The 144179-nt window shown below is 45.8% G+C and overlaps 3 protein-coding genes across 6 annotated transcripts; 1 reads left to right on the top strand and 2 right to left on the bottom strand.

Moving 5' to 3' along the window:
• The first annotated feature begins 26414 nt into the window (after nucleotides 1-26414).
• Nucleotides 26415-39942, top strand: EMC4 (ER membrane protein complex subunit 4). Its single transcript, XM_073565018.1, has 6 exons — nucleotides 26415-26580; nucleotides 27388-27476; nucleotides 27803-27914; nucleotides 31165-31318; nucleotides 31423-31583; nucleotides 39805-39942. The coding sequence occupies exons 2-6, from the start codon at nucleotides 27397-27399 to the stop codon at nucleotides 39838-39840; spliced, it is 543 nt and encodes a 180-aa protein (XP_073421119.1). The 5' UTR covers nucleotides 26415-26580; nucleotides 27388-27396; the 3' UTR covers nucleotides 39841-39942.
• A 42-nt stretch (nucleotides 39943-39984) lies between these two features.
• Nucleotides 39985-114291, bottom strand: SLC12A6 (solute carrier family 12 member 6). Of its 4 annotated transcripts, none has more exons than XM_073565015.1 (26): nucleotides 113738-114291; nucleotides 113234-113506; nucleotides 85415-85459; nucleotides 85255-85343; nucleotides 79716-79838; nucleotides 79467-79613; nucleotides 79321-79375; nucleotides 78901-79031; nucleotides 77465-77706; nucleotides 76850-77064; nucleotides 76605-76763; nucleotides 75520-75618; nucleotides 70198-70255; nucleotides 69953-70127; nucleotides 69699-69817; nucleotides 64726-64824; nucleotides 57072-57191; nucleotides 56875-56979; nucleotides 56619-56787; nucleotides 55797-55992; nucleotides 55533-55702; nucleotides 55215-55346; nucleotides 55014-55121; nucleotides 54295-54479; nucleotides 53480-53613; nucleotides 39985-40941 (listed from the first exon to the last, which is right to left on the bottom strand). In XM_073565015.1, exons 2-26 carry the CDS (start codon nucleotides 113466-113468, stop codon nucleotides 40850-40852), a joined length of 3402 nt encoding a protein of 1133 aa, XP_073421116.1. In that variant the 5' UTR covers nucleotides 113469-113506; nucleotides 113738-114291; the 3' UTR covers nucleotides 39985-40849. The 4 variants fall into 4 exon arrangements, with proteins under 4 accessions (XP_073421116.1, XP_073421117.1, XP_073421115.1 ...); XM_073565016.1 differs by having other exon boundaries at nucleotides 113854-114291; XM_073565014.1 differs by having other exon boundaries at nucleotides 113958-114291.
• A 26019-nt stretch (nucleotides 114292-140310) lies between these two features.
• NOP10 (NOP10 ribonucleoprotein) lies at nucleotides 140311-142113 on the bottom strand. The gene is made up of 2 exons (XM_073565006.1): nucleotides 141939-142113; nucleotides 140311-140630 (listed from the first exon to the last, which is right to left on the bottom strand). The coding sequence occupies exons 1-2, from the start codon at nucleotides 141990-141992 to the stop codon at nucleotides 140490-140492; spliced, it is 195 nt and encodes a 64-aa protein (XP_073421107.1). The 5' UTR covers nucleotides 141993-142113; the 3' UTR covers nucleotides 140311-140489.
• Nucleotides 142114-144179: the final 2066 nt, after the last annotated feature.

The following is a 144179-nucleotide window of genomic DNA, read 5'->3' as shown; positions in this document are numbered from 1 at the left end:
TAACAGAGACTTATGAAACACGTTATGGATCTTAAATGTAACAGGAAGAGCCAATCGAAAAGAGACAGGATTAAGAATCTCCAAAATCTTGTAAGGTCCAATAAATCTAGGTTTAAACTTTGGAGAAGCCACCTTCATAGAGATATTCTTTGATGACAACCAAACCATATCACCCACCTTAAACTGGGGACCGATGGTCCTATGATGGTTGCAAAGCCGCTGGGCCTTTTCCTGGGAGAGAGACAACCTATCCACCACTTGGTCCCAGATCTGGTGCATTCTCTCCACCACAGTGTCAACACCTGGGCAGGCAGAAGAATCCACCTGCCCTGAAGAGAATCGAGGATGAAACCCAAAGTTACAAAAAAAGGTGACATCAAAGTGGCAGAACTAGCTCTATTATTTAAAGCAAATTCGGCCAAGGGCAAAAATGAAACCCAATCATCCTGATCAGCAGAAATAAAACATCTCAAATACGACTCCAAAGTCTGGTTTGTTCTCTCCGTCTGCCCATTGGTCTGAGGGTGAAACGCAGAGGAGAAGGACAACTGAATTCCCAGCTTGGAACAGAAAGTCCTCCAAAATCTAGAAATAAACTGAACTCCTCTGTCAGATACAATGTTCTCAGGAATCCCGTGCAAGCGAACCACCTGTTGCAAAAACAAGGGCACCAACTCTGAGGAAGATGGCAACTTAGGGAGTGGTACAAGATGGACCATCTTAGAGAATCTATCACAAATCACCCAAATAACAGTCATTCTCTGAGAGACAGGCATATCAGAGATAAAATCCATTGAAATATGGGTCCATGGCCTCCTGGGCACCGGCAAAGGCATCAGCAGCCCACTAGAGCGAGAACAAGGTTTAGACCGGGAGCAAGTCCCACAGGACTGCACAAAACTCCTGACATCACGAGACAAGGCGGGCCACCAAAAAGACCGACTCACCAAATCTCTAGTACCAAAAATACCTGGATGACCAGCCAATGCAGAGCAATGAATTCAGACATCACTCTCTTCCTCCACTGGTCAGGAACATACAATTTTCCAATGGGACAACGCTCAGGTTTGTCCTCCTGAAACTCCTCCAGAGCACGTCTCAAATCGGGCGAGATGGCAGAAAGAACTACCCCCTCACCTAAGATGGTAGCAGGCTTGGTCACAACAGGAGAATCAGCAAAGAAACTCCTAGAGAGGGCGTCTGCCTTGACATTCTTAGTGCCTGGAAGAAAAGAGACCACAAAATCAAAACTTGTGAAAAACAAGGCCCACCTAGCCTGTCTAGGATTCAAGCGTTTGGCCGACTCCAGCAAAATCAAATTCTTGTGGTCAGTAAGGACCACGACTTGATGTCTAGCTCCCTCCAACCAATGTCTCCACTCCTCAAATGCCCATTTCATGGCTAACAGTTCCCGATTCCCCACATCATAGTTACGTTCAGATGGGGAGAACTTTCGGGAAAAGAAAGTACAGGGATTCATTTTAGATGTTACCGGATCTTTTTGGGACAAAACAGCTCCTGCACCAATCTCAGAAGCGTCCACCTCTACATGAAACGGGAGTGAGACATCAGGTTGCCGCAAAACCGGAGCAGAAGTGAACCTTCGCTTCAGCTCCTGAAAGGAAGAAACAGCCTCCGGAGACCAATTCAGCACATCAGCACGTTTCTTAGTCAAATCAGTCAATGGTTTGGCAATACCAGAAAAATTAGCTATAAGTTTACGATAAAAATTAGCAAAACCCAAAAACTTCTGGAGGGCCTTCAAAGAAGTGGGCTGAACCCAATCATAAATGGCCTGTACCTTGGCCGGGTCCATTTCAATAGTTGACGGAGACAAAATAAATTCCAAAAATGAAATCCTCTGTACCCCAAAAAGGCATTTTGTTCCCTTGACATACAGGGAATTCTCCCTCAAAATCCGGAACACAGTCCGAACATGTTCCACATGAGAGTCCCAATCCTTGGAAAAGATCAAAATATCATCCAGATAGATGATCAAAAATGTATCCACAAAGTCTCGGAAAATATCATTCATGAAGCACTGGAAGACAGAAGGGGCATTAGTGAGCCCAAAAGGCATCACCAGGTACTCAAAATGTCCCTCTGGAGTATTAAACGCCGTCTTCCATTCATCCCCATGCTTAATGCGAATAAGATTATACGCCCCTCTGAGGTCAAGCTTGGTAAACCATCAAGCACCTTTAACTCTAGAGAATAGATCAGAAATCAGTGGTAACGGATACTGATATTTAGCAGGAATTTTGTTGAGTAAACGATAGTCAATACAAGGCCTTACTGAACCATCCTTCGTGCCACGAAAAAAAACCCAGCACCTAAGGGTGAAGAGGATGGTCTAATATGACCCTTCTCCAACAACTCCTTAATATAGGATCGCATAGCCTCGTGCTCGGGTACAGATAAATTGAAAAGTCGACCCTTGGGAAATTTACACCCAGGGCTCAGCTCAATTGCACAGTCATAACTCCTATGAGGAGGCAAAGACGCAGACTCATTCTCACTAAATACATCATAAAAATCAGCCAAATAGTCAGGAACATCATGCGACTGGGGAGAGGTGGAGAAAACAGGAGCGTCACTAAGGGCACACCGACAACCCCAACTCACCACAGACACAGATTTCCAATCCAAAGCTGGATTATGGATTTGCAACCAGGGAAACCCCAGAACAATGGTATCATGCAAATTATGCAACACCAAAAATCTGCAATTTTCTTGATGGTCTGGGGCGACCCGCATTACCACCTGGGTCCAAAACTGAGGTTTATTCTTCGCCAAAGGAGTAGCATCAATACCCCTCAAAGGGATCGGCGTCCGCAGAGGTGTCATTGGAAATCCACAACGTTTAGCAAAATCCAAGTCCATCAGGTTCAGAGCTGCTCCCGAATCCACAAAAGCCTTAGCGGAAAATGTGGACAGGGAGCAGATCAGAGTAATTGCCAGAAGAAACTTAGGTTGAACACCACACACAGCAAATGTGTGTGCAAAACTTTTCTCTCGTTTAGGGCAGACAGAAATAATATGCGAGGCATCTCCACAGAAAAAACACAGCTTATTACGCCTTCTGAACTCCTGACGTTGCGCCCTAGACAAAACTATCACATTGCATAGGTTCAGACATTTGTTCAACAGGTGGCAACACCTCTCGTGCAGTTTTGCGTTCATGCAAACGCCGATCAACCTGAATGGCTAATGACATAGAATCGTCAAGACCAGAGGGAACAGGAAATCCCACCATAGTATCTTTTACAGTTTCTGACAAACCCTTCCGAAAGAGAGCTGCCAAGGCACCATCATTCCAGGTGGTAAGGACCGCCCACTTTAGGAATTTTTGACAGTACAACTCTGCAGAATCCTGACCCTGGCTCAATGCCAACAGGGCCTTTTCAGCCTGATCAATAGCATTAGGTTCATCGTACAACAGCCCCAAGGCTTGAAAAAATGCATTCACATTAGTTAGAATAGGATCATCAGGTTTCAAGGAAAACGCCCAATCCTGAGGATCGCCACGCAGCAAGGAGATGACAATTTTAACCTGCTGTGCGGAGCTCCCTGATGAGTTAGGCTTCAAGGCAAAAAATAATTTACAATTATTCTTAAAGTTCAAAAATTTAGACCGATCCCCAAAAAACTGATCAGGAGTAGGGATCTTTGGCTCAGCAACATGTGAAAGAGCAAGATAGGTGGAAATTCCCCGCACTTCAGCAGCGAGCTGCTCCACACGATCAGACAATTGCTTCATCTCCATTGAGAAGAAAAAATTCCCCCTACGGCCTCAAAGACATAGAGGAAAAAATATACACACAAAAAGAAGAAAGAAAAAATTCTGACACTTATTTTTTCTTTCCCTTTTTTTTTTTTTACACAATTCTTTCCTACTATTGAGTACCCTAGAATCTGTGGTACGGCTGGTGATTCTGTTATGAATGAGTCACCGAAGGAGGAAAAAACAAAAATACAAGCTAAGTCCAGAAAACCGGAGAGGTTGGTAGCTATCGGATTGCAGACCCCTGATCCTATTCACCACAACTAACAGTAGCCGTGGGGGGTTCCTACAGTGCCCTAGACCCCTCGTTCACAGCCGGAGAACTAAATAAGCCTAAAGAAAGAAAGGGGAAATCTAAACTGCCCCAGAGCAGACCCCAAAGCAATAGACAGCCCCCAACATGTATTGTCGGTGAAAAGCAGATGAAAACACAAACACAGACAGAAAGACAGGTTGAGCAAACGATGGGGCCCAACTATCTAAATAGGAAAGGACAGAAAAGATGCTGGCTGCAATCCGCAAAAAACCCTACCAAAAAATGTCCCAACCGTCTGATAGGGAAAAAGGCCCTGAAGTTGCTAGACTTCAGAATCACTATATCAGCACTCAGGTATATTCTGAAAACAGAGCAAAGAGATAAACTGATCAGAGACAAAAATGGAGCTCAGCCCGACCTCAACAAGGGCAGGCTGAACACAAAACACGAAGCAAACAGACAAAATCTCATGGAAAAATAAGAGAGCAAAAACTTAGCTTGATGAGTTCCCACCTTACCTGGACGGTGGGGCACCACACCTTAGGAGAAGGTGCAGTACCTCTGTGGCGACCGAGCCTCAGGGGCGCCACGCATATACCAAGAGTGTAATGTATAGTGATGTAGCAGAGGTGAATTGGCTCAACACGATAACCATATTGTGTTTCCTCGGCAGTTTTCCGTAGGATTGCAGGTGATTTATCACAATGTAGACCCAGAATGGAGTTTTCTAGCCACTAAATAATCTCCCTATAATAGAACCTCCTTAGACCAGGTTCACATGAGCGTATAAAAAATTATCAATTCCATCTAGAAAACTTGGACAATTTTTTTCTCACTTGTCATCCGTGTTGCAATCTATTTTTTTACACCAGCTGTTAATCATTTGCAAGACCCTTTATAGTTTCCTATGTTGCAGAATTGCAATGTATCCATATAAAAATGATGCTATACTGTGGCTCTGATTTTTTTGTGCACCCTTAGACATGAATGGGCGAATCGCATGCGAATCATGAAAGAAACTTGTGCATGCTGCAATTTTTTTCATATGTAGATTTGATCTGTGAAAAAAAAATCGCTCATCTGCACTGTCCCATTGAATAAGATTGGCCCGAGTGCTGCCCGTGTGCTGCCTGTGTGCGGTGGAGTTTTTCACCCATAGCACTAGGATCGAAAATATGGTGTTGTGAACAAACTCCAGCAGCTCTGCGCCTCCTTCCCTATAGTTTCTTATGAGGGTTAGATCAGTGAGTAGACATCGCCGTGACATATTCTGTCGTGGACAAGTCTTACTTTAGGGGCTCATTCACACAGACAACACTCAGACCAATGTTCTTCAATGAGGCTGCGCAGACGAGCAATTTTCTTCAGTGAGCAAATCTGTGTGTGAAATACATTCGCAGCATGCACTAGTTTCTTTTGTGTGTCCGATGACAATCGACCATTTAAGTCTATGGGAGCACAGAAAAAAAATCGGATGCCTTATGGAGCCACATTATTGCATCCAATTTTATGGATCCATTGCAATTCTGTAACAGGAAACTGAAAATGGATAAATGCTGCAAGTCTTCAGTTATTCTATGTGACTGCAGACTTGTGAACCCTCACATCGCACATACTGTGCCCCTGTGATGGGACTGCAAGTTTTTGATATGCATACTCCTGGACACCATCGGTCTAGATGGCTGCAGCCCCACTCCATGCAAGTCTAGTCGGAGTGTAACCGGCATATTGCATACTTGCGGTCACTTGACTGCTGTTCCTGGCACTGGAGAATCCTCGCAGGGCATATAAGGAGATGGACATACAGTAGCGAAAATATGAATTTGATACACTGGCAATTTTACAAGTTTTCCCACCTACAAAGAATGGAGAGGCAAAAAGGAGAAGCACATAACCAGCTCACCTGCAGCAGCATAAGGCATGTAGAAGCACGGAGCCCGTGTAGCCTCACTTGCGATAATCAAGAAAAATGGGCGTTGTTCCAGCTTCTTATAAAAATCAATTTCATTTAACAAAAATTAAAAGAGTGATAACAAACATAATTATTATTTATTATTATTATTATGCATTTATATAGCGCCATTTATTCCATGGCGCTTTACATGTGAAAAGGGGAAATAATATAGACAAGTATAGTAAACATGTGTAAGACAAGGGACACACAAGTACATAAGGAGAGGGGACCCTGCCCGCGAGGGCTCACAGTCTACAGGGATGGGTGAGGATACAGTAGGAGAGGGTAGAGCAGGTCATGCGGTGGTTCAGTAGACCGAGGATCATTGCAGGCTGTAGGCTTGTCGGAACAGGTGGGTCTTCAGGTTCTTCTTGAAGGTTTCCGTTGATAATGCAAACGTCCTAGATAGCTACGCGTTTCGACGTGTCCTTTCTCAAGCTACTTATAAAAAAACAAAACAGATCAAATCAATTGTCAAAAACATTCCAATTTTATTTGAGGATCCCACCTCGTCTTCTATTTTAGCCCCTGGGTGTCACTTTGTTGCCAAGAGGGCTGCTACGGTGGGTAATACTGTTTCTCCAAGTTTTTTTAACCCCACGAAAAAACATCCTATTATATGGTTAAATTGTCCAGGTTTTTTTTAAATATGGTAGTACCATATGTAGGACGTGTTCACATGTGGTAGTTACCGACGTGTTTTGGGATCATCAAAATCAGAAGCAATTCAAAATGCAACATTACATTAATTGTGATTCCAAGTATGGTGCGTATCTGATTGCTTGCGTGGAGTGTAACTTGGATCATGTTGGATGCACTACACGTCATCTAAAGATAAGAATATCAGAACACATAACCGATGTCATCTCTCTCTCTAGTCTGAATCGCACGGCTTCCAGACATTTCATTAATCATCATCACAGAAGTATTGATAAAATGAAAGTTATCGGCATTGAGCGATTGTTGAAACCACCAAGAGGAGGGGACATCAAACGAATGCTTATGACCAGGGAAGTCTACTGGATCTTTCGCTTAGGATCATGCCATCCCACAGGATTAAATGCCCGCAAGGAACTCATGTTCCATTATTGAGATTGAATCGGTTACGTCTGTGTTTTTATTATTTTCAAAAAACTATGGATTGCTGTTTTTCATCATCATACTAATTATGTTTTTTTTTTAGATTTGGTTATACTATTGTTGGATTTTTTGGTTTCTTCTCTTTTTAACTATTCATATGATTTTAATTAACCGTGTTTGACATCATGTGACGAGAGAATACTTTCCAATTGGTTAATATCAGTATAAAAACCATGGAGGTTTCATTAAGTGTAGCTTGAGAAAGGACACTTCGTGTTCGAAATGCGTAGCTATCTAGGACGTTTGCATCATGTCTGTCATCATTCTTTTAGTTTTTATTAAATAAAATTGATTTTTAGAAGAAGAAGCTGGATCAACACCCATTTTTCTTAAATAATGCTGCTGCACTTTTTATCGTAGGTACACTTCAACTCTGTGAGACAGGATCTGAGGCCGGGGTCACACTAGAGAGAAATACGGACGAGTGAGAGGCGTAAAAACCACGCATTGCACACGGACCAATGATTCTCTATGGGGCAGCTCCCAACAGCCGTGTAATTCTCACCCGTATTTTACGGTCCGTGCCAATCGCAGCATGCTGCGATTGTCGGCGTACTACGGCCGAAATATGCCAATGCAAGTCTATGAGTGCGCAAAAAAAATGCATTACACACGGACCAGATGTGTGACTTGCGAGAAATACGCACCGGTGTCCTTTAACAAAAGCCTGCAATTCAGTGCGCTATACAGTAAAATCACACTGACATGTTTAATAAAGAAACAAAAGAATAGATATACACACATAGAATACATATATATATATATATACATGTCATTGATACACATATTTGTATTACATGGAGTTCTACATAGCAGAACAGCCGCTAAATCTATTGCCGGCTTCTGTAAAATCATTCTCCAACCCGACATGAAATGACACATGTAGCCGGGGGGGGGGGGAGCAAAAACAATGGTCACTCTTAAGGCTATTAACCCCTTCACCCCCAAGGGTGGTTTGCACGTTCATGCCCGGGACAATTTTTACAATTCTGACCACTGTACCTTTATGAGGTCATAACTCTGGAACGCTTCCATGGATCCCGGTGATTCTGACATTGTTTTCTCATGACATATTGTACTTCATGTCAGCGGTAAAATTTCATTCAAATAACTTGCGTTTATTTGTGAAAAAAACGGAAATTTGGCAAAAATTTTGAAAATTTTGCAATTTTCCAACTTTGAATTTTTATGCCCTTAAATCACAGAGATACGGCACACAAAAAACTTGATAACTAACATTTCCCACATGTTTACTTTACATCAGCACAATTTTGGAACCAAATTTTTTTTTTGTTAGGAAGTTATAAGGGTTAAAAGTTGACCAGCGATTTCTCATTTTTACAACACCATTTTATTTTTAGGACCACATCACATTTGAAGCCACTTTGAGGGGTCTATATGATAGAAAATACCCAAAAGTGACACCATTCTAAAAACTGCACCCATTAAGGTGCTCAAAACCACATTCAAGAAGTTTATTAACCCTTTAGGTGCATCACAGGAATTTTTTTGAATATTTAAAAAAAAAATGAACATCTAACTTTTTTTCACAAAAAAAATACTTCAGGTTCAATTTTTTTTATTTTACCAAGGGTAACAGGAGAAATTGGACTGCAAAAGTTATTGTGCAATTTGTCCTGAGTACGCTGATACCTGATTTGTGGAGGGGAACGACTGTTTCGGCGCATGGCAGAGCTCAGAATGGAAGGAGCGCCGTTTGACTTTTTCAATGCAAAATTGGCTGGAATTCAGATCGGACGCCATGTCACGTTTGGAGAGTCCCTGATGTACCTAAACAGTGGAAACCCCCTACAAGTGACCCCATTTTGGAAACTAGACCCCCCAAGGAACTTATCTAGATATGTGGTGAGAACTTTGAACCCCCAAGGGCTTCACAGAAGTTTATAACATACAGCCGTACAATTAAAAAATCATATTTTTTCCACAAAAATGATCTTTTCACCCTCAATTCTTATTTTTCCAAGGGTAACAGCACCCTAAAAGTTATTGTGCAATTTGTCCTGAGTACGCTGATACCCCACATGTGGGGGTAAACCACTATTTGGGCGCATGGCAGAGCTCGGAAGGGAAGCAGCGCCATTTGACGTTTTTGGCTGGAATTGAGATCGGACACCATGTCGCGATTGGAAAACCCTTGATGTACCTAAACAGTGGAAACCCCCCACAAATGGACACCATTTTGTAAACTAGACCCCCAAGGAACTTATCTAGATGTGTGGTGAGCACTTTGAACCCCCAAGGGCTTCACAGAAGTTTATAACGCCCGGGTGTGAAAATAAAAAATTCGTATTTTTTCCACAAACATGATCTTTTAGTCACCATTTTTTTATTTTCCCAAGGGTAACAGGAGAAATTGAACCCCAAAAGTTGTTGTCCAATTTGTCCTGAGTACGCTGATGCCCCACATGTGGGAGAAAACTACTGTATGGACACACGTTGGGGCTCGGAAGGGAAGCAGTGACGTTTTGGAATGCAGACTTTGAGGGAATGTTCTGCGGGTGTCATGTTGCCTTTGGAGAGCCCCTAATGTACCTAAACAGTGGAAACCCCCCACAAATGACCCCATTTTGGAAATGAGACCCCCTAAGGAACTTATCTAGATGTGTGGTGAGCACTTTGAACCCCCAAGGGCTTCACAGAAGTTTATAATGCCCAGGCATGAAAATAAAAAAATCGTATTTTTTCCACAAACATGATCAATTAGTCCCCAATTTTTTCATTTTCCCAAGGGTAACAGGAGAAATTGGACCCCAAAAGTTGTTGTCCAAATTGTCATGAGTACGCTGACACCCCATATGTGGGAGAAAACTACTGTATGGACACACGTCGGGGCTCGGAAGGGAAGCAGTGACGTTTTGGAATGCAGACTTTGATGGAATGGTCTGCGGGTGTCATGTGCGTTTGGAGAGCCCCTGATGTACCTAAACTATTGAAACTCCCCACAACTGACCCCATTTTGGACACTAGACCCCCACGGAACTTATCTAGATGTGTGGTGAGCACTTTGAACCCCCAAGTGCTTCACAGAAGTTTATAACGCTCAGACGTGAAAATAAAAAAATCATTTTTTTCCACAAAAATGATATTTTTGCCCCCAATTTTTTATTTTCCTAAGGGTAACAGGAGAAATTGGACCCCAAAAATTGTTTTGCAATTTGTCCTGAGTAGGCTGATACCCTACATGTGGGGGTAAAACACTGTTTGGGCGCATGGCAGAGCTTGGAAGGGAATGAGCACCATTTGACTTTTTCAACTCAGAATTGGCTGGAATTGAGATCAGACGCAATGTTGCATTTGGAGAGCCCCTGATGTGCCCAAACAGTGGAAACCCCCAATTCTAACTCCAACCCGAACCCCAACACACCCCTAACCCTAATCTCAGCCTTAACCCTAGCCCTAACCCTAACCCTACCCTAACCCTAGCCCTAACCCTAACCCTAATGGAGAAATGGAAATAAATACATTTTTTTTATTTTATTATTTTTCCCTAACTAAGGGGGCGATAACGGGGGGTTTGATTTACTATTTATGGCGGTTTTTATATTTGGCAGCTGTCGCACGCTAAAAGACGCTTTTTATTGTAAAAATAGTTTTTGCATCACCACATATTGAGAGCTATAATTTTTCCGTATTTTGACCCACCGAGTCACGTGAGGTCTTTTTTTTTGCGGGACGAGTTGACGTTTTTATTGGTACCATTTTCGGGCACGTGACATTTTTTGATCGCTTTTTATTCCGATTTTTGGGAAGCAGAATGAACAAAAACCAGCGTTTCATGAATTTCTTTTTGCCCTCAATTTTTTATTTTCCTAAGGGTAACAGGAGAAATTGGACCCCAAAAATTGTTTTGCAATTTGTCCTGAGTAGGCTGATACCCTACATGTGGGGGTAAAACACTGTTTGGGCGCATGGCAGAGCTTGGAAGGGAATGAGCACCATTTGACTTTTTCAACTCAGAATTGGCTGGAATTGAGATCAGACGCAATGTTGCATTTGGAGAGCCCCTGATGTGCCCAAACAGTGGAAACCCCCAATTCTAACTCCAACCCGAACCCCAACACACCCCTAACCCTAATCTCAGCCCTAACCCTAACCCTACCCTAACCCTAACCCTAATGGAAAAATGGAAATAAATACATTTTTTTTATTTTATTATTTTTCCCTAACTAAGGGGGTGATAACGGGGGGGTTTGATTTACTATTTATGGCGGTTTTTATGTTTGGCAGCTGTCGCACGCTAAAAGACGCTTTTTATTGTAAAAATAGTTTTTGCATCACCACATATTGATAGCTATAATTTTTCCGTATTTTGACCCACCGAGTCATGTGAGGTCTTTTTTTTTGCGGGACGAGTTGACGTTTTTATTGGTACCATTTTCGGGCACGTGACATTTTTTGATCGCTTTTTATTCCGATTTTTGGGAAGCAGAATGAACAAAAACCAGCGTTTCATGAATTTCTTTTGGGGGAGTGCGTTTACACCCTTCCGCGTGCGGTAAAATTGATAAAGCGGTTTTATTCTTCGGGTCAGTACGGTTACAGCGATACCTCATTTAGGTCGTTTTTTTATGTTTTGTCGGTTTTATGCAATGAAAACTATTTTATATAAAAAAATAATTATTTTTGCATCGCTTTATTCTGCGAGCTATAACTTTGTTATTTTTTCTCTGATGATGCTGTGTGGTGGCTCGTTTTTTGCGGGACAAGATGACGTTTTCAGCGGTACCATGGATATTTATATGCGTCTTTTTGATCGCGCGTTATTACACTTTTTGTTTGGCGGTATGATAATAAATCATTATTCTTTGCTTCGTTTTTTATTTTTATTTTTTAAGGGGTTCGCTAAAGGGGTTAACTAATGGGACAGTTTTATAGGGCGGGTCGTTACGGACGCGGCGATACCTAATATGTGTACTTTTATTTTTTTTTTTTTTATTTCCAAAAAATGGATAAGGGGGAATATTTTTTTTTTTTTCTAATTTATTTGGCGATTTTTTTTAAATTATTTTAACACTTTTTTTTTTTTTTTTTAACTTTATTAAATAGTCCCAGGTGGGACATCACTGTCCTGTGACAGATCGCTGATCTGTCACATCACAGATCACTGTGACAGATCAGCAATCTGTCACAGGCATTGAAGAAGACTTCCTCTTGCCTGCGCTTTGCAGGCACTGAGGAAGCCAGCTTCCTGCAGGCCCCCGAAGGCCCCCGTCGCCATCTTGGATTCGGGGGCCTGCAGGAAAGGAGCCCCCCGCAGCAGCGCTGCACATTGCGCTGCCGTGGGGGGCTCAGGGAAGCACGGAGGGAGCCCCCTCCCTGCCGATGCTTCCCTTTAACCCCCGGTACACCGCGATCGTGTTTGATCGCGGTGTGCAAGGGGTTAACGTGTCGGGGGCGGTACACATTGTGCCGGGTGTCAGCTGTGATAATCAGCTGACACCCGGCCGCGATCAGCGGCGCTCACCACGTGGGCGCCGCTGATCGCGGTAGACGTACTATCCCGTCCATGGGCATAGGGGCCCGGGGCCCATGGATGGGATAGTACGTCTGATGTCAGAAAGGGGTTAAAATCTGCCCTCACTCACCTGCTTTACCTCTGTGGTTGCGATTTTGCCACGGGAGCCCAAGCATTTTTTTCCAACGAATTAACCCCTTAATTTAACACCTAGACGTCCCAAATTTTACACACAAACCCTAATCTAATTATTAGTCAGGGACATATAAAAAAAAATACATGAAAGGAAATGGTTTACTGTATGTAAACCATGTGTCATTTCATGTCAGGTTTGGGAATGATTTTACAGAAGCAGACAATTGTATTAGCGGCTATTCTGCTATGTAGAACTCTAAGAAATGTAAATATATATATGTGTGTCAATGACGTGTGTGTGTATATATATATATACTAGCTGAAGAGCCCGGCGTTGCCTGGGCCTAGTAACCAACTGGGGTTAGTTATAACAAATTATAATGATTACATTGCACATAAAAACATTTCACATCATATATTCAACACTGCAGATTTGCAACACAAAATAACTAAGCGATTACCCGAGTATTGATAGTATTTTATTTTCAACTCATTCAAGAGCCTTTTGATAAACAACATTTTTGGTTTTTCCTTTCGATGCAAAGATGAACAGATTTTTGGCAGTTCCAACTCTTGAACAGATCACGTAAAGTTGACCATGAGAAAAGCATGGAGATTGCAAATTGATCCCTACTACTTTCAAGGACTGTCCCTGAGCATTGTTAGTGGACATTGCAAATAGCAGTTGAACTGGAAAGTGGAGGTGTTTAAAATCAAAAAACAAATCAGATGGAATGAGTGGAAGTCTTGGAATGAAAATGTCCTCTCCTTTGGCACATCCTGTTTCTGAGCTGTGTATCTAACCCTATCCTGTGTGATAATGTCTTCTGAGCTGTGTACCTAATTCTCTTCTGTGTGATACTTTCTGCTGAGCTGTGTATCTAATCCTATCGTGTGTTACTGACTGCTCAGCCGTGTATCTAATCCTATCCTGTGTGATACTGCTGAGCTGTGTATCTATTCCTATCCTGTATGATACTCACTGCTAAGCAGTGTATTTAATACTATCCTGTGTGGTACCGTCTGCTGAGCCGTGTATCTAACCCTATCCTGTGTGATACTGTCTGCTGAGCCGTGTATCTAATACTATTCTGTGTGATACTGTCTGCTGATCTGTTTATCTAATCCTATCCTGTGTGATACTGCCTGCTGAGCCATGTGTCTAATCCTCTCCTGTGTGATACTGACTGCTGAGCCGTGTATCTAATCCTATCCTGTGATTGACTGCTGAGCCGTGTACCTAATCCTATACTGTGTGATACTGACTGCTGAGCCGTGTATCTAATCCTGTCCTGTGTGATACTGACTGCTGAGCCGTGTATCTAATCCTATCCTGTGTGATACTGGGCTCCCCCTGCAGTCTGTGTCAGAGGGTGGTCTGTGTTGGCACGGTAATAAATGGTGTTATTTCCAGCTTTACAGAAGGATGATAACACCATAGAAATAATAAGAATAATAGGCCTCAGTTACCACAACTGTCTACAAAGAAAACTGTTGCTGATAGCAACCAATCACAGCTCATTTTTCATCTTTTAAACAGCTCTGGGACAGCGTGGCGAGTTTTGAGTGGCGACTTTTGTGTTTCGACTTTTATGTGGCGAGGTTGGTGTATGTGTGGTGAAATGTGTGCTGAGGGTGGTGTATGTGTTGAAGCACGTGGTAGTGTGTTGCGCATTCTGTGTGTGTGTTCATATCCCCGTGTGTGGTGAGTATCCCATGTAAGGGCCCCACCTTAGTAACTGTACGGTATACACTCTTTGGCGCCATCGCTCTCATTCTTTAAGTCCCCCTTGTTCACATCTGGCAGCTGTCAATTTGCCTCCAACACTTTTCCATTCACTTTTTCCCCAATATGTAGATAGGGGCAAAATTGTTTGGTGAATTGGGACGCGCGGGGTTAAAATTTCACCTCACAACATAGTCTATGACGCTCTCGGGGTCCAGACGTGTGAAAGTGCAAAATTTTGTGGCTGTAGCTATGACGGTGCAGATGCCAATCCCGGACATACACACATACATACATCCATACATACACTTTTTCCCCATTATGTACCTAGGGGCAAAATTGTTTGGTGAATTGGAACACGCGGGGTTAAAATTTCGCCTCACAACATAGCCTATGATGCTCTTGGGGTCCAGACATGTGACTGTGCCAAATTTTGTGGCTGTAGCTTCAGCGGTGCAGATGCCAATCCAGGACATACACACACACATATGTAGGGTTGAGCAAGTTCTCAGGATGCAGTGACGAGACACGAGACAGGGTATGACTTGTGAAATCAAATTTTATAACTTGGAGCCGCTGGGGCTATTCTGAACAAGTAACAGGGGTAACAACAATCTGTCCTCGCAGGGACTCAACAAAATAAACAATACTTTTCTTATAATCAATGTGACTAACCCGGCTAGTCCGGGCGTCGAAGGCCACGTATGGCCAAACTATGGGTCCTTATTTCCTATAGTTCACTTATCCTTCCAGACGTCGCTCGGGTTCACAGGTGCGGCCGCTTAGAGGTCGCTGAATGTGGCTGCCTTGACGCCTCGTCCCGGGATGATTTGAGCTTGACAGACCCTGAAGAATCTGTGCTGGTGGGGCACAGCAGGCCCTGAAGGAACTGTGCTGGTGGGGCACAACAGGCCCTGAAGAATCTGTGCTGGTGGGGCGCAACAGGCCCTGAAGAATCTGTGCTGGTGGGGCACAACAGGCCCTGAAGGCTCTGTGCTGGTGGGGCACAACAGGCCCTGAAGACTCTGTGCTGGGGGGCACAACAGGCCCTGAAGAATCTGTGCTGATGGGGCACAACAGGCCCTGAAGAATCTGTGCTGGTGGGGCACAACACGCCATGAAGACTCTGTGCTGGTGGGGCACAACAGGCCCTGAAGATTCTGTGCTGGTGGGGCTTTCAGGATGTCTTTTACCGGCTCTCGTCTCACAGTGCAGTGATGACGCAGTTCCCCAAATGCCGTTCGGCCGGCCTCTGCTCAGGCATAGCTCCCAAGTGTCCCGGATTTGGCGGGACAGTCCCGTTTATGATTGCATGTCCCGCTGTCCCGGGTGGTAGCTTATTTTTCCCGCATTTCACTGAGCCGCCACGCCCCCCCAGACAGACCCACCGGCCACCGCAGCCCCACAGTGATGAATCCCAGCGCCGATCGCTGGGTTCTTCAGTGCACACAGGACCTGTGATGAGGTCACAGGAGGGGAGGAGTCAGGAGTCACATGATCAGGGGCATCCGATGCTCCTGATCATGTGACCCCTGACTCTTCCCCTCCTGTGACCTCATCACAGGTCCTGTGCGCACAGCCCTGACCCCTGAGTGCCTGCAGGACTCTTGTGCTGGTTGTCATGGTGCTGGATGAGATGAAGTTCAAGTGTGGGGTCAGGAGGGGTTTTCAGTGTGGCTGTAGCAGAGCTGCGCGTGTACGAGGTGTACGGAGCAGAGTCGCACGTGTACAAGGTGTACGGAGCAGAGCCGCACGTGTACGAGGTGTACGAAGCAGAGCCGCACGTGTACGAGGTGTATGTAGCAGAGCCGCACGTGTACGAGGTGTATGGAGCATAGTCGCACGTGTACGAGGTGTACGGAGCAGAGTCGCACATGTACGAGGTGTATGGAGCAGAGTTGCACGTGTACGAGGTGTACAGAGCGGAGCCATGTGCACGAGGTGGACGGAGAAGAGCCACATGTGGTTCTTCAGTGCACACAGGACCTGTGATGAGGTCACAGGAGGGGAGGAGTCAGGGGTCACATGATCAGGGGCGTCCGATGCTCCTGATCATGTGACTCCTGACTCCTCCCCTCCTGTGACCTCATCACAGGTCCTGTGCGCACAGCCCTGACCCCTGAGTGCCTGCAGGACTCTTGTGTACAAGGTGTACGGAGCGGAGCCGCACGTGTATGATAGAGAAGGTTTGGACATGTACGAGGTGTGCGGAGCAGAGCCGCACGTGTACGAGGTGTGCGGAGCAGAGCCGCATGTGTACGAGGTGTACGGAGAAGAGCCACATGTGTACGGGGTGTACGGAGCAGAGTCGCATGTGTACGGGGTGTACGGAGCAGAGTCACACGAGTACGAGGTGTACAGAGCAGAGCGTGTGTGTACGAGGCATACAAAGCGGAACCGTGTGTGTATGAGGTGTCCCGGATCCAGCGGGACAGTCCTGATTTTGATAGTCTGCCCCGGCCGGGAGCTTACTTTTCCCATGGACACAGGAGTACACGGCGGAGCCCCAAAGAGAACTTTAAAATTCACACGTGACATTCCACCGGAAGCGACGTGCTAGAAGCTGACCGGAAATGAGGATATTGCGGGAGGAGATTGTGACAGAACCATGGAGGCACTTCAGGGAATGCTTCAGATCCATCACCATGTCCTCCTCCGATAACGTGGACAGCAGGATCACCTTGGATTCAGGGATGCCGGCCATATGAGTGGATCATGATATGTCCTGCACCGGGAGGCTCAGGGGGGCATTACAATGGGAGCCGGGCTGCTATAGTATCTTTATAGAATCTTTCTCACTCTTTCTTTCTTTCTTTCTTTCTCTCTAATCTTTCTTTCTTTCATCTGTATCTTTCTCTCTGTTCTTTCTTTCCCCTCTTCCTTTCTCTATCTCTGTTCTTTCTTTCTTTCCCCTCTTTCTTTTCCTCTCTAATCTTTCTCTCTGTTCTTTCTTTCTTTCCTCTCTTTCTTCTTTCTTTCTTTCCCCTCTTCCTTTATCTCTCTCTCTGTTCTTTCTTTTGCTATGTTCTTTCTCTGTTCTTTTTTTCCCCTCTTTCTCTCTCTAATCTTTCTTTCACTCTCTGTTCTTCCTTTCTCTCTCTCTGTTCTTTCATATTTCTCTTTCTGTTCTTTCTCTCTGTTCTTTCTCTCTCTGTTCTCTTTCTTTCTCTCTGTTCTTTCTGTACCATCTTTCTTTCCCATCTCTCTCTCTGTTCTTTCTTTCATTCCCCTCTTTCTTTCTCTCGGTTCTTTATTTCTTTCCTCTCTCTCTGTTTTCTTTTTTCTCTCTGTTCTTTCTTTTCCTCAGTACCAGTCAGTGTGCCCACAGTACCAGCCACTGTGCCCTCAGTACCAGTCAGTGTGATCAGCAGTGCTAAATGTGTGTGTTTTGGGCATGGACATGGGTGTGGCTAGTTGTGAAATGGGTGTGGTTGGGGGCGTGGCCTAAAATGTGCCGCTGCGCTAAACGCATCGCAGCCTTTGTCCCTCATTCCCTTCTTCAAAAGTTGGGAGGTATGGCTCAGGGAGGGTTCCCTTGTAGACGGGACGTGGGCCTATGGCGAGGTGGCATCCACTGAGGCCGGTGATGGCAGGGCCGCAGCTGAGGAAGGAGACAGTGGGCAGTGTCCAGGCCGCTGAAGCCGTTTTACGTGTCATCGCAGCGGCGACTTGAGGTAAGGCCTGTTTCACACTTCAGTTTTTCACAATCAGTCAAGATCCGCCGATTTGCCAAAAAAACGGATCCGCCATTTTTATTTGCGGATCCGTTTTTTTCCCCATTGACTTTCATTATCTGCGGATGTTGACTGATGATCGTCTGTTGTGTCCGTATTTGTGCGGATCCGCCAAAATTGTGGCGTCCGCTGAGATCACCGAACGGACCATGCAACGTTTTTTTGCTATCCGGATCCGCATTTTCCCCTTTTAACCCTGATTCAAGTGTCGATGCTGGATGAAAATTCTCTCTCTTTACCTGCCTCCTCCATTTCTGCCCGATCTCCCCATTTCTCGCATCGCGCGATCGCTACTCACCCGCATCCCGTGAGATGATCGCTCACCGCAGATTCCTGCTCTCTTCCGGATACCACTACATCCGCCGGTATTAATTTTTTTTTTTCTTTTTCCCCAGGCGCGGTTCCTTTAAATTTTTACCATCGGTGGATCCGTACATCCGCCGATCTGCTGTCTCCCGTTTGTCAGTCCGCCTGTGGATCCGTTTTCCGCTATTTTAGCGGATTTAGACTGACAGGAAAAACTGATGTGTGAAACAGGCCTAACGGACCTGTCTCAAAAGGGCGGGGGACCGCGGGCGCGGCTGTGTGCGACCGTGGGCAGGGAGCGACCTCTGCTCTGGTAAAACTCTCTCACGTCTCTCTTGTCGGTGAGTGCGTATCTTTCTCCTCACAGACTCCTGGCGGTGTCCCCTACACACACCGCTCGTCACCCTGTCTCTCTCTAAGTCTCTCGGCTTCTCCTCCTGTCACACTCTCTGCCAACTGCCACCTGAGCACGCCCCCTCCTCCCTTTGTCCTCGCCCCGCCCCCTGTTGCCCTGACACCTTCAGTCGTGTGTCTCCCTTTCTTGTCCCCCCCATGTTGTTCCTTCAGGAACCCTGATGGCGGTACCCTGGGTTCTGGCCCAGTCACTGTCTGGGAGTCCTCCCCACACATACATACATACAAACATACACACACACATTCAGCTTTATATATTAGATATGTATTATATGTGTATATACTGGATCTATTCTTTCGTTTGGGTTTTAACCAGTCATAGGGATCCATTATATGTCGATTTTGCAAGCCTGCGAGAAAATGTCAGCATACGGATTACATACGGATGCTTACATGCTCAAAATACGCGGCCACACCTTGACAACGGATGACATACGGAGCACTATTTAGGGAACATTTCTCCGTATTACGCCTGTAAAATACGGACAGTATTTCTCGTCGGTTAGTGTGACCCCGGCCTAAAAATAAAAAACAAAAAATTACATTGTCTTATTTTTCCATAATTAATTTGTATTTTATTACATGAAATAAGTATTTAATACAATAGAAAAACAAAACTTAATATTTGGTACATAAACCTTTGTTTGCAATTACTGAGGTCAGACGTTTCCTGTAGTTCTTTGCCAAGTTTGCACACACTGCAGCAGGGATTTTGGCCCACTCCTCCATACAGGACTTCTCTAGATCTTTCAGGTTTTGGGGTTGTTGCTGGGCAACATTGAGTTTCAGCTCCCTAAAAAGATTTTCTATTGCGTTCATGTTTGAAGACTGGCTAGGCCACTCCAGGACCTTGAAATGCTTCTTACTGAGCCACGCCTTTGTTGCTCTGGCTGTGTGTTTTTTTTGCCATTGTCATGCTGAAAGACCCGCAACGACCCATCTTCAAGTCTCTTACTGAGAGAAGGAGGTTGTTGGCCAAAATCTCGCAATCCATGACCCCATCCATCCTTCCTTCAATACAGTGCAGTCGTCCTGTGCCCTTTGCAGAAAAGCACCCCCAATGTATGATGTTTCTCCCACCATGTTTCACGGTTGGGACTGTGTTCTTGGGGTTCTACTCATCTTCCTTCTTCCTCCAAACACGGCGAGTGGAGTTGATACCAAAAAGTTCTATTATGGTCTCATCTGACCACATCTTCTCCCATGCCCCCCCTCTGGATCATCCAGATGGTCATTGACGAATCTTCAAACGAGCCTTGACATGTGCTGGCGTGAGCAGAGGGACCTCTCATGTCTTGCAGGATTTTAATCCCTGACGGCATAGTGTGTTACTAATGGAAATGTTTGACACTGTGGCCCCATCTCTCTTCAAATCATTAACCAGGGCCTCCCGTTTAGTTCTGGGCTGATTCCTGGCCTTTCTCAGAATCATCCTTAACCCAAGAGGCAAGATCTTGCATGGGCACTGAGAATTGACAGTCATCTTGTGTTTCTTCCATTTTCTAATAATTATGTCAACAGTTGTTGCCTTCTCACTAAGCTACAGTACTTGCCTATTGTCCTCTAGCCCATCCCAGCCCTGTGCAGGTCTACAATTTTGTCCCTGTTGCCCTTAGACAGCTCTTTGGTCTTGGCCTTGGTGGAACGGTTGGATTGTGATTGATTGTGTGGACAGGTGAAATTAATACAGATAATGAGTGCAGAGTAGGAGCGCTTCCTAGAGAAAAACTAGCAGGTCTGAGAGAGCCAAAATTCTTGCTCGTTGGTAGGTGACCAAATACTTATTTCATGCAATAAAATGCAAATTAATTATGTAAAAATCATATAATGTAATTTTCTGGGTTTTATTTTCAGATTCTGTCTCTCACAGTTGAAGTGTACCTGCGATAAAAATGACAGACCTCTCCATTCTTTGTATGTGGGAAAACATATTTTCCCCACTGTAATGCCCACATTCCCCCTTGAAGAAACAAATATATTGTTATAATGTGTAGTGTGAATAGTGATATAATTATCTTTATATGTGTAGTGTTCTGTGTTGTAGGTGACGAGGCTGTATTCTGTCCAGTAACTGGTAGTTGATAGGGACAGCAAGAGTTACTTGTTGGGACTAGCCCAGAGTGGAAGGTGTTAAGTTAAAGAGAAAGTGACTGTCACGCTCGCGCCTTGGCTGATTGGCACGAGCCGGGGGGTTTGTGGCCCCACTGTGCCACAAACCAGACTACCCTGGAAGGGGCGTGACTACGACAGCTACCTCGGTCTTCACTTGAGCCTCTGATGGTGAGGTCAGGCTTGTGCGGCAGATAGCTGTCGTGTGCCACTCCAGGGTGGTGTCTGGCTGTGGCTGCTGATCCCACTCGGGGACAAGTCACTTGGACAGGTGTGACTAACAGGCAGGCTGAGACACTGGGCAGGCGGGCACGGCTCGGAAAGGAACAGGTAGGGACAGAGCTGCAAGGGTGCAGATGCACAGACAGAGAGGACACAAGGAAAGACACAGCAGGGAAGGAAGTCACAGACAAGGAGAAAGGGAGACTAAGGTAGGACAGAGTACAGACAAGGTACTGGGACCAAGACTCAAGGGCCCGGAAATTCAGCCTCCTGGCAGGCAGACAAAGTACAAAGCAAGACAAGAAGAATTCCTTCAGAGAAGGGGTAAATACACAGGACAGGGCCTGGCTTCCTCAGCAGCAAGATACTGAGATTAGACATTGCACAGGCATGTTTCAGTGGGTGTGGCGGAACTAAATAGTCAAGGGCTCTAGGTGATTGGTCAGGGACAAATTAGACAGGTGCACCCTGACTGCATAAGAACCAGAGAGTTCTGGCGCCGCCCCCCTATACACACATAGCCAGGAAACATACAGAAGAGCAGAGGCACAGAGCTGGCAATAGACAGAATTCACAGCATGACCCGGAGCAGTGAGTAAGTTGATGTGCGGGGGATGGGAGGCCATGCAGTGACACCAGCAGGATTGTTACAGTGACAGTTCGTGATAGTGAGTCAGATAGGGCCTGGAGTGCATAGAGAAAGCACATAAGGTTCAATGTGAGCAGTGCCGCATACTTGGGTGTCCTTAAGAGAGAGGACACCAAAAGGAAGAGATAGCAAGATCCGGAGCAGAAATGAGGAAGAGTGACTGAGAGATTGGCCAGGATCACACATGCGAGAAATAAGGCCGAGTATACCCGTCACTGCTGCCGACACTCGGGAGCGGAGCGTGCGGCCGCATAGCAATTCATGAAGCCACACGCTCCGATCCGAGTGCCTGCGGCAGTGGTGGGTATTAACATGCGAGACTCGGCCGTATTCCTCGCACGTGTGATCCCAGCCATAGGGCTCATACTCACTGGAGAGAAAATCGGACGAGTGCAATCTGACTAAAAATCGGATTGCACTCTGACCAATGTTAGTGAATGGGTGACATCTCACTTGTGATTTTTTTCCTATCCGAAATCGGACTGAGAAAAAAATCGCAGCATGCTGCGATTTACTGCGATTTTCACTTGAAAATCGCCAATGCGAGTCAATGGATGCAATTTAAAAACGGGCCAAAAACGGACCATCCGTTTTCCATCCGTTTTAAACGGATACATTACCATTCTGTGGCATGGAACACTGTAAATGGTCCTGTAAATGACTAGAAAAATTGTTGCGAAAAAAACCGCATTGCATACGGATGTAAAACGGATGTAAAACAGATGGTGCGATTAAAAATCGCATACAAAACGCATGACAATTGCATAGTTTTGGTCCGTTTTTTTCTGTCCAGAAAACGGACCGTTTTTTTACTCGCAATCGGTATGAGACCATAGAGTGATTTACTGGAGACAGGTTCTGGGTCAGGAGGCCTAGCGGTAAGGCCTAGAGTTTATAAAGACAGGACGGAGTACACGAGATGAAGAGAGGGCACTCGGCAGGAGTTCTAGAGTGTCAGCATCAGTGGAGGTAAGTAGCGGCCATACTGCCAAAGTACCTCGTCTAGGGAGAAAGAAGACGCAGAACCGCCGGTTGAGTAAAGGACTGTTGCTAGGTGAGCCGTAGTGTCGAGCTGGGGTGTGGTGAAGAATTGAGAAAGTGGATATAGAGGACAAGAGAAAGGGACAGAATTTCTGGGAGGAAAATGTTACACATTATTAAGGAAATGCTGGAGAAGATATGTACCCGCTATCTACTGTATATAACCCTCCCCAAGGTAATGCTCATTAAAGAGTTCATTTTAAACTGGTGGGCTCTGTCCTAGAACTGTCCAACACCTGGTCCTGACCAACCGGCAACATGACTGCACGGGCGTAGGACCAGGGGCGTAACTACCACGGTCGCAGCAGTCGCCTCTGCGACCGGGCCCGGGGGGAGTCAGGGGCCCGGCAGGTCAGACCATGATATCTCCCAACCCTGCCGATTCTCGCGAGATAGTCCCGTTTTTTACGTCCCGCACTGAGCCACCACGCACCCCATCCTCGTCCTCCCAGAGAGACCCACCGCAGCCCCCCACAGCCTCCAATGAAGTCCTAGGCTGTTCTTTTCTGTGCGCACAGGACCTGTGATGAGGTCACAGGAGGGGAGAGTCAGGGGTCACATGATCAGGGGCCTCAGTGTATGCAGGACTGACTCTGCTGTGCTGGTTGTCATGGTCCTGGATGAGGTAAAGTTTCTGTGTGGGGTCAGGAGGGGTTTACAGGGTGGATGTAGCAGAGCTGTGTGTGTGTACAAGGTGTACGGAGCGAAGATGTGTGTGTACAGAGCGGAGCTGTGTGTGTACGGAGCGGAGCCGTGTGTGTACGAGGTGTACGAAGCGTAGCCGCGTGTGTACGAAGTGTACGGAGCGGAGCCGCGTGTGTACGAGGTGTACGGAGAGAAGCCGCATGTGTACGAGGTGTACGGAGAGAAGCCGCGTGTGTACGAGGTGTATGGAGCGAAGCCGCGTGTGCACGAGGTGTACGGAGCGGAGCCGCGTGGGTATGAGGTGTACAGAGCGGAGCCGCGTGTGTACGAGGTGTACGGAGCGGAGCCGCGTGTGTACGAGGTGTACGGAGCGGAGCCGCGTGTACGAGGTGTACGAAGCGTAGCCGCGTGTGTACGAAGTGTACGGAGCGGAGCCGCGTGTGTACGAGGTGTACGAAGCGTAGCCGCGTGTGTACGAAGTGTACGGAGCGGAGCCGCGTGTGTACGAGGTGTACGAAGTGTACGGAGCGGAGCCGCGTGTGTACGAGGTGTACGGAGAGAAGCCGCCTGTGTACGAGGTGTACGGAGAGAAGCCGCGTGTGTACGAGGTGTACGGAGCGAAGCCGCGTGTGTACGAGGTGTACGGAGCGGAGCCGCGTGTGTACGAGGTGTACGGAGCGGAGCCGCGTGTACGAGGTGTACGAAGCGTAGCCGCGTGTGTACGAAGTGTACGGAGCGGAGCCGCGTGTGTACGAGGTGTACGAAGCGTAGCCGCGTGTGTACGAAGTGTACGGAGAGGAGCCGTGTGTGTAAGGGGTGTACGGAGAGAAGCCGCGTGTGTACGAAGTGTACGGAGAGAAGCCGTGTGTGTAAGGGGTGTACGGAGCGGAGCCGCGTGTGTACGAGGTGTACGGAGCGGAGCCGCGTGTGTACGAGGTGTACGGAGCGGAGCCGCGTGTGTATGAGGTGTACGGAGCAGAGACGCGTGTGTAGGAGGTGTACAGAGCGGATCCGCGTGTGTACGAGGTGTACGGAGCGGAGCCACGTGTGTACGAGGTGTACGAAGCGTAGCCGCGTGTGTACGAAGTGTACGGAGCGGAGCCGCGTGTGTACGAGGTGTACGGAGAGGAGCCGTGTGTGTAAGGGGTGTACGGAGAGAAGCCGCGTGTGTACGAGGTGTACGGAGCGGAGCCGCGTGTGTACGAGGTGTACGGAGAGAAGCCGCGTGTGTACGAGGTGTACAGAGCGGAGTCGCGTGTGTACGAGGTGTACGGAGCGGAGCCGCGTGTATGAGGTGTACAGAGCGGAGCCGCGTGTATGAGGTGTACAGAGCGGAGCCACGTGTGTACGAGGTGTACGGAACGGAGCCGCATGTGTACGAGGTGTACGGAGCCGTGAGTGTACGAGGTGTACGGAGCGCAGCTGCGTGTGTACGAGGTGTACGGAGCGGAGCCGCGTGTGTACGGAGAGAAGCCGCGTGTGTACGAGGTGTATGGAGAGGAGCCGTGTGTGTAAGAGGTGTATGGAGAGGAGCCGCGTGTGTACGAGGTGTTCGGAGCGGATCCGCGTGTGTACGAGGAGTACGGAGCGGAGCCGCGTGTGTACGAGGTGTTCGGAGCGGATCCGCGTGTGTACGAGGTGTACGGAGCGGAGCCGCGTGTGTACGAGGTGTATGGAGCGGAGCCGCGTGTGGACGGAGAGAAGCCGCGTGTGTACGAGGTGGACGGAGCGGAGCCGCGTGTGGACAGAGAGAAGCCGCGTGTGTACGAGGTGTACGGAGCAGAGCCGCGTGTGTACGAGGTGGACAGAGCGGAGCCACGTGTGTACGAGGTGTACGGAGCGGAGCCGCGTGTGTACGAGGTGTACGGAGTGGAGCCGCGTGTGTACGAGGTGTACGGAGCGGAGCTGCGTGTGGACAGAGAGAAGCCGCGTGTGTACGAGGTGTACGGAGCGGAGCCGCGCGTATATACGAGGTGTACGGAGCGGAGCCGAGCGTGTACGAGGTGTACGGAGCGGAGCCGCGTGTGTACGAGGTGTACGGAGCGGAGCCGCGTGTGTACGAGGTGGACGGAGCGGAGCCGCGTGTGGACGAGGTGTACGGAGCGAAGCCGCGTGTGGACGAGGTGGACGGAGCGGAGCCGCGTGTGGATGGAGAGAAGCCGCGTGTGTACGAGGTGGAAGGAGAGGAGCCGCGTGACGAGGTGTACAAAGCGGAGCCACGAGTGCACGAAGTGTATGGAGCGGAGATGTGCGTGTATTTTGGCATGGGGGGGCCCCATTTGAAAGTTTGCACCGGGGTCCATAACTTTGTAGTTACACCACTGCGTAGGAACCTCACAGCACAAGGCCACATACCCAGCTAGGACCCCCACCTTCATGTAACATGCCGGGGCACAAGAGATGAGTACTTCGCAGACATGACTACCGCCCCGCGCCACGTTACCGGGGTACAGTGACTGCACACTTGTGGTTTTAGACTGGACAACCCCTTTAATAGCTGCTGCTGTAAAAAAAAACAAAAAACGGATTGCATACGGACTGTACATGGATGGCACGTGAGTAAAAAATTGTCACAGTTTTCTGGATGAAACTGACGATTTTTTTGTACTGTGGTGTGAACCTGGGCTAAGTCTCACTCATGGAATAAAACGCCACCGTCCACACCACAGTGCCATCTCCCTTCCACCGAGCACCTGTAGAGCCCTCCTGTATAGAAACACATCAATGCTTGACTGCTCAGCAGTGAGTAGTACTACTGATCTGATTACACGTCATGTCCTCAGAAGACGCGAGATTTCACGCCGAATTACTGCGCTCCGCCAAAATCATACACACAGGCTTCGGCGACGGCAAAATGGCTGCCGCGGCAGCAGAGAACGTCTCCGTACGGCCTTCCCTCTGGTGCTGGGAGTGGGTGATTTGCTGGCGTCACTAAGAAGCGTCTTCCGGCGTCAACATCTGTGGTCTCTGCCAGCGGAAGATTCTGACGGTAATGAGCCGGGTGGTGATGGGTTGTATCACCCTCTATCTTACAGGGCTCGTCCAGTACCGGACAGCCCCTTTACCCTCCAGCCGTAACATAACGTCTTCTGTCCTAAATGTGTCAATATTGTAAGGTCCCAAATTCCCTCTTACTGGACTACTCTCCCCAGCGGCTCAGTGATGGGGGCCATGTTGGCAGTAGTGCAGCTGGTGACCGCTGCTGCCCCAGTGTGCCGTCCGTATGTAGATAAGGAAGAGAGGAGACAAGGAATGATGAAATTGGGATTTTACAATAGTTCCAGCCATTTTGGAAACCTTTCTATGGGCTGAATAACTCCTTTATAAAGTGACATCCTCTCCCCCATTGATTCCTGCTGATCTAGTGGTCATAACGTCAGTAATCGTGCTGTATGTGGGTTCCTGCTGAGTCCGGCGATTGGCTGCAGTGGTCACATGAATGATGTATATGGCGTCACTACTGCACACAGAATAAATGTAATATAACTGGACTTTTACTGATAATAAAGATGGCGGTCCTCGTAATGAATGACTCTAGTGTGCCTCCTCACCAAGAATAATGCCATCTTGGTGACCCGGGGTCTAAATGTTTCCCTTTCTCGTGCTTCACTTGTTTTGGAAGATTTGGGGCTGCTGAGAAGTGACGGTCGCCCTCTCGGCTCCGCTGAATGGCTGGAGGCACAGGTGGCGACAGTGTTACCATATGTTGGCCATTTCCCAGGGGGCAGATTAGTGGGCGTAGTCTGTAAACTAATGTTTGAATAAGACTCTCTAATGTGTTCTGTTTTCCCATCAGGACCCAGACATGGCAGCGTCATCACATTTAATTGCAAAAAGTGGACGGCGCTTTAAATGGGCCATTGAGTTCAGTACTGGTGGGACCAGGTATGTTCCATCTTTTCTTATGGAGCCGCACACCTAGAGGACATCAGTGCTTCCCTCGTTTCTTGCCCCCACAATAACTCGCACATCACCAGGGTTGGGAACATTTACAACAAACACCCCTTCTTGGGGTAAGATGTGAGTGGCCGCCTGCAGATAACCACATTGTTCTGTAGTTTGGTGCTTTTCATCACATGGGGTGTCCCAAATGGAGGAAGCAGTTGTCTAAATGTGACCACCCTTTTACCAATTCTCTTTTGTTTGTACCATACTCCTCTGTCTACAATGTCTCCCCACACTCATATGAATTCCTTTTTCTATGCTGTTAGGGGTCGCGGTGAGAGGAGCGCCCCTCAAGACAGCATGTATCCTGTGGGATATTCTGATAAGCAAGTCCCAGACACCAGTGTACAAGAGTCTGACCACATTCTTGTAGAGAAGGTAATGCTGACGGCTGGGGCTTATAATGATTGTAGCTTGTCTGACAGGTACATAATTCATTATTTAAAGCAGAGGTGGGGAACCTCAGGCCCACAAGACATTTCTGGCCCTCAGTGACCTTTTATCCTCTCGCCAGGCAGGTTCCCGGGGACCGCAGTGTTGGGCCAGCAGCTGTAGTTTGTCGGCCACCGGTCCATTAATTGTTCCCTACTGAACGACGAGGCGCGTGCAATGAAATATTACATCCTGACACCCGTGCCAGCGTCAGGATGTACTTTGTGGACGCAATTTGCGCGGTGCCCAAAGGATTATATAAATATCCAAATGATCATTGGCAGAAAAAAGATTCCCCGCCCCTGATTTAAAGGGTCATGCGAGTATGCATGTATTCTCTGTTGGGCTACTATTGGCCAAATAGCACAGATTACCCATGACCTCTGAGCTAATAGTAGATCAGACACGTTCCTGTAATCTTCTGCCTTTAAAGGGAAGGTGCCGCAATTTTTATTTTTCTATTAATCATTATTCATAATTTTTAATAGAAAATTAAATGAACTTTTAATAGTTTTTTTTATATATTCATATTTTCTTCAGCCACTGGGGGCTGCCATTTGCTTTTGGGGGCTGTAAGTGTCTGAACACGACACTTTCACACCTCAAATATGGCAGTCACTGGGCATAAGAGACTGCGTTCGCCATCAGACCACATCTCTTGTATTGAGACTGCCTTAGCTGTGACCTGGGTACACCCCCTGGTCTGTCCAGGTCACAGCCATCTTTGTGGAGCCAGCAGTGTATGCTGCGGGCTGCACATGCCGCTTGTCATCACACACATTGCACAGTGCGTGTGATGACAAGATTTGCTAGGGAGCCAAGGTCCTGCGTGAGGTATCATCGGCAATGATCAGCATCCTGGGATTAATAGTACATTAGCAGACTGCTGATCACCGGTGTGACCACAGTGTTCGGTGCACAGCAGAGTATTTATCACCCCGCTGTGCCCTGATCACTGGCACAGCTTTGCCATGACACCGTGTAGCTTACATTGCACGCAGCTCTCTTCTCTCGTCGAGCAAAGCTGCTCCTAGTGTCAGAACGCGGGGGGGGGGGGGGCAGAAATAACAAGACATCGGAGAGCAACAGTGCAAGATGTGAGCACTCGTATTTGTTGTGTGTGGTGCTCTCTGCCCAGCACACTCCAGGTAACCTGTGCAGCTGCTTTGCACCTCCTCTTTATTGTTGACCATAGCAGATTAGAGTGTGTGTTGTACTATGTGTATTTTCCTGTGTGTATGAACGTATGTGGAGATACGGGGGTCAGCGGGTGCTCTAGTCCTCTAGCCCAAAACCGCATGGACCAGAACTCATCCCACCGAACGCCCACTTTCCTTTTAATGTGGACATAATACTACTCGGACAAGACGGTGAGGTTAAAACAGTGTGGAAATACTTTATTGAACCACAAAACAGGCAAATAACACATAGAACAGTCCAGGAAAATACCCAAGATGGTGCAAAATTATTCCCTTCACCCTTCCGCTGACTCGCTGGGACAATAGTAGCTGTAACTTCAGAGCTTCCTGGGCTGACTTCCCCCACCTGTGGCACGCACAGAGAGGAGGTACCGATAAGTCCATGTAGATACAAGGCCAGTTGACCGGAGGGTCACAACCTGGCTTCTCCGACCATCTCCATAGAGCAAGGTGACAGGCGAGTCCCAATCCTGGTTTTCCCAAACGTAACCATGGGGCTCAGGTGACCGGTGTGTCCAAATCCTGACTTCTCCAAACATATCCATGGGTTCAGTGATGGTCAATGGAGCAGATCTGTATTCTTCCAGTGGAGGCCATGGTCCCCTATGCCAGCATCCTGTAGAATGTCAAATCTATGTCCCTCGTGATGGAGCCATGATGTTCTGGCTGCTGTCCTGTAGAGTGGTCCTGGCTGTAGTTTTGTAAAGAGGCTCTGGTTCTTTGGATCTCTTGGATAACTTGTTACAGAGGCATATACCACTTGTATAGTTCACAACTGTTATCCTTCAAGACATCATTCAGAGTTCAGGAGGAAGATGTGATGAGATTTATTCACATTGTTTGAGTATTTAATCAATTTTCATAGTTTTTACTCCTCTGTTTTGCAAGTCAACAGGTCCCACACAATAGTCAATCAAATATTATTAAATATCCATTGTTCAATGACGCTGCATCCCTGTCTTGCAAAGATAGCAGACAATAAGCAGTAGGTGCTGGCATATAAGAGGCAAGCAGCAGCCATTCAAACATATGAAAAATCAATGTGTAAGACTCATATGACAACAGTCTATGGCTCTTAACCAACTATAAAAAAGACATGTGGATAAATAATATTAAATACTGCATTGTCACAGCGTGCATGTGTATTTTCCAGTGTGTATGAGCATGCATGTGTATTTTACTATGTATAGTAGAAAAGATCGCAGCTTCAAGTAAGATATACAGTATAAGGTGAAGAGATATCCGAGACCGCTGTGGCTAACCCCGTCACGCGCCATGCTCCCCACACCGCTGTGGCTAACCCCGACACGCGCCATGCTCCCCACACCGCTGTGGCTAACCCCGTCACGCGCCATGCTCCCCACACCGCTGTGTCTAATCCCGTCACGCGCCATGCTCCCCACACCGCTGTGTCTAATCCCGTCACGCGCCATGCTCCCCACACCGCTGTGTCTAATCCCGTCACGCGCCACTGGGCACTGTATCTAGATACTTGTAGTGTATCATGTGCTGCGAATATTCCCAGCGTATCTAACCCCAGCTTATGATACAGCGAGCCGCACCAACTAACAGTATCGGTGCTGCCGTGCGTCTTTGGTGACACTGTCTACTTGTCTGTATCACTGAGACCCAAAACTTCATCCTTTATCTTTTTACAAACACCCAGAAGGGGAGGAGAGGGGTAACGTCAGACACATGTAAGCAGATTCAGCCCACGTTTGCTGCAGTCGTAATGTGAGCTAGCTGTACACTAGGATTTCATAGCAAGTTTCAGCAGCTGCTCCCGCTAGTGCTTAAAAGTGGAAATACCAAACCTTTTTTAAATGTTTCATATTTTACTAAATTAAAAACAAATAATATTTAAGCAAAATACTTTTTCAATTGTTGACTTTTTTTTTTATTGGCACCTTCCCTTTAAATAGGACAGGATATTAAAGTGACAGACCTGCTGTAACTTTAGTGAAACTATTTGCTGACAGTCCTGTTATTTTGAACAGCGTTGCTGGGACATCGCCCTGGGACCACTCAAGCAGATCCCCATGAATCTATTCATAATGTATATGGCTGGGAACACAATTTCCATCTTCCCCATTATGATGGTGTGTATGATGGCATGGCGACCCATACAAGCACTGCTTGCTACACCTGCTAGTAAGTGATTTTTTTTTTCCTTTCAGTAACTAATATGAGCCATGTATTTTTTAAAAAGGTAAAAAAAAACAAAAAACAATTTTACTGCTTTTTTTTTTCTTAAGCCTTTAAGCTCCTGGAAAGCTCCGGTCAGCGGTTTCTCCAAGGCTTGGTTTATCTCATTGGAAACCTTCTGGGTCTTGCATTGGCGGTTTATAAGTGTCAATCTATGGGACTCCTGCCCACGCATGCTTCTGATTGGCTGGCCTTTATTGAACCACCCGAGGTTAGTCTTCATTATTTATAATAAAGTGACGTTATTGTGATATGTGAAGCTGCAGTGGGTCTTTGTATAGGCATTTTTGTGTACTCACCGTAAAATCCTTTTCTCCAAGCCAATCATTGGGGGACACAGAGTCAGTGAGACAGTGGGTGTTATGCTGCTGGCCACTAGGAGGACACTAAGTTAACCAGAAAAAAAGTTAGCACCTCCTCTGCAGTATACACCCTCTCGCTGGCTGAGATTTCTCCAGTTCGGTGAAAAAAGCAGTAGGAGCATAAACAGTCAACAATAACCATGACTAAATCAAAGCCTAAGAATGCTACAGTGAGACAATAGGCTAAACAGGGTGGGTGCTGTGTCCCCCAATGATTGGCTCGGAGAAAAGGATTTTACGGTGAGTACACAAAAATCCCTATTTCTCCTACGCCTCATTGGGAGAGACAGTGGGACGTCCTAAAGCAGTCCCTGGGTGGGGAGCATATGTCTGCTAATACCCCATGTACCACTGAGTCAACACTGAGGTACTGCCGATTGCAGGCTGCGTCGGGCCGAGAGCCGCATCCGCAGAGGCCCGTGAATGAATTTGGTAACGTCTTGTAAAAGTATGCAGACTGGACCAAGTCGCAGCCTTGCAGACCTGTCCTGCCGAGGCCTGGTGCCGAATGGCCCACGAGGCGCCCACTGAGCAGGTAGAGTGCGCCTTAATCCCTGCTGGGACAGATGCGTTCCTGACACGGTAGGGTTCCTGAATCGCCAAGCGAATCCACCTGGCTAGCTTTGCTTTTGACGCGGCTAGACCCTTCCTATGCCCCTCTGGAAGCATGAACAGGGTATCTAACTTGTGGAAGGGAGCCATCCGCGAGATGTACCGTCTCAACGCCCTAACCACATCCAGGGTGTGGAGGGCCTTCTCAATGCGCTGGACTGGCGCCAGACAAGAGGAAGGCAAAAACAATTTCCTCGTTGAGATGGAAGGAGGAGACTACCTTGGGCAGGAAGGACGGGGCCGTCCTGAGAACTACCTTGTCCTGATGAAAATTCAGGAACAGAGAACGGCAGGACTGCCAATTCCGAAACTCGTCTGATTGACGTAATTGCCACCAGAAAGACCACCTTCCAAGAGAGGACGGTCAGTGACACGTCCTGCAGCGGTTCAAAAAAAGAGCCTCCTGTTAAGGCCCCACGAGAAGGTGCCACATGGGAAACTCCCTGAATGAATGTCTTTACCTGAAGTTTGGTGGCAATTTTGTGTTGGAAAAAACACTGACAAGGCTGAAATTTGGCCCTTGAGCAAGCTAAGCGCGAGGCCTGATTTTAATCCGGATTGAAGGAATTCCAATATGGCTGGAATGGGAAACACCAGAGGTGAGCGACCATAATCCTTGCACCACGAAAAGGTTTTCCAGGTGGGGTGATAGATGCGCCTGGACAGGCTTCCTAGAACTAAACATGGTGGAAATCACATCGTGAGAGAACTCAGCCTGTGCTAAAAACCAGTATGCAACGCCACGCCGTCAAAGACAGGGCCCCGGAGTTCTGGTAGTAAATCGGGCCCTGTGAGAGTAGATCCATGCGATCTGGAGGTCGCTAGGGGACGTCGGCGACTAGTTGTATTAGTTCTGCATACCATGCTCGGCGCGGCCAATCTGGCGCGACTAGGATCACTGGTACTCCCTTCTCTCTGATCTTCTTGATGACCTTCGGAAGCAAGGGAAGAGAAGGAAAGATGTACGGGAGCCGGAACCGGTGCCATGGCAGAACCAGGGCGTACGCGCCGATGGCGCATGGATCGGGCAATGAACCGAGGCACCTTGTTGTTTAGTCTTGAGGCCATGAGATCCACATCCGGAGTCCCCCAACGATGACAAATCTGCTGAAAGACTTCCGGATGAAGAGACCACTCTCCCGAGGCAATGCCTTGGTGACTGAGAAAATCTGCCGCCCAATTTTCTACACCCAGGATGTGGATTGCTGAGATGGGCGAATGGTTGGTCTTGGCCCAATGGAGGAAGTGACTCACTTCCTCCATGGCCATCCTGCATCGGGTACCTCCCTGGCGGTTGATAGACGCTACAGCCGTGGTGTTGTCGGATTGGATCCTGAAGGGGAGACCTGCGAGGAGATGGTGGAAACTCTGTAGAGCTAAGCTGATCGCTCGTATCTCCAAAATGTTGAAGGGGAGACGTGACTCTCGGGTCGACCAACGACCCTGTGCCATGTGGTGACCAAAGACCGCACCCCAGCACCCCGAGAAGACTTGCGTCAGTGGTTACTACCAACCATCTTACTGGGAGAAAAGACCTCCCTTGATTCAGGGAGGACCTCAGTGTCCACCACCTGAGGGGTTGCCTGCCCCATAGGGACAGAAGAATCCGACGGTCCAGGTAGAACGGGTTCTTGTCCCAAGCTAACAGCAACGCATGTTGTAAGGGATGGAAATGGAACTGCTTCCATCGCAGCCACCATCTTTCCGAGAACTCTCATGTTGAAACGAACGGAGTGAGAAACTGGTCGGGAAAGAGCCCGCGCTGCCTGTTGTAAGGCTTGGTTCTTTTCTGGAGGGAGAATGACCAACCCGCGGGCAGTGTCCAAGATGATTCCTAAAAAGGAAATCTGCTGGTTTCTGGGAAGACTTTTCGAAGTTTATCTTTCACCCCAGGCACAAAAGTGTATTTACTGTTATATCCATGGATTCCTAGCAGGCTGGAAGGGACGGGCCTTTGATGAGCAGGTCGTCCAGATACGGTAACACCACTACTTCCTGAGAGTGGAGAATGGCCATGACAGCCGCCATGACCTTGGTAAAGACCCTGGGGGCGGTGGCGAGTCCGAAGGGCAAGGCAACGAACTGGAAGAGTTCCTCGTGAATTGCAAAACGCAGGAACTGCTGGTGGGATGGGCAGATTGGAATGTGAAGGTAAGCGTCCTTGATGTGGCTGGATGCTAACAACTTTCCTTTTTCCATGGAAGCGACAACTGATCGGAGAGATTCCAGTCGAAATTGCCGTACCCTGACAAACTGATTTAACAGTTTGAGATCCAGAATGGGTCGCATCGTCCCGTCTTTCTTTGGAACCACAAAAAGGTTTAAATAAACTCCTCTGAACCTTTTGTGATGAGGGACCGGAATGATGACTCCAAGAAAATTCTATCTTGTATCCGAGGACACCAGCTCCCTGACCCACTTGTCGTGGAAAATAGGCGACTGCCTACTTTGTCGGTGTCCGCCAGATACCGCAACAAGTCATTGGGTAGATCTATGAGATCTGGCTCCCCTAGATCCAGAAGCCCTGGGCCTGGGTTTCCAAGAGCGGCTAGGTCTGTATGTCTCCGCGCGGGGACCGACCTGATCCGTAAGAGAAGAGGAGGGCCAACCGGAATTGTTGCGAAAAGATCGAAAAAGGCGTCGGCTGTTGGTTGCAAAACGGCCGAACAGCCTTTAGTTGAGGAAGGAATTTACTTTTGAAAGGGGAGAGAAGTCAACGATCTTTTAGATGTGGCATCCGCCCGCCAGTCGCGGAGCCATAGGGCTCTTCTAATGGAGATTGCATTAGCAGCAGTTTCAGCAGGGCAATTGGCGGCATCTAAAGAAGCATCTACTACAAAGTCTGCTGTGGGAATTATCTGCCTGGCGACAGTGGTTGCCTCCGGAGGAAGATTGGTGCCGTGGAAGGAAGTAATCGAGACTTCTGCCCAAGCGGCCATTGCCTTAGTGACCCAAATTGCTGCGAAAGATGGAAAAAAAGCGCTGCTCCTGAAGCTTCAAAAACTGAACAGGCAAGGTAGTCAATTTGACGATCGGAGGGGTTTCTGATTGAGGAACCCTCAGAAACGGATAGGAGCGTTTTAGAAGCAAGACGCGATACAGGAGGGTCCACCGGAGGGGACTGTAACCAATCCTTCATTAGGTCTGTATGAAAAGGGTATTTAGCCTGAGTAGACTTTTGCCCTGTGAACCGCTTATGTGGCCGATCCCTATGTTTCTGGACGGCTGGTAAATAACCTGCGCACACGCTAGGTTTTCTTAAATGAGATATAGGGAGTGCTGGAGCGGGAATATTTTCCTCATCCAACTTCAGAATCATGTTGACTGATTCTACATGAGAATCAAGCAACTCTTGATCAGTTGGGGGATTCTGAGGGGCTGACATGTCAGATTCGAATTCAGAGTCGTGCTCGCTGTGAACCTCAGGAGAGGGCAAGCGAGAGACAGGAGTCGCCGATGCCGAGGCGCGAACGACTACGGGATGCGTCATGGGGTCCGCTTTCTAGAGACCTGAACATCCCTTGAACGAGTGCTGGTGGACGGTTCCCGGCCGACGCCAGAGCCCTCCTCGGGAGGTACGGACGCTTTCTGACTTAGAGTCCTCCTGAGAATATAGCCTGGGTCAGAGTCCACCGACTGTGACCGGGGCGCAGCCCACTCAGGGGTACTGAATGCAGGAGGCCCTTCAGCAGCAGTGGCGAGGGACGTTGGAGCGCAGGTCGGGGCGCAGTCTGGGTCGCAGTCCGTGCATAACAGATTAGTCTGTGCACTGGGTAAGGCAGACTTGCAAGTGGTACCCACGGTGAAAAACGCAGTGTGCTTGTTCACAGCCCGTTTAGCCTCCTTAGATTGAGGCATAGCGCTCCTGAAAGGGATAACGGCAGGGAATGTGCCGGGAAGGGGTTAAGCTTTAATCTGAGGGTAGATGCAGCTTACCCACGGTCCTGTGCTGGGTCCCCTGGGAGGAAAACGGTGGCCCTGTGGTGTCACCTGGTATCCGGCTGTCCAGAGCAGGCATTGCGCTCCTGAAAGGGTTAACAGCTGAGGTAACAGACATGGCCCCCGAGATTAGAATTGCGCGTCTCGTAAGTAATGAGAGGCGCCAAGAGGAGGGGGCGGCGCTATGCAAATTGCGGCCTAGCAGGCCGTAAAAACCAGGGTCTAAATTTTTGGCCTACCCAAGCGCCGAGAGCGGGGGGGGCTGCGATGGGTCGCCGGTGCACAGCCGTTAAGTCAGCGCTTCTCCCGGGGGCCAGGACCCGACCCCATACCTCCACTCCTGTGCTCAGGCAGTCGTCGCTGTCCGGGGTCTTCCATGCAGGTGCGTGTCTCATCCTCCAGGCGATGTAGCAGAGCTGGAGGAGGTCTTAAAGGGGTATGCTCAATCGATCCCCCCTGTGGTAGGGGGACGGAGAGCTATGGGGGTGATTCAGGGCATCTGAGAAAGCGCTGCTCAAGTCCTTCTCCATGCACTCCTGTGCTTCGTCCTGTTGCGCTTGCCCTCGTATTCGTGGAGTACCGACCGTAAGGGAATCAGCCCCCATTCGTCGCAGGAAAGTGTACAGGGAGGTATACTCCGCGTGCTTGCCTGTTGTTGGTTCGGGGGAGAGCGGGCCGTAGAAAGGAACAGTCGCCCCCTTCACTCCGTTAATTAAATAATTTACAGAAAATTTCAAAAATGAAATAAAAACGGTGGGGTCTGAAACCAGACCCAAGTGCCCCCTATAGACACTAAGCAAAACTGGAGAAATCTCAGCCAGCGAGAGGGTGTATATTGCTGGGGAGGAGCTAACTTTTTTTTTCTGGTTTACTTATTGTCCTCCTAGTGACCAGCAGCATAACACCCACTGTCTGTGTCCCCCAATGAGGCGTAGGAGAAAACAAGATAGCTGCTGGCCCCAGATGATAAAGGATGTAAAAATGGAAACCAAGACACTAATGTGATCAGGGCCTTGGTGTTTCAGTTAATCACCATTTGCAATACCTCTGGCTATTAAAGGGAACCAGACAGCTTATACATGCTGACTAGTGAAACAGGCAATCCCTGCATGTGTTGCGGCTGTTGAACAACCGCGAGACATGCAACTGCAGGGACTCAGAACTTATTTTTTGATCACGCTGAAGTCGCTCGGTTAACACATGAGCATAGTCACTCATCACTATTGCTGACCGAGTTACTGCCAGCATTGTTATGATGAGTCACCGAAGGAGGAAAAAACAAAATACTAGCTAAGTCCAGAAAAACCAGAGAGGTTGGCAGCTATCGGATTGCAGACCCCTGAACCTATCCACAACAACTAGCAGTAGCCGTGGGGGGTTCCTACGGTGCCCTAGACCCCTCGATCACAGCCGGAGAACCACATAGCCTAAAGACAGAAAGGGAAATCTAAACTGCCCCAGAGCAGACCCCAAAGCAATAGGCAGCCCCCAACATATAATGACGGTGAAGCAAGATGAAAACACTAACACAGATAGAAAGGTTGAGCAAATTATGGGGCCCCAAGTTAACTAAATAGGACAGGATAGGAAAGCTGCTGTCTGCCATCCGCAAAAACCCTATCCAAAATGAGCCAACCGACTGATAGGAAAAACAGGCCCTGAAGTCGCTAGGCTTCAAAAGACTATATCAGCACTCAGGTATATTCTGAAGACAGAGCAAAAGATCAACAGATCAGAGACAAAAATGGAATTCAGCTCACCCCCGGCCGGGGATGGCAGAACTCCCAAAAAACAAGGCAAAACAAAATCAAAACTGAAGAGTACAAAGCAGAGCAGAAAAACTTAGCTTTGAGACGCAGGAATCAGACTGGTCTCCAAGAATCCAGCAGGATCACCAGCAAGGCAGAAGGGCGTCGGCCGCCTTATATCCAGTCCTCAATTCCAGCCACCCAGTCATCATCTAGCTGCCCAGGTGTTTGGTAATCAGCCTCACTACCTTTCTTCACCAGAGGAGGGAGTTCATCAGACCTCAATGGTGAAGGGAAAAATGAACTCACAACAGTACCTCCCCCTTGAGGAGGGGTCACCGAACCCTCATCCATGCCACCAGGGCGATCCGGGTGAGCCCGATGAAAGGCACAAACCAATCTTTTGGCATGAATATCAGAGGCAGAGACCCAGGAATTGAATTATCCTCCTGACCATAACCCTTCCACTTAACCAAATACTGGAGTCTCCGTCTAGCCAGACGGGAATCCAGTATCTTCTCTACCTCATATTCCATGTTACCTTCAACCAATATAGGGTCACATAGCCTCGTGCTCGGGTACAGAAATTGAAAAGCCGACCCTTGGGGAATTTACACCCCGGGTTCAGCTCAATTGCAGTCATAACTCCTATGAGGAGGCAAAGACGCAGACTCATTCTCACTAAATACATCATAAAAGTCAGCCAGATGGAATTCAGCTCACCCCCGGCCGGGGATGGCAGAACTCCCAAAAAGCAAGGCAAAACAAAACTGAAGAGTACAAAGCAGAGCAGAAAAACTTAGCTTTGAGACGCAGGAATCAGACTGGTCTCCAAGAATCCAGCAGGATCACCAGCAAGGCAGAAGGGCGTCGGCTGCCTTATATCCAGTCCTCAATTCCAGCCACCCAGTCATCATCTAGCTGCCCAGGTGTTTGGTAATCAGCCTCACTACCTTCCTTCACCAGAGGAGGGAGTTCATCAGACCTCAATGGTGAAGGGAAAAATGAACTCACAACACAGCATGTCTGACATTGGCTGTATGATTTCAGCCAAGTATATTTCCCTCTGCTGCTGTGTTTTAGAGAAAAAAAACACATCAAAAACTACAGGGGACTAAGCTGCACTGGAGACCAGTCACACAGGTTTCTCACCGCCACGGACTGTCAGGTCTTTCACTGCATGTGTGTATACATAGGGAGACGCCGGTCACTGAGGAGGAATCGGGTGAGAAGCCACCAGAGAACCACCTGACGGATTTTAACGTATGTGTTGTTTCCTCTGAAATGTTGCAGCAGAGTCAGATACTTGACTGAAATAATGCAGCCAATATTTAATACATACTGCCGGTGGATCAGTCAGCTTGTATTAGCTGTCATGCTCCCTCTAGTTTACATCCAACACTCATCATTCCCATGTGACAGATGGCTGGCTGCATGGACATTGTGTACTCCTGCCAGTCCATCATGATCATTAGGGAAGAGACAAATTGCCATATTACTTGGGGCAGGGATCACAACGCTCTGACTGGCTGTCAGCTTTCACGACCCGAGTATGACACCATGTATTTCTATGCAGCTGTCAAGTCAGGTGTGCCGCCGGCCAGTCCGTGCACTGCTTTGTGATCCTCAGAGTTATATGGCCGTCTGACTGTTCCCTTACCTTTAGTGCAGGATGAATCACTACATTTACAATCCCATTGGGACAAATAATGTAAATCTCATTCTGCTTGTGCCCATCGGCTTGCTTATTACTTTACCTTTCTTCTTTTAGAGAATGGAGTACAACGGAGGTGGCCTCTTACTATGATTCCTAACCATAGCGAAGCATACCCAATGCAGCCGACACCGCCTTTTCAGATTCCTGCCGTATTTTTAGTTCTGTTCCCTTGTAATAAATTATTATACCTACTGTATGGTGTGGATTATATCATTCAAAACAATCACAGCCGACTATATAGAAAACGTTTTATTCCAGCGTTTGTTTGGAACATCCTATAAGAATGAACAGAATGACTGACGCAAACAATGACGAGAGGGGAGGAAGCTGCTGCATTGTCAGTCCTAGCATCATTCCCTTGACAACTGCTTGTTCCCACACTTCATTAATGATCATTACAGAAACATGTAACCCGTGGAATGACACATCTACCAATAAATTAAAACTGGGTGACTTGTTCTATCCTGCTAGACATAAAAATGTGCAACACAAATAAAAACATGAAACATTTTCTTTGTTCCTGCTGCTCTCGATGTACAGCCCCAGAACACAGGACCTTCCCACAGAATGAGGACAGACACATGGTTTTGGATGTAGAATTCGGAAAGGAGTTTGTCTACAAAAAAAAAAAATGCATACTAAATAGGGTCATTTGAATGGCCATGTTCCCAGCCATGTGCGGAGTTAAGGCGTGCCAACTCATTGTACCTCTAGTGAATGAACCCCGGTTTTCTCTACCCCACCCCTTATAAAAACTTTTCTGAATGACTGGGGACCTTTCTGATATGTTGTAGAAGCATTTCATGCTCTCTGCTGCATAGAGTTCAATGAGGGATCCCTGGACAAGGTTAGAAATACTGTTCTAGTCATCCCTTTTGTTACCCACCATGTGCCTCCAAATTCAACTCAACACCACCATGTTTTTTGGCTTGTAAAGGGTTCAGGGCTTCTTTAACTTCTGCAAGTTTTCTAGTTTTCTGTTGCCCTCACAGAAAAACTTCTATGAATGGTTTGTATGTTCAGTAAAGCAACATCTTCATAAATATCTGTTGTCTTCTGCTACAGCTGGAGTAATGCACCTTGTAACAACCTATGTGTATTAGGAGTAGATGGTGATGACCTCTGTGCCACCACCTCTCACTAGCAACACTCGCTCCAGGCCTTCAGTCAAGACTTCCAGGAACTCCATATCTGGAGAAATCTGTGGTTAAGGAAAAATATGCATCAAGTGTATATGGAATCAGACTGGTTTCACAATGTTTGTATTAGGGCTTGTTCACACCCTGTGTTTTTGCCACACTTTTTTCCTGTGCATTTTTGACACTGAAAAAAACAAGACGTTTTACAGCACTAGTAAAAATGAGTGAGATTTCTGAAATCACATGCTGCTTTTTTTTTTTTTTCTTGAAGATACGAGCCAAGAAAGCATTTTTTCAATTCTGCAGCATGTCAATTTTTCAGAGTTTTTCAGCATTTTTCACCTATTTAAATGAATGGTAAAAAAAAAAAAATACATAAACATGTATTTCACACAGAATGTGTGCACAGACCCATAGGCTATGTTTATGTTTTTCTGGCCTTCAAAAATGTTTTTCAAGCAGAATCCACTTCAGCAAACTTTCTGAAGGGGGGGGGGGGGGGGGGAGTACCGTATTTTTCGGACTATAAGACGCACCGGACCATAAGACGCATCCCAATTTTCAGTAGGAAAATAGGGGGAAAAAAAATGTGTCAAATGTGTCTTGCAGTCCGAATTCAGCTTACCTGGGAAGGGATCCGGCACAGGTGGAGAAGTAGTCACAGGGGTCATTCAGTGGTCCAGGCTCGTGCGGTGGCGGCTCTGTGCTGGGGCAGCTGCGCTGGGGTAGGAGCAGCTGTGCTGGGGCAGGGGCAGCAGTGCTGGGGCAGGGGCAGGTGGGCTCTGTGGTGGTGGCAGCGAGCTGTGCTCCGGTGCAGGGGCGGCAGGTCCGCCGGCATTTCTTCGCAGCCCGGAGGCCCCCGCACTTCCCTTGCTGGCCGCCGCCATGTTGCGGTGGCCTCCGGGAGCATGGACACCGGAAAGATGGCCGCCGGTCCGGGGACGGCGCATGCGCGGGATCAGATCTCGTCCCGAGATCTCGGGGGACGAGATTCAAATCTCGGCAACGAGATCTGAAGCTGCGCATGCGCCGTCCCCGGACCGGCGGCCATCTTCCCGGCGTCCATGCTCCCGGAGGCCACCGCAACATGGCGGCGGCCAGCAAGGGAAGTGCGGGGGCCTCCGGGCTGCGAAGAAATGCCGGCGGACCCGCTGCCACCACCGCACCGCAGAGCCCTGCCCGCTGCCACCAGCCAAAAGGTTAGTACCGTGTATTGCGACCATAAGACGCACCCCCCACTTTCCCCCAAAATTTTGGGGAAAAAAGTTTGTCTTATGGTCGGAAAAATACGGTATTTTCCGATATGGTTTTGAAAAAGGGGTTTTTCCCCCTCTCGTCTTATTTGCCAAATTTTGATTGGACAATATCATGTTTGGAGATATCACTCACGGTCTGTTTCAGAGAAAAACCAGCTACTATTTTTTTCCCCCACCATGTGGAAACTCTGTACCACAGTTTTATTTTTGTGTGTGTGTTGTTTTTTCGAGGCACTCAAAAATGATAGGTTTTCAAGTAGAAACCACTTCAAGAAATGCTCCTTCATGGAAGAGTGTTTAGTTTCCTCATGAAAAATCGCAACACTGAAATAATAAAAATATACAAAGTTTGGTAGCGCTGGAGTTGTACTCATAAGAATCAGGTCATTTTTACCTGACCATGCATTCCATAGAAATGAAACACCAAGGTTACTTACCGGTAGCCGGTTTTTCCGGAGCCCATGACGGCACACATGAGAGATCCGCCCAGTCAGGACAGGAACCCTACTGAAGATAAAAGGGGCGGTACCTCTCCCTCGCTTCAGTTGGTTTACAGAGCATGAGAGGCCCCCCGGGTTAGTACACATGGTAAAACTATCACCACATTATATCTAACTAAAAAAGCACCCAAAGTATAGTGCACACCAAAGAAGTGAAAAGGGGGGGGGAATATACAGGTGCCGTCATGGGCTCCGGAAAAACCGGCTACCGGTAAGTAACCTTGGTGTTTTCCCGTCTCCCATGACGGCACACGAGAGACTTTTGTAGAATTAGACACCTTAGGGAGGGACCACCGCTTGAAGCACCCTTCTACCAAAGGTTAGGTCAGTAGAGGAAGATAGATCAAGTCGGTAGTGCTTAAAAAAAGGTTGAAGGTGAGGACCAAGTAGCGGCTTTACAAATCTTCTCAATCGATACCTCAGCCTTCTCTGCCCAGGAGGTAGCCACGGCTCTGGTGGAGTGAGCCTTGATGCCTTCTGGAGCCGGAGCGCCGCTTGCGGAGTAGGATAACATAATGGCCTCCCTGATCCATCTGGCAATGGTACTCTTAGCTACCCCGTGCCCTTTTCTACTACCCTGAAAGGCTACAAAAAGGGACTGATCTTTCCTCCACTGACTAGTTACTGACATATATTGTAATATGGGTCTTCTTACATCTAATGTATGGAACTTTTGCTCCCCAGGGTTTCTAGGATTGTTACAGAAAGATTGCAAGGAGATCTCCTGAGTCCTATGAAACTTTTGGACTACCTTGGGGAGATAGGCCGGGTCTGGTCTTAGAACCACTCGGTCATCCAAGATCTGTGTATATGGAGGACATACACTCACTGGCCACTTTATTAGGTACACCATGCTAGTAACGGGTTGGACCCCCTTTTGCCTTCAGAACTGCCTCAATTCTTCGTGGCAGAGATTCAACAAGGTGCTGGAAGCATTCCTCAGAGATTTTGGACCATATTGACATGATGGCATCACACAGTTGGCGCAGATTTGTCGGCTGCACATCCCTGATGCGAATCTCCCGTTCCACCACATCCCAAAGATGCTCTATTGGATTGAGATCTGGTGACTGAGGAGGCCATTTGAGTACAGTGAACTCATTGTCATGTTCAAGAAACCAATCTGAGATGATTCGAGCTTTATGACATGGCGCATTATCCTGCTGAAAGTAGCCATCAGATGTTGGGTACATTGTGGTCATAAAGGGATGGACATGGTCAGCAACAATACTCAGGTAGGCTGTGGCGTTGCAACGATGCTCAATTGGTACCAAGGGGCCCAAAGAGTGCCAAGAAAAAATTCCCCACACCATGACACCACCACCACCAGCCTGAACCGTTGATACAAGGCAGGATGGATCCATGCTTTCATGTTGTTTACGCCAAATTCTGACCCTACCATCCGAATGTCGCAGCAGAAATCGAGACTCATCAGACCAGGCAACGTTTTTCCAATCTTCTACTGTCCAATTTCGATGAGCTTGTGCAAATTGTAGCCTCAGTTTCCTGTTCTTAGCTGAGAGGAGTGGTACCCGGTGTGGTCTTCTGCTGCTGTAGCCCATCTGCCTCAAAGTTCGACGCACTGTGCGTTCAGAGATGCTCTTCTGCCTACCTTGGTTGTAACGGGTGGCAATTTGAGTCACTGTTGCCTTTCTATCAGCTCGAACCAGTCTGCCCATTCTCCTCTGACCTCTGGCATCAACAAGGCATTTCCGGCCACAGAACTGCCGCTCACTGTTTTTTTTTTCTTTTTCGGACCATTCTCTGTAAACCCTAGAGATGGTTGTGCGTGAAAATCCCAGTAGATCAGCAGTTTCTGAAATACTCAGACCAGCCCTTCTGGCACCAACAATCATGCCACGTTCAAAGGCACTCAAATCACCTTTCTTCCCCATACTGATGCTCGGTTTGAACTGCAGGAGATTGTCTTGACCATGTCTACATGCCTAAATGCACTGAGTTGCCGCCATGTGATTGGCTGATTAGAAATTAAGTCTTAACACACAGTTGGACAGGTGTACCTAATAAAGTGGCCAGTGAGTGTATAGATAGAGCTTGTAGGTCGCTCACTCTTCGGGCTGATGTTAAGGCTACCAGTAAGACAGTTTTAAGTGTAAGTAGCTTTGGTGACAGCTCTAATAGTGGTTCAAAGGGATCTTTGGTTAAGGCCTCTAAGACTAGGTTGAGGTCCCAGGGTGGTATCTTTGGGATAATGACCGGCCTTGACCTGCCACAGGACTTTATGAATCGGGACACCCAACTATTGGCTGCTAAGATGCAGTTATATAGGGCCCCCAAAGCTGAGACTTGGACTTTGAGTGTGTTAGTGGCTAACCCCAGTTGCAGCCCCGACTAAGAATTCTAGGATAGGTCCCACTGGCGCTACATCCCCCAAGGGTTCCCCCAGGAAGTCTAGGAACTTTTTCCACGTTCTACCGTAGATTTGGGATGTTATAGGTTTCCTACTTTTCAACAGGGTGGAGACTAACCCTAGAGAAAATCCCTGGCGACTCAGTAGCGCCCTCTCAAATTCCAGGCTGCTAGATGGAAGCCTTTCACCTGAGAGTGGACCACTGGTCCCTGGGAAAGCAGGTCTGGAATCTCCTTTAATATCCATGGATCTGTCACTGACATGAGTCTCAGAAGAGAGAACCAAGGCCTGCTCGGCCAAAACGGAGCTATAAGAATTATTCTTGCTCGATCCTCCCTGATTTTCCTGACCACTACTGGGATCATTGTTATCGGGGGAAATGCATAGGCCAGGATGAACTTCCTGGGTATTTGTAGGGCATCTACTGCAAAGGGGTTTTCCCTTGGATTTAGTGAGCAGAACTTCCTGACCTTCCGGTTGTGTGCGGTAGCGAACAGGTCTATTTCTGGTTTGCCCCAGGCTTGAACTATTTGTTGGAAGACTTGGGGGTTTAGGGACCATTCCCCTTGTCTTAGGTGCCTGCGCCTCAGGAAGTCTGCCTGTATATTTTCTACCCCCTTTATGTGCAGTGCTGTGATGGATAACAGATGTTGTTCTGCTAGCTGGGAGAGTAGATCCGATATTTGCATGAGGCCCCCTGGTGATTGATGTAGGCTACTACTGCCTGATTGTCCGTCATGACTTGGGTGTGGCGGCCCCGAAGTAAAGGAAGGAAATGTTTCACGGCTTTTTCCACTGCCCATAGTTCTTTTACATTTGAACAGTGATCCTTTTCTAGCGAGGACCAGGTCCCCTGTATTGAGTGGGATCTCAGGTGTGCTCTCCATCCTGTGGCACTCGCGTCTGTTGTAATGATGTCCTCGACTGTTTAACAGCTGGTGTCCCGTGGCAAAATTCTTTTCTACAGTCCACCAGAGCAGGGAATCTCTTACAGCCACTGAGAGACATAGTTTGCCTTCTAAATGTCCTTTTAATTGTTTCTGTGCTGACAGAACTTCCCACTTTAGTTGCCTTAAGTGGTACTGCGCCCATGCTACTGCGGGTATGCATGATGTCAACGAGCCTAAAAAGGGACATTGCGCTCCTCAGGGTCATATTTGGTCTTTGTATTGCTGTGCGAGCTAGGCCTCTTATCTTGGTCACTTTGCTCTGCTAGGAGGCAGTGTTGTTGCTCGGAGTCCAATTTCAACCCTAGGAAGGATTGCTCTTTTACTGGGGTTATCCTTGACTTGGGGATGTTTACTATCCATCCTAGTCCTACTAGAATTGCTATCACTTCCTTCACTTGATGTGCGCAGTGGGACTCCGACCTCCCAATTACAAGAAAGTCGTCTAGGTATGGGACGATCACTATATCCCTAGAACGAAGAAAAGACATTACTTCGGCCATCACTTTGGTGAATACTCTGGGGGTTGTAGACAGGTCGAACGGAAGGGCTGCGTATTGGTAGTGTTTCACCTGCCCCTGGACATAGAGCGCTACTCTCAAATATTTTTGATACTCCCGATGAATTGGGATGTGATGGTAGGCATCTTTTAAGTCTATCACTGCCATGAGGCAATGCTGGAACAGGATCTTTGTGGCCGTGTTGATTGACTCCATTTTGAAGGAGTAATTGTCTACCCACTTATTGAGTCTCCTCAGATTGACAATGGATCTCCAAGAGCCGTCTGGTTTTTGTATTAAGAAGAGGGGGGTGTAGAACCCCCTTCCTTCTTCTTGCACTGGGACTTCCTGTAGGACTTGTTTTTTCACTAGTCCCAAGACTTCCGTCTCCAGGGCCAGCTGTTGCTCTTGGGCTTTCCTTCTGGGTGTCACTATGAAGGTATGCCTGGGCGGACGGATGAATTGTATTTTTAAACCGTCCTTTATGTTTAGGACCCATGTACTGGGGGAGATATTTGCCCAGGCGGAAAGGAAGAGAGAAAGCCTTCCCCCTACCTCCGGCCCGATGTCATTGGGGAGATTTTTTGGAGGAAGTGGAGGGCCCTTTAAACATATAGCCCGATCCTCTTCTTTCTTTAAAGTCCCAGCTTTTTCTATCTTCCGGGGGACAACCCCTGTTAAATCTCCTCCTCCGAAAGGGCTCCTTTTTAGGTTCTCCCGGAAATCGGGGAAAGCTTTTCTTCCTATCCCCCGCATGTTCCAAAATCTCTTCTAGTTTTTTTCCGAAGAGGGATTGGCCATCGCACGGAATGGAACATAACCTATGTTTTGATGGTAAATCTCCGGGACACCCTTTAAGCCACAGGGCTCGTCTTGCTGCATTTGACAGGCTTGCTGCTCTAGCTGTCAATCTTGCGGAATCTGCAGAGGAATCCGCTAGGAAAGCCGCTGCTCCGTGTACCAGTGTCAGATTAGACAGAATTTCGTCCCTAGGAATTCTCTCTCTGATCTGGTCTTCTATTTGTTGTAGCCAGACCATGAGGGCACGAGTGGTACAGGTACCAGCTATCGCTGGCTTTAATCCACCTGCCGAAGCTTCCCAGATATGTTTTAGGAAACCATCTGCTTTTTTATCAAGCGGATCTTTCAACATGCCCGAGTCCTCTAATGGTAGAGATACCTTTTTTGAGGATTTGGCTACAGCCCCATCAATTTTTGGGACTTTTTCCCAGGTCTCTGAATCCTTTTGTTCAAAAGGGTACCTTCTTTTTGATGTAGAAGGCAAGCTCCCTGACCTCTCCGGTTTTTTCCATTCCCTGTCAATTAGGGCCTTTATTTTCTCATTTACAGGGAAGGTGCGTTTTTTCCAATCCTCCAATCATATCCTCCAATGATTTAGGAGTCTTTTCCTCCTTAAGGCCCATTGTAGCCCTAATAGCTTCAACCAGCTTTTCCACATCCTCTGTTGGGAAACATGGACGGCTGCCTATATCGCTGTCCGAGGAGGATTCTGAGGACTGAGTAGAGGAAGAGGAGGTGGAGGGGGACAAGGATCTTTCCCGCCCCTTCTGCCCTGGCGAGGCCTCTGAATCAGAATCCCTTCTATGACCTCTTTTATCCTTTTTAAGGGCTGCCTTTAGGGAACCTTTCACCTCATGCTGTATTAACGCCTTAAGGCTGGTTACCAAATCAGGAGTTTCCTCCTGTATAGTTTTATTTATACAGTCAGCGCAGAGGTCTTTCTGCCACTGATCTGTCAGCGGGTGTTTGCATAGGGCGCATTCTCTATTTTTGGTTTTGCTGCTGGCCTTCCATGACCCCTAGTGATCAAACAGAGAAAAAAGGAACCCCGTTACCATAAGGGTGACATTCACGTAGATCACTCACCACCGCTGTCAATCAGGGGTACCGATCTCGGAGGCTCCTCAGATGCACTCGTGACGTTTCTTCTGGACGTCTCAGAGTCATGCCGGTTGTGTTTACGACTGCCGCTCCCACCACTCGAGCGGCTGCTCCTGGTATGCTGGCGGCCTGGCATCTGGCGAGAGCTCTTGCTGCTGCTGCTCATCTTGCCCCACTTCCATCATGAAGCCTTGGGCATGAGTGCGTCTTCTGTGGTCATCCCCCTTATGTAAGGGAGATCCACTGCACTCTCCGCCTCCTCCGGTTACCCCCACAGCCCCTCCCCCTGCCATGCCGCCGGGATCTTATCTTGCTGGCCGGCGTTTTTCCCTATGGGCGCCGCCATCTTGGATCCTGGCGCCGGCTCCCTATGTCACGCGGGCACGCCCCTTCCCAGCGTGCCCTGCGAAAGCGGCCGCTCCTGACGCTGATTACTCCGTGCTCCAGGATGCGGCAGAGGGGGAGAGGGCGGCGCGGCAGAGCCCCAGGACCCCAGGCCGTGCTGCTTCTGCGCCCGCTCGGACGCTGAGCGCCCGGGGGACCCGCGGACGGCGCTTCCCTCTCCCGACGCACGGCGCCCAGGACCCTGGCTGTTCTTCCACGCCGGCACAAGAGAGGGGCAGGTACATGATCTTCAGTACACGGGTCCCTGTCAGGACAGGAAACCCAACTGAAGCGAGGGAGAGGTACCGCCCCTTTTATCTTCAGTAGGGTTCCTGTCCTGACTGGGCAGATCCCCTCTCTCACTTGTGCAGTCATGGGAGACGGGAAAACTTTTTTTTTTCCCTCTCCACACTAGTTCAGTAGGGCTTGAATGGAATCTGTCAGCAGGATTCCCCACTACCCCCAAACTAGTTAGATGTGCATGTATGTCAGTTTTGGCGCAAATTGAACCAGAATTCTGATTTCCTGTACGTTTTATATTGCGCTATTGGCTTTAAAACAAAGCTTTTTACAATGCCGCTCACCCCCAATCCATTATAGTTCACCACTTTTTATGATCCCAGCTTATTGGCACACAGCTCCAGGGTGTGGGTTGCAGATGTAGCACTCCAAGCAATACTACACTTATCTACGAGTAAGGTCACGATCAGCGATTGTAAGCCAAAACCAGGAGTGGGTGAAAAATGCAGAAGTGGTGCCATGTTTCTATTCGGGTATGTGCCCATGGTCAGGAATTGGTGCGGTTTTGACGCTGTGTATTTATGCAGCGTCAAATCCACAGCAACCAGATGTTACAGCATAGTGGATGGGATTTTTAGAACTCCCATGTCCACTATGCGTGCATGTGTACCTGCGGAAACTGACATGCGGCGCAAACTGCATTTCACCAATAGAATGTATTGGACGTGGTAAATCTGTATGGTTCATTGAACATGTGCTGATTTACCTGCATTCAATAGAAGGCAGCAAAAATATGCTGCTTCCAAAGCAATTCTACTTCTGGATTATGAGCACATAGCCTTATACTTTACCGCTGATTGTGCCACTCCTGATTTTGGCTTACATATACGGAGGTGAAATATTCACCAAATACTAAACGTGTGAATGTGGCCTTACCGTCTGACTTGCAATGCATCAGGAAACAATGAAATCACAACATCCGAATGATCAATAAAACATTCATTTTCTTAAAAAAAACTAAAGCGCCATAAAACAACACAAATGACCCGAAGTGTATAAGGAAATACTAATACCAAGAACAATAAGGTGTGAGGTTCCCAGACAAAGCTCAAATTTAAGGAGACACACATGGGTATAAACAGTAAAGAGGTGTTCCACTAAAATGTGAAATATGGAGGAAATATCACAGGATAGTGAGAAAAAAATTCAATATTAGCTCACTCTATACTGATAGGTAGTCCCTGAAGAAGCCCAAGCGGAACATGCGTTGGGGTATTGAAGCGTACACTGGGATATGGGTAAGGTGTCCCGATTTATTTGATACATCTCAATCTTCATGTTTAGTGCTTGTGTTTATTATATCGCTTGATTATAATGCAACATTGCATTTGTGCAAGTGTACAACATACATTATTTTTTTTAATACACATTCATCCCTATTTGTTTTGGATTTTTTTATTGAATAGTTAGCTATTCACAGATGCGTCCAAAACCCCCTATCAATATAGTCAGCTAATATTGTATATTTTTGCATATTTTTCTGACTATCCTGTGCCATTTCCTAAATATTTGACAATTCGGTGTAACACCTCTTTACTGTTCTTACATTTGAGCTTTATCTGGGAAACTCATACCTTATTACTCTTGGTATTATTGTTTCCTTATACACATCGTGTTATTTGTGTTTTATTGCGCTCTTATTGTACTTTTGTTTTTGTTTATACAATTTCTATTTTATTGATCATTCGAAGGTTGTGACTTCATAGTTTTCTAGGTTATATATTTATTGTTTTGATTCATCTCCTTTTTCTAATGACTATTTTGGTTCAGAATATCTTATTCCTTAAATTATTCAGAGTGAGTTGTGCCTGTATTGCATTTTTTTTTTTTAATACTGTCATACTAAAGTTTTTTTTTGGGATGTTTACCCATCTGGTGCTAGAACTAGACCTTTCCATCGCAGTGCATGGTCTAGAAGAGGTGTCATGTGGACAAATTGCCTCTGGCTTGCCCTCCAACCTGGTTGACTGACAGGTCCTACCCCATATACAAATAGGGCATATGACAGAAAACCTAGTTCTTTATAAAAAAAAAAAAAAAAAAAAAAAGGGGAGTCTGTACGTCTTGCTACAGCTAGTGGCAGCTTTTGTTTAAGGCCTGTTTCACACTTCAGTTATTTGACGTTAGTCAAAATCCGCCGCTTTTAGAAAAAAACGGATCCCGCTTTTTTTTTGGCGGATCCATTTTTTTTTTTCCATAGACTTGCATTAGCGGCGGATTTTGACTGATGGTCGTCCATTGCATCCGTTTTTGGACGGATCCGTCAGAATGTTAGCGTCCGCCGGCTGGAGTAGACGGACAATGTAACTTTTTTCCAGCGGCGGACCGCTATTTTGAACTGCGCACGCCCAGAAGATTTTCCCTGTGATGTAGTTTAACACCAAAACGGCGCTCTGGGAGCCGCAAAAAATCTCTCATGATGATGAAGAACATACACAAGTCAGCACCTGGGAGAATTGATCATTTGTATATGCATTTTCGCCATTTCAATGGTGTCGTCTGGTTAATGTGTTTAGATGTGTCCCTAATGCAGACCTATATCACTTACTAATGTACTTCTGTTACCATAGCTCCTCTGATGTCCTTTCCGCTAAGCTTCCAACCTTGTGCTCCAAACAGTTTCCCTTTGTTGCTGAGTCATTATGTTCAATTGATAGAGAAAGAAGAAAGCAGATGCAGGAAACTCTCCTGCTTAAGCTATACAGGGCCGAATGTGGAACTGCTGTGACTGAGGGTACAAAATATAGGCCCAACTCATTAAGGCTGAGTTCACACGTGGCTTTTTTTTGCGTTTCCGCGGCGGTTTTAATCGCGCGATTTTGCCGCGAAAACGCGAAAAATAACCATCCCATGCATTCCTATGGGATTCCGCAATGCTGTGTTAATGCTGCGGTTTTTACCGCGGCGGAATCGCTTCGCGGTAAAAACCGCAGCATGCTCATTAATTTGCGGAATCGCGGCGATCCCGCACCCATAGGAATGCATTGTTCCGCTTACTTCCCGCATGTGGCTGTGCACACCATGCGGAAAGTAAGCAGAACATTTGCGGATGGTACCCACGGTCCGGAGGAGAGGAGACTGTCCTCCGGGCTTTGGGTACCATATCCCTGTAAAAAAAAGAATTTAAAAATAAAAAATATTGTTATTCTCACCCTCCGACGTCCCGCGCAGCCTTCCCGCTTCTCTCCACGCTCCCGTTCCCAGTAATCCTTTGCGAAAATGCCCGCGATGGCGTCCGTACTCGCGGGATTGCGAAGTCTCGCGGTCATTCGCGAATGACCGCGAGACATCGCGATCCCGCGAGAACGGACGTCATCGCGGGCATTTTCGCAAAGGATTACTGGGAACGGATGCGCGGGACGTCGGAGGGTAAGAATAAAACCATTTTTTATTTTTTTTTACATTCTATCTTTTACTACTGATGCTGCATAGGCAGCCTCAGTAGTAAAAAGTTGGTCACACTCGTCAAACACTATGTTTGACGAGTGTGACCAACCTGTCAATCAGTTCTCCAAGCGATGCTACAGATTGCTTGGAAAACGCTAGCATTTTGCAAGCTAAATACGCTTGCAAAATGCTAGTTTTTCCGCGGGAAAATCGCAGGAATTTAAAATGCGATTTTCCCGCGGACTGGAATTCCAGAATTCTCGCGGTAATTTCCGCGAGAGTTCCGGTACGTGTGCACTTAGCCTAAGACTTGCGTTTCATACTCCAGTCATAATGATGGGCCTGCAGGAATAAAATGCGCCAAATTCATGGACCTAGCTAGAAATGTTACTCCAGTCAGCAACTGGCGTAATGCATGCTGCCACTTTTATTAAAAGGGTATTCTCATCTCCAAGATCCTATCCCAATATGTAGTAGGTGTAATAACAACAACATATGCAACTACCTCCAAATAGAAATATAGTATAGTTTTCTCATTAGCTATGTCTCTTTCCTTATGTGCAGGCATTGCAGGACCTTGAGTATCCATGGATAAGACCACTAGCAACTAGCTAGCTGTCACTATATCAGTGCTGTAACCATGGATACCTAAGGTCCTGCAATGGCTGCACATGAGGAAAGAAACATAGCGAATCAGAAGGACTATATTACATTTCTAATTGGAGGTATTTGCTAATATTAATTATTACCCCTACTACATATTGGCACAAATTTGAGTTGCACAAAATTTTTGTAACTTTTCAAAGCAAAGTGTTTTTACACTAGAATTAACAATTTCAGCCACTTTTACTCTCTGAAGATTGCACCTTATTTCTGCAAACTAGAACAGATAAAAGTAGTGGTAGTGATGTGCACAGGACCCAGGTTAGGAAATAAAAGCATAAACCCAATATTGTTGCCCTGTGTGCACTGGTTTTTAGAAGTGAGGCCGTGTTGTCCGTCCTAAGGTCATGAATGCGCACTTCTGTGTAGGTAAAGGATACAGTTTTCATCACCCTGAGGGTTGCGTGGGGGCCCCGGCATATTCAGCAGAACCAGTTTAGCATCATGAGATTTGTTCACAATGACCTCATTTAACTTGACAGCCGTGTGCATGCGCCGAACATTTGACTGATCCCTGGAGAAAACAAGGAAAATTATCAAAACCAACTGGAAATTGGCCAATCCTAAGGGGACGTGTACACGCGGCAGAATCTGCTGCGGATTCATCCGTGCGGAATTTGCAAAATCCGCAGGTCAAAAGACCTGCGGATTATCCTGTGGTTTGGCCCTACGGTTTCACCATCTCCACAATGGAGGAGATAGGAATCTGCAGAAAGAATTGACATGTCAATTCTTTCTGCGGTTTAGAAACCGCAGATAATCCGTGCGGAAAATTCCGCAGCGTCTGTACAGCGGTTTCCATTTCCCATAGGGAATAATGGTACTGTACACCACAGCAGAAACTGCTGCGGATCCGCAGCAGCCAAATCCGCTGTGGACCTGCAGCAGAATCCACAGCGTGTGTACACGCCCTCAAAATGTAGCGGTCGTTTCTGGTGAACGTCTGTGTCTGCCCCGTCCCATCTCCATAGAATCTTAGGGGCAGCAACTGTCCTCTCCTCTCACAGTAATGTGAACAGCGTCTACAGAATGATAGAGCAGTCCAGGAGGAGAAAGAAGAATGGTTTCCTGATAAGATATAGGAAAATGTTTCTTATCCCACTTCTACTATTGATTTATGGAAAAAAAAAAAATTATAACAGCTGTTACTCCTTAAAAAAAAAGTGTAAATAAATTAATATATTCAGACTCTTACGGGCGCATGCTGAGCAAGTCTTGAAAACTGGGCATCTGCTTGCTTTGGGCTACACGCACAGATTGATGTTTATCCTTGGTCCACGTCATATGTACTCTGTCTGGGGCGGCATCTGTTTCATCATCATCGTCCGAGCCCACACTGGTCAGACGGAGCATGGAATTTCTGTCTTTCACTAACTGGGCCTAAAAGCATAAGTGAGCGGTGTAAGGATCGCATTCTTATCAGATCTGCATGAGCGTTGTTGGCCACCTTCACACAATATGCCAACGTACATTTTCCTGGACCAGTCCTATTGGGACTTGAGTATATTCCCAATACTCTGATGGTACAGATACACATTCAAATAAAATCTACTTTTTGCCTAATGTTTGTGCATGTGGTTGGAGCAGAGCTTATCTGATGTTAATATGCTTGTTATTACACAGCATGCCAGCAGTAGATTATCAGAAGCGCTACGCTTCAGGACAATACCATTATTGCTATAATGTCCTTCTCTTCTGTCTTATCTCTCTATGACGCCAGCAGATCTGAGTGCTGCCGCCGGTCCTGTAGCTCTAACTTAACACTTTGTGGATATTGTATTACATCCTCATTTCACATTTCCTTATCTTCCCGCAAATATGATCCGGAGGTATCACTTGAAATGAAATTGCAAACATCGGGTCACAAATTCTAACAAAAGCTGAGGACATGTCATGGCTACAATGCATTCCCACCTCTCGTTCTCGATCCGTTTTTGACAGTCGCATCTGCCGTAGCATCTGTGATCTTTGCTCCATCATAAGTGTCCGCTCATACGTGTAGGCTGAAATGTCGCTGTCATGCTGTGTAATACAGAGGGTTTATTCGAATGAGACATTTTTTTAGGTTTCCCGCCACTAGATTATTTTAGGCTTTGGTTTATTTTTGTTGCTTACCATCTCCACTACTTCCACTTCTGCCTGAATGCGTAGATGGTAGAGGAACGTGGCTAAATCTTTCTTCATCTGAATGCTGTTATCTTCCATTTGGGCTACAGTAAAAATACGCATCTTGCATTTACGCCACACCTGGTCACGACATACCACGAGGAGACAAAGATCTGTTACATTGTGACCTTTGGATTTACCATCAAGTACTTTTCCCATTACAGTAAATCACACAGCTTGTTTTTAGTGCAAATTCAAAACGCATGTGGACAGTAAAAGTTGGATCTGAAGGAAATGCTAAAAGCCAGTGGACAGTCCTAATCTTACCTTGTGTTGTTTCAAGAGGAAAGGTAGAAGCATCAGCATGCCTCCATCGTGGACAACCCACCACACATCTATGTTGCCCTCCGCTAGAGTCTCCCGCGATCCAGGGAATAAGGAAATGTTCTTCGCCACAAGTAGGGCTTGCCGAGCAGCTGTACAGATACGCACCGTGACTGGAAGAAAGCAGGGGGTTACATGCAACCACATAAATTACGGGAGAATAAAATTCACACTAATAAAGAGGAGAAAAGCAAATCTGATTCTTACTGATGAATGTTTTCCAGGCCCGAGAGTCATCACTCTGCCTCCACCCACTTGGCCAGCCCATGATTACGGTGTTGTGCCTCATTCCTCCAAGACCACAGGACTGGATAAGGTGGGATAAGCCTTCTTTTTGTTTCTGTGCTACAACCACCTGGCAGAAGCCTTTTACTCTTTCCTGCTCCATCAGCTGCTTCAATGCCTGTAATGAAAGATAATTATATATCCACTGTATATATAATATAATCACATATGTGCAAACTGTCTCTAAGGTTTTGTGTTTTCCAGCTCATTTAATTAGTTTCTTTTTATAGAGAAAAATAAAAGAGAAATAAAAAGAGAGAGAGAGTGAATTAGAGAGGGAACGACTATGTTAACAGCTCAAATTTGCCTTTTTGGAGAATACATGAGGCACATTTTCCAGTCATGGCAAGTGAATGGGACCCCTGTCTCAAGTATATGGGACTGAGTTGCAATAATTCCAGGAGTGAGATTGTAAAGGGAAAAGTTCCGTATAAGTCGCAGTGCTCTACACAGCTCCTTGATTTTTCCCAATGGACTCCCAACTATTAAGAAGTGGCTGCAAAGTGGCTTCTGCGGTCAACTTATTAGGATTATAGGCTGAATTTGACGTACTTGTGTCTTCTTTCATGATTAAACTATGAAGCCTAAAGGACTGTATATAGGATGTGAAGCAGAAGCAGGCTGTGAATAAATATCAGAGGCTGCCTGTCCTCCTGTGATCCAGATAATCAGCTTAGTCTAGGGAACACAAGCAAACATGCTGCAAACACCAAGAAAGGAGCGATAGGGTCTGAATGGTTGTACCTGCTCCGCTGCCAGGGCTTCAGCATAGTTCTCCAAGTAATCACCCAACAGAACAGATCCAACAATTGTTAAACCTTTCCCAGCTTTCAGCTGAGAGGCAAAAGAGAGTAGACGTGGCTGGGAAACATGGAGATCGGAGTCTAGCTTAACCAACACAAGCAGCTGAGGTCTAGAGTGGGAGAAAAAATGCCGATCAAATAGAAGTGAAGTATGTACATGCAGATGTTACTACTAAACAGATGAACTGATCATTTACCTCCAGTTTTTAGTATGTGGAGGGCCTTCCTCCAGCCGCAGTAAAGCAAAACGTGCTGCACTCAGAGAAAGTCCTCGTATGCCATCTCCCCATTCTTTCTCAGCTCTATGCACAAGGATTAAAAGGTATTCACGGAAAGAATATAGGAACCAAATTTCTAGCTAAGAAAAGTCTATAAAACTGGGAAACCTACTCACCCATGATACTCTATGTACTTGTAAATCATTCCTGCAATCACCATAGAGATGAGAGCGTAATACCACGAGGAGATGAACATCAGAGCTAGACAAAGCGCCATACCCAGAAACGATAAAGTCCTGCAAAAGACAAAAAATAAAAGTGGTTAAATGAATATTTAGTTCAAGAACTCAACAAGCAAGTTCTCTATACTGTACCTATGAACATGAGCCAATGTTTGTCAGATCTGTCACAAGACTATGCTGACTACATCAGCTCTGTACCCAGTGTACTGTTTGATCCTTCCTAACCAAAAGGTACAGTATGTAATAGGACAGTAAACCTGCCCCCATACTATACTGCCCTGACATAGTGTCACTGGGATACCACGACAGAGAGGGGCCAGTAGATCACAGCGTCTGGTCACACAAAATACTGTACTCATTAGAACTGCTTCACCATCCTATTAAACAGTGCAGGATTTTCCTTGCTGTCATTGCAAGGGTTAATCAGTTCAGTTGATCTCCTTGAGATAACCATCCTGAATTGTCTAAGCTGTTCTGTGTTGGCCCCTTCCCTCTGGAAGATATGTCCACCACTGGCACTTGGGAATTGCCAGTGATTGTTCTGTGGCGTTCTCATGTGGTGTATGATGCATCTTACGGTGGCCAAGCTGTCACGCGGCGGCTGCCGCGGACCTCCTCTCTTACCTCCCTCCGGCCCCGGCTCACCCGCTCTCCGGGGGTCACCTCTCTGCCTCACCGGCCGCTGCGGGCCTCGGCGCGGTCTCTCCCGGTCCCCCGTCCACGGCCCACGCCTGCCTCTGTCCGGCCCCCTGGTGCGCGCTCCCGCTCCTCCTCCTCGGCGGGTGCGTCTCCTCACTATGGCTGGGCGCGCGCTCTCCCCCGCCTGAGGACGCGCGTCTCCTCCTCCAGCTGGAGGTCATGACCCGGCAGGCCTTCGCTCTCCCTATATCAGGCCGCCTCCTTCTGGAGGCGATGCCTGACTATCATTAGTATTTGCTAGTGACTCTGGCCGCTCTCCTAGCGCTCCCCTGCCTTTTCCGTGCATTTACCTTGCTCCTCTTGTGTTTCCTCTCCTAGGTTCTGTGGCTTCAGTCCTCGCCCGTTTCCCTCCTGTGTCTTCAAGCCTTGCCATTCCTCCTGTCTCGCCAAGACTTGCCGTCTCTCCTGTGTCTCCGAGCCGTGTCGTCTGTCCAGTGCCTGCCCTTCGGATCCACCTCTCTGACCGCCCTGACCTTCCCGGGTACCGGCTACCGTGGTGATAGTCCCCCGTGGGCCTGCCCCATACACTCCCTGTATAGGGGGTGGTCCACCTGGTCAGCTCGCCCTTGGGGGGTTCGTTGCCACGGTCTAGTGGGTCCACCCCAGGAGTACCTTACAGTATAGTCAGGCCATGGATCCCGCTGGTACCTCGACCCCGACCCAAAAGGAACTTTTGTTCCTTCGTGAGAACCAGGCGAGGATCATGTCGTTCCTCAAATCGATGGATTCCCGACTTTCCGCTTTGCAGACCTCCGATCCGGGAGTTGCCTCCCAGATCTCCGGCCTGCAGCAGGAACTGGCCCAGCAGCGCGACACCCAGGCCCATATTTTGAACTACATCGCCTCTGTAGATAACCGCTTACTAGCCCTACAGGCGGCAGCCGCAGTACCGGCACCTGTGGCAGTTCCACACGCCTCTCCCCGGTTGGCTAAACCCCCACGTTATAGCGGAGATCCCAAACTCTGTCGGGGGTTCATCAACCAGTGCCAGTTGCATTTCGAGTTGGCTCCCCTACAGTATCCCTCCGACCGGGCCAAAGTGGCCTTTATGATTTCCCACTTTGAGGGTGAGGCACTGTCCTGGGTGAATCCCTTGTGGGAACGCGATGACCCGATTGTCTCCCAGCTCGCGACTTTCTTGGAGACCTTTCGTAAGGTCTTCGATGAGCCCGGTCGCCTGGTCTCTGCCACCGAGTCTTTGTTCTGCCTGCGCCAGGGTACCCTCTCGGTTGGACAATACGCCATCCAGTTCCGTACGTTATCCTCGGAGCTGGGGTGGAACAATGAGGCCCTGGTTGGGGCTTTTTGGCGAGGCTTATCATCCCGAATCAAGGACGAGCTGGCAGGCCGGGATACACCCTCGACTTTGGAGGACCTCATCTCGCTGGCAACACGAGTTGATCTGCGTTTCCGGGAGCGGTCCCGCGAGATCGCCAGGGAGAGAAGGCCCAATCGTTTTTCTCCTCCTACACACAGCCCACCACGCTCACGGTCCTCCGCCGCAGCCACAGCTCCCGAACCCATGCAAGTGGACCGACTAAGGCCCGCGGAGCTTCGCCGCCAGGACAGACTCGCTCATGGCCTTTGTCTCTATTGTGGCAGCGCCTCCCATCTCCTACGTTCCTGTCCTGTGAGGCCGGGAAACTCCTCCGCCTAGGACAGGTAAGAGAGGCCTCCCTAGGTGTCACTGACACCTCTCTACCCTTGACCCTTTCTGTTGTGTTTTTCCTGGGCTCCAAACGTTTTTCGGAGTTAGCCTATATTGATTCGGGGGCTGCGGGAAACTTCATCCAACTCGAGGCGGTGAAGAGATTAGGGATACCTGTCAGGTCCTTGGAGGTTCCCCGGCAGTTAGCCTCTGTCGACGGTGCTCCCTTGCGCGAAGCCGTTACCCTGGTCACTGAAGAGCTGGACTTACAGATCGGGGTCTTGCACCGTGAAAAGATAACCTTCTTCGTGCTGCCGTCTTTGTCCCACACCGTGCTTCTGGGTCTTCCGTGGTTGCGGATGCATGAACCTGTTCTGGATTGGCGCTCCGGAGACATCCTTCGTTGGGGCCGTTTCTGCCAGACCAGATGTCTCCGCCCAGTACGACCCCTCAAATGCTCGTCTCCTGTCTCGGGCCCTGCGGACTTGCCTTCGGCTTACTGGGCCTTCGCGGACGTCTTCGATAAGAAGGAAGCAGAGGTCCTTCCTCCGCACCGGCAATATGATTGTCCCATCGAGCTTGTTCCTGGCTCGACTCCGCCCCGAGGGCGGATCTATCCGTTGAGTCCACTCGAGTCCCAGGCCATGACCGAATATGTACAGGAGAATTTGGCTAGGGGCTTCATCCGAAAGTCTTCCTCCCCCGCTGGAGCGGGCTTCTTTTTTGTCAAGAAAAAAGACGGGTCCCTGCGCCCCTGTATTGACTATCGTGGTCTCAACGAGATTACCGTTAAGAATAGATATCCGCTACCTCTCATCCCCGAGTTGTTTGACCGGCTGCGTGGGGCACGAATCTTTTCTAAATTGGATCTCCGTGGAGCCTATAATCTCATCCGTATTCGCTCTGGAGATGAGTGGAAGACCGCCTTCAACACCAGAGATGGACACTATGAGTATCTCGTCATGCCCTTTGGGTTATGCAACGCTCCCGCAGTCTTTCAGGAATTTGTGAACGACGTCTTCCGAGACCTTCTGTATTCCTGCGTGGTTGTGTACCTCGACGATATCCTGGTCTTTTCTCCTGATCTGTCCACTCATAGAAGAGATGTCCGGCGCGTCCTGTTCCGTTTGAGGGAGAATCGTCTGTACGCCAAGTTGGAGAAGTGTGCCTTTGAGCAGTCCTCTCTCCCATTTCTGGGCTATATCATCTCCGACTCTGGTCTGCGTATGGATCCTGAGAAGGTTTCGGCCGTGCTTAACTGGCCACGTCCTCAAGGGGTGAAAGCCATTCAGCGTTTTCTCGGCTTCGCAAACTACTACCGGCAGTTCATCTCTCATTTCTCCTCTTTGACTGGCGCTATCTCATCTTTGATCCGTAAGGGAGCCAACCCACACGTCTGGACCCCTGAAGCAGAAGAAGCCTTTCTATCTCTGAAACGTGCCTTTGCCACGGCCCCCGTACTCCGTCGCCCTGAGGTCAACAAACCATTCGTCCTTGAGGTGGATGCATCCGCAACAGGAGCCGGAGCTGTTTTGTCTCAGAGGTCCTCCTCCGGCAGGCTCGTTACGTGCGGTTTCTTTTCAAAATCCTTCTCCACCCCAGAGCGGAATTATTCCATCGGAGACCGAGAACTGCTTGCCATCAAGTTAGCGCTAGAAGAGTGGAGGTACTTGTTGGAGGGCGCCGCACATCCCTTCACAATCTACACAGACCATAAGAATCTGGCGTACCTGCGGTCTGCACAAAGACTCAACCCTCGGCAGGCCAGGTGGTCTCTGTTCTTTGGCCGATTCGATTTTGATCTGCATTTTCGTCCAGGCAACAAGAACCTCAAAGCCGACGCCTTGTCCAGGTCCTCTCTTTCCACGGATGTCGAGGAGGAACCTGCACATATTTTGGATCCATCCAGGTTCATCACCGTGGCTCCGCTTTCTCTCCTCGCTACCCCACCTGGTAAGACTTTTGTTTCTGAGACGGACCGAAGACGAATCCTCCACTGGGGCCATGCTTCTAAACTGGCAGGTCATCTCGGCCATAAAAAGACACTTCTTCTGGTGTCCCGCTATTACTGGTGGCCGACCCTTTCCCAGGATGTCCGGGATTTCGTTGCCTCCTGTCTCTCGTGTGCCAAGATCAAGGTGCCTCGGCAGCTGCCTTCTGGTCTTCTACATCCACTTCCAGTACCCTCGTCGCCTTGGCAACACATTGCCATGGACTTTATTACGGACTTACCCTCCTCTGCCAAGTGTACTGTCGTCTTAGTAGTAGTGGATAGATTCTCTAAAATGGCCCACTTCATCCCTTTGCCTGGCTTGCCATCGGCTTCCGCCTTGGCGAAGATTTTCGTCCAGCACATCTTTCGTCTCCATGGTCTGCCCCAACATATTGTCTCGGACAGAGGAGTCCAATTCACCTCTCGCTTCTGGAGAGCTCTTTGCAAAACGATGGATGTCACCCTTGACTTCTCCTCATCTTATCATCCACAGTCCAACGGTCAGGCAGAACGGACGAATCAGAGTTTGGTGAACTACCTCCGGCACTTTTCTAATATCCACCAGAACGACTGGTCTGAATTACTCCCGTGGGCTGAGTTTTCCTATAATAACCACATCAGTGAATCTTCTGGCAAATCCCCGTTTTTTGTTGTCTACAGTCTACATCCTGGTGTACCTCTACCAATTCCCCCCGCCTCGGGTGTACCGGCGGCTGATCTTCTGTCCGGCGAATTCTCCAGGATCTGGCAGGAGACCAAGACCGCTCTCGAGTTGGTGCGTAACAGGGTAAAAGGATTCGCAGACAAGAGGCGCCTGGATGTCCCACCATATCACCCAGGTGACAAAGTTTGGCTAGCCTCCAAGTTTATTCGCCTCAAGGTCCCATCCCACAAACTGGGTCCCCGCTATATTGGACCTTTTGAGGTTTTGTCCCGTATTAATGATGTCTCCTATAAATTGCGTCTTCCCGCCTCTCTCCGCATCCCTAATGCTTTCCATGTGTCTTTGCTTAAGCCAGTTATTTTCAATCGTTTCCTTTCTGAAGCTCCTCACTCACCTCCGTCTGCCGCCGCAGACGATGTATTTGAGGTGAGAGATATTTTGGCCATGAGAAAGCAAAAAGGGAAAACCTTTTTCTTGGTTGATTGGAAGGGCTTTGGTCCTGAGGAGAGATCCTGGGAACCCCAGGAGAATATCCAAGCTCCTCGAATCCTGGCTAAATTTTTGTCCGGTCTGCAGGGGAGGGCGCGTAAGGGGGGGGGTACTGTCACGCGGCGGCTGCCGCGGACCTCCTCTCTTACCTCCCTCCGGCCCCGGCTCACCCGCTCTCCGGGGGTCACCTCTCTGCCTCACCGGCCGCTGCGGGCCTCGGCGCGGTCTCTCCCGGTCCCCCGTCCACGGCCCACGCCTGCCTCTGTCCGGCCCCCTGGTGCGCGCTCCCGCTCCTCCTCCTCGGCGGGTGCGTCTCCTCACTATGGCCGGGCGCGCGCTCTCCCCCGCCTGAGGACGCGCGTCTCCTCCTCCAGCTGGAGGTCATGACCCGGCAGGCCTTCGCTCTCCCTATATCAGGCCGCCTCCTTCTGGAGGCAATGCCTGACTATCATTAGTATTTGCTAGTGACTCTGGCCGCTCTCCTAGCGCTCCCCTGCCTTTTCCGTGCATTTACCTTGCTCCTCTTGTGTTTCCTCTCCTAGGTTCTGTGGCTTCAGTCCTCGCCCATTTCCCTCCTGTGTCTTCAAGCCTTGCCATTCCTCCTGTCTCGCCAAGACTTGCCGTCTCTCCTGTGTCTCCGAGCCGTGTCGTCTGTCCAGTGCCTGCCCTTCGGATCCACCTCTCTGACCGCCCTGACCTTCCCGGGTACCGGCTACCGTGGTGATAGTCCCCCGTGGGCCTGCCCCATACACTCCCTGTATAGGGGGTGGTCCACCTGGTCAGCTCGCCCTTGGGGGGTTCGTTGCCACGGTCTAGTGGGTCCACCCCAGGAGTACCTTACACAAGCTTTCTGTCAGGAGAAAAGTCTTTCCTTCTCAGATTACACGCACACAGGAAACTCCACAATACAATGTTTGCACAGTAACTGCCTCTAGGCAGAAGAGGATGATGGTGGTAGTAATTAGTGCATTTGAGCCCCAGTCATGAATCAATTGTAAGAACTTGACACAGAAGTCTTTTACTGAAGGTAATGGGGAAAATTATTACAAACAGCCGTAAACTGAGGTATAGGATTACACTCACGGTTGATGATTGCTGTGTACCTGCAGACAGGCAGATCTTAGTAACCTCTAGTTTATTAAGTCTGAATATCTCTTCAGCACTGTGCGCTGTTTCTGCCCTGAGGTAATTCTTCTTCCTACAAAATGGCTTCCTCTTCTTAAGATGTCCGACCACCAACTGCCACTTCAAATTTCAAACTATCTATCCCCCAGGACTTGGCTCCTCCCCCTTCTATGTGACTGTCAAGCTGCAGTCATAGACTGACAGCCCTGAGGCATTTTTCCAGAACCTTCTGCATATTAACACAGAGCTGGGTCACCTGATCAAGTCTGGAAGGGGAAGATTAACCCTTTTTGTGCTGCCTGTCAGCAGGTCTCACAATGTATTTAAAATGCACAGTCCACATAAAAATTCACAGCATTTATATGAACACACTATATATCCGGTATCCCATAGAAATGGCCACATTGGGATACCACATTTCTACTTCCTGGTTAGGTGTTGGAGGAGAAACTCAGCATTTGGAGTTGGCAGTTGGAGAGTTGTTCAGTAGATTTCTGCTTGGGAGTTGATTTCCATGCTTATCCTCATCCTCTCCTATTTGGTTTCTTCTATCTATCCCTTCCATTTGTTCCACTCTGGGCGTATATTTGTATGATTATAGTTTTCTTTCATCCCTGTCTGTCTACCCTTGTCTGTCTGTTTAGGGTAATCCTACAAACTGCAGTCTACTCCTCCCTGGGTGGGGGAGAGAACAGATAAGTGCTAATTTATAAGCACAGCAAAGCACATAACCCCGATGTCTCCAACTTCCGGGGTTATCCGGGGGACAGGGATATACTAGGGTGCCCCCTTGTTTGAGGATCAGGTAGGCAATCACTGTCCCTAGTCACTATGTGATGACAGATCCACTTTAATTGATCTGTAATTCTATATCAAATGTTCGTATAATGACCAAAATGCTTTTAAAAGTCAGCTGCTCGAAGATGTAGCTCATAAATTACAGCGAGATTGTAGAAAATCTAAGACCTACCAGTGGTAATACTGAAAACGGGGGCGCCAGTTTGGAGATCGAAGCAGAGTCTGTAACCCACAGGCCAAGTTTACAAAAAGGTAACACATAAGGAAAAACCTAAGTGAAAGAGGGGTGGATAATGCTAGGGTTAGTAACAATCGGCAGATAGAGGTTGCAAACTCTTCAGCAAATGATAAATTAATCCTTTCGTTCTTATCAATGGAAATAATTTACTTTGTTTAAAAGCAAACTCTCTATAACAATGCATAAGAGATTACAGCCATGGTTGAAAGTGTTGGCACACCTGAAATTGTTCTAGAAAATTATTGCAATCACACGTTTTGTTACACACATTTATTTCCTTTGTGTGAAATTATGTCTAATTTGCTTTAGTTTCTGTTTTTTTGTTGTTGTTGTTCCAATACACACAATGGAAATAAACATGTGTATAACAAAACCTGTGTAATTGCAATAATTTTCTGGGAGAAACACTTCATTTTCTGGAACAATTTCAAGGGTGCCAACACTTTCGGACAAGACTGTAATTATAATAGCATTTCAAAGTTTAAATGGTTGTCTTATTCCATAGTAAATAATAAATGGTTCAGTAACTAATACACTATTTTTTTATTTTTTTTTAAGATTTGTTTCTTGTCATCACTCATGTTACTTGCAGCTCAAAAACATCTACAGAATCTTCCCTTTTCTTTACAACGAAAACAGCAAAAATTCTCAGTCGCTCGGATTCATTCTCATTTTGACTGCTTTAACTCACTACTCACTACTAATCAGTCTCCTCACAAAACTCTTCCCTTTCTAATGTATTCTTAATGCTGCAGCGAGACTTATATTTCTGTCCAGTCACTACACCGCTGTTACCACCCTATGCCAGTCATTGCACTGGTTGCCTATCCACTAGAAAATAAATCTCCCTCATCTGGAATCCACGGTCTGTATGTAACAAGCTTCCTTTCCTGCACAACTACTTTCTGAACAACTCTCAATCTGTTGGCCCTCACTGAAACCTGGATTCAGGATTCTGACACTGTCTCCCCTGCTGCCATTTCCCATGGTGGCATACAATTCTCCCATTCTCCACGACCCACAAACAGACTTGGTGGTGGAGTCGCCATACTCCTGTCCCCACATTGCACTTTCCAGATCATCCCTCCAGCTCCATCACTCTCATTCCCTTCTTTTGAGGTCCACACCATCAGGCTCTTCTGTCCCCTCTCCCTCAGAGTAGCAGTCATATACCAGCCCCCAGGCTCACCCACCCACTTCCTTGACCATTTCTCTGCCTGGCTGCCAAACTTCATATCCTCAGAACTCCCAACCCTTATCATGGGAGACTTCAACATCCCCATTAACAGCCCCACTTCCACAGCTGCATCCCTGCTTCTATCACTAACCACTTCTCTCGGCCTCTCACAGCTGTCAACCTCTGAAACACACAAAGACAGTAACACCCTTGACCTGATCTTTGTCCGGCTCTGCTCAATCTCCTACCTAGATAACTCACCGCTTCCCCTCTCTGACCACAACATTCTCTCCTTCACGCTCACAAATCCTCGCCCACCCCAGCACACTCCTACCTACCACACATTCAGAAATCTACAAGCCATTAACCCTCATACACTTTCAGATTCCTACACTCATCATTGTCCCCAATCTCCTCTTTTTCCTTTCCTGATCTGGCTGTACATCACTACAATGACACGCTTAGAAGCACCCTTAACCAAGTAGAACCTCCACCTGCAGAACCTCCAAGCACAGAGTAAAACAGCCCTGGCTCACATTGCAAACTCGACTTCTCCAACGATGCTCTAGGAGTGCTGAAAACTTATGGAGGAAAACTTGCACACCAGAAGACTTCATCCACTTCAAATTCATGTTAAGAACCTATAATTCTGCCCTTCACCTCGACAAACAGACCTACTTCACCACTCTGATCTCCTCACTATCCAACAACCACAAGAAACTTTTTTGACACCTTTCACTCCCTCCTAAGGCAAAAAGCACAAGCCCCTATCACAGACATTTGTGCTGATGACCTGGCCTCCCACTTTATAGAGAAAATAGATAATATCCATCAGGAAATCGGCTCCCACCCACCAGGTGCCGTGACTCCCATCCATCTCTGCATCTCCCCTGGCTCACTCCACATTTGATCCCATCACAGGAAAAGAAGTCTCCAGGCTCCTCTCGTCTTCTCGTCCGACTACATGCACTACTGACCCCATTCCCTCACATCTCCTCCAGTCGTCACAACTCACCTAACTACAATCTTTAATCTCTCCCTCTCCTCTGGCATTTTCCCCTCCTCCTTCAAACACTCCATCATTACTCCATTATTAAAGAAACCCACTCTCGACCCATCCTGCACAAACAACTACAGACCAGTCTCCAATCTCCCCTTCATCTCTACACTCTTGGAGCACCTGGTTTACTCCCGCCTTACCATTACCTCTCCACTCCCTCCCTCCTAGACCATTCACAGTCCGGTTTCTGCCCCCTACATTTGACAGAAAATGCACTCAAAGTGACCAACGACCTTCTGACAGCAAAATGTAACGGTGACCATTCTGCTCATTCTTCTCGACCATTCTGCAGCTTTCAACACTGTTGACCCCCATCTTCTACTCTCTAGGCTCCAGTCACTAGGCATTAAGGACACTGCTCTCTCCTGGCTCTCTTCCTATCGTTCTGACCGCTCCTTCAGTGTCTTGTTCGCTGGCTCCACTTCATCTCCTCTTCCTCTGACTGTTGGGGTACCTCAGGGCTCAGTCCTTGGCCCCTTCTCTTCTCCCTCTACACGGCCCCAATTGGACAGACCATCAGCAAATTTGGCTTTCAGTACCACCTTTATGCTGATGACACACAACTATATATGTCATCCCCTGACCTTACCCCCGCTATACTACAGAACGCAAGTGACTGACTGTCCGCAGTCTCCAACATCATGTCCGCTCTGAAACTCAACCTCTCAAAAATTGAACTACTTCTGCTCCTGCCGTCCACTAACCTCCCTAAATCTGACATATCCCTATCCATGGGTGGCACCATAATAACATCCCGGAAGAAGGCGCGCTGTCTGGGTGTTATGTTTGACACCAATCTCTCCTTCACCTTCCATATACAATCTCTTGCCCCCTCTTGCTGCTAAAGAACATCTCTATAATCTGCCCTTTTCTCACCATGGAAACAAAAACCCTCACTGTCGTCCTGATCCACTCCCACCTGGACTACTGTAACGCTCTATTAATTGGCCTTCCCCCCTCACTCGACTTTCCCCTCTTTAGACCATCCTTAATGCAGCAGCCAGGGTCATCCATCTGGCTAATTGGTACTCGGCCGCTCTTTGCCAGTCGTTACACTGGCTGCCCATTCATTATAGGATCCAATTCAAAGTACTTGTTCTCACCCACAAATCTCTCCATGGTGCGGCACCCCATTACATCTCCTCCCTCATTTCTGTCTATCAGCCTACCCGATCGCTGCGCTCTGCAAACGACTTTCAACTAACTTCTGCACTAATCCGTACCTCCCACTCCCGACTCCAAGACTTCTTCCGTGCTGCGCCAATCCTCTGGAATGCTCTATTAGGACCAGCCACAACTTGCACAGTTTTAGGTGCTCCCTCAAAACACATTTGTTCAGAGCAGCCTATCACGTTCCCTAATCAAAGTCATTTTATGTGTAAGGGTCCCGTTTCACATAGCGACGCACAAGCGATCCTGACAATGATACGACCTGGTAAGGATCGCTGGTGCGTTGCTACATGGTCGCTAGTAAACTGCCAAACAGACAGATCTACACAACGACGCAGCAATCCAACGGCGATCTGTATAACGACCTCGGCGGTCGGTGGTACCTTGTCACACAGCAGCTTTTCTGACGAATCACGCCTGCGTCCATGAGTTCTGCATCGCCAACGAGGTCGCTCGTCAGCGATAAAAACAGCGATGCGCGCTGGCCAGCGGAACGCTGACGACTAAAAAAATGGCCCAGGACATTCGAGCACGATCAGCGATATCCAGCGGGGGGGGCGGCGGTCGCCACTATGTGTCACATGTAGCGAGATCGCTGTTGCGTCACAAAATCGGTGACGCTTCAGCGATCTCGCTATGTGAGACGGGGCCTTAAATGTGCGTGTGTAGCCTATTCATTATCTCTATCTATCCCCACTCCCTCAAGATGGCTGGACCATCATTGTAATTACATCACTGTAAATACACACCTGTTCTTTGTATCTCCCCCACCTCATTGTAGATTGTAAGCTCTCACGAGCAGGGTTGTTTTAATTTGCTTTAATCATTGTATTATTCTTAAAGTTGTTACTTTTGACTGTTGTGTTTGAAACTGAAACTGTAAAGCACTGCGGAATATGTTGGCGCTATATAAAGATTATCATCATCTCTGTTTACCACCTAAACGTCAATGAACTTAACCCAGGCACAGTGAGGAGTATCTGCTGACTGACTGCGGTTATCTCATGACTACCCTTTCTCGCCCTATGGTGATGCTGTCTGTCTGTCGGGGGACACAACTGTGACAGAGAAAGATCGACGTTCCTGCAGGACAGGAGTACAGATTTTTTAAATTTTATTACACCCCACTGGAGAAAATGAGTTTTAGTTATCTAGTGGAAAACCCCTTTAATTCCTGACATCCACATATTTAAGTGTGCTTTAAAAGCATATATAACATATATTATTCTGATGTTCAATTCCGCCTATTTAAATATATGAAATAGTATTTTTTCATATATACAAAAAGGACTTTGATGCTGAATTTACGTTTTACAATATTGTTCCTGGAACTTACAGCGCTACAAGATTTCCTTGCACTTTGTCCTATCTACAAATATATGAGCCGACTTACACTCACTCCTTTTTATAAAGACCTTTCAACACATTTGACTACTCTAGCTTTCATCTCCTGGTTACTTCTTTCCACCGTATCCAGTAGATCTTCTAATCTATACATACATTGATAAGATTGGTGCTACCAGATCCAAGGAGGCAATTAGGATTCCCAACTCCGCAATCACAGCCGTGAGAAGCAATGCCCAGGTAGGCTCCCCATTACTTTTTCCATGTCCAAACACCTTTTCAGTTGAGAAAAAAAAAATAAAGTTATAGCATGTTCAGCGACCCCTTTGTTCTTTTCTAAAGTTTTCCTTTATTTTCTACCAAGCCCACACATAGTCATAGTTGTAGTCTGGTGCTCTGTAAATTCTTACCCGCAAAAAGGGGATAATTCCATCTTTAGCTATCGCCTGCAGCAATCTCGGGGCCCCCGTCAGACTCTGCAGTCCGGCTCCACACGTGGAGAAAAAAGATCCAATCACTATGACCCATGGTGATGGCCAGGAGATCGCTCCTACCACAAGGGTTCCTTTTACTGCATCTCCGAACCTAAGAGACAAGATCAGACTGCAGCTCTGTACCACCCATCCTCCAGAGCCGCTGAGCACATCATACTTACTTATCTCTGAGGACCACTCCATCGATACAGGCTCCAAATAGAAGAACATTGCTCAAATCTGATATTCATCTACAGTCAGAGGAATTAACAGAAATGTGTACATTTTATATACAGAGCAGTATGCTATTCCGGATGGATCAATGTCAGCGCTTCACAGAGATAAAAAAATAAATGCTATCATTGCGTTTTCTACTCAGTGTTCCATTAGAGGGGTTATCTGGCCTTAGGAAAAAATGTAAAAAGCTCCAACAGTCTTGAAAAGTACCAAAAAAAACTACAATAACATTGCCTTTCACTCAAAGAGGGAGCACAGAAGCTCTGGAAGGCCTTGGCCCATGAGCGCTGCAGCTAATCAGTGACACATTACTGGCATTAATTGGTATCGCCACTAATACCGCGGATGATGACTACGGCTGTGGGGATCACATAAAGGCCAGATGAAAACAAAGCACCTCGCCAAGAGCAAAAGAGATAAAAAATATAATATGAAGAATACTTATCACATCTCCTGGTTATTTTCCATTTTTTTTTCTAATGCTCCCGAATTATACACATCCAGAGAGTGTAATAGATCGGACAATTACCAAAGAGTGGCATCCATAGGCAAAGAGCGCCACTCACTGAAGGACGCAAAAAATGCACGAGACACTGCTTCATTTTCTCTTTGCTGAATGGAAATGATAAAATATGGCACAAACTAATGCAGTTTCATGCATTAATATGGTGTCTCCACAATGTATTCTCCGCTAAAAGCAATGCTTCCAGAATACTGTGTGATAAGACATGGTAATATTTTTTTCCTTGTGGGTTCACATATATAATGTAAAAATCTTGCTTTAATGTAATATTTTAAAATTTTAAAAATTATCCGTCAACCCCCAAAACTGGATTTAAATTACTTCTACAGTCCTGTAGAGGACTTCCCTCCTATAAATAACATCATACCTGCAATGTAAATTTCACTTTTTAGCTTTTAATTTTTTTTTTCTTTGCAAGCTCCTCAGTCCAGCCAAGGCCAAGCTCAGTGCATCCTTCCATCCCCTCAATCAACATGCCATACACCTCCCCCTTAGTTTTATTGACATCGCTCACTATTGCAGAGTGAGCACTGCATGAATTCAACCTCCAGCCTTGCACACCTGCACTGACACCAGGAGACGACCAGGAGAGCACACGCAGTGCCAGTGCGGATGTGCTCTTACTCCTGTCTGCAGTGCTCGCTACTGTGTGATTATGTGTGCAGGGACAGGGCGCTGCAGACAGGAGAGAGGGACAAGTGAGAACCTGTACTGACACTGTGCGCACACCTCTTCAGCTTCTGCAGTGCCAGTGTGGATGTGCTCTTACTCCTGTCTGCAGTGCTCGCTACTGAGTGATTACGTGTGCAGGGACAGGACGCTGCAGACAGGAGAGAGGGACGAGCGAGAACCTGTACTGACACTGTGCGCACACCTCTTCAGCTTCTGCAGTACCAGTACGGATGTGCTCTTAGGCTATGTGCACACTTTGCGGAATTCCCGGAGAGATTTCAGCGGCAATTCCTGAATTCCATTCCGCGGGAAATATGCGAGCAAATCACATTTTAATTTCCGCCTATTTCCCGTGGAAAAACTAGCGATTTGCAAGCGTAATTAGCTTGCAGAATGCTAGCGTTTTCCAAGCGATCTGGAGCATCGCTTGGAAAACTGATTGACAGGTTGGTCACACTCTTCAAACATAGTGTTTGACTAGTGTGACCAACTTTTTACTATTGAGGCCGCCTATGCAGCATCAGTAGTAAAAAAATCGAATGTTAAAAAAAAATCGTGTTTTTCTTACCTTCTGGCATCCCGCGCAGCGTTACCGATCATCGCGATGCTCCCGGCAGGTCCCGTTCCCAGTGATGCATTGCGCCAATGACCTTTGATGACGTCGCGGTCTCGCGAGACCACGACGTCAAAGGTCATTGGCGCAATGCATCACTGGGAACGGGACCTGCCAGGAGCATCGCGGATGCATGGTGACGCTACGAGGGACATCGGAAGGTGAGAATATGACGATTTTTTAAATTCTAATTCTATTTATTACAGGGATATGGTACCCACATCCCGGAGGACAGTCTCCTCTCCTCCACCCCCTGGGTACCATCCGCAAATGTTCTGCTTACTTTTCGCATGGTGTGCACAGCCACATGAGGAAAGTAAGCAGAACAATGCATTCCTATGTGTGCGGAATCGCCGCAATTCCGCAAAAATAATGAGCATGCTGCGTATTTTCCGCAGCGGAAAAATCCGCAGCATTAGCACAGTATTGCGGAATCCCATAGGATTGCATGGGATGCTTTTTTTTGCGTTTTCGCAGCAAAATTGCGGTTAAAAACGCCGTAAAATGCAAAAAAAACTACGCGTGAACGCAGCCTTACTCTTGTCTGCAGTGCTCGCTACTGTGTGATTCTGTGTAAAATGGATTAAAAACACATGTGACATGCACAAGTGTGAACAAGTCGGTAAGACAACGTTCACACCACCCACTAACTGAGACACAACAAGAAAACAGATTTGCAAAAATACTCTGCAGTAAAATATATGACAGTAATCATCAAGTGCTGGATAACAAATACAGGGTATTCTGTGTGCAGGGACAGGACACTGCAGACAGGAGAGAGGGACGAGCGAGAACCTGTACTGACACTGTGCGCACACTTGTTCAGCTTCTGCAGTGCCAGTGCGGATGTGCTCTTACTCCATTCTGCAGTGCTCGCTACTGTGTGCAGGGACAGGACCCTGCAGACAATAGAGAGGGACGAGCAAGAACCTGTACTGACACTGTGTGCACACCTGTTCAGATTCTGCAGTGCCAGTGCGGATGTGCTCTTACTCCTGTCTGCAGTGCTCGCTACTGTGTGATTCTGTGTGCAGGGACAGGGTGCTGCAGACAATAGAGAGACGAGCAAAGCGTGTGCATGGCGGCCGGATGAATTCAGGCTGCACTCGCTCTGGGAAAATGAGCATTGTCAATGAAGCTAAGGGGGGGGGGGTTGATTGAAGGGGAGGAATAGTACACTGAGTCTTTGGCTATGCCAAGGGTGCACCAAGTAACTCATTTACTTTTGAAATAAAGTGTTTTTTAGATATAGTGATAAAATTCATACTATAATTCTTAAAGAAGCACTCCTACGCCACTTTTTATTGCCTAAATCTGTGTAAATATATATATGTAATGTAGTATAAGGGCAGTAACATCCTCATCGATCGCTGTTTTCCCAGTTTTCTGTGCAGCTCCGGCCCTATTCTGGGTCACCTGACGGCTATTCCGACTTGCCAGATTACACTGGGGTTTATATGCAAAGTAGCAGTTACCATTTAAGCCTATGTAGTGTCAGAATGAGATCCCATACACTTACACTTAAAAGCCACTTCCAGCTCCCACAGTTTTAAAACCCAGTGGGACCTCGCATGCCAGAATAGCGGTGATTATATTACTGCACTTACAGAGCATTACATATACAGCTCTAGCAAAAATTAAGAGACCACTGCACAGTTTTGTAAAAATCAGCTTCTCTCCATGTCTGACAGCTATTCCATTCCAGTGTCAGTTGAATTCCATCCAGAGCACACCTCATTCTACTTAATGTGCTTCTGATTAGGTGATCCTGCTGTGGTGTTCACAATCCTCTTGCAATAAGACAAGATGGATGGCAAAACAAGTGCTAGTAATATCCCAAAAGTAATAGGAATGAAAAAATAACTTTTAACCATGCCAAAGGAGTTGAAAAGAAAAGTCTTCAGTGAGGAAAAGAAGGGCTCAATTCTGGCTTTACTAACAGATGGATACAGTGAGCGTCATGTTGCCTCCATCCTTAAAATTTCTAAGACGGCAGTCCATTGCAACAAGGTCAAGCAGCAGACATTGGGGACAGCAAAGCTACAGACCGGCAGAGGGTGAAAACGACTCTCCACTGACCAGGATGACCGTCATCTTATTCGAATGTCACTCAGCAACCGCAGGATGACATCAAGTGACCTACAAAACTAATCGCAAATGACAGCTGGGGTGAAGTGCATGACAAGAACAGTTCATAACAGGCTCCTAGAGGCAGGGCTCTAGTCATGTAAGGCTAAAAAAAAAAAAAACTTTCATCAATGAGAAGTCAGGCTGAAGTTTGACAAAGACTACAAGGATTGGACCATAAAGGACTGGAGTAAGGTAATCTCTGATGAGCCTAATTTTCAGCTTTGCCCAACACCTGGTCGTCTAATGGTTAGACCAGTGGTTCCCAAACTCCAGTCCTCGCGGACCCCAACAGGTCATGTTTTCAGGATTTCCATAGTGTTACACATGTGAGAGAATTCCTGATGCCTTGATGATACTTCCATCACCTGTGACATACTAAGGAAATCCTGAAAACATGACCTGTTGGGGTCCGCGAGGACTGGAGTTTGGGAACCACTGGGTTAGACGGAGACCTGGAGAGGCATACAAGCCACAGTGTCTTGCACCCACTGTGATATTTGGTGGAGGATCGGTGATGATCTGGGGATGCTTCAGCAAGGCTGGAATAGGGCAGGTTAATCTTTGCGAAGGACGTATGAATCAAGCCGCATGCAAGGTTATCCTGGAAAAACAGTTGACTCCTTCTGCTCAGGCAATGCTCCCCAACTCTGAGGACTTGTTTTTCCAGCAGGACAATGCAACATGCCACACAGCTAAGTCAATCAATGTGTGGATGAAGGACCACCACATCAAATCCCTGTCATGGTAAGCCCAATCTCCAGACCTGAACCCCACTGAAAACCTCTGGAATGCAATCAAGAGGAAGATGTATAGTCACAAGCCATCAAACAAAGGAGAACTGCTTAAATTGTTGTACCAGGAGTGGCATAAGGTCACCCAAAAGCAGTGTGAAAGACTGGTGGAAAGCATGTCAAGACACATGAAAGCTGTGATTAAAAATCATGGCTATTCCACACAATATTCATTTCTGAACTCTTCCTGAGTTAAAACATTAGTATTGTTGTTTCTAAATGATTATGAACTTGTTTTCTTAGCATTATTTGAGGTCTGCAAGCACTGCGTTTTTTTGTTATTGTGACCATTTCTTATTTTCTGAAAATAAATACAAAATTTAGTGCTTGGAAATTCGAAGACATGTTGTCAGTAGCTTATAGAATAAAAGAGCAATTTTTATTTTACTCAAAAATATACCTATAAAGAGAAAAATCAGACAAACTGAAAATTTTGCTGGCGTCTCTTAACTTTTGCCAGAGCTGTACATGTACACAGCTTTAAGTAACAGAACGTTTGTTGGGAGAACTTCTTTAAGTACTAAAATGTAAAGGATACAGACTAAAGAAGTTGTAAGAATTGCAAGGACCGTGCCAATTGGAATGGATTTTTGAGCGTCCTTAAGGTCACCAGAACGATTAGAGCCGGCCATAATCCCTGCAAGTAAGCAAAATGCAGAGTTAAGCCGAGTTGAGTGCAGCATGGAATAACATGGATGCTTCTCAAATCTGTTGAGCTTAAATATTAAAAATAAAATAAGTGCATGTGACATGTTAGGTTGATGCGCCATGGCATTAGAATTAGCACTCCAGATATCCATCAATCTCGCGGTGACAGCTCTTTATGACAAAGCATTGAGCTGGGGGCAGACACTGACTTTAGCCACACGACAGTGTCAAGCATGAGAGTCACAGTAAGATTTTTGTCATGCATCTTTCATGAACCTACGCGTAATCAAATAGCGACATAAACGTGTACAAATTACTGTACCCTCACAGACATAGGCACACTAACACCGCAAGGCACTGACTTTGTGTAGGTGTGCGTACACTGCTGTAAGCAGCTGGAGGACGTTCTATAGGACACAGATGACGGTTAGTTGAGTATAGGGCAGATTTATTGGGGATTGTGCTAGAAACGACTACATTTAAAGCTGTGCAATATGGACAATCTTACGGAAGGCCATGTTCACAAACATTTTTACGCTTGTATCACAGCCACAGGGAATGGACACTTGCACTTAGATGACCATAAGGTTCTTTGATGGTCTATGTTTGGACACATGAACCTTGGAAGATCCAGGCATTGCAGGTGCGCTGTACCTGTGGTGATGGAGTCATACATATATTTTATGGGAAATTAGGTTTTACAGTTAGGTGGTTTTGTCCAGTGATCTCTCAGGTAATCACACACACTGCTGCACCATCAAGACGCCAACCAAGTCTAATTGACAGCCCAGTCAAGTTCTTGCATCATATTCTACGCAAGTACCTCCATCCATAACCCACAAGCACAAAAGCAGCTCACCAGCCTCTAAATCCCAATAACACTTGGTAGCTGTATAGGACAAAATGTGGACACTAAATGACACCATTTGTAAGAGGTGACTCTCGCTTTGAATAATGAGAAACTACACCAATTACCTGTAACAGATGGGAAAAAGATGCCAACGAGGAGGGTGAAAGACGTTGTAATGTCAGCCAGGACATAGCTGCTAGAAAGAGAGCCAACTGCATCTGATGAGGGTGAAGACCCCTTTTCTATAATTTCTCCCTTCTGCAGATAACTGCTCCAAAGGTTTTCTGTTAATAAAAACAAAAAGCAGAAATAAATCATAGAAGACACGAGTGAACCGCTTGTGAACGAAAAGTAGAAAAGATCTATATACCAGCAATAATGCCACTGCCCAAGCCTGGAATTCCCTCTATTTCTGTGACATTATTATGGACAAAATATTCATCACACGTCGCATTGAAGAACCCGGGAGGGTGGCAGAAACGGTCCCACAAGTCAGACGGCGATGTTGTATTCTCTGTCTGTACTATTTTGGCACACGTGCTAAACTCGAGCCTGGACAGGGTTCGGTTTCCAAGCAAGCAAACACTAAAACACAAAAGGAGTGAAAGAATAAAAGCGGACAAACTGTGGAACATCTACACGGAAATCAGGAGTGGTGAGTGTTGTACAAACCGTGGGATTGTTACACCGTATAAATATACTGCTAATGTCACAACGAGAAAAACAGAACAATGAAATATTCAGCCTTGGAGTGAAGCACAAACTACGCCTCGTATTATACCCGCTATTACGTTACACTAAAGATATTTTGCCAGTTGCCAAGTTGGACTTTGGTAAGTTAATGTCAAGCTGAGGTCATGTGCTGGGACTGAACATCTGAAAGCCAGCCAACGTGTCCACCCGGCTATAGATCATCTTTTCTTTTTATTTATAATTTCTCTCAATCCCAGACTTCTGAAGTAAATAATTCACCATTAATACTTACGGAAACTTAGGAGGAACAAAGGCAGATTTCAGTGCCCCTGCATAGATGGCTAGGATAGACAGTATGACACAGGCCAAAAACAAGGATGCCAGCTTGTTCACATAGCGTACGCCCACAAAAACAATGACAGACATGAGAAGGAGAAATCCAGTGCCATAAACCCGCATGTTATTGAGCATAGCCGCCGAGTTCTCAATCACGCCTTCACTTTCAAAAATGACCGCCTTTGGAGCGATGTACACCTGTGCAAAAATTAGAGACGGTCACAACCTAAATAGTAAATGGAGCGCGCATTAACACCATAGAAAGTGTCGAGATGTGTGCCGTATACAGGTGTATGCCCAAACAGGAAAATGCCAGATGCCCTTAATACCTCTCCATTTCTGATTTCCATCTGCAATTTTAATTTATCTTACAGAATAAGTCTCAATATCAATTTTATTTTGTAATCCCTCTTAATTACCTATATAATGGTGTGTAGGTGCATTAAGATGCTTACCAATCGCCGTGCCCCCCAGTTTCCAGCGTTTTCTGGGTCACATGACTGCCCCTCTTCTTTGCCGGCTCACACAGAGATCGATGTATGGTGGGGGGGGGGGGGGGGGGTTACTTCCACTAATATATGCCTATGGAGTGGCAGAACGAGGCTCCATAGAGTTTCATTGCAGAAGGTCCACACAAACACCTTTGTGAGCCGGTTGATCTGTTTACAGGTCACGTTGGCCAGAAGAAGAGCAAAGCGACGCTGGAAACCAGGGAAGACTGCAATCGGTAAGTTTTTTAATGCACTTACACTACATTACACACATAATTAGGAGGGATTACAAAATAAAAATTATAAGACATAACATATTAAACGGAATATTAAAACAAAATAATAAGATCATCCCCACCATTGTACAGGAACTACACCAAACTACAGCTATATTACGATACAGCATGTCTGGTAACAGAGAGCAATGGCATGGCTGTAGTTTTGACCCTTGTTCTAGTCACTTTTTTTTATAAATATGGCTACAGATTCCACAGGAAAGGGTTTTCACCGATAAGATATATTCCTGTATTAATCAGGAAACACGTTTTTCCTTAGCTCTTGGTTTGAGACATACCGTAACTGTATAAGCAGCAAACGTAGCACTAATATTATACAATAAAGTTTGGGAAAATCTATGAAAATATTTTTTCAAGATTTAGTCCAATGTGAACAGGAACTGATCTGCAGTTTTGAGCAGTGGCTAATACCCATTGAACTGGTTAGTGCTGTATAGATTACATCTGGATGCCACCGCCACTAATTTAAGTTGATCTGTAGCGGTGCCACAGATCTGCTATTGATAGGGCAAGGACAGGTCAGCAATATTAGGTGCCTGGACAATCCCTTTAACTCTATACTCTACAACTGGACAAGGGTTCTCATTGAAAAATGGTTCTCTTACCAGAAATATCTCTATGGCTCCAAGAATGTACATGGCTGTGGCAAACGTTGTACCTAAATAAAAGCAGAGACCAACAGCGCCACCAAATTCAGGACCAAGAGCCCGGGAAATCATAAAGTATGAACCTCCAGCTGAGAAAAAGAAAAAGTAACATATAAGGGGGTAGAGTTACTGAGGATGGGGGTGGAATGAATAGAGGTGGAGACGTCCCGTGCCAATGGGGAGGCCTCAGATGTTAGATTGTCTATTGAGGCCAAAGAATACAAAGATTAAGAAGCCCTTGCATTCACCATGTAAAAGGATGCAGTGACGTGATGAGCTATTAGAATATACTCCATGGCCGGTGACACATATTAGATAATATTCCACGAGAACATACTAGCGGATTGAGATTACTTGTATGATTTGCAGACCTTTTACCTGGTACCACCCCATTAGTTGCGATTGCACTCATAGATATTGCTGTAAGCATTGTCTGAAAGGAGAAAACATAAGCGTTGTTACAAACGCAGAAATAAATAACCGCCCCTAAACGATAAACGCCACCCCTGATCGGTGAGACTTACACAGCAGCAGCAGGCAAACACAATGCAAAAGGCGTGCAGGATGCCGGCCGTCCCCACCACCCATGGCAGACGAAGAAATAGGATCACTCCAAATATGTTTTGCAGACAAGGCAGGTAAACACCCATTATTGTGCCCATTCGAGGAGCCTATGGAAATATTGCGTTGGAAAACATTGGTGTAATTAATACTATTCTGCTTTACCAACTACTTTTATCCGAATGATACTATCACGGTTTTCTGCTCCTCACCTTCGTTTGCTTCTTTTTGCCCTCACTCTCTTCTTCATGTTCTCTGGCACCCTGAGGGAGGTTGGTGTAGTTGGCCAAGCGATTTAAGAGTGAGGAAACCTTGGGACGGGTGTCCATTTCCTCCTGTACATATCAGGGAGTAAACATCAGATTTTATGTAGTAAACCATGGCATAATATATACCTGCACACACAACCAGGGCATATGTACGCGTACACACAACCAAAGCACGATATATATGTACGCGTACACGCAACCAGGGCACGATATGTGCGCGTACACACAACCAGGGTATGATTTGTACGCATACACGCAACCAGGGAATTATATGTACGTGTAAACACAACCAGGGTACGATATGTTCGCATACATACAACCAGGGCACAATATGTACGTGTACACGCAACCAGGGTATTACAGTTAGGTCCATATATATTTGGACAGAGACAACATTTTTCTAATTTTGGTTCTAGACATTACCACAATGAATTTTAAACAAAACAATTCAGATGCAGTTGAAGTTCAGAGCTTTCATTTGAGGGTATCCACATTAAAATTGGATGAAAGGTTTAGGAGTCTCAGCTCCTTAACGTGTGCCACCCTGTTTTTAAAGGGACCAAAAGTAATTGGACAGATTAAATAATTGTAAATAAAATGTTCATTTCTAGTACTTGGTTGAAAACCGTTTGTTGGCAATGACTGCCTGAAGTCTTGAACTCATGAACATCACCAGACGCTGTGTTTCCTCCTTTTTGATGCTCTGCCAGGCCTTCACTGTGGTGGTTTTCAGTTGCTGTTTGTTTATGGGCCTTTCCGTCTGAAGTTTAGTCTTTAAGAAGTGAAATGCATGCTCAATTGGGTTGAGATCAGGTCTGACTTGGCCATTCAAGAATATTCCACTTCTTTGCTTTAATAAACTCCTGGGTTGCTTTGGCTTTATGTTTTGGGTCATTGTCCATTTGTAGTATGACACGACGACCAATCAGTTTGGCTGCATTTGGCTGGATCTGAGCACACAGTATGGCTCTGAATACCTCAGAATTCATTCGGCTGCTTCTGTCCTGTGTCACATCATCAATAAACACTAGTGACCCAGTGCCACTGGCAGCCATGCATGCCCAAGCCATCACACTGCCTCCGCCGTGTTTTACAGATGATGTGGTATGCTTTGGATCATGAGCTGTACCACGCCTTCGCCATACTTTTCTCTTTCCATCATTCTGGTAGAGATTGATCTTGGTTTCATCTGTCCAAAGAATGTTCTTCCAGAACTGTGCTGGCTTTTTTAGATGTTTTTAGCAAAGTCCAGTCTAGCCTTTTTATTCTTGATGCTTAGGAGTGGCTTGCACCGTGCAGTGAACCCTCTGTATTTACTTTCATGCAGTCTTCTCTTTATGGTAGATTTGGATATTGATACGCCTACCTCCTGGAGAGTGTTGTTCACTTGGTTGGCTGTTGTGAAGTGGTTTCTCTTCACCATGGAGATTATTCTGCGATCATCCACCACTGTTGTCTTCTGTGGGCGCCCAGGTCTTTTTGCATTGATGAGTTCACCAGTGCTTTCTTTCTTTCTCAGGATTTAAAAAACTGTAGATTTTGCCACTCCTAATGTTAAAGCAATTTCTCGGATGGGTTTTTTCTGTTTTTGCAGCTTAAGGATGGCTTGTTTCACCTGCATGGAGAGCTCCTTTGACAGAATGTTTCCTTCACAGCAAAAGCTTCCAAATGCAAGCACCACACCTCAAATCAACTCCAGACCTTTTATCTGCTTAATTGAGAATGACATAACGAAGGGATTATCCACACCTGTCCATGAAATAGCCTTGGAGTCAATTGTCCAATTACTTTTGGTCCCTTTAAAAACAGGGTGGCACATGTTAAGAGCTGAAACTCCTAAACCCTTTATCCAATTTTATGTGGATACCCTCAAATGAAAGCTGAAAGTCTGAACTTCAACTGCATCTGAATTGTTTTATTTAAAATTCATTGTGGTAATGTCTAGAACCATACACGCAACCAGGGTATTATATGTACGCGTACACACAAACAGTGTATTATATGTATGTGTACACACAACCAGGGTATTATATGTATGTGTACACGCAACCAGGGTTTGATATGTACGTGTACATGCAACCAGGGCACAATATGTACGCGTACACACAACCAGGGTACGATATGTACGTGTACACCCAACCTTGGCTAAATAAGCAAATCGATTTTCCCTTTGTGCTCTATGGACTAACAAATCTGTAAAATTAATCTGCTATAATCAATTATAACAAAGCAATGTAGTCAATAATATGTGACTGTTGTCTTCAGATTCCACTGTATTTTAGGGGATCTGCTAACAAATGACATTTGATGTGGTGTGAAATGGGGATCAGACAGGTGGGATTTCTACCTGACCAAATGTATTAAAAGGGGTTGTCCATTTCATAAAATCTTGGTCCCTGGGCACAGTTTGTTATTAAAAAAAAAAAAAAATCAACCCTCGCTTTACTCATCTTCCATGGATCCAGCGCCGACTCGCTGCTCCTGGTGTCAGTTTTCACATAGAGAGAGTGGCAGGCAATCAGTGAGCGCAGCAGCTCTGAGTGAGGCAGTCTATACAGGCAGAGCGGGCTGAGCTTACTGATCGGCTGCCATTCTCTAAGTGAAGACAACGCTGTAGCCAATACCTGACCCCAGGAGCAGTGGCAAAGACTCCGCGCTGTACCCGGGAATAATAAGCGGCGCAGATTGTTTTTATATAACAAGATAAACGTGCACAACTCCTTTAACCTCCCGTTGAAGGAATACCATATTTCTTTAAGACAAGGCTAATGTTCATATTAATATCATACCCAGAGAAGACAGCTGTTGGCGGTAACTTATACCTATGGCCTGGTGAGGGTTAGATGTTTTAAAAGCAAATGTCTCACCAGCAGGTCCCTTTACATCCATATACCTAATTTGGACGTGTCCGTGTGTCTGTGCACAATGAGTCATCCACAGCTCAACAGTAACTTAGGTATCCATAGTTACTACCACTAGCAGCTAGCTGACTATATGCGTGGGCGTAACCATGGATATCTAAGTACTGTAAGGCCCTGTATAGGAGTTGAGTGACATATCTAATAAGGAGAGGAGCTCTCCCTGGTGACGAGTAAAGGCATAAGCCTTTTTTGAACGTTAGTCTGTGAGGCAACACTGTGCGGCAACATTGGGAAGCAACAGTGTGAGGCAACATTGCAAAGATTGATCAAATTGATAGCGCTGCTGCACGTAGAGAAGCGAATCGCATACGGATGCGTAACCTGCGTCTTAATGAAACAGAAGACGAACGAAATTGTCGAAGAACTGCTGATGCAGCCCGACAGAGGGCGGCCAGAGAAAGAGAAACGAATGAAGTAACTGAATCACGTAGAACATCTAATGCTGCACGACAACGAGCAACAAGCAATGCACAAAGTGATACACAAATTTCACAAAGACAAGAGCAAGATAGAAGACGTGTCCAAAATGCAAGAGCCACTCGACGATGGCAAGTTACATTTGCCGCTAGATGGCTTCTTAATTGATGAGACACGTATTGAAGAGCACTATACTGGCGAACTGACATTTCGAGGTCAGTTCTGCCAATCTAAAAATTTCAAAGACGAAATGGCACAGAACAAAACATTCCCTTCCTGGTGCAAGAGAGGGCGCCTCCAATTACGTCCCATTCGTATGGATGATCAATTAGTCAAGTTGATGAAAGGAGAGCATCAGCACTCCAATAACTTTATGGCTAATATAAAGCAATACAATAGCTCTCTTGCTTTGGCATCAATGGGAGCACAAGTAGCGCCACCTCCTGGGCATGGTCCATACTGTTTTCGAATTCATGGACAAATTTACCACAGAACTGCCCCATTGCATCCCGCTGAGGATAGTGCTCCCAAGTATGTCCAGATTTACATCTTGGACAGTGAAGAAGCATTAAGTACAAGAAGTCAAGCAAATAAAAAGTGCCTCCCAGCACTGCTGTCATCTCTTGGAGAGAAAATGAAAGCAATTAACCTACTCACAAGTGCCTTCACAATGATGAGGGAATTTGAAAGAGAGAAAGAGAGGATTGCTGAATTATAAAATCGTGATCCACTCGAAATAGCAATTATAAATGACTACAATGATGACCAGAGGCGCTACAATGCACCAAGGTGCAATGAAGTACAGTAGCTATAATTTATCAAAATGCATTTAATAGGGACATAAGAGTTCACCTGAAAAGTGAAAACCAAACAGTTAAAATCAGCTTTCTTCACAGAAAGTGTGATGCAATGCCATATTCACTTCTATTCCCATATGAAGACAGTGGATGGACAATAAATTTGACAACTCCAATTCCCCTAAGTGTGCAACATCAAGGAATTGGTGACATTCATCTACCATCCATACCAGTGGATCAAGATGGACAAGAAAAAAAATCAACCTGTTGCAGTACTATGCATACAGGCTTGCCATTCGTGACGCGTTCAATCCCCTTTTAAATGCTGGGAAGTTGACGCAACAATTTATCGCTGACAGTTACATCAAAATTGAATCCGACAGGATCGAATATATAAAACAAAATCAAAAGGCATTACGCGTCGACAATTATGCAGGCATTATGGATCACATCCACAATGCTGCATTACACCAAGGGCTAAAAGCTGGGACACCAGTAATTTTACCACCCAGTTTCATTGGAAGCCCAAGAGCTATGCAGCAAAATTACCAAGACGCCATGACAATTGTCCGAACTTTCTTCATGGATAGTGCTATTGAATAACTGTACCCGAACAGTATTAACTACAGAGCTTTTTCATACACAAGGTTGGAGTGGCAGGAGAGGTACACCAGGTATCTATGTTTGCTGTTGGTCTGCACATACGCCTGGCTGGTGCGTGGTTACACCCCATTGCGTGGTCCGTAATCCCTGCACGCACCCAATGGGCACGCCACCACTCGTGTTGGACTAAAGTCCACCAAACCTTTTGATCTTAGCAGGATCAGCCAATCATATATTGCGTATTGGGTCTAATGACTCTCTCAACACATTATCGCCAGATCCTTCTTTACTCTCCCTGGAGATAAATCACCACTTCCCCCGTTGAAAAAACATTAGTGATTGACAAAGTGCCCATGTGTATAGGAAGTCAGAAGAGATCGCGGTCAGCCTAAACTGATTGTGTACCTCAAGATCTGCTGTCTGTAAACCCCTAGAGTACGATTCTACCCTTCCGTCAGTAAAAGGGAAGGATTGCCTTCTCAGCAAGAAGATCCAGCATGTCCCCATAAGGGGGCACAAGGCCCCATGTTGGTCTTGTGTGACAATTTATCCATTGTTGGCAGTACACAACCATCGCTAATGAAGACAGTTATATTGATGGGGGAACGTGATGGGATAAGGTGTTATCAGAGCATGCTCCTGACCGAGCGTCTTCAGCGTGCTCAAAAAATATGTTTGAATCCCCGTGGCTGCATGTCTCGCAGCTGTTCATGAAGGAATGAAATCTCTATACCTCTTTCTCACCTCAAACAACGCCAGATTCCTGTCATAAGAGTCTTCCCCCTCTTCGCTGTGGTTCTGATACAGAGCAGAGTTTTTCCTCCGGTCGATCTCTGTATAAGATAGAGATGTGTTAGAGAACCTCTCCTGCACCTCAGCATCAGGCCATCAATGGTGAACGTACCAAGCAGCTTGCTGTTCTCCTCCGTTACTGATGTTTGACTTCGATCTGAGACAGAAAACAAGATCATATTAGCAATCATAATTGATGATGCTCTGGAAGTGTTGCTATAGTCTTTACAGTACAAGAATGATATCTTCAGAATTTTCCAAAAACTCTGCCAACTTTCAACTAATGCTGCCATTTGTAGAAGTTGTTCCTGAGTTCATCGGGAGCCATAAGAGGTCCATCTGGGTGGACATCTCCAAGTGAAGTCCTGTTACTACAGTACATCTACATAAACGTAATGCACAGATCTCAGATAACCTATAGTTGTCAGTGTAGAGGAGGGTATATGTTCTGCAGTGGTCCTCAGATTTTGTATAAACATACAGATTTAGTGACCCACCAACAGAGTGGTAAGCTGTAACAATATCATTCTATATATTCGAAAAGGTTTCTATAGTTTTCTACATTTTTCTGGACTTGATGTCCCAGATGCTACTGAAATGTCTGCTTACTGTCAGCTTAGAGATACCTTAGGGTTATTGGCTCTGTAAGGAACACCATGGAATGATAATTACAATACAGAAGTCGTGCTTTGGAATAAAGGAATATAAATGCAGGCTTACATACATGAAAAGGGCTTGTCTGGCCTTTTATAATAAAGAAATAAAAAAATACTGCCAAAAAACAAACATTCCTTACATTAGAGATCCCCTGTCCGTTCCATTCCAACACTCCTCTGATCCCCTGCGGTCTACAGATTTTTATTCTGGACAGCCATGTGTACGCTGCAGCCAATCAGTGGAAGTAGCAGTGCCATGGTGGTCATCTCTGCGACCAGTGAATGGCGGCAGAGGACATGTAAGTCCAGAGACTTAGAAGCATTGGAATAGGGTTAACGCAATATTGGCTACTTTTATTATTTGGCACCCTATGTAAGTTGTTCGGACCACCCCTCTAATGGATGTATCATAGACCCATCTAGTGAGTCAGCAGCAGATTCTGAGGTTACAGAGAAGCTTCCTGAGATTTCTGCTGCATAATTCAATTGCTTATTTTCTAAACCACAGATTAGACAAAAACAGGCGAACAGTTCAGAAGAAGAAGAAAACAAAAAAGCCCCCGTCGCTTACCGGCCCCCCAGACATCATCATCATCGTCAGCTTCTCTGAAGGACACAGAGCTTGCTTCTTCGGCTTCATCCTCAGGATCGGGCACTTTGGTCACGGTGAAATGTGGCATGTTTGCACGGCTCTTTTACCCCTTTTGGAGCTCGGCTGCTACCTCTGGGCTTTTATACTTTCTGATCTTCCATGTTTATTTGTCTATTTCTGTTTGGGTCCTAAATGCTTTCTTGTAACATTGCACTTCTAGTTCTTAACTCGGAATCCTTTGTAACTTTTAGCTGATCCTTCTTCTCTCTCCCTCCCTGCGCTCCTCCCTTATCAGATATTGTGCCTTCTCCTATTTTGGGAACCTAAGTGGCCCTTGTTCTCCTGTCCACTCTTCCTCTCCGTCTTCTGGGATCACTTATTATCAGCGCTTCCCTGTCACATGTTGCATCCATGTAGGAGGTGCATGATCTTAAAGGCAAAGTGCCACGAGCAGTACCTGTTGTGACCACACAGGTATGTAACCTTGCGCCCTGGTGACACCTCACTCACATCTGCAGCTTTGTAGGTTGGGTGTTGGGCTGCAATTGACATTTGTTTCTCAGTGCGGCACAATAGGTGCCAAGTGGAGCGTCTGTGATTAGGATCTTCTCATAAACAGCCTGGGGTGTGACTCATGAGTGTACAATAAATACATCTGTTCTAGTTACAGAGAACTCAAATTAATAAGGGTGCGCCATAACCCCAGGTCACTCTAATGAGAATACAACCAGAGTAGTCGGATCAGACAATCGTGGGTCTGTACACCACCTACAGTGCAAGCCATTCAGAGGTGTTCGGGATGTTACCAGTACTGCCGTTATGGTATGATCTGACAGCCAGAACCCGGCCTTGGGAAAGACATCAATACCATGTAACGAAAACATGCTGCGTAGAAATGATCACTTTGGCTTCCCCTATAAAATCCGGAATTGCCTTATAAGCGGGTTACGTAGTACAATCCTGGGACACTAAAAGCGACCATTAGATAAATCCTTTGTACGGACGCAGTCAATGAAAGATGGGCACCAGGATAGACCCCCAGGCAGGACCACGCACCTAAATGCCACTGTCAGAGATTTACAGCAGTATTTCAGGTGTAAACAGCAGATGGCGATATGCAACAACAATATACTCAGCTCCAGAGCTTGCTCCATTATACACATGACATACTGGTAGACCATGAAGGCAGAAGGGTCTAATAATAATAATTACATTTCTACAGCGCCAACATATTCCGCAGCACTTTATATTTTAGAGGGGACTTGTACAGACAATAAAAGGCATTACAAAATTAATAATAATCACATAAATCAACAGATACAAGAGGAGTGAGGGCCCTGCTCACAAGTTTACAATAATAATAATAATCTTTATTTTTATATAGCGCTAACATATTCTGCAGCGCTTTACAGTTTGCACACATTATCATCGCTGTCCTCGATGGGGCTCACAATTTAAATTCCCTATCAGTGTGTCTTTGGAATCTATGGGCTAAAGCATAAATGTCAAACTCTGGCCCTGGAAGCTGATAACAGCTGTACACAATGATAGGAAAGGGGGCTGTCTGTTCCCTTCTCCATCATTCTCCCTCTGAATCTGAGCTCTGACATCTCAGCGCAGCAGGCGCGATCACGTCACTATTTCGTGCCAAGCAGTGCACTTCATAATACACACTGAAGAGACCGAAGCAGCAAGGAAACGAGGAGAGATTAGTATTTACATATTTTTAAAGGGTGGTCCATTACACTGTATGGAGGAATATGTGGGGCCCATTATGCTGTATGGAGGACTATGTGGGGCCCATTATGCTGTATAGAGGACTATGTGGGGCCCATTATACTGTATGGAGCACTATGTGGGGCCCATTATACTGTATGGAGGTCTATGTGGGGCCCATGATACTGTATGGAGGAATATGTGGGGCCCATGATACTGTATGGAGGAATATGTGGGGCCCATGATACTGTATGGAGGAATATGTGGGGCCCATTATACTGTATGGAATAATATGTGGGGCCCATTATACTGTATGGAGGAAAATGTGGAGCCACAGTTGGAGAATCATACGGTGTTTGGGTCACCATACTTTGCTGGGGTGGTTGGGGGGGGGGGTACAGTAGGGTCATCATACCATGGTTTGGGAAGATACTGTGAGATATGCTATTCTGTGACCCCATCGAATATTAAAGGGGTTTTTTTGGAAAGGAGAAGAGGGGTAATACGCAATTAGAACTTCTACAGTATCTCATGTGTATTGATCCATCTATTATGGAGGATGCAATGTTTTATTACAACTGTAGCAAATACTAAACCGATTTGAATAGGTTTCTAAAGAAGAACCCCTGTCCAAATGCTGGATGAGGACAACATAGATGGAGGTCAATTGCTTAGGACCACTTCTCCTTGAGCCAGAACGATTGTGGCAAGGGTTTGCTTAGTGTACACTGTCAGTCTAAACATAGTGCACATTTCTATAGGTTTGGGCAGCCATTGACAGCACGTACTGATGTACACGGTCAGGTCATGTTCACACTACTAATTTATCCAATAACAAAATCAACTGCAGAGTCAACTGCAGAAATCCATACAGTAAAACGCCATCCAATGGTGCTAATCCATGTGTGGCCACCATATGCAGTCTCCTTTTTATGTACAAATTGTGATCTATGACACAGATTCAATGGGAGACAGCATACACAGATTTCAGAGCAGAATCCAAAAATAAACTACCACTCCAAGGTTTTTATTTCACCACTGGATAGGTAGCTGTAATGTTTCCACTCTCCATATTCTGCTGTTCCCAGAGCGGTTATGATCCTCTCCTTCGCCGTATGACTGGCTTGTTCACCGTGTTAATGGGCAGGCGGGAAGTCACTTTCCAATATAAGTCTATGAGACTCAGAACCAGTGTTTCATAGATTTACATTAAGAGCTTTAACGACTAGCGGTGAGATCCAGCCAGTTAGAGCTGCGGTTGCAAGATGGCAGAGGATGACCAGATCAGTGCCGAAACAGCAGAAGATGGTGACTGTTAAGTATTTTAATACACAGAGAAAATAGATTACTGATACCTATCTGGTAGTGGTACTTTAAATTTTCTTTGAGTGAACATAACCTTCCTCCAGATGGTGCACATACGGTAGCTCACTGAATAGATTATTATGCTTTGTCAGGAGAAGTATTTTTTTTTTTGCTTATAGGAAACCTGTTATGTCCGATAATGCTATTAACCTGTAGACATAAGGTTAATCCACATTATGAAGGTGTCCAGCCACTGTACTGGGGGTGCATCAGTGCAGAGCGGTCAGTCAGCGCCGGGGGGCCGTTACAGCAGACACTCCCAGCGCTAGGAGTGGTGGCTGTAATTGCTCCGGACACACGAGAAGCACATAGGAGAAATAAATTTAATTTTCTTCCGGGTGCCGCACTTTCAGTACAGCGGCCGGGCACCTTCATAACGTTATTAGTCAGCAGATTAATGCTATACCTGCAGGTATATAGAGTCTGACAAATGCCATTCCTGAGCAAGTTCTGCACTGCTGGTAGCCCGATCCCGCAGCTGAAACACTTTTAAGAGACGGTCCTGGTGCTTGCTGGTCTTTCTTGGGCGCCCTGGAGCCTTTTTGGCAACAAGGGAACCTCTCTCCGTGAAGTTCTTGATGATGCGATAGATTGCACCTCAGTAAACAATCTTTCTAGCTGCGATACTCTTCCCTGTTAGGCCATGTTTGTGCAGTGCAATAATGACTGCACATGTTTCTTTAGAGATAACCATGGTTAACAGAAGAGAAACAATGATGCCAAGCACCAGCCTCCTTTTAAAGGGTCCAGTGGTGTCATTCTTACTTAATCATGACAGATTGATCTCCAGCCCTGTCCTCACCAACACCCACACCTGTGTTAATGGAGCAATCACTGAAACGATGTTAGCTGGTCCTTTTAAGGCAGGGCTGCAATGATGTTGAAATGTGTTTTGGGGGATAAAGTTCATTTTCTAGGCAAATATTGACTTTGCAAGTAATTGCTGTTAAGCTGATCACTCTTTATAACATTCTGGAGTATATGCAAATTGCCATTAGAAAAAATGAAGCAGTAGACTTTGTAAAAATTAATATTTGTGTCATTCTCAAAACTTTTGGCCATGACTGTATAGTTGGCTGCAAATTAAGTTAACTGAGAATACATCATGACGGACTGAAGGAGTACGTAACTCTTTTAGCTGTCTTTTTCTTAGAGTCTCATTTATGACCGAGGAGCACATTGAATGTGCAGGGAAAAAAAGTCTGTAACTATTAATGAAACTGTAAAAATGAATTGTACAAGAATTTAAGTAAAAATAAATAAATAATTGTTCCCAGAGGTGTACAATCCCTTTAATAATGTATGTAAGGCCTCTTTCACACTTCAGTTTTTCGCATCAGTTATAATCCGCCAAAAAGGCGGACAAGCGGATCCGTTGTCAACTGATGTGAACGGATGGCACAGGATCCGTTTTTAGACGGATCCTGAAAATGAAGAAATCGCTGGCCGGGAGAGAGAGAAAGAGAGAAAGAGAGAAAGAGAGAAAGAGAGAAAGAGAGAAAGAGAGAAAGAGAGAAAGAGAGAAAGAGAGAAAGAGAGAAAGAGAGAAAGAGAGAAAGAGAAAGAAAGAAAGAAAGAGAGAAAGAGAGAAAGAGAAAGAAAGAAAGAGAGAAAGAGAGAAAGAGAGAAAGAGAGAAAGAGAGAGAGAGAGAGAGAGAGAGAGAGAGAGAGAGAATTTTTTTTTTTTTGTCCGGCACCCAGAAAGAAATTCGTGTTAAATCAGTGTTTGCAGGATCCGCCAGAGAAAAAAACGTTACAAGCTCCGTTTTGAAATTTTTGAGGATGGTGACGGACAGCAACTTTTGGCGGATCCTCACAAAAAACGGATGCAACGGACAGCAATCCGTCACAATCCGCCATTAATGCAAGTCAATGGGAAAAAAACGGATCCTCAAAAAAAATTTGAGGATCCGTTTTTTTTCAAAACCTGGCGGATTGTGACTGATTGTAAAAAACGGAAGTGTGAAAGAGGCCTTAGCAGGATTGGCTGACACTCAATTATTTTTTATTTTGACAAGTATTTTGCTAGTCACCCTATTGAGTGCTTTTTGTCAGGGCATTTACCCATCGGATGTTTATGGTACAAAAAGTCAGTTATAGCCTGGCAGAAGCTGTCGAAAAGCATGCTTTTGACACTTGTACATTTTTTTTTTTCAGATCCTGTCTCTGTTTAGTGTGAAAATATTTATACTTGAAATCAGACTCAACTGCAACAACCATTTAAAAAGGGAATCTGTCAGCAGGTTTTCACTACCTCATCGGAGAGCAGCCTGATGTAGGCAAAAAGAAGCTGAATTCAAAGATGTATCACTTAGATTACTGGGTGCAGCCGTTCTGACACAATCAGAGTTTTTAGATTTAGAATGAAGCAGAGCTGAGGAAGCTAACCCCACCCACAGCAGGCTGTGTATCTACAATATCCATAGACAGTGAGATGCCTATCACAGGAGGGGGCGTGTCAGACTACCATGCACACATTGCTGTGTCCCAGCAATGATAGGCTCCTGGTGCTAAAACAATCACTGCAACCAAACAAAACCATAGAGCTGGATAAAATGCATCTGTGCTTTAACCCCTACAGCATGCTCAGAATACGTAGCAAACAATTTTAACAGATTCCCTTTAAATCTCAGGGTCATCTTTTAGGTATGTTATTGGTGCCTGCAGTAACTGTTGACTGAAAAAAAAAAACTATGTAGTTGGCATTATCTAATTAGCTGTGGACATACCGAGTGCATAAAATACAGAATCAGAAGAGGAATATAGTTAGTTAGGCATTCTTGCACAAAACACGTGGTCACGATTTCTTGAAAGTTATTTCAAAGAGAATACAGAACTCCCTCACATGACAGACATAAGGCCTGTTTAGGCTTCCGTTCACACAGCGGTCATGCTGCAGCTTTTAACCGTACCAACCCTGGGCCACTGCTATCTTTTTACTGTTTTCTGAACAAATACTTTATCTTGCAGGGAAACCGCTGCTTCACCTGCAAAACCACGTAGCCATTAGGATCAGCCACATGGGCTTCAGGTCCAACAGATGTTTCTCTGCAAGATAAAGTGACTGTGCTGTAAACAGTAAAAAGTCCACAGCAGTACAGGGCCACCACATGACCACTGCGTGTCAACACAGTGGACCAATAATTATCCAAACGGTCATAATAATAATAGTGCCATCATGTCTTTCTATCCTCCTTCTCCTAGTCGCAGGAGACATTACTCCCAACCCTGGTCCCCCATTTTAAAGAAAGTCAAACCCCCCAACTGCTACACTCAGAAACCCCTCTAATCTTATTAATATTCCCTGCCTGCCATCTGTCTCTCTTAATTGTGCCCTTTGGAATTCTCGCTCAGTGTGTAACAAACTCTCCTTCATTCATGACTTTTTCCTTTCTAATTCTCTTAACCTTCTGGCTCTTACTGAAACCTGGATCCAGCAGTCAGACTCTACCGCTGCTGCTGCTCTTTCCTATGGTGGACTACACTTCTCTCATACCCCAAGATTAGACAATAGAGCAGGTGGAGGCGTTGGTCTGCTCCTATCACCAAAATGTACCTTTCAGGTTATCCCTCAAGTACCCTCACTTGTCTTCCCTTCTTTTGAGGTCCATGCCGTCAGACTCTACACCCCCTCCTCCATGCGAGTGGCAGTGGTATATCGTCCTCCCGGCCCATCCCATCAGTTCCTGGATCATTTTGCCACTTGGCTTCCACATTTTCTCTCCTGTGACATCCCAACCCTCATTATGGGCGATTTCAACATCCCCATTGCTCCTCCCCTCTCCCCATCTGCTACTCACCTTATATCTCTAACCTCCTCGTTTGGCCTTTTGCAGTTTACTAATTCTCCAACGCATGAAGACGGAAACTCCCTCGACTTGGTCTTCTCTCGGCTTTGTGCAGTGGATGATTTTGCAAACTCCCTTCTCCCGCTCTCTGACCACAACCTTCTTTCATTCTCTATCAAGAACTGCCAGGCTGCTCAGGTCACCCCCACTGTCCATACTTATAGAAACATACAGGCTATTAACACACAGAAACTTTTGAAGAACTTACAGTCTTCATTGGCCCCTATCTCCTCCCTCTCATGTCCTGATTCTGCATTGAAGCATTACAATGAAACACTTCAAAAGTGCCCTGGATGAATTTGCACCTCCTATACATAGAACACCACAACACAGACGGCGACAACCCTGGCACACCCTGCAAACACGTTTCCTGCAGCGGTGCTCCAGGTGCGCCGAACGTCTGTGGAGAAAATCCAATCTACACGAAGATTTCATCCATTATAAGTTTATGCTTCGAACATACAACACTGCCCTTCACCTCTCAAAACAAACCTATTTCAACACCCTCATCACCTCACTGTCCAATAACCCTAAACGTCTCTGACACTTTTCATTCTCTACTCAACCCTAGAGTACTGGCCCCAACCACGGAGCTTCGAGCTGACGATTTGGCCAATTACTTCAAAGAAAAAATTGACCAGATCCGACAGGAAATTATCTCCCAATCACCTTATACCATGCACTGTCCTCCCTCCCCCACTGCATCTAGCTCACTCTCTGAGTTTGAACCAGTCACAGAAGAAGTAAGCAGGCTCCTTGCATCTTCTCGCCCAACCACTTGCACCTGTGACCCATTTCCATCACATCTACTCCAGCCCCTTTCCCCTGCTGTCACCCCTCACCTAACTAAAATATTTAACCTCTCTCTTCTGGTATCTTTCCCTCCTCATTTAAGCATGCCGTCATACATCCACTACTTAAAAAACCATCCCTCGACCAAAACTGTGCCGCTAACTATAGACCTGTCTCTAATCTTCCCTTCATCTCTAAACTCCTGGAACGCCTGGTCCACTTCAGTCTTATCCGCTATCTCTTTGATAACTCTCTTCACGACCCTCTCCAATACGGTTTCCGCTCTTTACACTCTACTGAAACTGCCCTCACTAAAGTCTCTAATGATCTAACAGCTAAATCAAATGGTCATTACTCCATGCTAATTCTCTTGGATCTCTCTGCAGCATTCGACACTGTGGATCATCAGCTCCTCCTCACTATGCTCCATTCCATTGGCCTCAAGGACGCCGTTCTCTCCTGGTTCTCCTCCTATCTCTCTGACCGCTCCTTTACTGTATCTTTTGCTGGCTCCTCCTCTCATCTTCCCCTTACTGTTGGGGTTCCTCAAGGATCAGTCCTAGGCCCCCTCCTCTTCTCTTTGTATACTGCCCCTATTGGTCAAACAATCAGTAGATTTGGTTTCCAGTACCATCTCTTTGCTGACGACACCCAACGCTTCTTCTCCTGACATCACACCAGCCTTTCTAGAAAACACCGGCGATTGTCTAAACGCTGTGTCTAACATCTTGTCCTCACTATATCTGAAACTGAACCTGTCAAAGACTGAACTCCTTGTGTTTCCTCCCGCTACTAATGTACCTATACCCGACATTGCCATTTCCGTGTGTGGTTCCACTATTACTCCCCAGCAACATGCCCGCTGTCTTGGTGTCATACTTGACTCCGAGCTTTCCTTTGTCCCCCACATACGATCACTGGCTCGCTCTTGTCATCTGCACCTCAAAAACATTTCTAGAATTCGACCTTTTCTTACTTTTGACTCTGCAAAAACTCTTACTGTTTCTCTTATTCATTCTCATCTCGACAATTGTAACTCTCTTCTAATCGGTCTCCCTCTTACCAAACTCTCCCCTCTCCAATCAGTCTTGAATGCTGCCGCCAGGATCATATTCCTCGCCAATCGTTACACCGATGCCTCTACCTTGTGCCAGTCATTACACTGGCTACCCATCCACTCCAGAATCCAGTACAAACTTATTACCCTCACCCACAAAGCTCTTCATGGCTCAGCACCACCCTACATCTTCTCCCTTGTTTCAGTATACCATCCTACCCGCGCCCTCCGTTCTGCTGATGACCTGAGGTTAGCATCCTCAATAATCAGAACCTCCCACTCCCGTCTTCAAGACTATACACGTGCTGCGCCAATTCTTTGGAATGCACTTCCCAGGTCAATACGATTAGTCCCCAATCCCCACAATTTTAAGCGTGCCCTGAAAACTCATTTATTCAGACTGGCCTACTGCCTCAACACATTAACCTATTAATCTATCCCTGTGTGGCACAGCCAAAAGTTTTACCATAACCAGGTTCCCCACATCTTGTTCCCACATGCTTTATGCATCCATTAGCCCTCTGCATCTGTACTGTTACACACTTAACATTATGGCTGGTCCATACAATCAGGGCAACTGTTACCACCCATTTTTAGTGTCTCCCCTTTTTTCCTCATAGATTCTAAGCTTACGAGCAGGGCCCTCATTCCTCTTGGTATCTGTTATGATCTATGTGATTATTGTTATGCTGTAATGTCTATTGTCTGTACAAGTCCCCTCTGAAATGTAAAGTGCTGCGGAATATGTCGGCGCTATAGAAATAAAATTTATTATTATTATCTTAGAGGCATAAATCTTCCATGTATACAATTTCACAGACAATACTATGCTGTGACCTAGTGGGCAGCTCAGGCCTTCATCACACCTGTCGCTTCTTACTGTGTCTGTCTTGACAGTGGCGCTAAATAAAGCCCACCCCAATCAGCGGCATTTGTCACTGAGAACAGACACATGACAGACTTACCGATGACCTGTTACCAGGTCAAAAGTGGTCCGTTCATTTATTTTTAAATCTGTCATATGGTTCCAGAACTATGGGCCTTTTATTTGGTGCTACTATTTATGGTGTTTATCAAGGGGGCAGTGCTCACAGGGTAATAATGCAGAGTTGCATAAAGACATGCTCCCAAAGAATCCGGTGAGCCACGGCCTCCTCTCCATAGTGGCGATATTAGCTTGTAAAGTGTATATGAAAATTTCCCCTACAATCAAGGGGATGATATCAGAGATTCTTCTCTGGGGCTGTGTACTTTTTCCCCCTTTATGGTGTTGACCAATCACAACCTAGCATCAAATAGGGAAAACAAAATGCCCCCAGAGAAGGTCAAATCTGGTTTTTGATATTGTAAGATCTGTCATGACACACAACTCTGCTCTCCTTCCCAGTTGCACCAATCTTTTCATGGGACGTTTTGAGTCCCTGTACATTGCACGGTCCTTCCTTCTGATCGGTTTCAAAAGATTCATAGATTTCATAATTAGACAGGGACACGGGAGGGAGCACAATTTTTAGTTTTAAGACTGAATCCGTGAGGTTTGGAGTTCTCTTTTTCCTAATCAGAATCATGTACTGAATTTCTGGATCTACCCATCTCACTTCAAAAATGTGGATGTTAACAGCTATTTGGATTTTTCTATTGGGAAGTGGATCAAGAATGTGCCTTATGGCCAATATTGGTGCATACGAAGAAACTGAACAAAGGACATTGATTTTGAAACGGAATCAAATATTCTGACAATCAGATTCAAAGAAAAGGGCTACCAGACGGACATTCTGAGAGACGCCTATAGAGAAACAAGGGGATTGAAACAGGCTGATTTTTAATTGAAAAATCTTGGGAAGATTAGATACAAAAAAAAAAAAAAAAAAAAAAAAAAAAGAAAAATTTCTTAGTTGACAATAAATGTAAACATAGTTTTATCACCAATTTTAATAAATCACAGGAGGCAATTATGGGCATACTCAAGAAATACTTGTTTATACTAAAAAGTGATCCAATACTATCAAAAATTATACCAAAAATTTATTTTTGAAAAATCACATTGCACCAAGTCGGATCAATTAAAAAAAAAAAAAGACTAGCGATGCAAACAAATAAAGCTATCCCTTTTTCAAGAACTAACTGGGACTTCTCATTGTGGAGAATCTAAATGTCAACATTGTAAATGGTTACACATGGTTGCAAAAAAAGTTTTTTCTACGATTACAGGGGAGCAGTAGCTTTGGGTGGTTCAAGTTTTTGCCTTTCCAGTGTTGTGCCTGTCTAACACAACTACTTCAGGTGAGCAATTTCATCACACTGAATTTTCCGTTCCTTTACGCTGATTCACACATAGTGCTCCTCTGTGTTTTGTTTGCTTCTTCCCATGGCACATATCTCACTTCTAGCATCTACCATGATTACAAGGGGGAAGGGGAGAGATGAGCAGAGCTGTGTGTCGCTACAAATACCTCTTTGTATCTATCCCAGAAATCGGGGAATAATGCTCTGATAGCTGCCACATAGCCAGAGCAGTGTATGTGCAGCGCTCATCTGACTGCACTGTCAGCTCTGCTTTTGCCCCCTCCCTTCTCCTCACACATGGTCATTGCTGTAAGATGAAACAGCACCATGTCACATATATCACCCTGGATGAGATATAGAGGCATAGATGCAAAGAAGTTTGTAATGACACACAACTCTTCTCTCCTCTTTCTTGCACGCATGTAGTCTGTTGTGCTCTGGGGAAGAGAGTAGAGCTGTGTGTCATTACACATCTTTCCATATCACACAGAGAAAGTCGGTTCTGTTCTTTTTTGTGGGCATTTTTTTCTCCTGCATGATGCTGTCTGGTTATTGGTCAATGCCACACAGGGGAAAATGTATGAGCCCCCAGAGAAGTATCCCTGATCAAACAAGGGTGCTTTAAGGTGAAATTAGCATATTACCTTTACAAGCTAATATCTCCACTTTGGAGATGCGAAATTAAAAAAAAAACATCAGCCACTAGTCCATGAGGTGGCCAGAGGGTAAAAGTATGCAATTTGTGCAAGAACTAAACAACGTTACTAATGTTAAGGTACTGTCACACTTAGCGATGTACCAGCGATCCCGACCAGCGATATGACGCGGTCAGGATCGCTGGTACATCGCTAAGTGGTCGCTAGTGAGCTGCCACACAGGCAGATCTCACTAGCGACATCGCTGGGGACGGGGATCGCTACTTACCTGTCACACCAGGCGATCCTGCGTCCTCCCGCCCGGCTCCACGCGTCGCTTGTCTTCACAGCAGGAAGCACCGCAGGAAGCTGACGACGAGAAACAGTCCTGAACGTTCTCGCGCGATCAGCGATAAGCAGCGGGGGAGCGGGTCGCTGGTAAGTATCAGACACAGCGATATCGCTAGCAATATCGCTATAACGTCACTAGTTATAGCGATATTGCTAGCGATATCTCTTAGTGTGACATGCCCTTTAGTTACAAAAATGTAATGCTACTAAAGAGCAAACTATCAGAAACTGTATGGGCTGTCCCTGAACGCTTACACAACAATGCATCTTATCTGGGATATGCAAACAGACATCTACCCACCACAGCAATAGACACGGAGTTTATTTTTCACGCTTGTAATTACAAGTAAAGGCCCCGTCACACATAGCGATCTCGCTAGCGAGATCGCTGCTGAGTCACAAGTTTTGTGACAGCGATCAGCGACCGGCCCCCCTGCCGGTATCGCTGATCGCTGCAGGAAAGGCCAGGACTTTTTTTTGGTCGCTGGTCTCCCGCTGGCCACCACGCATCACTGTGTGTGACAGGCGGGAGACCAGCGATCAGCTGACAACTAACGTACACATCGGGTATCTAGGGACGCACGTCCCTTGGATACCCGATGTGTACGTTAGTTACAGCTTCCTGCATCAGCGCGCTGGTTACTAACGTGCACAGTGACGCCGGGCGGCGCTGTGCTGATCGCTTGTGAAGCTGTCTGTTTGACAGCTCACCAGCGATCACATAGCGATTCACCAGCGATCCTGTCACATTGATATCGTTGTCAGGATCGCTGGTGAGTCGCCATGTGTGACTCCAGCTTAAGACCAGGGTCAGACTTGTGAGAAATTCGCATGTCAATACCCAGCACTGCCGCCGGCACTCGGGACCGGAGTGTTCAGCTGCATAGAAATACATGCATCTAAACGCTCCGATCCGAGTGTCGGCGGCAGTGCCAGGTATTGACGTGCGAGCTTCTCGCAAGTGTGACACCGGCCTAACAGTTCTTCAAACCAGCAGTGAATACTCGGCACAAGTATCTGCTGGACATTTCCCGAAGTATATTTATTGTACATATATTGCCAACTAACTCCATTTACATTGTAGCATTACATAAAGTAAAGTGAGCGACATTAAAATAACCAATATTACAAATGAAAGAGATGACCTTGATGTATGCACGATCAATTATGGTCAACAACAAAGAATAGAGTTATCGTTGATCTTGTCTCAGATGATCAATAATCAATACAATCACGCAGAAACAAATCATAATGATTAATAATGCTGAGTTTAAACTGCCTCTAGGCGGCCCATACGCATTAGATAATTGCTGGCTGGTCATCTTTCAGACTGCATATATTTCATGTACACTGTATAACCAAATTACCGTATGTCAACCGCCCCATCACCACCACCTCCAACCAACCCTTTTTTCACTGTATTCAATTGTTTAAGTTGCAAATTGATGCATAAGTTGCAAATAGCCATGCAATCTCCATAGACAAACATGGGCTGCAGTATAAAAGCCCCCGTTAACATTGAAGCTGAGCAAAAAGTTTGACAGAACTCTGGTCCAGCTTCAAGGCTAGCGCTCCACGGCAGCCAGACCAGTGTGCACCTCTCTGATTACTAGTCCCCTGTGATGTACGCCATGACAAGCAGATGGCTAGTGGTCACAAGACGTGTCCAGGACTGTGCCATTCACATATCAGCCAATGAAGTCTACAGGACTCTGGTGTGGCTGTTATGGAGTAATAGCATGAATGCCCGTTCTGGGTTCTGAGAATCTTCTTGCTCAACTCTAAGTTAGTTGATGGAACTCACCTGTGCCAGCGCGATTATTTGACTTTAATACGTATACCGGGAGTGGGGGGGCTCACATAACATCTGCATAGATAAGGATTAGGGGGTTTAAATTCAAATATCAAGTCCTTTTTGTACTCCAGGAGAAGTTTTTCCCTTCTACCGATTGAAAACACTTCAACATTTGTCCAAGCCAAATGCTCATGTATATGGAGCGGGATTCAACTGACAGCTATCACCTGTGTATGGCCAGCCTGAGATGTAATCCAGAGCTCAGTGATTTATACTGTGGAACTGGCACCTAAGAAAGCCATTATGCCACAGGTCAACACAACACATTTCTGATCTACCTGCTGGATCTGCCCTGGTCCACTGTAAGACCCATTTTCATGAGCTGGATGTATCTAGAAGTAACAACAGATCAGCCACAAACCTTGAGGGTGTGAAAGTGTGAGAGAATCACCCATCCTCTTTGGCATCACTAACTACAGAGTTCAAAACTGAAAGTGACATCAGCACAGAAATGGGACATCAGGGGCCTCAGGAATGGCTTCCACGGTTGAACGGCTCAATGCCAAGCTTAAGCTGGAGTGATGTAAAGCAAACTGCCACTGTTCTTAAGGCCTGTTTCACACTTCAGTTTTTTGACGTCAGTCAAAATCCGCCACTTTTAGAAACTAACGGATCCGCCCCTTTTTTTGGCGGATCTGGTTTTTCCCCATAGGCTGGAGTCACACACAACGAATAAAAAAAAAAAAAAAAAAATCGGTCCTATCGCACAAAGGTATCTTAACCAGTGATGCGTTTTTGATGCGATTTTTCATCATTGATGCGATTTTAATCGCATGTAAGCATCCTTTTGACATCCGTCTGGCGAGATTTTCTCGCAGGATAGCAAAATGGACATATAATGGAGCCCAATGACAGGTTTCCCCACACAAACGAATTAATAGATCTAGACACACATGTATATGTATATATGTATATATATATATATATATATATATATATATATATATACACACACACACACATATATACATATATATATATATATATATATATATATATATATATATATATATATATATATATATATTTATACATGTCATAGAGACACATTTATACATATATTTGATATTCATACAGTTCATCATAGCAGAATAGCCGCAGAAACATTTGCCGGCTTTTGTATAATCATTCTCCTGCCCGACATGAAATGACACATGGTTTACATATAGTTAACCATTTCATTTCATGTTTTTTTGTAATGTCTACCACTATTAATTAGATGAGTGTTTGTGGGTAAAATTATGGAGTTGTAGGGGTTAATTTAAGGGGTTAATTCGTTGTATTAAATTACGGGGACTCCCTGCAGCCTCAGTGACGTCAGCAGGAGTCCCTGCAATTTAATACAACGAATTAACCCCTTAAATTAACCCCTACAACTCCATAATTTTACCCACAAACACTCATCTAATTAATAGTAATAGACATTACAAAAAAAACATGAAATGAAATCGTTAACTATATGTAAACCATGTGTCATTTCATGTCGGGCAGGAGCATAATTATACAAAAGCCGGCAAATGTTTCTGCGACTATTCTGATATGATGAACTGTATGAATGTCAAATATATGTATAAATGTGTCTCTATGACATGTATAAAATATCTATATATCTATCTATCTATCTATATATATATATATATATTTTGTGTCTAGATATGTTCATTCTTTCTTTATTTAACCGGTCTCTGTGATTTTACTGTATTGGAATAAAGAATTGCCGGCTTTTGCTAAAGGACACCGGGCGCGATTTAATCGCAACTCACACATCGGGTCCGTTTTTAGTCCCATTTTTTCTCGCCCCCATAGACTTTTATTGTCAAATCCGGTCTGAAAATCGGTGACAATTGCAGCATGCTGCGATTGTCTCGGTCAGAGGATCGGATGCGATAAAAAAAAAAAAAAAAATTGCATGATGGGAGCTGCCCCACAGAATAACATGGGTTTGAATGCAATGCGATTTTTTATCGCATTGCATTCGTCCGTTTTATTCGCCAGTGTGACCCCGGCCATAGACTTACATTAGCGGCGGATTTTGACTGATGGTCATCCGTTGCTTCCGTTTTTTGACGGATCCGCTAAAATTTTAGCGGTTCCCGGGCGGAGCACACGGACAACGAAACGTTTTTTTCTGACTGCGCCTGCCTGGGAGAATTTATCGGCGATGCTTTTTAACCCTATACGCCGTTATGGAAGCAGCGAAAAATCTCTCTCTCTCCCCCTCGCTCTCCTTTTCCAGACTCATGTCACTTTAAATTTCATTAACTTAGCAGCTAAAACGGATCCTGTGCCATCCGTTTGTGCCACAACGGAAACGGATCCGTTTTTCACACTCTGATGGATTTTGACTGACGTCAAATAACTGATATGTGAAACAGGCCTAAGGCTACGTGCACACGCGGTTTTACCTGCGGATTGCTCTGCGGTTTCTCATCTCCACAATGGAGGAGATGGCAAACCGCAGCGGAATCCGCAGAAAGAAATGACATGTCAATTCTTTCTGCGGTTTCAAAACTGCAGAAAAACCGTGCGGAAAAATCTGCACTGCGTTTTTTTATTCCCATAGGGAATAATGGTACTGTACACCGCAGCAAAAACTTCTGTGGACCCGCAGCGGCAAAATCCACTGCGGAACCGCAACAGAATCCGCAGCGTGTGCACACACCCTAAGAGTAGTGAATCCTGTTTACCATTAGTCAATCGATAAACCTCCTGGATTTGGCTTTGTTGCCCAGAGGACGCTACATACCAGTGTGTAGAGTGCCTACGGTATAATTTAGTGGCAGAGGGGTAAGAATAAAAGGTCTGTTTTCAGGGTTTATGCCAAGTTCCTTTTTTCAAGTGAAGAGTAATTTTAAAAAGGTACAACCATCTTGGACATTTCTAGTAGATCACAGGATACAGTGGGGAATAAAAGTATTTAGTCAGCCACCAATTGTGTAAGTTCTCCCACTTAAAAAGATGAGAGAGGCCTGTAATTGACATCATAGGTAGACCACAACTATGAGAGTCAAAATAAGAAAATAAATCCAGAAAATCACCTTGTCTGATTTGGCAACATTCATTTTGCAAATTATGGTAGAAAATAAGTATTTGATCATTAACAAAAGTTCATCTCAATATTTTGTTATATATCCTTTGTTGGCAAAGACAGAGGTCAACCGTTTTCTGTAAGTCTTCACAAGGTTGGCACACACTCTTGGTGGTATGTTGGCCCATTCCTCCATGCAGATCTCCTCTAGAGCAGTGATGTTTTGGGCCTGTCGCTAGGCAACACAGACTTTCAAATCCCTCCAAAGGTTTTCTATGGGGTTGAGATCTGGAGATTGGATAGGCCACTCCAGGACCTTCATATGCTTCTTACGAAGAAACCATAATTTGCAAAATAAATCTTGGCAAATCAGACAAGGTGATTTTCTGGATTCAATTTTCTCATTTTGACTCTCATAGTTGTGGTCTACCTATGATGTCAATTACAGGCCTCTCTCATCATTTTTAAAGTGGAAGAACTTGCATAATTCGTGGCTGACGAAATCCTTTTTTTCCCACTGTAGGTTATAAATGTGTAGTATATTTGGATCCCACCATAAGGACCTGCATTTATCTAAAAAATGTGGCCTTGACAATTGGTTGGAATTCCTATTCATTTGTATGGGTATTTCATTATCTCCCAACTGAAAGCAGCACAGGATAGGATCCGTTTTCTCCAGATAAATGCAGGTTCCATTGGTAGGATACGCCAACACTACGCATTTATAATATATCCAGTGGATATACAATAAATGTACGAGATTGGAATATCCCTTTAATACTTCAGCATACCAAGAAATTTCAGACAATAGCATGCTTCCATCATTATGGTACCATTCTGATGTAAGCACTTTTTATGTTCTTGCATTACAGAGCCCATGTGTACAATGCAAGGTCCTTCGAGACATGGTGCAACGAGTTTAGTGGGGATGAATTAGATTGGCTACACAGCTAAACCAAACTGATCAAATGCCTTTGTCATGAATTGGTACACTGATGTCATGAATCCACACATTCACACACAAAAAAAACAAACAAAACTCCAAAACATAAAAAATATATATCTATACACATGTGCAGGTCATATTAAACATTTTTTAGGAAGATTAGTATAAAAGTGTTAATAATATACAAACAAATATAAAACTCCCCAATCAAGCACATGTATAAAAAACGAGGACTGTAATGACCAATCGGAAATATAAACGGAGAAACCAACAAAAAAAAAAATTATATATCAATTAAAGAAAATCCATCCTAGATATGCAAAAATGTATAATAGAGCATAAATAAAGTGCTGTAGTGCCTAAGTGCATGAATACCGCAAGATAGCATGAAATCAGAGAGATCTTCTGGCATGTATATGGCAGCTGAAAGCAACCAGTGAAAGAAAATAATGATGTAAGTATACAGGCGAGTATGTACCTGGGTAGCAGTCAGGGGACACACGATGAAGTGCCCACCCCGACGCACGTTTCGGTGTCTGCTTTCACACGAAAGTAGAAGTCATTATAGGCCAACTCATAATAATACCCATGGTTTTAGAAAGGGATGGCCTACATGATAGTGTAGCATAATAACACATATTGTGCGATGATGAAGAATAGCAGCATATTTCATCAGACCCTCAAGATAACTTGAACATGACTGTTTGAAGAATTGCCACATAGGGCCAGACTATAAGCTGACAATGCATCATATATGACAAATACATAGGGAGCACATGAAACTGTAAATGATTCCCTTTTCTATGAGAAAAAGGAACCAAACATTCCCATCAGAACACCTTGATCTCTTGAAGTGCTCATTACATACTTTATGAGGCCATCTTTACCAAGAGTGAATGACCACTAGACACATATCTGGGATGCCACTTATCTTGGAAAAATAATGAAAAAAATAAACCAAGGAAATCTAACACAACAAATACATTACACTTGTGGGCTCTGTGCACATTCTGACATCAGTGGAGTGGCCAACATCAATCTGAAGCCTACAGATGGCTAAATACATATCTAGAGGACAACATATTGCAGAAGAGTCCCTGTCACCTTGTATGGTAGATGCCACTCTATGTAACAGCAGCGTATATCCACTCAGATATCAATAGAACATATGAATGTGCAGGTTTAACCAGAATGTACCATAACTGTTTTTTCTTCACAGTCAATTACTTTAAAATAAGCAACAAAATTCCTCACTAAGTTCAGAAAAACACAATCTATTAAAGAAGATCTCTCACTTACTCCAAAAAATTAGTGTAAATGTCAGGAAAAAAATCCCGAGTGCCTCCGATTCTACTGCTTTTTCACGTTGCTTTTGGAGTGCAGTATGTGAAATCTCTGCTTGCAGTCCATTTGGGTCTTTTTTCAGAATCTTCTCAAGGAGAATGTGCCTTCACAAATTCCTCCCAGAAGCTGCCAGTTGCAGCTTAACAGTGTCAGACTGCTAGTTCAACTGCAGAGCTGTTATTTGAAGTGTCTGGGGAAAAGCACACGCCCCCACCCCAGAGAAGTCTCTGAGAAAGCGTGCAGATGGACTGCAAGCAGAGATTTCACATACAATGCTCCAAAAGCAACACATGTGAATTTCTCTTCAATGAAATGATGCAGTGCAAAACAGAAAAGAGCTACAGACTGAGTTTACATATTGGACGCAATTCATCAAGACCATCATTGTTCACAACAGTTTTGATGAGGCGATGGGGTGGAGTCAGACACTTCTGATTCATGCAGAAGATTGTGCTTGTACATGAACCAGGAGCGTCGGATGAGAGGCATACACCTCTTTGTGTGCATTGCCACAAATCCTACTCAAGTCCCTGCTGGAGTAAGATTTGTGGTGTATCAAGCCACGGCTTGTCATGAATTTGCGCAAGCGGTGGTTACCACACCTCCTTCCTGCTCCAACTCTGCCCATGTTGTTGAAGCTGTGCAAAAACAGCATGAAAACACCAAAAGTCGTGATATTTTAACATAGCTAAAATTAGGTGACTTTTCAAAGTTTTGATGAATTGGGCCCATCGTTTCATTTTTTGGCTTATTTTAACAGAAATCTATATAACTGTATGTTATGCATGGATTGCAAATGGAGAAAACCACTGCATGCCCTAAATTTGCTCAGGCTCTTGCCGCCACACACAGTTGGGCTTTTTATAGCCCTATTTAAATGTATTGTACCTCAAATTGTTGCGGATATTTATGTGGAGAATGTGAACATAAAATCTGTAATTCCACAGCAAGTGAATTCATCCCTGCAGGGGGCACTGTGTGGATGGCATCCAGGCCCGGATTGCTAATCTGCCCTTCCGGGCACTTTCCCACTGGGCCGCGGTGTGGCGCTGTTTGGGAGGCCGCCAGACCGTTCCTACGGCTGCCAGCCCCTTTAATTTATCCGGGCACCTGCTGGGGTTCAGAAACTCTGGGGGCGAGGTGCACGCACGCAGCGTTCATCAACTGAACACTGCGACACACATGTGGCTGGAGCCAGTGACGCGCTGATACTATCATATGTTAGTGTGTCCCGGACAGTGTGCGTTCTGCTCTCCTGCCCTAGTAACGTTGCAGCTGCAGTCGTACCCGCGGCCCGGCTGGAGCAGCGAGGAATGAAGAGAAGAGAGGCGAGTATTTTTATTTATTTCTTTTTAAATCAATCAGTACTTTGTGGGGCGGTCATCATACTATATGGAGGGGGGGTATATGTTGCCTTCATACTATATAGGGGGGGTTATATGCGAGGCCATCATTCTATATGGGCGGTGGATATATATTGCCTTCATACTATATGGGGAATTTATATGTGAGGCCATTATATTATGTGCAGAGCTATATGTGGGGCCATTATATTATGTGCTGGACTGTATGTGGTTCCATCATATTATGTGCAGGACTGTATGTGGTTCCATCATATTATGTGCAGGACTGTACGTGGGGCCATTATATTATGTGCAGGACTGTACGTGGGGCCATTATATTATGTGCAGAGCTATATGTGGGGCCATTATATTACATGCAGGGCTATATGTGGGGCCATTATATTATGTGCAGAGCTATATGTGGAGCCATCATATCTGCAGGGCTATATGTGAGGCCATTATATTATGTGCAGAGCTATATGTAGAGCCATCATATCTGCAGGGCTATATGTGTTGCCATTATACTATGTGCAGAGCTATATGTGGGGCCATTATATTATGTGCAGAGCTATATGTGGGGCCATTATATTATGTGCAGGACTATATGTGGGGCCATTATATTACATGCAGGGCTATATGTGGGGCCATTATATTATGTGCAGGGCTATATGTGGGGCCATTATATTACATGCAGGGCTATATGTGGGGCCATTATATTATGTGCAGAGCTATATGTAGAGCCATCATATCTGCAGGGCTATATGTGTTGCCATTATACTATGTGCAGAGCTATATGTGGGGCCATTATACTATGTGCAGAGCTATATGTGGGGCCATTATATTATGTGCAGAGCTATATGTGGGGCCATTATATTATGTGCAGGACTATATGTGAGGCAATTATATGTGCAGGGCTATATGAGGGGCCATTATATTATGTGCAGGACTATATGTTGAGCCATTATATTATGTGCAGGATAGTATGTGGACCAATCATATTATGTGCAGGGCTATTAGGACTTTTGCTCTGAGGCCTCATGATTTCTATGTACACCCTTGGCCTCCACCTAATTAACTCCAGACCAGCAGTCGGCCGCAGTGTGTTGTCTTTCCTGCCCAAATCTGCAGCAATCTGAGTCACTGGGTGAGTTAAGGTACTGTCACACTTAGCGATGTACCAGCGATCCCAACCAGCGATATGACGCGGTCAGGATCGCTGGTGCAACGCTAAGTGGTCGCTAGTGAGCTGCCACACAGGCAGATCTCACCAGCGACATCGCAGGGGTCGGGGGTCGCTACTTACCTGTCAGACGCGGCGATCCTGTGTCCTCCCGCCAAGCTCCACGCTCGTCGCTCGTCTCTCCACAGGAAGCGCCGCAGGAAGCTGACGACGAGAAACAGTCCTTGACGTTCTCGCGCGATCAGCGATAACCAGCGGGGGAGTGGGTCGTAGGTAAGTATCACACACAGCGATATCTCTAGCAATATTGCTATAACGTCACAAGTTATAGCGATATTGCTAGCGATATCGCTTAAAGTGACAGACCCTTTAGGGTCTGTCAACCCAGGTACAAATTTAATGAATGTAAGGAGGTGTCCACTGCTTTAACATTGATGACCTTTCCTTAGGATAGGTGACCAATGTCTGATCTATGTGGGTGCGATACCTGACGCCACCGCAGATCAGCTGTACTTGGTGCCGGTGGGAACCCCTCAGGTACGGCACAGCACAGATCCACCTACTCTATAGTGGCGGCTACTGCACATTTGGTACCTATTCAAATTCAGGGGAGGATGTGCAGAACCCGATTGTGGCCACTATACAGCAGATTGAACGGTGCTGTGCAGTTCTATAACTGAGCAGTTCCCCAGGGCACTGAGAACAGCTGACTTGCGGTGGAGCCAGGTGTCGCACCAACACCGATCAAACATGATGACCTATCCTAAGGATTGGTCATCAGTGTTAAAGTAGTGAACAACCCCTTTAAATATTCTTGTTTCCATTCTCTGTTCTAGAAATGGCTGGTGGCTGACTTTCGGGGCTGATGAGAATTATGTTTTCTCCCAGTCCTCCAGCCCGTTTTGCACCAGGAGCTCATTTAGCCAAGAATATCTGATTCCTATCAGTGCTGGACAATCAGTCCTTATGTAAATCAGATCTACTTGGCCAAAGAAGCTCCTGGTACAGGACTGGCTGGAGGACTGGCCTTTTTTAGTAGATGGACAATCCTTTTAATTTTTTCTTTATGTGGTGATATCATTAAGGGCTCGTTCACACGATTGATGTTACCAGAGAATCGGATCGATTATGGTAATGACATTGATCACACTCTGATCTGAGTTTGATCAGTGTCAGTTTACGGTGATCTGATTCGCTCGCATGAGATAACAGTATCGCAGGTGCGAAGGAGACGGAGAATCTACATTTTTCCATCTTCTCCATTCTCTGTGTCCGCTTAAATCAGACTGTAGTCCGATTTGTCACAAGCAACCATAGACTTGTATACAGGTGCATCTCACAAAATTAGAAGATCATCAAAAAGTTAATTTATTTCAGTTCTTCAATATAAAAAGTGAAACTCATATATTATATAGAGTCATTACAAACAGAGTGATCTATTTCAAATGTTTATTTCTGTTAATGTTGCTGATTATGGCTTACAGCCAATGAAAACCCAAAAGTCATTATCTCAGTAAATTAGAATACTTTATAACACCAGCTTGAAAAAATGATTTTAAATCCGAAATGTTGGCCTACTGAAATGCATGTTCAGTAAATGGACTCAATACTTGGTCGGGGCTCCTTTGGCATCAATTAATGTATCAATGCGGCGTGGCATGGAGGAAATCGGCCTGTGGTACTGCTGAGGTGTTATGGAAGCCCAGGCTGCTTTGATAGCAGCCTTCAGCTTGTCTGCATTGTTGGGTCTGGTGTCTCATCTTCCTCTTGACAATACTTCATAGGGTTAGGGTCCCGTTACATTTAGCGATGCACCAGCGATCCCGACAACGATCCGACCCGGTCAGGATCGCTGGTGCATCGCTAAATGGTCGCTAGTGAGCTGCCAAACAGGCAGATCTCACCAGCAACACAGCGATGCTCGGCGGTCATTACTTACCTGTCACACGCAGCGATGATGACGACTTCCGCCCGCGTCCATGCGTCGCTCGTCGGCGCCAGCAGGAAGCCGACAATGAGAAATGGACCAGGACGATCTTGCGCGATCAGTGATATCCAGCGATATCGCTGTTGCGTCACAAAATCGGTGACGCTTTGTAAAAGGCCCTTTAAAGGTCAGGCGAGTCAAGCACAGTGATACTGTTGTTTTTAAACCAGGAATTGGTACTTTTGGCAGTGTGGACAGGTGCCAAGTCCTGCTGGAGAATGTAATGCCCATCTCCAAAAAAGCATGAGAGCAGAGGGAAGCATGAAGTGCTCTAGAATTTCCTGGTAGATGGCTGTGCTGACTTTGGTCTTGATAAAACACAACCTACACCAGCAGATGACATGGCTCTCGAAACCATCAATGATTGTGGAAACTTCAAGCTAGACCTTGGAAATCAAGGTCCCAGAGTCTGGAGGAAAAGTGGAGAGGCACACAATCCAAGCTGCTTGAGGTCTAGTGTGAAGTATCCACGATCAGTGATGGTTTGGGGAGCCATGTCATCTGCTGGTGTAGGTCCACTGTGTTTTATCAAGACCAAAGTCAGCGCAGCCGTCTACCAGGAAATCTTAGAGCACTTCATGCTTCTCTCTGACGACAAGCTTTTTGGAGATGGAAATTTAATTCTCCAGCAGGAATTGGCAGCTGTCCACACTGCCAAAAGTACCAATACCTGGTTTAAAGACAACAGTATCACTGTGCTTGATTGGCCAGCAAACTCGCCTAACCTTAACCCCATAGAGAATCTATGGGGTATTGTCAAGAGGAAGATGGGAAACACCAGATTCAACAATGCAGATGAGCTGAAAGCTGCTATCAAAGTAACCTGGGCTTCGATAACACCTCAACAGTGCCACAGACTGATCGCCTCCAAACCACGCCGCATTGATGCGGGAGGTCCAGCACTGTTATGCACTGCAGGCAAGATGTGAATTTTCTAATATTCAGGCAGTAACTGCTTCTATAACCACTAGTAGAAAAATAATACAATGATCACTACACCAGGAAACCTGGCTACATGCCTGCAGAAATTTGTCTACACATGTACCAACATGGCACATTTGGATGTCACTTTGCTAGAATAGCAATAGATGTACAATGATGACAACTGGGAAAATTAGTATTTGATACACTGCTGATTTTGCAAGCTTTTCCACCTACAAAGAATGAAGAGGTCTGTAATTTTTATGGTAGGTACACTTTAACTGTGGAAGACAGAATCTAAAAGTAAAATAACAGAAAAATCATATTGTAGGATTCTGAAATAAATTGCATTTTATTGCATGAAGTAAGTATTTGATCACCTACCAACCAGCAAGAATTGTGTCTCTCACAGACCTGTAAGATTTTCTTTAAGAAGCCAAATTCCAACCTCTCCACCATGGCCAAGACCAAAATGCTGTCTAAGGACACCAGGGAAAAAATTGTAGACCTGCACAGGGCAGGGATGGGCTACAGCAGGGTTCCCCAACTCTAGTCCTCAAGGCCCACCAACAGGTCATGTTTTCAGGATTTCCTTTGTATTGCTCAGGTGATAGTTGATTCACCTGTGCAATACAAAGGAAATCCTGAAAACATGACCTGTTGGTGGGCCTTGAGGACTGGAGTTGGGGAACCCTGGGCTACAGGACATTAGGCAAGAAGCATGGTGAGAAGGCAACAACTGTTGGCACAATTATTAGAGAATGGAATAAACACAAGATGACTGTCATTCTTTCTTGGTCTGGGGCGCCATGCAAGAGCTCACCTCATGGGGTAAGGCTGATTCTGAGAAAGGTCAGAGGTCAGGAATCAGTCCAGAACTACACGGGAGGACCTGCTCAATGACCTGAAGAGAGCTGGAACCAGAGTCACAAACATTACCATTAGTAACACACTATGCCATCATGAATTACAATCCTGCAGTGCATACATGGTCTCCCTTCTCACACCAGCTCATGATCAGGCCTGTTTGCAGTTCACCAATGAACATCTGGATGATCCAAAGGAGGCATGGGAGAAGGTCATGTGATCAGATGAGGCCAAAATAGAACTTTTTGGTATCACCTCCACTTGCCGGGTTTGGATGTAGAAGGAAGACGAGTGCGACCCCAACAATGTCTTGACCATGTAGCATGGTGAAACATCATACTTTGGGAGAGCTTTTCTGCAAAGGGGACCGGACAACTGCACCGTATTGAAGGGAGGATGGATGGGGTCAAGAAATTTTGGCCAACAACCTCATTCTCTCAGTAAGAGCATTGAAAATGGGTCATGGCTGGGTTTTCTAGCACAACGACCTGAAACACACAGCCAGGGCAACTATGGAGTGGCTCCGTGAGAAGCATTTCAAGGTCCTGGAGTGGCCTAGCCAGTCTCCAGACCTGAACCCAATAGAAAATCTTTGGAGGGAGCTGACACTCAATGTTGCCCAGCGACATCTCGAAACCTGAAAGATCTGGAGAAGATCTGTATGGAGGAGTGGGCCAAAATCCCTGCTGCAGTGTGTGCAAACTTGGTGAACAACTATAGGAATTGTCTGACCTCTGTAATTGCAAACAAAGGTTTCTGTACCAAATATCAAGTTCTGTTTTCCTATCGTATCAAATGCTTATTTCATGCAAATAATTATGTAAAAATCATACAATGTGAATTTCTGATTTTTAGATTATGTTTCTCACAGGTGAAGTGTACCTACGATAAAAATTACAGACCTTTCCATTGGTTGTAGGTGGGATAACTTGCAAAATCGGCAGTGTATCAAATACTTTTTTCCCCCACTATATAGAAAACATCAATCATATATGCAAATGAAATATTGCAAATTCTTATGATTTACAGCCATCTACACTTATGAGTGCATTTTCCTTTGTTGACATAAAGGTATTTCGCTGCTTCACCCCTGAGTCATGCTCTAATCTTAGGACAGACGCCTAAATAATGCCATCTCACCGCTGCCACTCTTATCACCTACCTTCTCCACTGTCCATCGGGTTTGTGGTCCTTTCACTTGCCGGATCCACAGCGGTGGTTGCCAATGAGCTGTCACTGTAGCCTTCGCTTCGGCTGGCATCCCTGACGCTTTCTCTAGAGCTAAACCGCACTCTGGAAGAAGAGCTGAGGTCTGGGCTCGTATCCGATATTGCCCCTATGTCATCGATCTTGGTTGGTGTGACCGTAAACCGCACGGATGCCATTTTGGGAGGCATTGGTGCCAGTTCTTCGCTTTTCGCGGGCACCGTCCCACCTGGCAAGGAAAGAAAGCTTTGTTTAAAGAATAGTTTAAATAAAAGTTAACATTTATAATTAAATAAGGCATGAAAAGGCTAAATTCTTCAATATTCAATAAGCACAAAGCGGTAATGACAGGATATATGGACGGTGGCCCCCGCCTTATCGTGCCACCCCCGTATAGCCGCTAAATCTGACATGTAATAATTGCGTTACACAACTAGGTAACACGATCGCCTTTAGTTACCGGACAGGGGGCAGAAACGCTCTCTTATAGCAACGTATCGGCCATGCCCCAACAGAAAAGAGCAAAATAAGCACCGAAAACAACAAGTGACAAAGACAGAACAAATATTATATTACCACCAGAGAGGAAAACACAGAAAAGGGGGAAGTTACGAGACAGGAACCAGCGAGGGCACAGTGTTAGCCCAGAACGTAAAGAATAGAGAGCAGGAAGAAGAAACCTTCTGCGCCGCCACCGTCACAATCCAGCTTGGAGCTGACGAGCTCGATGGAAGGAAATAATGAGAAGTCACAAAGGCTAGTGACCACCAGCAGTCATCAGGGGGCTAGCCTGGCACTAGAATGCCCACTGGGAGGGGGAGGGAGGGCATGGCTCAGGGTTAGGACAGGGGAGGAGGCAGCAGAGTACAGGCAGAGTGGGATGCAGTGTGGGGTTAGTAATGGGGCGAGGGAGACAGCAGAACAAATGAATAACAGGACGAGGAAAAGGAAGAGGAGAGCAGCTGCAGGGCCGGACACGCGCACTGCTATTATGCATAGGACGCGCAGGAAGCTCTCGCGGGGGCGCGCTTAGTCAGTGCATCAGGCCTGCGGGCGCGCGCCGTCAGAATAAAACATGACGGGGACGCGCGTAACCGCACCAAATTATGGAGGGCTTCCTCCAGTAAGCTGTGTGTGTGCGCCCACAGGGAAAGGTCACATATTGCACCTCACAGAGAGAAATGGCGCCTGCTGCCCTCACCTTACACTAGAACCCCCTGTAAGGAAAGGAAGGCAGGTCTCCATGACAGGAGCTGAATGTCGGCTGCACCTCAGTGGGCTGTCAGGCTTCTACTATATGGGGGCACCCCGGCTGTTCTGCCATTGCAGGGGAAGAAGGTTTGGGCTCCTTGGAGTGGTGTCTTCTTCCCATAGGGAACACATGGGACTACTACAGCAATTCCATCCCGTCACTGCCCTGTGACCGCTGCAGCCCGTCCATGGCCACATCAGTGATTCACCACAAGCAGTGATTGGCTGCAGCGGTCACACGTCCGTGTGACAGGATGCGTTCACATATTACGCAGGGCGTTCTGTAACGGCACACGGTACGCATGGAGGCTTTGGTGTTTGTGTGATACTCAAATATTGAGTCCCGAAATGGAAGTGATGACCATGCACAATCCAAGTGGGAACCGAAGGAAAAAAAATCTGTTGACGTAAAACATTTTTGATGTTGTGACTTGGACTCTGTGTGCGGTCACCACCGAGGCTACGTACACACAGAGGGCCCAATTCATCTAAGCTTTCACCCCAGAACTCAGAGCTGCAGCAAAATAGTTTGGGCCTTTTAGCAGTTTCCCACCAATATCTCCCAGATAAGTCCAAAATGGCAAGAGCGCCTCAGCTTATCTAATTCATGACAAGCTATGGTGTTGTAAATGCCAGAGATCTCATTCTAGTGTCTGACTGGAGTAGGATTTCTGGCGTAACTCTCCGAGCCGCACGCCACTCGTCAGACACTCCAGATCCTTGAAGAGGCGGCTCTTCATGAATCGTGAACATTTGACTCCATTATGCCCCCTCATCAACACCAGTGAGAAAATTGCCAGTCTTGCTGAAGCGGAGCCAAAGTTTGTTTTTTTAAGTTCAAATACAGCAAGTTTTCTGGTGGAAACTGTATCAGGAAATGTTCCTTTGGGGAATTCTTGGAGAAATTTTTCATTTTCTGAAGTGTTTTTACAGCTTTTTGATCGGTCACTGCTTAGTTTGGGCGGCGGATTCCATCAGGGGACGCTTCATTGAAGTGACATAAGCCCTGTAATGTCTCCCATCAGGCATTCTTCAAATCCCGAAGGTGAGGAAAAACACTGAACATATGAACAGCTGAGTGATTTTATGACAGAAATGAATAGAAAGAGTCTTTCAAGCTTTTTTTTTCCTAATTGTATTTTTTAGCTATCCCCACTCCAAAAGACAGCAGGGACTTTAAAGCAAACAGGAGACCCAGGATCAGTGAGCTTTGCTTTTATTTTAACCCATGGCCACTGAATAGGCATAGTCGCTGAGGCCGGTGCACTTTAGTCCTGATATTAACTCTTCGGCCTGCCAACAAAGACCGCAGAAGCAGCAGGGAGGCAGAACCGGACCTGGGATTGATGAGAAAAACATGAATTTATTATTTTAACCTAGTGGAAGGTGTTGTAGATGAAAAACTGAAAACTCTTAAGTATTTTGTAAAAAAAAAAATCTGTTTTCACCAGACAAACTTTGAAGAAAATATATTGCCCAGATTTTTTTTTCCTATTAATCATACTCGGTGACTGAAACATTTTCTTTTATTCTTCTTATCTATTTTTATTTTCTAATTGTAGATGTTTGCCTTACATGATTATGAGGGCAGCCATATTACCTGTTCTTATATTGACAGGGTTATCCAGTGTGCGCCACAGTGCAGCCCAGCGACTTCATTGCTGGGATTTATCAGTGAGGGGCTGCGGTGGCCGGTGGGTCTCTCTGGGAGGGCGAGGATGGGGTCGGTGCATGGCGGAAAAAATAAGCTCCCGGGTGGGAGAGTCAAAATCGGGACTGTCCCGCTAGATCTGGGACGGTTGGGAGGTATGTCTCCACTACTCGGACATCCACAAAAACCCATCATGAGAGCGCCGGCAGACACCGCACTGATATTGCTGGAATGGTGCTGTCCAGGAGGTGAGTATATGGTATTTTCATTTTACATGGGACCCTGTTGCAGCTAATTAGGTGGATTCCCAAGTAGTGGATAAGACGTTTACAAGCATTTAAGGCAGGAGTGGACATACCATTGGTGCAACCTGTGCAGCCGCACAAGGGCCCAAGTGGTAAGGGGGCCCATTTCCTCCTCCAAAGCAGCAATCAGCTGGGACATTTTATTGCTCTGTAAGGCCTGTTTCACACATGTTTTTTCCCTTCAGTCAAAATCCGCCAAATTTTAAGAAAAATGGATCCGCCAAAAAAGGGGCGGATCAGTTTTTTCCCCCATAGACTTACATTATTGGCGGATCTTGACTGGCGGTCCTCCGTCCCACCAGTTTTTTTAAGGATCCGCCAAGATTTTATCAGCTCCCGGGCGAATGAAAGCGACCCTGCAACGTTTTTTTGCTTTGACGGTCCGCTAATTTCAGCATTAACCCATAAATGCCGCTCTGGGAGCCGATAAAATCTCTCTCTCATCACACTCCAACTCACCCGTCCCTCCCGCGATATCCCGAGCCTGAACGAGCTCCACCTCCCGCGATATCCCGATCGCGCTCCACCTCACGCGATCTACATGCAATTCGCGACCGCCGCGGTCGCTTTAAATTTGGCCGCATCGCTTCTCCCACGGATCCTTCATCCTACGTGCTCCGCTGACATCCGTCCGTCATGGATCAGCTGGTTTCAACCTTTGGCGGATTTCAACTGACCGCCGATGACGGAGGTATGAAACAGGCCTAAGGAGTCCATGTATTGTTATTGCACAGGGGTCCTCTTCTATCTGTGTCCACCCCTGGATATACTTTACAGCAGGGGTAGGGAACCCTTGGAAACAGCCCTTGATGACATTTTCTGTGGCCCACGGGTAGATTACTGGGGACCTCAGTGCCGTGTTTTGCCGGCCTTTTAAACCTTTCTTGCACTGGGAGCACGGACACACAGTGCTCACTACTGAACTCTGCGTGCACATGCATTGATGGGCTACGTACTGACGATGGCCTACGTACTGACGATGGCCAGCGCCAGAACGTACTTTACACTGAATCTTTTTCTTACAAAGCTTTAGATCAATCTACTCCTCTCCCCCTGTTCTATAACACAGTGTCTGCAGGTCAGACTGCATTTTCATGGTGACAGGTTGCCTTTAAATGTAGCTGAATGACAGGTCGGTCAACAAGCATTGTTGCACCACTAGGCAGAACTATGTGCTGCCTGATGCTTCATGCAGAGGCATCCTCAGAGGAGCGCAAAGACACTGAAGCATCCAGCAATCTGGCCTGTTATAGAGCAGCACTTACAAGCTATATTGGAAAGAGCTTGTAAGCACTGTGGTCCAGTGGTGGCCAATAACCTAAGCAATGAGCAGTAGACAATAGAATTTTTAATAACATGTAAATTGCAAAGTAGCTTTTATTTACAAGTGCTTTATAGGTTTCCCCATGCATGATGATGAGACAACCCATTTAAAAGTGTTTGGGTTTTTTTTTTTTTTTTTTAAAACAAGTTGTAATCTTCCTCCATCGTAATCATGTTAAAACTACAAAGCTTGTTGTATGATTTTGATACGTGCCTCTGTTCGTTGTTTTGCTGTCGGGTCACATGACTACTGTTTCATGCTTTATTTCTTATTGCAATCACATCCTGTACATTGTTCTTGTGCTCCTGTGCAGGAAGTAGTCTCAGAAGGAATCTATCAGGAGCAAACTTACTCCTTAGAAGATAAGAAAATTCTCAATTTCTCTTCATAGAATTGTATGTAAGCAGGAATAAATTCTACTAAGCGAGAAACCTTAAATTAGCATTCTCTAAAGGCTCAAATGGAGGCAAAGTCGGCATATTTAGGAAAACCGATCTGTAACAGCAGGGCTCAGATTCTGATGTGTTTGAAGAATCTCTTCATTGGAGGTTTTGTAGTAATTTGATTTTCTAGCAGGACCCTAATAGAAGCTACCTGCGCTTTTTGAGTATTGGGTTTACTGTAAGTCCTTGTCAGAACAAGTTGTCGTAACTAGATGGAGATGAAATGTTCTCATTTTCTTAGTAGGCAAACTTCTAAGCTCGACCATAAACACTTAGGCTGCTTTCACACATCCGGCACGATGCGGCGAAATTTGGAACAACCGGATCCGGTTTTGTCCCATAGAGTTGTATTGTCGCCGCACCGTGCCGGATGGGTATGCGGTGCATCCGGTTTTTGCCGGATACGGCAAGAAGTAGCCGTCCAGCGTCTGCAAAAAAACGTTCGCTGCAACGTTTTTTGACAGCGCCGGACCGGTTTTTCTCACAGCGCATGCGCAGAGACTGTGAGTCTCGTGCTGCTCTTCTAAATGTGGGTGCCACCGTATCCGGCCACACAGGCATCCGGGGTCTCCGGCACATCCCGGATCCGCCCCTACGGCTTTTCGCCGCACGGCGCCGGAGACACAAAGCCGGATGTGTGAAAGAAGCCTTACCGTGGAACTTCTGCCTGCCAGAAATGACTTATTAGTAATTGATTAGGAACTTCTATGTTGATAATGCTCCACATTTCAACCTTCATACTATAAGACGAGCCTGGAATTGGTTTCCTATTCGTCTGATTTCTTATTTGGCAATTTTTCATTTTCTGTTTTTCTTACATTTAACAACAAAAAAAAAGCATCACATTAAGGCCGGGTTCAGATTGCGTTATGGCAGTCCGTCTAAAAGACTTCGTTACACTGCGGCATTAACGCGATGTAACGCACCCATTAACGCTGCCATAGACTGCCATAACGCAGCGCATCACTAACGCACGTCCTAATCGGCATGCGTTAGCGATGTGCCGTCATGCTGTTCGAGGGTCCGTCACTGCTAGCACAGATGGAGCATCTGCGCTATCGGGATCTCATAACGCGATCCAAAAAAAGCAGCTGCGTTAGTGCAGTCCGTTTAACGCATACGTTGAACGGACTGCCCCAATAACATACAATGCAGCGAGGTTCCCTGATGTGAATACACTTAGAAACAGCTACAAAAATTATAAAACTGGCCTAAAAATGGGCATCAAAGTGGGCACCGGTCATTAATGAAAGGGTTAAATGACTTTCGGCCACTGATTCCACACCGCGATTACATACATGAAAAAATAAATGCATCATACCGTAACTCACTCTGATATTCAGATCAAACGGACGCATACAAATTTATGGGCACGTGTGAAGCCTCCGCCTTCACTCAGATGTTATCCGAGTGCGGTCCGACATCTGCGGGCTCAGACAATGGAGAAATTACGTTCTCCATCTTCTCCGCATCCTCTCGCATGAGAAACTATACACTAGTGTGAGCAAATCCTTAGCCTAATCACTCTCGCTTCTGCAGTTCCATCTTAGCACATTCATTCATTGCATAAAGGCAAAACACAGTCAAAATATCTCAGGCCATGTAATTACTCTCTAATCTCTCTGCCAAAAAAAGTGTCCCTACAAACATTACAGAAGCCAGAAGCAATATTTTTCATGAACATGGGATAAAAATTGTCATTTTTGCGCCACCCCATTCCCACAGAAATGTTCTCCCCTTGCCTGTACTCACTGAGAAGCGCAGATTCTGCAGAGCTGAGTTCATGTATTCAGAACGCTGACCCCCATTATATGTACTAAAATACCCCAGTGATAATTAATGAAGCAGGAAGGTACATCATTCACATTTGTCAAAAACATAGTTTGTTGGATTTTGTGCATGTGTGAAAAACATGAATACTGCCAGGGCGGAGGCCTAGTAGTGTCCGCAGTGACTGTCGGCTTCATTCAAGTGACCAGCTTCTTTGAGGTACCCATCGGAATACAGTTTTTGGCACTTCAGAGAGAAACCCTGATGTAGTTCTCAGCGGAGATCACTGTGTGTGAACATAGACTAAGCTGTAAAACCAAGCAATGCATTTTCAATCTAATGGCAGAGAGAGGAAAAACCCAAAGTCCATGTAAAGTGATTTCACAAGGTCATTGCCCTGTATAGCTGTCCCAGTCACATGTACAGAGCTCAGTCAGGACTTCTGCAGAGTTTATTCACAGGAAAATCATTTACAAGAAGATTTAATTGAAGCTAGACCAGTGTGACTGCAGCCGTGGTCAGGAACTTACAATGCAGCTTCTTTCTGACAAAACGCATATTGTTTTCAGCTATGTAGAAATAGACATGTTTCTCTTCTGAAGAGAAGAACTTCTGTCTTGAAAATGCAGTAAACAAACTCCTTGTATACATAAAACTGAGCACACTGCTCCCCAAAAGCGGTTTCCAAGAAGTCTGGGGAGCCATATCTGACGATTAGCTAGTCATCATGCCAACTATGTGCCAGATATTTGGACTGATTTACCAAACTTTTTCACAGAGCAAGCAACCACTAGGCAGTCCCCCACCCCCCCAGCACACATGCGATTTGCACACTTAAGGTACTGTCACACTTAGCGATGTACCAGCGATCCCGACCAGCGATATGACGCGGTCAGGATCGCTGGTGCATCGCTAAGTGGTCACTAGTCAGCTGCCACACAGGCAGATCTCACTAGCGACATCGCTGGGTCGGGGGTCGCTACTTACCTGTCACACCAGGCGATCATGCGTCCTCCCACCCGGCTCCACGCGTCGCTTGTCTTCACAGCAGGAAGCGCCGCAGGAAGCTGATGACGAGAAACAGTCCTGAACGTTCTCGCGCAATCAGCGATAACCAGCGGGGGAGCGGGTCGTAGGTAAGTATCACACACAGCGATGTCGCTAGCAATATCGCTATAACGTCACCAGTTATAGCGATATTGCTAGCGATATCTCTTAGGCCTCTTTCACACATCAGGTTTTCGCCGTCAGGCGCGATCCGGCGCTTTTGACAGAAACCGGATCCGGCGAAATGCAATGCCGGATCCGGTTTCCCCCCATTGACTTGCATTTGCGCCGGATCGCGCCGGATGGCCATGCGTTTCATCCGGTTTTCGCCGGATCCGGCAATGTGTCGCAATGTGTCGCGATCCGGCGTCTGGAAAAAACGTCTACTGTAACGTTTTTTGTCTCCGGCGAAAAAGCCGGACACGCCGGATCCGGCGCGTCCGGCTTTTTCACACAATGAAAGCCTATGAGCGCCGCAATGCGCCGGATCCGGCGAAAGCCTGATCCGGCGGCCAGATCCGGTTTTTTGGTCTGAGCATGCTCAGTAGCTCTGCCCACAAGACATATATAAAAGCAAGACAGTGGGACCCACAGCCACACCCAACATGCCACCCAAGACAGCAACCAGGCGCAGGAGAAGGCAGGAGACATCTGCAGCAGCACCATCAGCACCACCCCAATTGGAGCAGCATGCTGAACAACGGGAGGGGAGTCCAGCAGCAGATGAGAGACGGTAATTATCAAATCACCCATTCCTCCAAACTAGGGCTATTGAATATCAAGATATTCATTGGCCCTTTGTTTCTCTTTATTCAACAGCCGCCCAATAGATGCAGCAGCAGCAGCAGCAGCAATGGCAGCAGCTGGAACACCACCCACAGGCATGGAGTGTGGCCACCAGGAAGACAGCACATCATCTTCTGGGAGCCCTCCCTCGCATCGTCAGCGTTTGACGGTAAGTTTTTATTTCCAAAATCCATCTTCTCTGTAATATATGTCTATTCATGGCCTTTTATTTCAAAACAGGAATCACAAGATGAAGAGGAGCTCCCAGAAGAAGAAGGAAGGGGTGGACAGACACCTGGAGTGGGCTCACAATTGGTAAGTTTTTTGCATCAAACGCAGAAACACAACATCACACTACACACAACACATAGAAAACAATGTTCTGCAGACCACACAGCAAACAAATGCCTACATCCAAAGACATAACTTTTTTTGTTTTCTTCTCTAGTCTTCCCAATCTGGTGCTTGGCCAAGAGGTGCTCGCAGTGCCTCCCAGGGTCGTCGGCGACAGCAACGCGGCGGTCACCAGCGTGTAAGTATAAATATTTTTGCTTTGTTTTTTTGCACTTTTTATTTCATTTCTTTTGTGGAGGCTAATTATGTTATTTTTGTCTTTTTCTTTAACAGCCTTCACAGCGTGCTCCCGACTCTGACGTTGAGGATGGAGGGATTGATGTGGACCGCCTCATCGATCTCATCAGAGAAAGGGAGCCGCTCTGGAATATGGCTGACCGCCGCCACGCTGACCTGATCGTTACCCGACGACTCTGGGAGGAAATCTGTTCGCTCCTTGTGGGCCGCTGGGAGGACCTCGATGTTCGGGCCCAGATTACAGAGCGTAAGTATATACAGTACCGGTTGCTTGATTTAAACCAGTGTTTCCCGAACTCCAGTCCTCGTGGTCCCCACGGATCATGTGTTCAGGATTTCTATTTACTATGGAAATCCTGAAAACATGACCCCTGGGGACCATGAGGACTGGAGTTTGGGAAACACTGATGTTGTATACTAACCACTCCTTTCTCGTTTCAGGGAACAGAATTGTGAATCGGTGGCGGTCTGTGAGAGATCGTTTCAAGAAGGAGTTCAATAAAGAGATGCGGGCCCCGAGTGGATCTGGAGGACGCAGGAGCAAGTACAAGTACGCAGAAGCCCTGTCGTTCCTCCGGGAAACAATGGTCACCAGAAGGTAAATATTACACACCACATGTGAAAAAAAATGTTAGATGTAAAATTTTTTTTCAGCCAGGGCCATACCATGTCAGTATTTTAATTGTTTTTTTTTCTCTTTATTCCACAGCACGGTGAGCAGCACTCGGGAGCCGGCACGATTGGACCCTTCTGAGGCGATCCCTGAGGAGACCGGCACCGAGGGACACTTCGACCGCCCCGGTACATCTGCACCTTCCCAGCCTTCCAACACATTCGACCAATCTGTCCCATCCACCAGCACAGGAGCATCGTGGCCGCCTACATTACATGAAGCTGCTGGTGAGGAGATCGCTTTCCCTTTACCCCACCCTTCTGCCCCTGCCACCTCTAGTACACCTGCGGGTACTGGGCGGCAGCGGCAGAGGGGTCAGGAAAAGACTTATGCGCCAGAGTTCTTGCATCTGAATGCATCTTTCCAGAACTGTCTAAAAGTCTTGTCAGAGCAAATCTCCGCAGGCTATCAGCAGATCAACTCCAGCATTCTGGAGGTGAAGACACTTCTGCAAACCATGCATTCAGAAGCAAGATCTTCGCCAAACCACACCTTTTTCAGGTCTGTTGTGGAGCGCATGGAAACGCTCTCTCCTGCCCAGCAGATGCATGTAATGCATTCATGCCACGCTGCTCTCCAGCAAGTTACCTCCCAACCTCCTCCTCCTCCCACCACAGTAGTTCCTCCACCTGCACCCCCTCCAGCCACTTTCCATCCTCCCCCTCCTATTACATCTACACCCCCTCCAGCCACTTTCCATCCTCCCCCTCCTATTACATCTACACCCCCTCCAGCCACTTTCCATCCTCCCCCTCCTATTACATACCATCCACCTCCAGCCACTTTCCATCCTCCTATTACATACCATCCACCTCCCCAGCACCATCCACCTCCCCAGCACCATCCACCTCCCCAGCACCATCCACCTCCCCAGCACCATCCACCTCCCCAGCACCATCCACCTCCCCAGCACCAGCCACCTCCCCAGCACCAGCCACCTCCCCAGCACCAGCCACCTCACCAGTACCAGCAACCTCCACAGTACCTGCAAACTCCCCAGTACCAGCAACCTCCCCAGTACCAGACATCTCCCCACTTCCAGCAACCTGCCCCGTACCAGACATCTCCCCACTTCCAGCAACCTGCCCCGTACCAGACATCTCCCCACTTCCAGCAACCTGCCCCGTACCAAACTCCTTCCCCATACAACTTGCCATCAACATCATCTGCTCCTACAGTCCCTGCCCAACCCTCCACTCCACCACCCACCACCTCTTCTGCTTCCCACATATCCACCCATTCTGTAGTTTTTTCCACACCTTCACCTCTAACTGTTCCTTCCCCACCACGATCCCAGTCCTCTCTCCACACTCCCAGTGTCGAAGTGTCCCGCAGCCCCTACAGCAGTATTTCCACCACACACTACACAGAATTATAATGTGTGTATTTAAATAAAAATGACCAGTTTTATGGTTTCAGTTTTATAGTTTCAAATTTTTATTAAACATGTTTATTAAAATTTTAAAAAAGTTTACTAAAAAAAACATTTTTCAATAAAAGTTAAATTATTTTACACTGGTTGTCTGTCATTTCTTTCTGCGGCGAAAAAGGTTAAATACAGGGTATTTAAAAGGTGAAATGGTATTCAAAACTAGGTATATAACTGTGGGTAAATTTTAGCTTTTTGCCACAGTTGTGTTCCTGGTTGTGTTTGAAGCAAAGTATTTCACCTAAAAAGTTGTGTCTATTGTTGGTGATTTCATAACAATGTACACAACTTTTGTTAAAAGGTGAAATACTTTGCATAAAACACAACCAGGTACACACCTGTGGCCTAAAGCTAAAAATAGAGACCATGACAAGATAGCCAACTTTGGTTGGCAAAGGTATATACTGTTGGTACAGAAGGTACACAAGTTTGGTTAGGGCACAAATCTTTTACACTCTGTCATCCTGCCAGTGTACTCTGCCTTGAGGTGACAAAGTATAGTGCAAAATTGTCCCTCATTACTGAAACCGTCACAGAACTTCTAGTGGTAATGTCATGGTAATCTTGCAAGGTGGTTTCTTCAGAGGTGTCCTCAATGGAAATGGGTTCCTTGCATATAACAAAATTGTGGAGTACCACGCACGCTTTGATCACCTCGTCCACAGTTTCTGTCTTGAGGTTGATCGCAGTCAATAGGACCCGCCATTTGGCTGTCAGAATACCAAAGGTACATTCAACCATTCTTCTTGCTCTTGTGAGGCGGTAATTAAAAATGCGTTTTGGTCTTGTCAATCCTCTGCTAGAGTACGGTTTCAAAAGGTGTTCTGACAGCTGGAAGGCTTCATCCCCTACACAGACAAATGGCATAGGTGGACCAGATGTTTGCGGCAGCGGTCTAGGTGGTGGGAACTGGAAGGTGTTTCCATACAGTTTACGCCCCATGGCAGACAGTTTGAAAACTTGAGAGTCATTGGAGCGGCCATAGGCCCCAATATCAACCGCAATAAATTTGTATTCCGCGTCAGCGATGGCCATGAGGACAATTGAAAAATATTTCTTGTAATTGAAATATTCCGATCCAGATCCAGCTGGCTTTACAATGCGGATATGTTTCCCGTCCACAGCGCCCAAGCAGTTTGGAAACTGACATATCTGTTGAAACTTGTCAGCAATTTCAATCCACCTCTCTGTTGTGGGCTCTGGTAAAAACTCTTCAGCTAAGGAGTCCCACAGTGCACGGCATGTGTACTTCACAATTCCAGATATGGTGGAAATCCCGAGTCTGTACTGGAAATGCAGTGACGAAAGGGATTCTCCAGTTGCAAGAAATCTGTGGGGAATTAACAAACAATAAATTAGTTTTAAATCACAGCATTACATACCAAAACTGACCTAACACTTGGAGATACAAATTACCACCAACAAGATTGCAGTGAAAGTGTGCTCTGATGCGATCATATCCAATAAATGTGGCTTACCTTAAAGTCACCATCAGACGCTCTGCGGGTGAAACGGAGAAGCGGCAATAGGTGTCCGCTTTTCTTATGAGGTGTGCAATGCGCTCCACCAAGTAATCAAAATTCTCCATTTTCATCCTAACATATCCAAAAAATTTATCCGGGTTTCGTCGAAGGTCCATGCATAGTGTAGAATAGACCCCACGCGTCATTCTCTTGGCTGTGATGGGGTGGATCCACAAACGTTGTCTACGATGCCAGATGCGCTGCTGTCTCGCTCTCTCCTTCTCCAGAACAATCACCCTCAAACGATTTGCCTCCGCTGTAAAATCCGCCAAATTCTTCAAAATATTTCCAATGACAACATCCATCTTCGCCAGTAACTTGCTCTTCTCTCCAACCTGCACTTTCTCCTCTACAACCTGTCAAAGAAGGGCTGTAGGAACATGCTATATATAGTTTTCCAGTAGCCAATCCCGTTCGGAAGGCCACAAGGGTCAATTTTAAAAACCGGATCCGGCGTAATCCGTCGAAAAACGGATAGAAAAACGGATGAACCGGATGAGACGGATCCGGTTTTGTCTGTCAAGAAAAAGACGGATCCGGCAGAAAACCGGATCCGTCACATCCGGTTTTACTAAACATTTGCCGGATCCAGCGTTCCGGCACGACGCCGGATCGCGCCTGACGCCGAAAACCTGATGTGTGAAAGTAGCCTTAGTGTGACATGACCTTTAGTCATGTACCGGCGAGCTGCTCTCCCTAATGCTCTCAATGTTTAGTGAAAACCTGAGAGAAGCAGGAAGAGAAGCTCGTTGTCACAGGACCACAAGTATGAGAGTCGCATATGATTGAAGTGTCCATGTGATGACCACTGGAACCTGCAGAGCTGAATCCTGACAATGCAGGCTTCTGATTTCTCACAACAAATGCACTGCACACTTTTAGGATTCTCCCTTACCGATGGCAAGAGTACATGGTCATGTCAGCACAAGTATGTGATTTGTATACTTCTGGCCACATTCCGACTAGACGTGCCTGGCCTCGCTCAGATCATTTTCATTGAGTGAGGCCACACATCTAGTCAGCATGTGACTGCATGTATGTAAATCACTGGCATGAGAGAATCCTAACAGCGTTCAGTGAGCACTGTGAGAATTCAGAAGTCTGCAGTCACAAAGAATGACTGCAGACTCAGCACAAACCTGGACAAGCCCTTTAACCCCTTCCTGACATCAGACGTACTATCCCGTCCATGGGACCCAGGCCCCTATGCCCATGGACGGGATAGTACGTCTACCGCGATCAGCGGCGCCCACGTGGTGAGCGCCGCTGATCGCGGCCGGGTGTCAGCTGATTATCACAGCTGACACCCAGCACAATGTGTCAGGGGCGGTCACGGACCGCCCCCGACACGTTAACCCCTTGCACACCGCGATCAAACATGATCGCGGTGTACCGGGGGTTAAAGGGAAGCATCGGCAGGGAGGGGGCTCCCTCCGTGCTTCCTTGAGCCCCCCCACGGCAGCGCAATATGCAGTGCTGCTGCGGGGGGCTCCTTTCCTGCAGGCCCCCGAATCCAAGATGGCGACGGGGGCCTGCAGGAAGCTGGCTTCCTCAGTGCCTGCAAAGCGCAGGCATGAGGAAGCCTTCTGCACTGCCTGTGACAGATCGCTGATCTGTGATGTGACAGATCAGCGATCTATCACAGGACAGTGAAGTCCCACTTGGGACTATTTAATAAAGTAAAAAAAAAAAAAAAAAGTGTTAAAATAATTTAAAAAAAAAAAAATCGCCAAATAAATTAGAAAAAAAAAAAATATTCCCCCAAATAAATCCATTTATTGGAAATAAAAAAAAAAAGTACACATATTAGGTATCGCCGCGTCCGTAACGACCCGCCCTATAAAACTGTCCCATTAGTTAACCCCTTTAGCGAACCCCTTAAAAAATAAAAACGAAGCAAAAAATAATGATTTATTATCAAACCGCCAAACAAAAAGTATAATAACGCGCGATCAAAAAGACGCATATAAATATCCATGGTACCGCTGAAAACGTCATCTTGTCCTGCAAAAAACGAGCCACCACACAGCATCATCAGCGAAAAATAAAAAAGTTATAGCTCGCAGAATAAAGCGATGCAAAAACAATTATTTTTTATATAAAATAGTTTTCATTGCATAAAACCGACAAAACATAAAAAAACGACCTAAATGAGGTATCGCTGTAACCGTTCTGACCCGAAGAATAAAACCGCTTTATCAATTTTACCGCACGCGGAACGGTGTAAACGCACCCCCCCAAAAGAAATTCATGAAACGCTGGTTTTTGTTCATTCTGCCTCCAAAAATCAGAATAAAAAGTGATCAAAAAATGTCACATGCCCGAAAATGGTACCAATAAAAACGTCAACTCGTCCCGCAAAAAATAAGACCTCACATGACTCGGTGGGTCAAAATACGGAAAAATTATAGCTCTCAATAAGTGGTGATGCAAAAACTATTTTTACAATAAAAAGCGTCTTTTAGCGTGCGACAGCTGCCAAATATAAAAAATGCCATAAATAGTAAATCAAACCCCCCGTTATCACCCCCTTAGTTAGGGAAAAATAATAAAATAAAAAAAATGTATTTATTTCCATTTTTCCATTAGGGCTAGGGCTAGGGCTGAGATTAGGGTTAGGGGTGTGTTGGGGTTCGGGTTGGAGTTAGAATTGGGGGTTTCCACTGTTTGGGCACATCAGGGGCTCTCCAAATGCAACATGGCGTCTGATCTCAATTCCAGGCAATTCTGAGTTGAAAAAGTCAAATGGTGCTCCTTCCCTTCCAAGCTCTGCCATGCGCCCAAACAGTGTTTTACCCCCACATGTAGGGAATCAGCCTACTCAGGACAAATTGCAAAACAATTTTTGGGGTCCAATTTCTCCTGTTACCCTTAGGAAAATAAAAAATTGGGGGCAAAAATATCATTTTTGTGGAAAAAAATGATTTTTTTATTTTCACGTCCGAGCGTTATAAACTTCTGTGAAGCACTTGGGGGTTCAAAGTGCTCACGACACATCTAGATAAGTTCCGTGGGGGGTCTAGTGTCCAAAATGGGGTCACTTGTGGAGAGTTTCAATAGTTTAGGTACATCAGGGGCTCTCCAAACGCACATGACACCCGCAGACCATTCCATCAAAGTCTGCATTCCAAAACGTCACTGCTTCCCTTCCGAGCCCCGACGTGTGTCCATACAGTAGTTTTCTCCCACATATGGGGTGTCAGCGTACTCATGACAAATTGGACAACAACTTTTGGGGTCCAATTTCTCCTGTTACCCTTGGGAAAATGAAAAAATTGGGGACTAATTGATCATGTTTGTGGAAAAAATACGATTTTTTTATTTTCATGCCTGGGCATTATAAACTTCTGTGAAGCCCTTGGGGGTTCAAAGTGCTCACCACACATCTAGATAAGTTCCTTAGGGGGTCTCGTTTCCAAAATGGGGTCATTTGTGGGGGGTTTCCACTGTTTAGGTACATTAGGGGCTCTCCAAAGGCAACATGACACCCGTAGACCATTCCATCAAAGTCTGCATTCCAAAACGTCACTACTTCCCTTCCGAGCCCCGACGTGTGCCCATACAGTAGTTTTCTCCCACATATGGGGTATCAGCATACTCAGGACAAATTGGACAACAACTTTTGGGGTCCAATTTCTCCTGGTACCCTTGGGAAAATAAAAAAATAGTGACTAAAAGATCATGTTTGTGGAAAAAGTACGAATTTTTTATTTTCACGCCCGGGCGTTATAAACTTCTGTGAAGCACTGGGGGGTTCAAAGTGCTCACCACACATCTAGATAAGTTCCTTGGGGGGTCTAGTTTTCAAAATGGGGTCATTTGTGGGGGGTTTCCACTGTTTAGGTACATTAGGGGCTCTCCAAAGGCAACATGACACCCGCAGACCATTCCATCAAAGTCTGCATTCCAAAACGTCACTACTTCTCTTCCGAGCCCCGATGTGTGCCCATACAGTAGTTTTCTCCCACATATGGGGTATCAGCATACTCAGGACAAATTGGACAACAACTTTTGGGGTCCAATTTCTCCTGGTACCCTTGGGAAAATAAAAAAATGGTGACTAAAATATCATGTTTGTGGAAAAAATACGAATTTTTTATTTTCACGCCCGGGCGTTATAAACTTTTGTGAAGCACTGGGGGGTTCAAAGTGCTCACCACACATCTAGATAAGTTCCTTGGGGGGTCTAGTTTACAAAATGGTGTCATTTGTGGGGGGTTTCCACTGTTTAGGTACATCAGGGGTTTTCCAATCGCGACATGGTGTCCCATCTCAATTCCAGCCAAAAACGTCAAATGGCGCTGCTTCCCTTCCGAGCTCTGCCATGCGCCGAAATAGTGGTTTACCCCCACATGTGGGGTATCAGCGTACTCAGGACAAATTGCACAATAACTATTAGGGTCCTGTTACCCTTGGAAAAATAAGAATTGAGGGTGAAAAGATCATTTTTGTGGAAAAAATATGATTTTTTAATTGTACGGCTGTATGTTATAAACTTCTGTGAAGCCCTTGGGGGTTCAAAGTTCTCGCTACACATCTAGATAAGTTCCTTAGGGGGTCTAGTTTCCAAAATGGTGTCATTTGTGGGGGGTTTCCACTGTTTTGGTACATCAGGGGTTTTCCAATCACGACATGGTGTCCGATCTCAATTCCAGCCAAAAACGTCAAATGGCGCTGCTTCCCTTCCGAGCTCTGCCATGCGCCGAAATAGTGGTTTACCCCCACATGTGGGGTATCAGCGTACTCAGGACAAATTGCACAATAACTTTTAGGGTCCTGTTACCCTTGGAAAAATAAGAATTGAGGGTGAAAAGATCATTTTTGTGGAAAAAATATGATTTTTTAATTTTACCGCTGTGCGTTATAAACTTCTGTGAAGCCCTTGTGGGTTCAAAGTTCTCACCACATATCTAGATAAGTTCCTTGGGGGGTTTAGTTTCCAAAATGGGGTCACTTGTAGGGGGTTTCCACTGTTTAGGTACATCAGGGACTCTCCAAACGTGACATGGCGTCCGATCTGAATTCCAGCCAATTTTGCATTGAAAAAGTCAAACGGCGCTCCTTCCATTCTGCGCTCTGCCATGCGCCGAAACAGTCGTTCCCCCCACATATCAGGTATCAGCGTACTCAGGACAAATTGCACAATAAGTTTTGCAGTCCAATTTCTCCTGTTACCCTTGCTAAAATAAAAAAAATTGAACCTGAAGTATTTTTTTTGTGAAAAAAAGTTTAGATGTTCATTTTTTTTTTAAATATTCAAAAAAATTCCTGTGACGCACCTAAAGGGTTAATAAACTTTTTGAATGTGGTTTTGAGCACCTTAAGTGGTGCAGTTTTTAGAATGGTGTCACTTTTGGGTATTTTCTATCATATAGACCCCTCAAAGTGGCTTCAAATGTGATGTGGTCCTAAAAATAAAATGGTGTTGTAAAAATGAGAAATTGCTGGTCAACTTTTAACCCTTATAACTTCCTAACAAACAAAAATTTTGGTTCCAAAATTGTGCTGATGTAAAGTAAACATGTGGGAAATGTTAGTTATCAAGTTTTTTGTGTGCCGTATCTCTGTGATTTAAGGGCATAAAAATTCAAAGTTGGAAAATTGCGAAATTTTCAAAATTTTCGCCAAATTTCTGTTTTTCTCACAAATAAACGCAAGTTATTTGAATGAAATTTTACCACTAACATGAAGTACAATATGTCACGAGAAAACAGTGTCAGAATCACCGGGATCCATGGAAGCGTTCCAGAGTTATGACCTCATAAAGGTACAGTGGTCAGAATTGTAAAAATTGGCCCGGTCATGAACGTGCAAACCACCCTTGGGGGTGAAGGGGTTAATGCTCCTAACAAATAAAAACATAAGAATTAGTCAGTATCACAAATAACATTTACATTCAGGTACCTTATAGATGATGTCGTCTCTGGAGTCTTTCTAATTCTTTTCTTTATATTGTCCAGACCCCATGATGAGTTTTCTCATCCACATCTCGTCTCTGTAGACTTCCATCTTCTCCGGTCTTCTGCAGCAAATCTCCACATGATGCCCTTAAAGATAGCAGTATTATTATAATGCTTCTGAATAAAAATATCTGCAGTACGCTGAGCCCCTGAATAAATAATTGCCCCTCACTATTTTGTCTGCACAAAATATGATCCCACACTGTCCCTCTTATGGCACATGCGCTTCACATTGACCTCTCCTTTCCAGACTGGGATACCTTTTCACACTGGCCTCTCACACTGTGTCCTCCCTATAGGGCCCAGACTCTATACTGTACCCTCTCATCACACTCCCCCTCCTCGGTATACTGTCCCCCCATGCTGCGCCCCCACTACTCAGTCCATTTTGTGCCCTCACTTTTCTCCCCCATACTGTCTTCTCACACTAATCCCCTCCATCCTCATACTGTGTCTCACATCCCCCTGTTCACCATACTGTCTCCTCATATATTTTACTCTCTATACTGCCTGCTCACACATACCCCGACTGGAAATACTGTGCCTGCACACATGCCATCACCCTCACTCCCCATACTGTGTCCAAATACATTTTTCCCATCACTACTCATTCTGTGTCCGCATACATTCCCCCGTTCGCTCTCCATACTGCCTGCACTCATCCCCCCACTCAGCATAGTGTTTCCTCATACATGCCCTTCATTTCGACGTTCTGTTTCCTCATACATGCCCCCCATTCCCCTGTACTGTTTCCTTATACATGCCCTGCATCTCCCCCTTTGCTCCTCAATTTTTGTCCTTAAATTCCCCCAACACATTAAATCCTCCATTCCCAGTCCAAATCTCCCCCCACACATACAGCCGGCACAGAGAATGGTCGACTCCCATTCCGGGGCAGCAGAATGCTGCCACCTGGGGAGACACTGCAAAGCGCTGCATTAGCCGGCCCAACTGCGCCCCCCCTGCTGGCTGCACCTGGGGCACATGACCCGGCTGCCCCCCCTAGATACATCTCTGTACTTATGAATAACGTTCCACGCAATATGGGAAAGAAAAAAGATCTCTCTGCTTCTGAAAAGCATCAAATAGTGCAATGCCTTGAACAAGGTATAAAAACATAAGATACTTCAGGAAAACTTAAGTATGATACAAAGCACAGACAAATTCATTAGATTAAGAGCGCAGCTGCTAAAATACCATTAGAAAGCAGCAAAGAGTTATTAGAAGCTGCTAGTGACTCGAGTCCCACAAACCTCAAGGTGTAGGATACTCTAGAAGCTTGCAGTCGTGTATAAACCTACTATTCAGTCACCCATAAACAGTGCTCACAAGCAGTGAAGTTGTTGCAGTGGGCCCAGACATACATGAAGACTAATTTTAAAACAATTTACTTAGCGTGCCATGCAACCCTGGGTGGCCCAGATGGATGGAATAGTGGATGTATCATAAGAAAAAAACAATAGATCAGTACCCAAGTAGAAAAATACGATATTTTGTGAATTATAAAAGGCACCCCAAATTTTGGGGTGGAAAACAGGAAAAAAAAATATGTAAATAAAATAATGGTGCACCTTATATCGGGAGCTTACCTGGGGGTGGTGGCGTGGGGTCACAGGAGTCAAGGTCGCTGCTTCAGGAGGTCTGTGGCAGGAGTGAGGCAATACTGCAGGCCTTGTCCTTTCTGAAGATGTCAGCATCAATGAGCAGAGGTCACCTCTCCTGTACATATCCGAGGTGGGCTTCAGGAAAACGGCCACCAGAGGTGGCGCACGTGCAGATTGACATCTCGGGAGATGCATGTGCTGCCTCTGGCAGCCATTTTCCCCAAGTCCAATGAAGGGATATGTACGGAGAGAGGACCCTGCTTCACCGCTGCCGCCCCCCAGGTAAGATACCTTCAGATTATCAGATGCACCCCCTTTTTCCTCGGAAATGTTTTTGGGAAAAAAGTGCATCTTAAAATCCAAGAAATACAGTAGTTTATGGAAAAATACTACAAATATGTAATATATATAGCCATAGCTATGACTTAGAACATTTTTGTTCGAAACGCGTAATCCCCTGGATCTACAATTTTAACAGCGTGTTTTTAAAGACATTGCAATAAAGATGAAGTTTTAACGTCTATTCAACCATCTGATTTGGATGTTTGTTGCTAGAACTTTTTTGTTTGATTTTCTTGATGTTTTCTCATTCTGACTCTCATAGTTGTGGTCGACCTATGAGTCAATTACAGGCCTCTCTCATCTTTTTGAGTGGGAGAACTTGCACAGTTGGTGGCTGACTAAATACTTTTTCCGCCCGCTGTATAAAGTGGGATAGAAGGCAATTAATATTCAGTGGCATTTAAAAGTTTGGTCACCCCTGTTCAAAATTGCTGTAATGTGTACTAGTTGAAGATGAAATGATCTCTAAAAGGCCAAAGTTAAAGATGATACATTTCATTTGTATTTTAGAATATATTTTATATATATATACATACACACACCAAACCAAACAGTGTTTACCAAGTACCCTATGTTGCTTATTTAATGCACTTGCTTTTTTACTTATTTATTTTCATTAGGGTATATACACACACTGTTTTTTCCTTTGGAGATATATACATACACACACACACACCATATTTTCCGACGTATAAGATGACTTTTTAACCCCTGAACATCTTATACGCCGGGTGTCGTGATAGGGCGGATGCGGAGCAATGTGCGGTCACCGCATATGGTGGCGGGGAGTGATCCCGATGACTAGGTGAAGGGGCGCCTCACTGGGAAGGTGTAAGTGAAATATCCCTATTACCTCATTGCAGCAGCGGTGCTCTGTGCGGTTCTTTGTGCAGCGTCGGGGCTCCGCCGGCATTTCGTCACAGACGAGATCTGAATCTGAGCATGTGCCGCCCAAAGCGGCCATTTTCCCGGGAGCCACCGCATCGCAGCAATTGAGCTGCGGGGGCCTCCGGGCTGTGACGAAATGCCAGCGGAGCCCCCCCCACACTGCACAAAGAGCCGCCGCTGCCCCCCCAGCACAGAGAGCGGCAGAGCACTGCTGCCGCTATGAGGTAATAGGGATACTTCACTTACACCTTCCCTGTGAGGCACCCCCTCACCTAGTCATCGGAACCACTCCCGCCCACCATATGTTGTGACCACACATTGCTCCGCACCCCCCATATACAGTCATATGTAAAAGTTTGGGCACCCCTATTAATGTTAACCTTTTTTCTTTATAACATTACAGAATGCTGCTGTAGATAAGCCCCCGATGTCTATGCCGGCAGCTGCAAGCCGAAAAAAAAAGGGTGACAGATTCCCTTTAATATTTCGTACAGAAACCTTTGTTTGCAATTATAGGTCAGACATTTCATCTAGATCTTGACCAAGTTTGCACACACTGCAGCAGGGATTTTGGCCCACTTCTCCATATAGATCTCCAGATTTCAGGATGTCGCTGAGCAACATTAAGTTTCAGGTCCCGCCAAACATTTTCTATTGGGTTCAGGTCTGGAGACTGGCTAGGTCACTCCAGGACCTTGAAATGCTCCTCACAGAGCCACTCCTTAGTTGCCCTGGCTGTGTGTTTGGGGTCATTGTCATGCTGGAAGACCCAGCCACAATCAATCTTCAATGTTCTCAGGGATGGAGGTTGATGGCCAAAATCTCAATACATGACCCCCATCCATCCTCCCTTCAATACAGTGCAGTTGTCCTGTCCCCTTTGCAGAAAAGCACCCCCAAAGTATGGTTTCCCCCACCACGCTTCATGGTTGGGATGTTGTTCTTGGGGGTTGTACTCACCTTCCTTCAAACACAGCGAGTGGAGTTCATACCAAAAAGTTCTATTTTGGTCTCATCTGACCACATGACCTTCTTCCATGTTTCCTCTGGATCATCCAGATGGTCATTGATGAACTTAAAACGAGCCTGGACATGTGCTGGCGTGAGCACAATAGGGTTAGATACATTGCTCAGATATCAATTACTGTGATCTGATCAGGAGAACCCTTTCTGATAAAGTCATTCTGGTGAAAAAGCACGTTAGAGGGACCAGTGGTAAACTTATCTTTGTTACATATCATTTACCTTGTGCTAACTTTATTCTGATTTCTCTCCTCTTGTTCCTATATTCTATAAGTGTTGGTTAATCTGTAACTTTATATAGAAAGGTGTATGATTGCATTTGAAAGTCTATACTGAAACGGATTATACCATCACTGCAGGGATGCATTCTTAATGGTGCATGCATATATACACATTCCTTTAAATGGCAAATGTGAGACCATACTACTACTGTTCATACTTAGGTAGCTCAGACTCATATGGTATTTCACCTTATATTTACATATATTATGTAAACATGTTTATTTTTGATTACTCGATATATATAGAAACTTTTTATCCAACATAGGACCTGAATTTGTCTGCACTTTATTTCTTAAACTAACACACAAAAGGAAAACACCACGACCATAAGTCCCAATAAAGTACAAGATTATTACAATCAAATAAAATTAGGTAAAAACAGGTATCAATATATGGAATATGACAATTTTTGTACATATATTTGAAGAAATTGATATAATTTTAAATATTTGTATATTTCTTCAAATATATGTACAAAAATTGTCATATTCCATATATTGATACCTGTTTTTACCTAACTGTATTTGATTGTAATAAATCTTGTACTTTATTGGGACTTATGGTCGTGGTGCTGTCCTTTTGTGTGTTAGTTTAGTAATACTCACGACTGTCCCCATATTAGCTCCATCTTACTGGCAATAATCATATTTGTAACTTGAATTTATAACGCATTAATTTTTTTTTTAATTGAATTGCCAGTTTTCCTTACCTCTCTCTTTGTGTGGTGACTTATTTCTTAGCACTATGTATTGCACTTTATATCTTTTAATAGAATCTCAAATTTTTTGAGTCAAGATAGCTTAATTATAAATTTATGAGATGGTACTGATGGTTCACACTTGTGTCAGTGGAGTGGGTAATTGACACCATTACTTTGTGCAATGTTTCTCCTGTTTTATTCACTTTTAATTGCTATAATAAAAGTAAAAATTATTTGTTGGGTGTTTCACATGCCTCAGTTTTGTTGTACATTGGATATTGAACTCCCATAATATATATTGCCCTTCTGGTGGGTTATAAAAACTTGGAATACATCATAGGCGGCTAGTTTCCTCTGAAAGGAGGGCAGTGCTGGATTTACAGTTTCAGTGCTCAACCGGATGTTACTAAGGCGAAGCTGCTTCTACTTGCACCAGAGTGTGCAGTTCAGGGAAGTGGTGCAACCATGATGCTGGTTGGACTGTCAGTCATCAGGACAGCTAGTGAGAAGAGTGCTCATGAGGCGCAGTGTTAAGAAATCCCATTTAAAGAAAAACTGCCACTAGGACAGTCATTATTTAAGGGGCTCTCAGAGAATGAGAAAATGCTGTCCCTGACATAATTCATACTGTAGCCCTTCCTACTGACTTCAGTACAGGTTGAAGACATCCAGCTCCCAAGTCCTGCATCTCAAACAGGCTTGGACTGGCCCACAGATGAATCCTCCGATGAGTCCCTATGCAAAAGTCGGCCACCACCCTTATATGAGCAGTCCTCGGAATATAGAGGCGTTTCTCACAAAATTAGAATATCAAAAAAGTTAATTTCAGTTCTTCAATACAAAGAGTGAAACTCATTATTATACAGTCATTTCAAACAGTGATCTATGTCAAGTATTTACTAAAGAAAAAAAAAAATGCGTCAAAAGGGGGTCCATCTTACTGTCCTGAATTCAGCTTACCTGGGGGGGGGGACACACACACACACACACACACACACACACACACACATCAGCAGCGCTGGTGGCGGAAGGAGTCGGGCGATTCTTCTGGTGGTCCGACACTGCAGGGCAATGATCTCGCTCCCATCCCAGCCTGGTGCAGCAGGTTCGGTGGTGTGGGGGGCTCCAGCGACATTTTCTAATGTCCAGCGCTGCAGGGCGAAGATGGTGCCAGGAGCTCCAGCAACATTTCCTGAAAGCTTGGAGCCCCACACTTCTATTGCCTCGATGCTGTGGCCTCTGGAGGCGGCACATGCGCAGATTGAGATCTCCAGTAGCCATTTTCCCGGAGGCCACAGCATCAAGGCAATTGAAGTGTGGGGCTATGGGTTTCAGAAAATGTCACCGGAGCCCCCAGCACCACAGGAAGAATCGCCTGTCTCCTGCTCCCACCACGCTAAGTGTAAGTACCGTACATTCCGACTAAGACGCACCGTTTTCCCCCCAATTTTTGGGGGGAAAGTCTTACAGTCCGAAAAATACAGCATTTGTGTTGTTGATTATGGCTTACAGCAAATGAAAACCTAAAAGTAATCTCAGTAAATTAGAATAATTAACAAAAAACACCTGCAAAGGCTTCCTAAGCATTTAAAAATGTCCCTAAGGGTATGTTTCCACGGTCCGGATTGCATCAGGATTAGCTGCGGATTGAACGCTGCGTAGAGCCGCAGCGTCCAGATGTTACAGCATAGTGGAGGGGATTTTAAGAAATCCCGTCTCCACTGAGTACTAAAATAGGGGTGACACACCCACGAGTCCGGACACGTGGCACGTCTTTATAAAACGCAGCATGTCTCTTCGTCTTGTGGAGACGCTCAGTCTCCGCAAGATAAATAAGTCTATGGATATGATGCGGTGATTCCAAATGTGTTCAATAAACACTTGCGAAATCACCGCGCGTAGAAAGGGGGGTGCGGCGCGGGCTTTCCTTTGCGTCCAAAGCTCCGGCAATCCAGATCGTGGAAACATACCCTCAGTCTGTTTCAGCAGACTCCACAATCATGGGGAAGACTGCTGACATGACAGATGTCCAGAAAGCAGTCATTGACACACTCCACAAGGAGGGTAAGCCACAAAAGGTCATTGCTAAAGAAGCTGGCTGTTCAGAGTTCTGTATCCAAGCATATTAATGGAAAGTTGAGTGGAAGAAAAAAAGCGTGGTAGAAAAAGGTGCACAAGCAACCGGGATAACCGCAGTCCTTGAATGGATTGTTAGAAAAGGTTATTCAAAAATTTGGGGGAGAGTCACAAGGAGTGAACTGCTGCTGGAGTCATTGCCTGAAGAGCCACCACTCACAGACGTATCCAGGCCATGGGCTACAAGTGTCGCATTCCTTGTGTCAAGCCACTCATGACTAATACTCAATGCCACAATCATATTACCTGGGGCCAAGGAGAAAAAGAACTGGACTGCTGCTCAGTGGTCCAAGGTGTTGTTTTCAGATGTAAGTAAATTTTGCATTTCATTTGGAAATCAAGGTCCCAGAGTCTGGAGGAAGAGTAGAGAGGCACAAATCCAAGCTGCTTGAGGTCTAGTGTGAAGTTTCCACACTCTGTGATGGTATCGGGAGCCATGTCATCTACTGGTGTAGGACCACTGTGTTTTATCAAGACCAAAAAGTCAACGCAGCCGTCTACCAGGAAATTTTAGAGCTCTTCATGCTTCCCTCTGCCGACAAGATTATTGGAGATGAAAATTTCATTCTCCAGCAGAACTTGGCACCTCTCCACACTGCCAAAAGTACCAATACGTAGTTTAAAAACAACAGTATCACTGTGCCTGATTGGCCTGCAAAATCACCTGACCTTAAGGTATTGTCAAGAGGAAGATGAGACACCTGACCCAACAATGCAGACGAGCTGAAGGCTGCTATCAAAGCAACCTGGGCTTCCATAACACCTCAGCAGTGCCACAGGCTGATCGCCTATATGCCACGCAGCATTGATGCATTAACTGAAGCAAAAGGAGCTCCAACCAATTATTGAGTGCATCTAATGAACATACAATTCAGTAGCCCAACATTTCGGATTATAAAATCATTTTTCAAGCTGGTGTTATAAAGTATTCTAATTTACTGAGATAATGACTTTTAGGTTTTCATTGGCTGTAAGAAATAATCATCGACATTAACAGAAATAAACACATGAAATAGATCACTCTGTAATGACTGAGTTTTAATTTCCGTATTGAAGAACTGAAATAAAATTGATATTCTAATTTTGTGAGAAGCATCTGTACTTGAATCACAATGTACAGACAAAGGCGGCATCTTATTCATTTATCAATCTATCCAGCTCATTGTTGTATAAATTTGTACAATAACAATTGTGCAATTGTACCCACTACACAGCCCATGAAGGGCCAAAAGAGGTCCTTAAAAAAAAAAAAACCCTCCTGGTCCTTTCTGACAGCACAGAACTAAAGCGCAAAGACGCACAAGCTGATATCTGAAAACCCATAACTTTATTTTATACAAAACTCACAATCCCAGGATGAAAGTCACAATATCCTAAAGAACAGAACCACGATGAATAAACAAAGCTCCTGCATGCCGATTTCCAGCAATTATTCATGTAGACAGTCTGCATGCCACAAAAACTTGCATCCATTCTCAATGGTCTTACAAAACAGGTCTTGGCTGCTGAGTTAGCAATAGGCCAAATCTCTTCTTGATGGAGACGCGATGTCGGGAGTACTTGTCATCTGGAGAGAAGCGAGCGGGATGAGCCGAAGAGGTCGGCTGTCCACTAGGAGATACATTCTGCAACAAAGAGTAATAACATACATTAAATTTAGTTCAACTGTGGAGTAGTGCAACCATAACGGTCCCTATGACATAACGATGGTGAATTGTGAGAAGCACCATTACTTCCTATGTAGATAGTAGGCCAGAATTCAGAATTGCAAGTGCACAAGATAAAACGTTGATGCTTCAAGGGGCAAAGGATAAAAACTTTCTGTAGACCATCCGTCAGCATGTGCGTTCTGAAGTGTCTCTGAAGATGAATGGTCGGCACACTACAGCGCAGTTTGCAATATAACTACATTTTAACTACTTCTCCATTAGGTGAGACCATAGCAGATAATGTTCCGCTTACTGCAATGCACATATCATGGTGGGAGTGGCGGTATCAACATTTTATGCATTACACATATGCCCTGGGGCTGTACACAGAGCATTACACTATACTACAAGAGTTAAAGGGGTTGTCAGCTCTAAATCTGTAAGTCTGCAGTCACTGACTGCTGACTTACGAATCCCTCACCATACATACTGTGGGGATTCACTGGTTTCTGAGCCAGGACCGGCGAGTGACTGCACAACCCCTTTAAAAGATATATTCACACCTCGCACCACAATAAAGCATCACTATGGTTTTACTGTACTCTGATTAGAGTGCTCCAGACCCTCAAACAGCTGTCAATACAGGATTGTTTGCCATGAATAACACCATTTCTGAGGCAGGATCCTGGCAACAAGGAGCTTATGGAAAGGGCAGAGACTCTGCCGTATTTATCGTGTGAGAATCGCGTGTAAACCTCCTTCTGGCTGTCGGCTCTCCTGACCTGAGCTTGACAGCTGCATAGTAATCCATCACGCTGTCTTGCTCAGGTCAGGAGAGGTGTTGGGCCAGTCCGTGCAGTGCGATGCGATTCTCGCACTAGTTGTACAGACGTCTGACTCAGCCCTAAACAAGACAATCTGCTACTACCAGGGGTGGCAGCTGCTGACTGGCCACATTATAACATGGAAATGGGGGGGGGGTCTGGTAAAAAACAAACAAGACATTTCTACTACAAAACAGCACAACACCTGACTACAGCTTGTGTGGAAATACAGCTCCACAACACACGGGCAGCCAATCAGGTGACAGATTACAAAATAGAAAAGGCATCTGAAAATGAAACGCTAGATTGTAATTGGCTGCCATGGACAAGCACTACTGCCTCACTTCACAGGCTTTTCCATTTCTCCCCTCTATACACAGGGCGTGCTGGCCTTCTCATGCTGCAGAACGAAGGCTCTATGCAGCGTGATGGTGGTCACCAGCGGAGCGTCCCGTCTCACCTTCATGGTGTATACCCGCTCTCCCTGCTCGTTCAGGTAATACTGCAGGAACATGTCTGCACGTACAGTTCACCACGCTGCTCGCGCTCTTCTGCAGCGCCACACGTTTCTGCAGCAGTACTTCCGTTTCCGAGACACATCACTTCCGGCACAAGGGTTTCTGGGTATTGTTTGCCTTCTTTTCCACACAGAGCGCCCTCTATAGGTGGAAGTCATGAGTGAAATGACTTCTTGGAGTTTCTCCCAGCAGCCTGTGCGTTCAGTAGTACAGTACTGGAGTGAGGAGAATGTGGCTGTGCGGTGGGGCTTCATGCTGCACACATAGTACAGTCCCCTCATGTGAAAGCTGCATAGTAGAAATTGTATGGCAGGGCAGGCTTGATGGAGTGGGAGGCTTATAGCCTCGATTTTATAAACTGCAAGAAGAGTAGATTTCTGCTGGAGATTTTCACCCTTTCTCATGCAAAAGGCAAAATTTGTGGTAAATGCTGCACTTTTGAAGTAAAATCCACACATTTAGGCCGTGTATCAAAAAAGCAGAAATGCGAAACGCGCGTCAGGGGCTGCGGAGCGGGCTGAGGGCGTTGTGACGATTTATGAGTAAGCAGGTTTTATTCACCATCAAAGCCCAGGAGTTTGGTAGTTAGGACACACATGCTCTTTACCACACGCTACAAGCATCCTGTTGCTTTAAGGCCATGTGCACACGATGCAGATTTGCAGCGGATCCGCAGCGGATTTTACCGCGCAGAAACGTTGCATATCCATATTGTGATGTACAGTAGCCTTAAAATCAATGAAAAAAAAACCGCTGTGCAGACGCTGTGGATTTTTCTGCGTGGTTTTCCTGCGGTAAAAAATCTGCAGCATGTTACTTCTTTTGTGCGGTTTTCCACCTCCCCTGTCACCAAATCCGCAGGGGGAAAACCGCAGTGGAAAACCGCACTAAAACCGCAGGAAAAATGGAAGAAATCCGCAGGAAAAATGCAGGTCATTTGACCTGCGGATTTCTTCCATTCTGCGCGGAAAAATCCGCATGGCTAAAAAGTCCGTCTGCACTCAGCCTTAATGGCATACTAGATACTTACCTTGCTTCCTGCATCCCTTTGTCAGACTGCAACTTTCCCTCTTAATTCACGGCTTCATGTCTCCTCCATATTCTCCTCATTGTTGCTGTTTATTGTGTATATGATATCTGTGTGTGATACATTAGTAAAAGTTATTTTGTACTTTTTATCATTTTTTTGGTGGATTTTTTTTTGCTCCGTTTTTTTCTCTTGTTTGTAGCATTTATTGGAGTATTCCATGCAATGAGTTTAGTTTGATCGTATTTTGGGAGGATTTTACCTTATCTGTTCTCGGCCTCAATATATCTTTTGCTTCTTTTGATTGTTGTTTCAATAGATAATATGTAGTCTGGTCATGGTGTGGCGGTATTTATCCCCTGTATATGGTATTATTTGCTAATATGAAAAACAACCTTGGCACACTAGTACAATGATTCAGAAATGAGTTCATATAGCTGCTTTTATTTTTAATTTTGAACGGACCAAAAAGAATAAGGTACAGATAAATAAATATCCAACGTTTCGGCTCTCTAGCCTTTATCAAGAATTTATCTGTAGATAAATTGGTCCTAAATTATGTAGGCAAGATTTCATGTTCAGCAGTGACCTATAGGAGTCACCCTCAAAAGCGTGCATTCATATTCAGGCCATCAGGAGCTGGTGCGGTAACGTGGTGCGCTTGGTATTATTTGGTCACGATGTGGAGTCATTATAAAGTTTAGTCATTGTGGGATGTTATTTTGCACATATTTGCTGCTGGGGCCGGAGATTAGTTGCAGCAGACAGCTGTGGTAATAACAGATGGACAGGAGGTCATCCTTTCGAAATTGAGCAGGGTTTCTTTAATGCAAATTTTCAAAACTTAGAGAAAACCCTTTAAAAATATCTACAATATTAAGAAGTGACTGGGACAATGTATGCTGGACTGGAGGCAGCGAGGTAGGGTAAGAAGAGTAAAGCACCTTTACTTTTAGTTACCATTACTTGTAGTTTGTGTTTGAGGAAAATGTGAGCGAATATGGGTATGGCTTTTAAATGGGCGTAGTTTTCTAGCACATCAGAGAACCCGTTGTTAAAAAATTGAATCCCACCCCTTCATTGGTGTGCACATACTTCGGCTTATGTCACTTCTTTCTTTTGCTTCAGGGTTCAGAAACCATGAAACAGTTAAAAA

This window comes from Dendrobates tinctorius, unplaced genomic scaffold, assembly GCF_039654945.1.
Source record: "Dendrobates tinctorius isolate UK_male_01 unplaced genomic scaffold, ASM3965494v1 ptg000516l, whole genome shotgun sequence".
Lineage (NCBI taxonomy): Eukaryota > Metazoa > Chordata > Amphibia > Anura > Dendrobatidae > Dendrobates > Dendrobates tinctorius.
Note: the sequence above shows the minus strand (reverse complement) of the source record. Positions and strands in the feature narration are given on the sequence as shown.

Bases quoted from the DNA above. Each gene is read 5' to 3' on its own strand.
- EMC4 (XM_073565018.1), top strand. From the start codon at position 27,397: ATGGCAGCGTCATCACATTTAATTGCAAAAAGTGGACGGCGCTTTAAA. The intron at 27,477-27,802 runs GTATGTTCCATC...CTATGCTGTTAG, and splicing joins TTCAGTACTGGTGGGACCAG to GGGTCGCGGTGAGAGGAGCG. The intron at 27,915-31,164 runs GTAATGCTGACG...TATTTTGAACAG, and splicing joins ACCACATTCTTGTAGAGAAG to CGTTGCTGGGACATCGCCCT.
- SLC12A6 (XM_073565015.1), bottom strand. From the start codon at position 113,468: ATGCCTCCCAAAATGGCATCCGTGCGGTTTACGGTCACACCAACCAAG. The intron at 70,128-70,197 runs GTAAGTATGATG...CTTGTCTCTTAG, and splicing joins GGAGTGGTCCTCAGAGATAA to GTTCGGAGATGCAGTAAAAG. The intron at 55,703-55,796 runs GTAAGAATCAGA...GCTTTCTTCCAG, and splicing joins GGCCTGGAAAACATTCATCA to TCACGGTGCGTATCTGTACA.
- NOP10 (XM_073565006.1), bottom strand. From the start codon at position 141,992: ATGTTCCTGCAGTATTACCTGAACGAGCAGGGAGAGCGGGTATACACC. The intron at 140,631-141,938 runs GTGAGACGGGAC...TCTTTGTTGCAG, and splicing joins AGCGGGTATACACCATGAAG to AATGTATCTCCTAGTGGACA.